General features: G+C 46.8%; 6 protein-coding genes and 1 non-coding gene across 25 annotated transcripts; 1 reads left to right on the plus strand and 6 right to left on the minus strand.

Moving 5' to 3' along the window:
- Window positions 1–19,043: 19,043 nt before the first annotated feature.
- Window positions 19,044–53,394, minus strand: LOC100279990 (uncharacterized). Of its 13 annotated transcripts, XR_004852571.1 has the most exons (16): window positions 52,848–53,384; window positions 46,296–46,391; window positions 43,380–43,434; window positions 43,043–43,238; window positions 42,881–42,960; window positions 38,307–38,330; window positions 38,049–38,212; window positions 22,846–23,307; window positions 22,563–22,718; window positions 21,544–21,603; window positions 21,157–21,459; window positions 20,893–21,047; window positions 20,215–20,395; window positions 20,010–20,135; window positions 19,507–19,884; window positions 19,044–19,417 (listed from the first exon to the last, which is right to left on the minus strand). It is a non-coding gene; the product is annotated as an uncharacterized protein (transcript). The 13 variants fall into 13 exon arrangements; XR_004852572.1 differs by lacking the exon at window positions 46,296–46,391 and having other exon boundaries at window positions 52,848–53,394; XR_004852574.1 differs by lacking the exon at window positions 46,296–46,391 and having other exon boundaries at window positions 43,043–43,137.
- On the plus strand, window positions 45,032–46,948 carry LOC103638072 (transcription elongation factor 1 homolog). 2 transcript variants are annotated; one of them, XM_008661061.1, is made up of 4 exons: window positions 45,032–45,178; window positions 45,837–45,968; window positions 46,064–46,134; window positions 46,699–46,948. In XM_008661061.1, exons 2-4 carry the CDS (start codon window positions 45,856–45,858, stop codon window positions 46,830–46,832), a joined length of 318 nt encoding a protein of 105 aa, XP_008659283.1. In that variant the 5' UTR covers window positions 45,032–45,178; window positions 45,837–45,855; the 3' UTR covers window positions 46,833–46,948. The 2 variants fall into 2 exon arrangements, 1 of the variants encoding a protein (XP_008659283.1); XR_004852577.1 differs by lacking the exons at window positions 45,032–45,178; window positions 45,837–45,968; window positions 46,064–46,134 and adding an exon at window positions 46,577–46,602.
- A 3,911-nt stretch (window positions 53,395–57,305) lies between the features above and the next one.
- On the minus strand, window positions 57,306–58,737 carry LOC100216961 (Dehydrin family protein expressed). The gene is made up of 2 exons (NM_001143343.1): window positions 58,063–58,737; window positions 57,306–57,959 (listed from the first exon to the last, which is right to left on the minus strand). The coding sequence occupies exons 1-2, from the start codon at window positions 58,663–58,665 to the stop codon at window positions 57,582–57,584; spliced, it is 981 nt and encodes a 326-aa protein (NP_001136815.1). The 5' UTR covers window positions 58,666–58,737; the 3' UTR covers window positions 57,306–57,581.
- Window positions 58,738–59,406: 669 nt separating this feature from the next.
- On the minus strand, window positions 59,407–64,595 carry LOC100272292 (Ubiquinone biosynthesis O-methyltransferase mitochondrial). The gene is made up of 9 exons (NM_001146779.1): window positions 64,268–64,595; window positions 63,690–63,779; window positions 63,092–63,170; window positions 61,993–62,070; window positions 61,800–61,848; window positions 61,388–61,437; window positions 60,733–60,882; window positions 59,977–60,057; window positions 59,407–59,900 (listed from the first exon to the last, which is right to left on the minus strand). The coding sequence occupies exons 1-9, from the start codon at window positions 64,525–64,527 to the stop codon at window positions 59,757–59,759; spliced, it is 981 nt and encodes a 326-aa protein (NP_001140251.1). The 5' UTR covers window positions 64,528–64,595; the 3' UTR covers window positions 59,407–59,756.
- Window positions 64,596–66,849: 2,254 nt separating this feature from the next.
- On the minus strand, window positions 66,850–73,222 carry LOC100193074 (uncharacterized). Of its 2 annotated transcripts, none has more exons than XM_008659863.4 (3): window positions 69,492–70,540; window positions 68,034–68,639; window positions 66,850–67,463 (listed from the first exon to the last, which is right to left on the minus strand). In XM_008659863.4, the coding sequence occupies exons 1-3, from the start codon at window positions 69,561–69,563 to the stop codon at window positions 67,149–67,151; spliced, it is 993 nt and encodes a 330-aa protein (XP_008658085.1). In that variant the 5' UTR covers window positions 69,564–70,540; the 3' UTR covers window positions 66,850–67,148. The 2 variants fall into 2 exon arrangements, with proteins under 2 accessions (XP_008658085.1, NP_001131712.1); NM_001138240.1 differs by lacking the exon at window positions 69,492–70,540 and adding an exon at window positions 72,907–73,222 and having other exon boundaries at window positions 66,853–67,463.
- A 999-nt stretch (window positions 73,223–74,221) lies between these two features.
- LOC542625 (Profilin homolog 5) lies at window positions 74,222–77,884 on the minus strand. The gene is made up of 3 exons (NM_001112152.2): window positions 77,608–77,884; window positions 75,198–75,335; window positions 74,222–74,634 (listed from the first exon to the last, which is right to left on the minus strand). The coding sequence occupies exons 1-3, from the start codon at window positions 77,728–77,730 to the stop codon at window positions 74,500–74,502; spliced, it is 396 nt and encodes a 131-aa protein (NP_001105622.1). The 5' UTR covers window positions 77,731–77,884; the 3' UTR covers window positions 74,222–74,499.
- Window positions 77,885–80,978: 3,094 nt separating this feature from the next.
- Window positions 80,979–88,852, minus strand: LOC100383730 (uncharacterized). 5 transcript variants are annotated; one of them, NM_001351755.1, is made up of 6 exons: window positions 88,477–88,777; window positions 87,604–87,726; window positions 87,331–87,424; window positions 82,484–82,566; window positions 82,224–82,313; window positions 80,979–81,485 (listed from the first exon to the last, which is right to left on the minus strand). In NM_001351755.1, exons 1-6 carry the CDS (start codon window positions 88,639–88,641, stop codon window positions 81,348–81,350), a joined length of 693 nt encoding a protein of 230 aa, NP_001338684.1. In that variant the 5' UTR covers window positions 88,642–88,777; the 3' UTR covers window positions 80,979–81,347. The 5 variants fall into 5 exon arrangements, with proteins under 5 accessions (NP_001338684.1, XP_008658900.1, XP_035818256.1 ...); XM_008660678.3 differs by having other exon boundaries at window positions 80,980–81,466; window positions 88,486–88,852; XM_035962363.1 differs by having other exon boundaries at window positions 80,980–81,485; window positions 88,486–88,852.
- Window positions 88,853–142,671: the final 53,819 nt, after the last annotated feature.

The raw sequence follows: 142,671 nt of genomic DNA on the forward strand, positions 1-142,671 counted from the left end.
CCCAGCTCCTGCCTGCGCTCTTCGTCTCTTGTTCATCGCAGCTGGGGCATGCCGGAGCTCGTCCGTAGGGCAGTGCTGGCTACGGATGGATGGCGGGGCCTCGGCGCGACTCTAGCAGGAGCTCGAGAGTGCCTCCATTGTAACACAGTTCAAGTTTCCAGATTTGCTTGTCCGTTGCGTGACGAGCAAAAATGTCTCCTATACCACAAATACATGGAGATGAATTGAAAAATAGAAGCATATACGTTAAATGGTAGTAGAATCAATTAAAAATGTTTGTAGTCCCTTTTCTACGAAATAATTGTTTGGAATGGCATTATTGCGAAGCACATTGTTTGTAGTCCCAATAATACAATTGTCTCTTGACATCCCCAGTAAGGTTTGCATTCAGCTACTTCTTACCTGAAGCAGTGAATATCTCTTGTGTACAGCGTTGTAATATGTACATTTGTTATTGTTTGAAAAGCTTGAATTGATAGAATTGTTTGGTAGAAATAGTTCCTATGTGATGCATGTGGGTTTGTTTGGTTTAGAGCTTGACTTGTGACGCCTGTGGGTTTGTTTGGATTGAAGAGTTGCTGAAGACGATGCCAAATATGCAAACATCTCATGATGCATGTGGGTTTCTTTGGTTCAAAAATTGCCTATGATGCTTTCTTTTAAAGTAGTCAACTGGGTGCTACACTTGTGTATTTAGAGGTGAAGGGTAAATTAGACTATCTCTAAAAATGACAAGGTCATTCTGTGTCAATATTTTTCAAAAATACTCCTATATTTCTTTAAAATTAACCCGCACTCCTATAATTTTTTCTCTGCTACTATAATAGGAGAATTTATGTAAAAACAAGGTAAAATTATGTATAAGTGATGTTTAAATCCTGGTTGTTAGCTTCACATCCACACACACTTAATCAACAGAAAACATATATTTTATGATTTATTCTATGTTATATATATATATATATCTACTACTTATTAAGTTAGCAATAGTAGCCTGCCTTTTTGTGTTCTGCCATTCTGCGATCTCAGCCGTCCATTCTACCGTTCTACAATCTCAGCCGTCCAATCCCGCACACCAGTTTTCCGCGCGCAGAAAAAAAATAAAACCATGTCTGCCTAAGGATCGAACCTTGGACCGTTCTACAATCTCAGCCGTCCAATCCCGCACACCAGTTTTCCGCGCGCAGAAAAAAAATAAAACCATGTCTGCCTAAGGATCGAACCTTGGATCTATTGAACAGAATGTCTAGCCTTCCACCCTCTAGCCAACATGACTCATGTTGAATTGTGTACAACTTCAACTAAAACGTCTTTTGTGTTTAACCCACCGTACACTCTGTATGCTAACTGAGTCTAGAAAAACATTTATAGCTTGGCCCCTGATCTTTCTGGAATTTGGGACGCAGTCCAGGAAATAAAGAAAATAGGGAAAAGGGGTTTAGAAATTGATTTTTAGTTTAAAAATAATTGCAGAAACTCATTTAATTCATGAAAATTTCATATTAAATCCAAATGAGTTCATTCCAATTTGTATAATTCTATAATATTATTTTTATCACATAATACCTTTGTTTTGTCATGAAAACAACAATAAAATTGATTTCCTAATTAATCCTATATCAAATACATAGAAACTTTGGAAATTCGTAACTTCCTCATTTTAATTCCAAATTGAATCGTTCCAGTTGTGTTAGTCTCGTATGAATATTTACTACGCAGTAACAACATTGATTATACCATGTTTCATACTTTTATAATTAGATATTTATTTATCCTATGTTAATTGGGTTAATCTATGTCTATTGGATTAATTTATTTAATATATTAATATAATATTCTAACTTTGTGGTTATACGATGTTTGACCATTAGTCTTGCAAACACACACTTACCTTTTTGTTTAAGCAAAAGCGTATGGTGGTACGTGTCCAATGACTAACGATGTACGAGAGAATTTCTTCCGGTATGTGTGAAACGTGCTCTCCAATAATGAGATCATATAAATCGTGATATATATCAAAGTCTGCATGATACTGATGGTTGCAATATAGTGGTGAAACAGATAGATTATAAATAACAAAATTTATGTATGGCCACAATCACAAATTGATTATGAAACATCTCTACTACTTATTAAGTTAGCAATAGTAGTCTGCCTTTTGTGTTCTGCCATTCTGCGATCTCAGCCGTCCAATCCCGCACACCAGTTTTCTGCGTGCAGAAAAAAAAATCAAACCGTGGCTACCTAGGGATCAAACCTTGGATCTATTGAGTAGAATGCCTAGCGTTTCACCCTCTAGCCAACATGACTCATGTTGAATTGTATACAACTTCAACTAAAACATCTTTTGTGTTTAACCCACCGTCCACTCTGTATGCTAACTGAGTCTAGAAAAACATTTATAGCTTGGCCCCTGATCTTTCTGGAATTTGGGACGCAGTCCAGGAAATAAATAAAATAGGGAAAAGGAGTTTAGAAATTGATTTTTAGTTTAAAAATAATTGCAGAAACCCATTTAATTCATGGAAATTTCGTATTGAATCCAAATGAGTTCATTCCAATTTCTATAATTCTATAATATTATTTTTATCACATAATACCTCTGTTTTGTCATGAAAAAAAATAAAATTAATTTCCTAATTAATCCTATATCAAATACATAGAAACTTTGGAAATTCTTAACTTTCCCATTTTAATTCCAAATTGAATCGTTCCAGTTGTGTTAGTCTCGTATGAATATTTACTACGCAGTAACAACATTGATTATACCATGTTTCATACTTTTATAATTAGATATTTATTTATCATATGTTAATTGGGTTAATCTATGTCTATTGGATTAATTTATTTAATATATTAATATAGTATTCTAACTTTGTGGTTATACGATGTTTGACCATTAGTCTTGCAAACACACACTTACCTTTTTGTTTAAGCAAAAGCATATGGTGGTACGTGTCCAATGACTAACGATGTACGAGAGAATTTATTCCGGTATGTGTGAAACGTGCTCTCCAATAATGAGATCATACAAATCGTGATATATATCAAAGTCTGCATGATACTGATGGTTGCAATGTAGTGGTGAAACAGATAGATTATAAATAACAAAATTTATGTATGGCCAGAATTACAAATTGATTATGAAACATTTTCTCATAACGGTATAACACATATTTTGTATATAAGTTATCGTAGTATACTGGTATTATATATTCTCATTGCAACGCACGGGCATTCAGCTATCATATATAGAAGTCTGCACGATACTGTTGGTTGCAATGTAGTGATGAAATAGTTAGATTGAAATAACAAAATTTATGTATGGCTAGGATCACAAATTAATTACAAAACATTTTCACATAACAGTATAACACACATTTGTTCATAAGTTATCATGATATTAAATGTTTCCGTTACAACGCACGGGCACCCACCTATATGTGTTTATGTCTACATCTATGACAGGAAACACATCTACTACATCTCTCTCCAAGCTCACTTGCTACCATTGCACAATGCGTAGTAGTAGATAAGTATCACCGATATTCTTGAATTATATTTTTGGATGGAGGTAATATTATTTAAAGAAGAGCTTTGCATGCTATTTATTTTGTTTGAATAATGCATTATACTTAAATTCCCTTTTTTGCATGTGTGAAATTTTTTCTTCGTAATATTTTTTCCATGGATCAGACTTGTGAGTCATTTTCATAAACCAACACCAAGCATGAATCCATGTTTCCTACTTCAAACCCCGAACAAACTCCATGAGCAGGAGGCATTCGCGTTGTCGGCGCTCATCGATGACGAGAAGAAGCTTGGAGACTGTCAGTTCGACCTCTAAAAGCAGTCTTACGTGGTCGCATGCGCCGCTGTGTACGACAAGCTCCCGCGAAGCCGCCCCTTGGACGCGGTCCAGAGCAGCTGCACCGCGCTGTCCATCGTTAAGCAGGGGGCCTCATGGTTGTCGCCAACGTCGACGACTCTCGGGTTGTTCTGGACACCGCATCCGACGACGACGCCATCACGCCATCCAGCTCATCGTCCACCTGAAGCCCAACCTGCCACGTAAGTCGCTACTGACCGGACATGAATTCTTGTGCGCTGGGACGATGGACGTTGCTGACGTTGTGTGAGTGTCCTCGAACATGATGTATGTAGTGGAATAGCGCATTCGGTGGTGCAACGGCCAGGGGTACTACCTCGCTGATGAGCCCGGGGTGCACTTCGTTTGGCAGCCCAACCAGGAGTCATCGGTACTCGTCATGTCGCGTGCGTTCGACGACTACTATATCGAGGATTGTGGCGTCATCTTGGCGCCGGAGGTGACACAGAGGAGGATCGACAACAATGACCAGTTCGTCATCCTCGCCACCGTTAGGGTAGCTTTTGTGCCAGCCTGCCTTTAATTCTCTTCGCAAACACATACACACTTACCTTTTTGTTTAAGCAAGAGCATATGGTGGTGCGTGTCTGATGACTAACGATGTACGAGGGAATTTTTACGGCATGTGTGGAACGTGCTCGTGCTCTCCAATGATGAGACAATACAAATCGTGGCATATATCGAAGTCTGCATGATACTGATGGTTGCAATGTAGTGGTGAAATAACTAGATTAAATAACAAAATTTATGTATGGCTAGGATCACAAATTGATTATGAAACATTTTCTCATAACAATATAACACAGATTTTGTATATAAGTTATCGTAGTATACTGGTATTATATATTCCCGTTGCAACGCACGGGCATCCAGCTAGTATATATATAGGGACGAACTAATAGAAGCCCAGGGCTTCCATTAGTATCGGGAAGCCCCAGCCAATTAGACGGAATCAGTCAGACCGCAGGTTTGTTCGGCGGTTTATGGTCTGGTCGAACCACAGCGTAAATCATAAGACAAGAGATCGTAAACCCTTGTGTATTTTAGCGTAAAATGATATACGCGATAAAATCGCGAACGATAACCGAAGCCTCCCGAAAATATCGCCCAACATGCACGTAAGCAGAAACGCGAGGCATAAATATGTACATACAATGGCGTAACTGGTTGCATATACTTCAGTAAATATAAATCTGTTTCAACAAACCGCGATAAATTCTCTCGAGTTGTTATCACCAGTCCGACAATATCTCCTGGCATGCAGGAACAAACTTTATAGTACGTAATTGACCGAACTAAATAGCGTAAACATTGAACACGGGATTGGTTAGCTCAGGGCATATAAAAAGGAACATGGCGGCTAATTGTATTGCATTGTTTACAATGGATGACGGCAGAGAAGAAGAAGCAGGCGATGATAATTCTGCGTCATTGCACAGAGCTGCACCAGGTACATTTGCAATTGAATTATTACTTCAGTTCATAAAATAATTAGACAAATATGATGGCCGACTTGCAGACACATGCAGTGGTCTACCAGCAGCGCCCACATCAAGAATTATATCTCCAAACTGTGGTGCGAGTCCACGGATAAATATAGTAACACCACCTGCAGAATTACGAGCGCCAGGGGTCAATGATGGCAATACAACAGTAATTGAAACAATGGTAGCAGCAAATCAAATGGTGCCTATGAGGACCATTAGTGATCATGAACAAGATACACCTAATATCCTCCGAAGTCATGTAAGTTATTTATCTTTAGTTATGTCAATTATACAATTTAAATAACATTAAGACTGTAACTAATATAAAATTAATTGTATTTATGATTATGTTAATTCACAGCCTGAAAGTATTGATCCAACCATGGTGCCTAGGATCGGTATGACATTTGGAAATGTCGATGAGGCATACAATTTTTACAGTCATTACACATATGAGGTTGGTTTTCCACTTAAAAAGTATAGGGAGAGAAAGAACTGTAAGTGGTTAAATTGTTCAATGGAGGGTAGAAATACAGAAAGGTTAGCTAGTAATCCTAGAATCTGTAATACATCATCGAGGAGAACACAATGCAAGGCTGGTTTGAAACTAAAAAAATCTATGATGACTCAAAAGAAAATATTGTAGCCATAAGAATCGATCTGGTGCACTTAGAACATAATCATGAATTCATTAAGAAGGATACTGTAAAGAAACACCTACAATGCAACAAGACTCATGATCCTGAGTACATGGAGTTTCTCAGTTCAATGCAGCAAAGCAGAATACCGCAACACTGTATCATGGACTTCGTGTCTGAGATGCATGGTGGTCCAGAAAACGTACCAATTACAGCAAAGGACATTGCTAATTTGTAAGAATCATTTTCTTTATGTATCTATTATATAAATTTTAAAATCCATTTCAAGTTAATGAGTAATAATTATAAATTTTTGTTGAAATATACAGGAAACAGGCAAAGCAACGAGAAAAGAATGCCAATGATGTGTCTAAGCTTTTGGCTTTTTTTTCATTATGCAAAAGGGATAATCCACAATTTTTCTCTGATTTCCAGTTAGACAGCGAAGGAAAAATATTGAGTATTTTTTGGTCTCATGCTAGTCAGCAAGGAGAGTATGTTGATTTTGGAGATGCAGTTACCTTTGATACAACTCATAAGACTAATTTGTATGGAAAACCCCTAGGAATGTTTGTTGGTGCAAACCAACACCTACAATGCACAGTGTTTGGGTTCTCATTATTGGGAGATGAAACTGTTGAAACATTCGAGTGGGTATTTAATGCATTCAAGACATGCATGGGGATTGAAGGACCAAGAGTCATGTTGACAGGTATGATTTATGTAGATATAATGACTATAAACTCGAAGTACATGCAATATAAAGTCAATATCTTGTGCGCATTTACAATGCATGTGAGTCTTGTTTTGTTATGTACCATACAATGTTTGCATAAAAATATGCATATAATAATGTCAGACAATGAATATTTACAGATCAAGACCCTGCAATGCCAGTGGCATTACGTCGGGTCTTCCCAAACACAGTCCACAGGTTGTGTCTATGGCATGTGCAAAATAGGTACATGCCATTTCTAAATGAGTTGTATGCACGATATGCTGAAGCGGATTTTAAGACAAAATTCCAGTCTATAGTACATCATCCATTGACTGAAATAGAGTTTGAGGCTGCATGGAAATTGTTGATTGATGAATTCAACCTGCATGAAGATGGAACACTTAGAAAATTATATGCAATGCGTAAGGAGTGGATACCTGTTTTTTTCAAACATGACTATTGTGGGCTTATGGTGTCTACGCAACGTAGCGAGAGCATGAACAAACTCGTGAAGAGCGCTCATGTAGATTCAAACACCCCACTTCATGAGTTTGCTAAGCAAATGTTGAAACTACTGCATAGCAGGAAGATGCAAGAAGGAAAGGAAACACTAGGATGTATGGTATGTAATATTATTTATGCATTATACTATTTAGTAGGGTCGCACGACGTAACTAATTATTTTATATGCAGGGTCAAAAAGAAACCACAACTCTATATATGTTTGAAATTAGGGTTGCAAGGGCATACACCAGGGTTGTGATGAATAGATTCGAGGAGTCAATAAAATACGCTACTGCATATAGGATAACACTTGATCCAGATGGAGGCACAAATGATTGGTTGGTGCAGCATACATCAAGATCGAAAAGAATCGTGTGGGGGCAACACCAATTCAAAGTGAATGCAGATGTAGAGTGAAAGGGAATTAGGCTTACACCTAGTTCCTAAATAGTTTTGGTGGTTGAATCGCCCGACACAAACAATTGGACTAACTAGTTTGCTCTAGATTATATGTTCTACAGGTGCCAAAAGTTCATCTATAACTATACTAAATCGACTGTCCGGAATACCGTAGATTATTCCGGACAGGAGAAGCTTTTTGGAAAAACAGGCCAAGCGCGGACCGTCCGGACCCTTGCGGCGGACCGTCCGCAACACTAGAATGACTCTCGGACAGAACCAATGCAAAAATACTAGTTTCTATTACGGACTGTCCGAAAGAGAAGCAAAGACCGTCCGAGCCCTCGCGCGGACCGTCCGGCCTCAGGCGCGGACCGTCCGGTCGGTAAGAAACCGAATAACCCGAAGGTAACGGGTTCGGAGAAATGAATTATAGGGGGCATCGCGGACCGTCCGGGGTGCACGACCGGACCGTCCGCGACTGGCTCTGTCTGACATCTGACGACGCATTAAATGCAATATAGCCGTTGATATAGCCGTTACTGCTGACCGTTGCATTTTCAGCCGTTGATCTACAGGGGCGGACCGTCCGGACCTGGCTCGCGGACCGTCCGCGCTCAGCAGAATGGCCCAACGGCTAGGAAGTGGTTGGTGGCTATAAATACAACCCCAACCACCTCCATTCACTTCATTCAAGCATTCCAACCTTCAACATTCAATACAAGAGCTAGCAATCCATTCCAAGACACATTCAAAGCCTCCATCTCTCCAAGTTTTTCAATTGAGAAAAGAGATCATTAGTGATTAGTGACTTGAGAGAGAAAGTGATCCGTGTGTTATTTGTCGCTCTTGTCGCTTGGCTTTTGCAATCGTGCTTTCTTGATCCTTTCTTTGCAATCAAACTCACTTGTAATTGAGGCAAGAGACACCAATCTTGTGGTGGTCCTTGCGGGAACTTTGTGTTCCAAGTGATTGAGAAGAGAAAGCTCACTCGGTCCGTGGGATCGTTTGAGAGAGGGAAGGGTTGAAAGAGACCCGGCCTTTGTGGCCTCCTCAACGGGGAGTAGGTTTGCAAAAACCGAACCTCGGTAAAACAAATCTCCGTGTCTCACTTGCTCATTCGCTTGGGATTTGTTTTGCGCCCTCTCTCGCGGACTCGTTTATATTTCTAACGCTAACCCGGCTTGTAGTTGTGTTTATTTTTGTAAATTTCAGTTTCGCCCTATTCACCCCCCCTCTAGGCGACTATCAATTGGTATCAGAGCCCGGTGCTTCATTAGAGCCTAACCGCTCGAAGTGATGTCGGGAGATCACGCCAAGAAGGAGATGGAGACCGGCGAAAAGCCCACTACAAGCCAAGGGAGCACTTCATCGGAAGAGTCCCGCACCAAGAGGAGGGAGAAGAAGAAGAAGAGCTCCTCCAACAAAGGGAAGGAGAAGAAATCTTCTTCTCACCACAAAGAGAAGAAGGAAAAATCTTCTTCCCACAAGCCGCATCGGAGTGGGGACAAACAAAAGAGGATGAGGAAAGTGGTCTACTACGAGACCGACACTTCATCAACATCAACCTCCGGCTCCGACGCGCCCTCCGTAACTTCTAAACGCCAAGAGCGTAAGAAGTTTAGTAAGATCCCCCTACACTACCCTCGCATTTCTAAACATGCACCTTTACTTTCCGTCCCATTAGGCAAACCGCCAACTCTTGATGGTGAAGATTATGCTAGGTGGAGTGATTTAATGCGATTTCATCTAACCTCACTCCACAAAAGTATATGGGATGTTGTTGAGTTTGGTGCACAGGTACCATCGATAGGGGATAAGGACTATGATGAGGATGAAGTGGCCCAAATCAAGCACTTCAACTCTCAAGCGACAACGATACTCCTCGCCTCTTTAAGTAGAGAAGAGTATAACGAAGTACAAGGGTTGAAAAGCGCCAAGGAGGTTTGGGATGTGCTCAAAACCGCGCACGAGGGAGATGAGCTCACCAAGATCACCAAGAGGGAAACGATCGAGGGGGAGCTCGGTCGGTTCCGGCTTCGCAAAGGGGAGGAGCCACAACACATGTACAACCGGCTCAAGACCTTGGTGAACCAAGTGCGCAACCTCGGGAGCATAAAGTGGGACGACCACGAGGTGGTTAAGGTTATTCTAAGATCTCTTATTTTCCTTAACCCCACTCAAGTTCAATTAATTCGTGGTAATCCTAGATATACTAAAATGACCCCCGAAGAAGTTATCGGGCATTTTGTAAGTTTTGAGTGCATGATCGAAGGCTCGAGAAAGATCAACGAGCTTGACGAACCCACCACATCCGAAGCTCAACCCGTCGCATTCAAGGCGACGGAGGAAAAGAAGGAGGAGGCTACACCAAGTCGACAACCAATAGACGCCTCCAAGCTCGACAATGAGGAAATGGCGCTCGTCATCAAGAGCTTCCGCCAAATCCTCAAGCAAAGGAGGGGGAAAGACTACAAGTCCCGCTCCAAGAAGGTTTGCTACAAATGTGGTAAGCCCGGTCATTTTATTGCTAAATGTCCTATATCAAGTGACAGTGACCGAGGCGACGACAAGAAGGGGAGAAGAAAGGAGAAGAAAAGGTACTACAAGAAGAAGGGCGGCGATGCCCATGTTTGTCGGGAATGGGATTCCGACGAAAGCTCAAGCGACTCCTCCGACGACGAGGACGCCGCCAACATCGCCGTCACCAAGGGACTTCTCTTCCCCAACGTCGGCCACAAGTGCCTCATGGCAAAGGACGGCAAAAGGAAAAAGGTTAAATCTAACTCCTCCACTAAATATGAATCTTCTAGTGATGATAATGCTAGTGATGAGGAGGATAGTTTGCGTTCCCTTTTTGCCAACCTTAACATAGCTCAAAAGGAAAAATTAAATGAATTAGTCAGTGCTATTCATGAAAAGGATGACCTTTTGGATTCCCAAGAGGATTGTCTAATTAAAGAAAACAAGAAACATGTTAAGGTTAAAAAGGCTTATGCTTTAGAAATTGAGAAATGTGAAAAATTATCTAGTGAGCTAAGCACTTGCCGTGAGATGATTGACAACCTTAGACATGAAAATGCTAGTTTAAATGCTAAGGTTGATTCACATGTTTGTAATGTTTCAATTCCCACTTCTAGAGATAATAATGATGATTTGCTTGCTAGGATTGAAGAATTAAACATTTCTCTTGCTAGCCTTAGAATAGAAAATGAAAATTTAATTGCTAAGGCTAAAGATTTTGATGTTTGCAAAGTTACAATTTCCGATCTTAGAGATAAAAATGATATTCTTCATGCTAAGATTGTTGAACTTAATTCTTGCAAACCATCTACATCTACCATTGAGCATGTCACTATTTGTACTAGATGTAGAGATATTGATGTTAGTGCTATTCATGATCATATGGCTTTAATTAAACAACAAAATGATCATATAGCAAAACTAGATGCTAAAATTGCCGAGCACAACTTAGAAAATGAGAAATTTAAATTTGCTCGTAGCATGCTCTATAATGGGAGACGCCCGGGCATCAAGGATGGCATTGGCTTCCAAAGGGGAAACAATGTCAAAATTAATGCCCCTCCTAAAAGATTGTCCAATTTTGTTAAGGGCAAGGCTCCCATGCCTCAGGATAACGAGGGTTACATTTTATACCCTGCCGGTTATCCCGAGAGCAAAATTAGGAGAATTCATTCTAGGAAGTCTCACTCTGGCCCAAATCATGCTTTTATGTATAAGGGTGAGACATCTAGTTCCAGGCAACCAACCCGTGCTAAGTTGCCTAAGAAAACTCCTAGTACATCAAATGAACATAGTCTTTCATTTAAAACTTTTGATGCATCTTATGTTTTAACTAACAAATCCGGCAAGGTAGTTGCCAAATATGTTGGGGGCAAGCACAAGGGGTCAAAGACTTGTGTTTGGGTACCCAAAGTTCTTGTGTCTAATGCCAAAGGACCCAAAACCATTTGGGTACCTAAAGTCAAGAACTAAACTTGTTTTGTAGGTTTATGCATCCGGGGGCTCAAGTTGGATACTCGACAGCGGGTGCACAAACCACATGACAGGGGAGAAGAAGATGTTCTCCTCATATGAGAAAAACCAAGATCCCCAACGAGCTATCACATTCGGGGATGGAAATCAAGGTTTGGTCAAAGGATTGGGTAAAATTGCTATATCTTCTGACCATTCTATTTCCAATGTTTTTCTTGTAGATTCTTTAGATTACAATTTGCTTTCTGTATCTCAATTATGCAAAATGGGTTACAACTGTCTTTTCACTGATGTAGGTGTCACTGTCTTTAGAAGAAGTGATGATTCAATAGCATTTAAGGGAGTGTTGGAGGGTCAGCTATATTTAGTAGATTTTGATAGAGCTGAACTCGACACTTGCTTAATTGCTAAGACTAACATGGGCTGGCTCTGGCATCGCCGACTAGCACATGTTGGGATGAAGAATCTTCACAAGCTTCTGAAGGGAGAACACATTTTAGGACTAACCAATGTTCATTTTGAGAAAGACAGGGTTTGTAGCGCATGTCAAGCAGGAAAGCAAGTTGGCGCCCATCATCCACACAAGAACATCATGACGACCGACAGGCCACTGGAGCTCCTACACATGGACCTATTCGGCCCGATTGCTTATATAAGCATCGGCGGGAGTAAGTACTGTCTAGTCATTGTGGATGATTATTCTCGCTTCACTTGGGTATTCTTTTTACAGGAAAAATCTCAAACCCAAGAGACCTTAAAGGGATTCTTAAGACGAGCTCAAAATGAGTTCGGCTTAAGGATCAAGAAAATTAGAAGCGACAACGGGACGGAGTTCAAGAATTCTCAAATCGAAGGCTTTCTTGAGGAGGAGGGCATCAAGCATGAGTTCTCTTCTCCCTACACCCCTCAACAAAATGGTGTAGTGGAGAGGAAGAATCGAACTCTATTAGACATGGCAAGAACCATGCTTGATGAGCACAAGACTTCGGATCGGTTTTGGGCCGAAGCGGTCAACACCGCTTGTTACGCCATCAACCGGTTATATCTTCACCGAATCCTCAAGAAGACATCCTATGAACTCCTAACCGGTAAAAAGCCCAACATTTCATATTTTAGAGTCTTTGGTAGCAAATGCTTTATTCTTGTTAAAAGAGGTAGAAAATCTAAATTTGCTCCTAAGACTGTAGAAGGTTTTTTACTAGGATATGATTCAAACACAAGGGCATATAGAGTCTTTAACAAGTCCACTGGACAAGTTGAAGTTTCTTGTGACGTTGTGTTTGATGAGACTAACGACTCTCAAGTAGAGCAAGTTGATCTTGATGAGATAGGTATTGAAGAGGCTCCGTGCATTGCGCTAAGGAACATGTCCATTGGGGATGTGTGTCCTAAGGAATCCGAAGAGCTTCCAAATGCACAAGATCAACCATCCTCCTCCACGCAAGCATCTCCACCAACTCAAAATGAGGATGAGACTCAAGTTGATGAAGTAGAAGATCAAGCAAATGAGCCACCTCAAGATGATGGCAATAATCAAGGAGGAGATGCAAATGAGGAAGACAAGGAGGATGAAGAGCAAAGGCCGCCACACCCAAGAGTCCACCAAGCAATTCAACGAGATCACCCCGTTGACACCATCCTCGGCGACATTCATAAGGGGGTAACCACTAGATCTCGTATTGCACATTTTTGTGAACATTACTCGTTTGTTTCCTCTATTGAGCCACATAGGGTAGAGGAAGCGCTTCAAGATTCGGATTGGGTGGTGGCGATGCAAGAGGAGCTCAACAACTTCACTAGAAATGAGGTACGGCATTTAGTTCCACGTCCTAACCAAAATGTTGTAGGAACCAAATGGGTCTTCCGCAACAAGCAAGATGAGCATGGTGTGGTGACAAGGAACAAAGCCCGACTTGTGGCCAAGGGATACTCCCAAGTCGAAGGTTTGGATTTCGGTGAAACCTATGCACCCGTAGCTAGGCTTGAGTCAATTCGCATATTATTAGCCTATGCTACTTACCATGGCTTTAAGCTTTATCAAATGGACGTGAAAAGTGCCTTCCTCAATGGACCAATCAAGGAAGAAGTCTATGTTGAGCAACCTCCCGGCTTTGAAGACAGTAAGTATCCTAACCATGTCTATAAGCTCTCTAAGGCGCTTTATGGGCTCAAGCAAGCCCCAAGAGCATGGTATGAATGCCTTAGGGATTTTCTTATTGCTAATGGCTTCAAAGTCGGAAAGGCCGATCCTACACTCTTTACTAAAACTCTTGAAAATGATTTGTTTGTATGCCAAATTTATGTTGATGATATTATATTTGGGTCTACTAACGAGTCTACTTGTGAAGAGTTTAGTAGGATCATGACTCAAAAATTCGAGATGTCTATGATGGGGGAGTTGAAGTATTTTCTAGGATTCCAAGTCAAGCAACTCCAAGAGGGCACCTTCCTAAGCCAAACAAAGTACACTCAAGATATTCTTAGCAAGTTTGGAATGAAGGATGCCAAACCCATCAAGACACCCATGGGAACTAATGGACATCTCGACCTCGACACGGGAGGTAAGTCCGTGGATCAAAAGGTATACCGGTCGATGATAGGTTCTTTACTCTATTTATGTGCATCTCGACCGGATATTATGCTTTCCGTTTGCATGTGTGCAAGATTCCAATCCGACCCTAAGGAATCCCACCTTACGGCCGTAAAACGAATCTTGAGATATTTGGCTTATACCCCTAAGTTTGGGCTTTGGTACCCTCGGGGATCCACATTTGATTTGATTGGTTATTCGGATGCCGATTGGGCGGGGTGCAAAATCAATAGGAAGAGCACATCAGGGACTTGCCAGTTCTTGGGAAGATCTTTGGTGTCTTGGGCTTCAAAGAAGCAAAATTCGGTAGCTCTTTCCACCGCCGAAGCCGAGTACATTGCCGCAGGCCATTGTTGCGCGCAATTGCTTTGGATGAGGCAAACCCTGCGGGACTACGGTTACAAACTAACCAAAGTCCCTTTGCTATGTGATAATGAGAGTGCAATCAAGATGGCGGACAATCCTGTCGAGCATAGCCGCACTAAACACATAGCCATCCGGTATCATTTTCTTAGGGATCACCAACAAAAGGGAGATATTGAGATTTCTTACATTAATACTAAAGATCAATTAGCCGATATCTTTACCAAGCCTCTTGATGAACAAACTTTTACCAAACTTAGGCATGAGCTCAATATTCTTGACTCTAGAAACTTCTTTTGTTGATTGCACACATAGCTCATTTATATACCTTTGATCATATCTCTTCTATATGCTATGACTAATGTGTTTTTCAAGTCTATTTCAAACCAAGTCATAGGTGTATTGAAAGGGAATTGGAGTCTTCGGCGAAGACAAAGGCTTCCACTCCATAACTCATCTCTCGCCGACGCTCCAAGTCACTCTTCATTCTTGGAAGAGAAAAGGCATGAGCATCAAAGAAAAGGACTTCGTCTTTGGGGAGAGAGTAAGAGCCCAAAGCACAACGACCGGACTTTGTCTTTGGTATAATCTTAACTCATTTCTTTATGAACAAAGGGGAAGATAGCACTTCGAGGGCTCTAATGATTCCGTTTTTGGCGATTCATGCCAAAGGGGGAGAGAGTATGAGCCCAAAGCAAAAGGACCGCACCACCACCAATTTCAAAACCTTAGTGTTGAATATTTTCAATTGGTATCCTATTGTGTTCAAAAGAGGGAGAAAGTAGTATTTCAAAAATGATATATCAAAACCCTCTTGAACACTAAGAGGAGGATCTCTTCTAGGGGGAGTTTTGTTTAGTCAAAGGAGAAGCATTTGAAACAGGGGGAGAAAATTTCAAATCTTGAAAATGCTTTGCAAAATCTTATTCATTCACCTTTGACTATTTGCAAAAGAACTTTGAAAAGGATTTACAAAAGAGTTTGCAAAAACAAAACTCGTGGTGCAAGCGTGGTCCAAAATACTAAATAGGAAAGAAACATTCCATGCATATCTTGTAAGTATTTATATTGGCTCAATTCCAAGCAACCTTTGCACTTACATTATGCAAACTAGTTCAATTATGCACTTTTTATTTGCTTTGGTTTGTGTTGGCATCAATCACCAAAAAGGGGGAGATTGAAAGGGAATTAGGCTTACACCTAGTTCCTAAATAGTTTTGGTGGTTGAATCGCCCGACACAAACAATTGGACTAACTAGTTTGCTCTAGATTATATGTTCTACAGGTGCCAAAAGTTCATCTATAACTATACTAAATCGACTGTCCGGAATACCGTAGTTTATTCCGGACAGGAGAAGCTTTTTGGAAAAACAGGCCAAGCGCGGACCGTCCGGACCCTTGCGGCGGACCGTCCGCAACACTAGAATGAATCTCGGACAGAACCAATGCAAAAATACTAGTTTCTATTACGGACTGTCCGAAAGAGAAGCAAAGACCGTCTGAGCCCTCGCGCGGACCATCCGGCCTCAGGCGCGGACCGTCCGGTCGGTAAGAAACCGAATAACCCGAAGGTAACGGGTTCGGAGAAATGAATTATAGGGGGCATCGCGGACCGTCCGGGGTGCACGACCGGACCGTCCGCGACTGGCTCTGTCTGACATCTGACGACGCATTAAATGCAATATAGCCGTTGATATAGCCGTTACTGCTGACCGTTGCATTTTCAGCCGTTGATCTACAGGGGCGGACCGTCCGGACCTGGCTCGCGGACCGTCCGCGCTCAGCAGAATGGCCCAACGGCTAGGAAGTGGTTGGTGGCTATAAATACAACCCCAACCACCTCCATTCACTTCATCCAAGCATTCCAACCTTCAACATTCAATACAAGAGCTAGCAATCCATTCCAAGACACATTCAAAGCCTCCATCTCTCCAAGTTTTTCAATTGAGAAAAGAGATCATTAGTGATTAGTGACTTGAGAGAGAAAGTGATCCGTGTGTTATTTGTCGCTCTTGTCGCTTGGCTTTTGCAATCGTGCTTTCTTGATCCTTTCTTTGCAATCAAACTCACTTGTAATTGAGGCAAGAGACACCAATCTTGTGGTGGTCCTTGCGGGAACTTTGTGTTCCAAGTGATTGAGAAGAGAAAGCTCACTCGGTCCGTGGGATCGTTTGAGAGAGGGAAGGGTTGAAAGAGACCCGGCCTTTGTGGCCTCCTCAACGGGGAGTAGGTTTGCAAAAACCGAACCTCGGTAAAACAAATCTCCGTGTCTCACTTGCTCATTCGCTTGGGATTTGTTTTGCGCCCTCTCTCGCGGACTCGTTTATATTTCTAACGCTAACCCGGCTTGTAGTTGTGTTTATTTTTGTAAATTTCAGTTTCGCCCTATTCACCCCCCCCCTCTAGGCGACTATCATAGAGGCAGGAAAGTTTAAATGTGAATGCAAACAGTGGGAACACACAGGTAAGCAAGAGTTAAGAAATAACGTCATATTATTTATACGATAATAATTAAAGTTGAATGTGAAATGTTGCACCCTTGTTTAAATGTAGGACTATTTTGTGTGCATCTAATCCGAACATTCATGCACATTCAACTAGAGAGGATACCTAAGGAATACATTCTACAGCGTTACACATACTCAGCTAAGCAAGATGTGGAATTTTCAAGAGATGACAGGAAAATGAGTGGAAAAGATGGAGAAACAAAATCATATAGGCAAAAAATGTTGCTTAAAAAGGCAATGAAGGTAGTAAACCAAGCTAGTATGTCAAAGGCAGGGAGTGATAAGGCTTTGGACACAATGGATGAACTGTTGGAGATGCTTGGGCGTTTAGAGCCAGATATAGGATGTGAAGATGTTGGTGGTGCAACTACTGGAGAGGGCAACCATGTGGGTGTTCTTTTATATAAAAGTGTTGAAAATTTTATTCAAAACTTAATTATTGCTAATTGTAAAAATTAAACGTTGCAGGGCGAAGAGGATGATGTTGGAAACGCTGAAGATGAACATGTATCGCAATGTGATAACGAGGAGCATGTGGCAGTACATTCACGACAACAGGTAATATTATGGCAAAAAAACAATGTAATTTATGTATAGTGCAAACAAATGGGATGATTTATACATTATTTGTAATATTGACTATAATGCACTAATGAGTAGGATGGAGGCTTAAATATTGATGCACATCATCAATCTGAACTGCAAATGACGCTTGTTGGAAATGATGATTGTGAAGGAACACAATATGAGGATGTTAGAAAGGTATGAAATCTAAATTTATTAAATTGCAGATATTATGTATATTTAATGGTAGTAACTATTTATAATTTGGCATCATAACATATGTACCTATAAATACTTCTTTGTATGGCATGTAGAGACTGGAATATGATGTAGATGGCATAAGCTTATTGCGTCCAATTAATGCAAGGCCAAAGGGAAGGACAATAAAAACTAGTGAACAAAGAGTTCTAAAACTGGGTGCGAAAGGAGAAAAGAAGAAGACTCGAAAGTGCCAAAAATGTGGCATTGCTGATGGACACAACAGTCGAACCTGCTTGTCTGTAGAGGAAAATAGGGTTAAATTGGCTAGCCTTGCCGATAGAAAAAGAGGACGACCGTCTGGGTCTAGAAACAAAAATTCAACAATGGCCCCACAGTGGAATGAGACATCCACATCAAAAAAACATAAACATACTGATTCTGAAGAACATGGTTCGGATGACGATAATTTGGCAGAATTGTAAAACATTTATACATAAATAATGGATGATATTGAAATGTTATGATCATGATACTATTTGATGATTATGAATATTTACGTTAAAAGCTCACTGTATGGATTATATCTATTAATGCGACGTAATTATTTGTTATGAGCTATGCTACTGATGGGTTTGTTTGGCTATATAATCATATATTCACTGCATCTCGTACAGTATTTATGTTGAAAGAATCAAATATCCGGCGAAATGAAGTCAATATGTAGGGGCTGGCGCCAAACAAAAATACTAAATGAATAAGCGTAAACATGTTCAGTTATATGCATAAACAGCATCAGATTTATGCATAACTGAACAAATATAGGCAGCACATTAACACTGGATAAACAAAGATAGGCGCATTCAGTAAATAAGTACATAAAACAAGGTAAACCTGTTCATTTATATACGTAAACATTATCGGATTTTTTGCATAGTCAATACAAGGAATTATTGAAAATATTGAACAGAACTGATCAAAGATAAGCAGCACAATGAAGCTGGATAAACATGCGCATAAAGTAAATAAGTATACAAAAAAACATAAACATGTTCAGTAATATGCATAAACAGTATCAGGTTTTTCCATAATCAATCCAGAGAATAACTGAAAAGACTGAATAAATGAACTTAGAAATAAAGCATATAAATGAAGAACATCACTGAATAAGATATAAAAACCATAAGACAAATGATAAAGTGCAGAACTATCATATATAAATATAACCATCTAAAACATATCTGGTATGATATATATAAGAGTTTGCTAAGAGCTGCATATGGACATAAGTATTATCTGAATCCTAACATAAGCCAACATACCAATATGTACATGAACACCATTCAGTGACACTACCCTAAACTAAGCTAGAACTGAGATAACTTGAAGCCACCAAAAGCCATCAGACCATGATGTTCATACTAATATTAAGATAGTAAACTATACTAGGCTACTACTGAGAGAACTTGAATCTGTCCAGATGGGAGACCACGAAGCTGTTTCTATTTAGTCGATGGAATATTAGGTAATGCAGTACAAGAGAGCGAATGTCCTCTGAATTATCCTGCAAACAAATATAAGGAAAGGTGAGTTAGACATAACTGTACATACATTATGTCATAACAACAAAAAAACTATCTATGTATTATGTACCGGATCAATGACTGCATTCATAGCTCCAACCATGTAGTCGTAGTTCTGCATATATCTCATGACAAAGAATCCACAATCATTAGACCCCAATTTCATTGTTGGGCAGTTATTCATGAGTTCAATAGGGTACTTCAAAAAAGCAGGGAGAGCTGATCTTGGTCGAGCATTTTGAATAGCTAGATTGAGCCTACTCATCATTAACATGGCCCATGAAACCTTCCTATCACCCAAATCCATAGGTATACAATGGTAATTTTTCCAGATAGTCCCACCCATCTCTGGTCCATAAGGGTTGGAATCTAACACATGTATGCGTCCAATCTGAAGATTAACAACATACAATGTCCAATGTCCAGATCGTAGCATGGGTACCATTATCTACATGCACACAAAATGGAAATAACAAATGTTTAATACACTAAGGTTGATATGGATGATTGGATTAAAATTTAAATGCAGCAAAATGAGGTGAGAGTGTGGAGGGTGAAGGAACAGAAATTAACTGATTTGTAGTCATCCAGCTGCTTGAAAGAAGGCAGTGTCTTCAATAGGTAACTCTCCAAAACTGAAGGGTCAAATGGACGAGGAGACTTACTATGTTGCTCCTGCTCCTCAAAGTTCAATATAGCCTAATAGGATAGAGAAGTATTATGTAATTTCCATTAAAGATATGCATTTAAAAAAGAGGTATAAATGTAGAAGTCATACCCCAACATTAACATCTAGAATGAGCTGGTGAGCATTGAGTGGAGGAATATGTTTAGACCAGTCATCGCGGACACACTCAATGACACATTGCATAAACACGTTGTCGAGACATGCGCCATCAGCAAAAGATTGTTGTATGTCACAACAATTGGCGCGATGTTCACCAAAGTCAATTATATTTCTACATAAGAAAAGATTGAGCATACAACAAATAGAAACAAATGTTATTTGTATAAATGAGATATAAATTACATAATATATATGAAACTTGACCATTGAATTGAAGGTACTATATGGGAACAATGAGATACAAAATTACATAATATGCAACTTGACCACCCTCTCTCAGCCATAATAATGGGAATTCTAGTATTTCAATTTTCTGTTTTTCTCTTTTATGTAAACTTGCTGTTTTTGACTTTTGAATGTCTGGCACAGCCTGCTGTTGGAGCTGACAGAAGGAAAGTGGATGCTCAAGGCAATGTTCTATAGAAGCTACAACTCAAAGTTCAGTCATGTGTATAGCTATTTTGCTTTCGCTTCTATTCAATGCTAAATATTTGGGTGCAAAGATTGAATAAAACTTAATAGTATCAATACCATTGCCACAATGTTGTTCAATCAGAATTAAAAAGAATTAAAAAATATGCCAAGTCAAAGAAATTGAAAATTATGTACCTGTCCAATTCAATGAACCTAGAACACAAGTATGCCCGAAGAGCGCGAGCACATTCTAATTCAGATAAGAAGAGACCTGGTGCAGAAACACTCCCAATAGGAGTCTTGTCAAATACTGGTCCAGAATCATTTTCAACTGTGCCACCTACCACTGTCTGACCTTGCCGCACAAAAAATATGAAGTATACGTTAATGAGAATATGTAAACATGAAATGCAAGATATCAAGACAGAAAAGATATATAAGTAAAGCTTAAATACTAACAGTATTTGGTGTAACAGATTCATCGGCCCGAAGAACCTCATCAATCAATTCTCCAAATGTAGCGGCTAGATTGGACTGCTTTGTACCAATAGTATTCAAACATTGCTTGATAGAGGCAAATATTTTGCCAACCTCTAAGTCATAATCAATCAACGTAGCTTGGAACTTCTGGCGTTGATGTACAGGAAGCATCTGAATCTTATTTGCCATCAAGTCTTGCATAAGAGGGAGTTGGATGATTATATTGGGAAGTCGATCATGTTGATTTGGGTCTTCATCAAAAGTTTCTGGCCTCATAGGAAACTGAAGTAAAAAAAGATAATAATGATATGATAAGTATGGTAAAGCAACAGACAAACAAAGATCATAGTGGGTATATGACCTAACCTCAATCTGGCAAGTAGTTGGCGATTTTGAGACGTAACATGTCTCACTGCTGCTACGAAACTGATGAAACAGGATCAAAATTAATAATTATGTATATGGATTGACGCATGGCATGAATTGATATCGTTATATGACTACTAAAATCAAGATGTGTATTCCAACTAAAAAAGAAAAGAAGACCACAGACTATATTTCAAACCATCCAGCCATGCATACTGCAAGTTTCAGATTCCATATACAAGGATAGCAATCCTGACACCTCTTATTTATCAGGACATTCTAAATGTAATATAGATTTGATAGGGAGCCATATTATAGTAAACGCAAGCAAACATTTCTACATGAATATATACTTTCAGTGGCTGTTTGCTTGGGATCCCTAGGAAACCTGCCAGGCATATTATAGTGAACGCAAGAAAACATTTCGACATGAATATATACTTTCAGTGGCTGTTTGCTTGGGATCCCTAGGAAACCTGCCAGGCACAGGCAGTGCTCCAAGGCGCACAATTTCATCTGCTTGGGGTCATGATCAATGCCTGGCAGATCCCAATCAAACAGACAAATAGTCCCTCACCACACCCATTTGCAGTACTGTTCATGGCTCGAGTTTGATCAGAATATTTACTTTACAAAGAAAATGCAAGAATGCGCAATAACAGCCAGTAAGATGAGTCAAGCAAATCCATGCAGTAGTACTAGTCTACTAGAGGGTAATTATATAATATCTAAGACAAAGTTAATCATAAATGGTGCTCCCAAAAATTATTACTTTGGATCAACTTGGTAACCCAACCATGGAGTTTTATTTTCAGAAAGGGCTACTTAATGTTTTATAACTTGTACTAGGTCAGGTCTTAGTGTAAAGACATAATGCACATTTTGGGTTCAAAGGTACAAGCTAACTAATAGGCTACGAAACTGATGAAACAGAATCAAAATTAATAATTATGTAACTAGTTGTAAATAACATTGTTATAAAGAACAGGAAAAATATGATAGAAGAAATGAAGACTCACAGGGCAAACACCAAATGGTTCACCACCCTGGCGAGGCTTCCGCTTATCGGCCATTGACAACGCCCTTATAATATTCTTATTAAAATACTTTATGCGTGGAGTGCCATTTTTGTTGTTTGGAGCAGCAGCATGATGCAAATGATCCAAATAATACAGCTACATAATATAAATATTTCATGAGAGTCATATACAAATGAACGTAAACACATAATATGTCTATGTATTTTCAAATTGCAAATGAATAATCTAATAAAAGATTTGACAACTTAATTTTGAAACTTACAAGAACAATGATGGAACAGCCATATATCGTCGCCGACACATTGTTAATGCTCCTGTTGTGCCATCTCTGGGCAGCCTCACATAAGTCACTAAAAATTAGATGGCACCAATCAATTTGAGGGAATCGCTCCATTTCTTCTGTAAGTACAACCTCATTGAAAGAAATAGACCAGCTAGCTGTTGGGAATAGCAGCCGGTTGAAGAGAATGAGAAAAAAACATCTGATAGAAAGATCATCATCCTGGCCTAGCCTCAGTCTATCTTGGAGCTTTGAAATAACAAACTCATCCTTGGTAATATTCAATGAGGCCCGAAGTGTTGCCGCAGCGTTCGCTTCATTAATATTAAGGGGCTTTCCACCACCCAAATTTGGAAGACCCAATATCTGATGGACAGTCTGCTTGGTGATTTTGAGTTCTTTGTCTGGACCAATACGAAGAGTCATGTCCCTGGGGTCTAGCTTCTGCATGAGCCAACAGAGAAGTGTTCGACATCCAATTGCATCAATTGCCATGTCAAGAATACTAGAAAATCCTTTTCTGACTATAGCTTGACGTTGCCTTTCATTCTGTCGGGGACCATAATTAGGGGTACCCTCAAGACGCCTAATTCTCAGCTGGTAACCCCCATCAGCATAAAGCTGCAGAGGCCTGATGGGTGCGATTAAGTCAGGGATCAGTCCATACGAGCGACTCGATCACGCCTCGCCCGAGCCTAGCCTCGGGCAAGGGCAGCCGACCCCGAGGGATTTCCGTCTCGCCCGAGGCCCCCCTTTAACGGCGGACACATCTCCGGCTCGCCCGAGGCCTTGCCTTCGCTAAGAAGCAACCCTGACTAAATCGCCGCGCCGACCGACCGAGTCGCAGAAGCATTTAACGCAAAGGTAGCCTGACACCTTTATCCTGACGCGCGCCCCCCGGCAGAGCCGAAGTGACCGCCGTCACTTCGCCGCTCCACTGACCGGTCTGACAGAAGGACAGCGTCGCCTGCGCCACTCCGACTGCAGTGCCACTTGACAGAGTGAGACTGATAGGCAGTCAGGCCTTGCCAAAGGCGCCATAGGAAACTCCGCTCCGCCCGACCTAGGGCTCGGACTCGGGCTAGGCCCCGGAAGACGGCGAACTCCGCTCCGCCCGACCCAGGGCTCGGACTCGGGCTAGGCCCCGGAAGACGGCGAACTCCGCTCCGCCCGACCCAGGGCTCGGACTCGGGCTAAGCCCCGGAAGACGGCGAACTCCGCTCCGCCCGACCCAGGGCTCGGACTCGGGCTAAGCCCCGGAAGACGGCGAACTCCGCTCCGCCCGACCCAGGGCTCGGACTCGGGCTAGGCCCCGGAAGACGGCGAACTCCGCTCCGCCCGACCCAGGGCTCGGACTCGGGCTAAGCCTCGGAAGACGGCGAACTCCGCTCCGCCCGACCCAGGGCTCGGACTCGGGCTAAGCCCCGGAAGACGGCGAACTCCGCTCCGCCCGACCTAGGGCTCGGACTCGGGCTCAGCCCCAGAAGACGACGAACTCCGCTCCGCCCGACCCAGGGCTCGGACTCGGGCTCATCCCCAGAAGACGACGAACTCCGCTCCGCCCGACCCCAGGGCTCGGACTTCGCCCTGGCCTCTGCCGAACGATCTCCGCCTCGCCCGACCCAGGGGCTCGGGCTCGGCCTCGGCCATGGAAGACAGACTCGACCTCGGCTTCGGAGGAACCTCCACGTCGCCCGACCTAGGGCACAGGCCCGCCACGTCAACAGGAAGCGCCATCATCACCCTACCCCGAGCCGACTCGGGCCGCAGAGAACAAGACCGGTGTCCCATCTGGCTAGCTCCGCCAGATAGGCAATGATGGCGCCCCGCAAGCCCTGTGACGACGGCGGCTCTCAGCTCCCTTACGGAAGCAGGGGGACGTCAGCAAGGACTCGACCGCTCCGACAGCTGTCCCTCCGCCAGGCTCCGTTGCTCCTCCGACAGCCACGACATCACACCAGCAGGGTGCCAAGATCTCTCCGGCTGCCACATTGGCATGTACTTAGGGCGCTAGCTCTCCCTTCGCTAGACACGTAGCACTCTGCTACATCCCCATTGTACACCTGGATCCTCTCCTTACGCCTATAAAAGGAAGGACCAGGGCCTTCTTAGAGAAGTTTGGCCGCGCGGGGACGAGGACGGGACAGACACTCTCTTGGGGCCGCTCGCTTCCCTCACCCGCGTGGACGCTTGTAACCCCCTACTGCAAGCGCACCCGATCTGGGCGCGGGACGAACACGAAGGCTGCGGGATTTCCACCTCTCTCACGCCCGTCTCCGGCCACCTCATTTCCCCCCTTCGCGCTCGCCCACGCGCTCGACCCATCTGGGCTGGGGTACGCGGCACACTCACTCGTCGGCTTAGGGACCCCCCGGTCTCGAGACGCCGACATTTGGCGTGCCAGGTAGGGGCCTGCTGCGTGTGACGAACAGCTTCCCGTCAAGCTCCAGATGGGCAGTCTCCTGCAACCTCTCTGGCCCGGGACGGTGCTCCGTTTCGGGAGTCTTGAGTTCATGTACTTCGACGGCAGCTACGACATGATACTCCTTCCACCGCCGCGCGACAACGACAATGGCGGCCGACAACCCGCCCGCCGGCGGCGGAATCGACAACACCTTCCCCGCGTGGTGGAAGAACAACATTCGAGCTCGCCCCGTCCTCTCCCCCGCCAACGGAGGAGGAGGCGGGGCAACCAAGGCCAAGCGGGAGGCCGCGCTTCGTCGGCTATCGAGCGAATCGACGTCCCCAGCGCCCCAACGGGGGATGCATCGGGCGTCGACCTCGCGTTTGAGACGAAGGCGAGCACCGTCCCCCCGCGACACACCAATCCCGAGCAAGTGGACGACGCCAGCGCGCTCGCGGAGGGCTTGCAGGACGTCGCCCTCGTACCTAAGACGACGGTGCAATCAGTCCCCGACGTGACTATGTCGCTCCTCGTCGACCAAAAGGTACTGACTGATTCCCATCCTACGTCATTTCGACTCGGCCTCAACCCGCCTAGCGACCTCGCTTTGGCGGGCGCTCTCGTTGAGGCGAGTGCAACCCCTCTGGGGTTTCGTATGCGGTCGCCTTGGGACCGATTGACGGACGTTTCGACCTACGGGCCCTCTGGGTCCGAGGAAGATGACGATCCCAGCATCTGTTGGGATTTCTCTGGATTTGGCAACCCCAGTGCCATGCGGGACTTTATGACCGCATGTGACTACTGCCTCTCCGACTGTTCCGACGGTAGCCGCAGCCTTGACGACGAGGACTGCGGCCCAAGCCGCGAATGTTTCCACGTCGAGCTAGGGGATCCCTCCGAAGGCAACCATCTCGGCATGCCGGAGGACGGTGATCTCCCTAGGCCGGTGCCTCGCGCTGACATCCCGCGGGAGCTAGCTGTGGTCCCCATTCCGGCGGGGGGTCACGACCCACAGTTCGAGCAAGTCCGCGGGGCGCAGTCCAGGCTCGACGAGGGAGCAGGAGCGCTTGAGTCGATCCGCTGGGACGTCGGGCAGGTATGGGCGGGCCAACCCCCGGCCGGAGAAATACGTCACCCGCCCCAGGGTTTCCAGCACCGCGTCGCCAATGACGTCAGGGTCAGGCCGCCACCCGCATCCAGCGGGGTCGGTCAGAACCTGGCAGCCGCAGCGATGCTCCTCCGCGTGATGCCGGAGCCATCAACCACCGAGGGTCGGCGAATCCAGGGAGAGCTCAAGAATCTCCTGGAAGGCGCTGCGGTCCGACGGGCCGAGAGCTCTGCCTCCCGAAGGCAGGGATACCCCTCGGAACCTCATGCCGCGACTTCCCGATTCATGCGGGAAGCCTCGGTCTACACCGGGCGTACGCGCAACACCGCGCCTGCGGCCCCGGGCCACCTCGGCAACGAGCACCATCGTCGCGACCGTCGGGCCCACCTCGACGAAAGGGTGCGCCGAGGCTACCACCCCAGGCGTGGGGGACGCTACGACAGCGGGGAGGATCGGAGTCCCTCGCCCGAACCACCCGGTCCGCAGGCCTTCAGTCGGGCCATCCGACGGGCGCCGTTCCCGACCCGGTTCTGACCCCCAACTACTATCACAAAGTACTTGGGGGAAACGAGACCGGAACTGTGGCTCGCAGACTACCGCCTGGCCTGCCAACTGGGTGGAACGGACGACGACAACCTCATCATCCGCAACCTCCCCCTGTTCCTCTCCGACACTGTTCGCGCCTGGTTGGAGCACCTGCCTCCGGGGCAGATCTCCAACTGGGATGACTTGGTCCAAGCCTTCGCCGGCAATTTCCAGGGCACGTACGTGCGCCCCGGAAATTCCTGGGACCTCCGAAGCTGCCGGCAACAGCCGGGAGAGTCTCTTCGGGACTACATCCGGCGATTCTCGAAGCAGCGCACCGAGCTGCCCAACATCACCGACTCGGATGTCATCGGCGCGTTCCTTGCTGGCACCACCTGCCGCGACCTGGTGAGTAAGTTGGGTCGCAAGACCCCCACCAGGGCGAGCGAGCTGATGGACATCGCCACCAAGTTCGCCTCTGGCCAGGAGGCGGTCGAGGCTATCTTCCGAAAGGACAAGCAGCCCCAGGGCCGCCCATCGGAAGAGGCTCCCGAGGCGTCTACTCCGCGCGGCGCCAAGAAGAAAGGCAAGAAGAAGTCGCAAGCGAAACGCGACGCCGCCGACGCGGACCTTGTCGCCGCCGCCGAGTACAAGAACCCTCGGAAGCCCCCCGGAGGTGCTAACCTCTTCGACAAGATGCTCAAGGAGCCGTGCCCCTATCATCAGGGGCCCGTCAAGCACACCCTCGAGGAGTGCGTCATGCTTCGTCGCCACTTCCACAGGACCGGGCCACCAGCGGAGGGTGGCAGGGCCCACGACGACGACAAAAAGGAAGATCACCAAGCAGGAGAGTTCCCCGAGGTCCGCGACTGCTTCATGATCTACGGTGGGCATGCGGCGAATGCCTCGGCTCGGCATCGCAAGCAAGAGCGCCGGGAGGTCTGCTCGGTGAAGGTGGCGGCGCCAGTCTACCTAGACTGGTCCGACAAGCCCATCACCTTCGACCAAGCTGACCACCCTGACCACGTGCCGAGCCCGGGGAAATACCCGCTCGTCGTCGACCCCATCGTCGGCAACGTCAGGCTCACCAAGGTCCTGATGGACGGGGGCAGCTGCCTCAACATCATCTACGCCAAGACCCTCAGGCTCCTGCGCGTCGATCTGTCCTCCGTCCGAGCAGGCGCTGCGCCCTTCCACGGGATCATTCCTGGGAAGCGCGTCCAGCCCCTCGGACGACTCGACCTTCCCGTCTGCTTCGGAACGCCCTCCAACTTCCGAAGGTAGACTTTGACGTTCGAGGTGGTCGGGTTCCGAGGAACCTACCACGCGGTACTGGGGAGGCCATGCTACGCGAAGTTCATGGCCGTCCCCAACTACACCTACCTAAAGCTCAAGATGCCGGGCCCCAACGGGGTCATCACCGTCGGCCCCACGTACAAACACGCGTTCGAATGCGACGTGGAGTGCGTGGAGTACGCCGAGGCCCTCGCCGAGTCCGAGGCCCTCATCGCCGACATGGAGAACCTCTCCAAAGAGGTGCCAGACGTGAAGCGTCATGCCGGCAACTTCGAGCCAGCGGAGACGGTTAAGGCCGTCCCTCTCGACCCCAGTGGCGACACCTCCAAGCAGATCCGGATCGGTTCCGGGCTCGACCCCAAATAGGAAGCAGTGCTCGTCGACTTTCTCCGCGCAAACGCCGACGTCTTTGCGTGGAGTCCCTCGGACATGCCCGACATACCGAGGGATGTCGCCGAGCACTCGCTGGATATTCGGGCCGGAGCCCGACCCGTTAGGCAGCCTCTGCGCCGATTCGACGAGGAGAAGCGCAGAGTGATAGGCGAGGAGATCCACAAGCTAATGGCAGCAGGGTTCATCAAAGAGGTATTCCATCCCGAATGGCTTGCCAATCCTGTGCTTGTGAGAAAGAAAGGGGGGAAATGGCGGATGTGTGTAGACTACACTGGTCTCAACAAAGCATGTCTGAAGGTTCCCTACCCTCTACCTCGCATCGATCAAATCGTGGATTCCACTGCTGGGTGCGAAACCCTGTCCTTCCTCGATGCCTACTCAGGGTATCACCAAATCCGGATGAAAGAGTCCGACCAGCTCGCGACTTCTTTCATCACGCCCTTCGGCATGTACTGCTATGTCACCATGCCGTTCGGTTTGAGGAATGCGGGCGCGACGTACCAGCGGTGCATGAACCATGTGTTCGGCGAACACATCGGTCGCACAGTCGAGGCCTACGTCGATGACATCGTAGTCAAGACAAGGAAGGCTTCCGACCTCCTCTCCGACCTTGAAGTGACATTCCGATGTCTCAAAGCGAAAGGCGTCAAGCTCAATCCCGAGAAGTGTGTCTTCGGGGTGCCCCAGGGCATGCTCTTGGGGTTCATCGTCTCCGAGCGAGGCATCGAAGCCAACCCGGAGAAGATCGCAGCTATCACCAGCATGGGGCCCATCAAGGACTTAAAAGGCGTACAGAGGGTCATGGGATGTCTCGCGGCCCTGAGCCGCTTCATCTCACGCCTCGGCGAAAGAGGTCTGCCTCTGTACCGCCTCTTAAGGAAGGCCGAGTGTTTCGCTTGGACCCCTGAGGCCGAGGAAGCTCTCGGGAACCTGAAGGCGCTCCTTACAAAGGCGCCTATCTTGGTGCCCCTAGCTGATGGAGAAGCCCTCTTGGTCTACGTCGCCGCGACCACTCAGGTGGTTAGCGCCGCGATTGTGGTCGAGAGGCAAGAAGAGGGGCATGCATTGCCCGTTCAGAGGCCAGTTTACTTCGTCAGCGAGGTACTGTCCGAAACCAAGACCCGCTACCCACAAGTTTAGAAGCTGCTGTATGCAGTGATCCTGACGAGGCGAAAGTTGCGACATTACTTCGAGTCTCATCCGGTAACTGTGGTGTCATCCTTCCCCCTGGGGGAGATCATCCAGTGCCGAGAGGCCTCGGGCAGGATCGCAAAGTGGGCGGTGGAAATCATGGGCGAGACAATCTCGTTCGCCCCTCGGAAGGCCATCAAATCCTAGGTATTGGCGGACTTCGTAGCCGAATGGGTCGACACCCAGCTGCCGACGGCTCCGATCCAACCGGAGCTCTGGACCATGTTTTTCGACGGGTCGCTGATGAAGACGGGAGCCGGCGCGGGCCTGCTCTTCATCTCGCCCCTCGGGAAACACCTACGCTACGTGCTACGCCTCCATTTCCCGGCGTCCAACAATGTGGCTGAGTACGAGGCTCTGGTCAACGGGTTGCGGATCGCCATCGAGCTAGGGGTCAGACGCCTCGACGCCCGCGGTGACTCGCAGCTCGTCATCGACCAAGTCATGAAGAACTCCCACTGCCGCGACCCGAAGATGGAGGCCTACTGCGATGAGGTTCGGCGCCTGGAAGACAAGTTCTACGGGCTCGAGCTTAACCACATCGCTCGGCGCTACAACGAGACTGCGGACGAGCTGGCAAAAATAGCCTCGGGGCGAACGACGGTTCCCCCGGATGTCTTCTCCCAGGATCTGCATCAACCCTCCGTCAAGATCAACGACACGCCCGAGCCCGAGGCACCCTCGGTCCAGCCCGAGGTACCCTCGGCTCAGCCCGAGGCGTCCTCGGTTCAGCCCGAGGTACCCTCGGCCCCCGAGGGCGAGGCACTGTACGTCAAGGAGCAGAACGGGGCCACGCCTGATCGAAATTGGCAGACCCCGTACCTGCAATATCTCCGCCAAGGAGAGCTACCCCTCGACCAAGCCGAGGCTCGGCGGGTAGCGCGACGCGCCAAGTCGTTCGTCTTGCTGGGCGATGAGGAGGAGCTCAACCACCGCAGCCCCTCGGGCATCCTCCAGCGATGCATCTCCATCGCCGAAGGTCAGGAACTCCTGCAAGAAATACACTCGGGGGCTTGCGGCCATCATGCAGCGCCTCGAGCTCTTGTCGAGAATGCTTTCCGGCAAGGCTTCTACTGGCCAACGGCGGTGGCTGACGCCACTAGAATTGTCCGCACCTGCGAAGGGTGCCAATTCTATGCGAAGCACACCCACCTGCCCGCTCAGGCTCTGCAGACGATACCCATCACCTGGCCCTTTGCTGTATGGGGTCTGGACCTCGTCGGTCCCTTGCAGAAGGCGCCCGGGGGCTACACGCACCTGCTGGTCGCCATCGACAAATTCTCCAAGTGGATCGAGGTCCGACCCCTGAATAGCATCAGGTCCGAGCAGGCGGTGGCGTTCTTCACCAACATCATCCATCGCTTCGGGGTCCCAAACTCCATCATCACCGACAACGGTACCCAGTTCACCGGCAGAAAATTCTTGGATTTTTGCGAGGATCACCACATCCGGGTGGACTGGGCCGCCGTGGCTCATCCCATGTCGAATGGGCAAGTAGAGCGTGCCAACGGCATGATTCTACAAGGGCTCAAGCCCCGAATTTACAACGACCTCAACAAGTTCGGCAAGCGATGGATGAAGGAACTCCCCTCGGTGGTCTGGAGCCTGAGGACAACGCCGAGCCGAGCCGCGGGTTTCACGCCGTTCTTCCTGGTCTACGGGGCCGAAGCCATCTTGCCCACTGACCTGGAATACGGCTCCCCGAGGACGAGGGCCTACAACGATCAAAGCAACCAAGCTAGCCGAGAAGAATCGCTGGACCAGCTGGAAGAGGCTCGGGACAAGGCCTTACTACACTCGGCGCGGTACCAGCAGTCCCTGCGACGCTACCACGCCCGAGGGGTCCGACCCCGAGACCTCCAGGTGGGCGACCTAGCGCTTCGGCTGCGGCAAGACGCCCGAGGGAGGCACAAGCTCACGCCCCCCTGGGAGGGGCCATTCGTCATCGCCAAAGTTCTGAAGACCGGAACGTACAAGCTGGCCAACAATCAAGGCGAGATCTACGGCAACGCTTGGAACATCCAACAGCTACGTCGCTTCTACCCTTAAGATGTTTTCAAGTTGTTCATATACCTCGCACCCACGCAAAGTTTAGTCATCAAGGAAGGGTCGGCCTCGCCTCGGCAAAGCCCGACCCTCCCTCGTGGGCTAAAAGGGGGGGGACCCCCTCTGCGTCGAAATTTTCCTCGAAAAAAGATCTCTTTTAGCAGAATATCTTTCGTGCTTTTTGACTACTTCGAAAAGCGGATCCTGAAAACGACGGAGTACACGTAAGCAGCCAAGGCTGACCGAGCCGAGGGACTCCTACGCCTCCGGGATACGGATACCTCACTCATCACCTTCTGCGATAAGTAACTCGCGTTCGGATAAAGTGATTCCGCGGACCGAACAAGTCTCTACGCTCGGAAGCTCTTCTGCCGAAGCGGTCCTTCAAGCCTTCTCGACTGAATCGGTGACAGGGCCTCATGGACGGGTGAAAGTACGCGTAAGCGGCAAGGCCGACCGAGCCGAGGGACTCCCACGCCTCCGGGATACGGATACCTCACTCATCACCTTCCGCGAGAAGCAACTCTCGCTCGCACAAACATCCCTGTTACCGACAAAAAAAGTCCAGATGCTCGAAACAAGAGGAAAGGAGACGCAGCTTTACAACGCAGCGAGGGTGTGTTTTCTGGCCTCAGCGGCCGCAGAAGGCACACGCTACAAGACAATCTGATCCTGCAGGCTCGGGTCTTCACGCTGGAAGGGGGCTGTAGCACCCTCGGCATCGACGACACCTTCAGCGAGGTCCGACCCAGCCTCGGACGGCGACGCAGTCCAAGGACTTCTCCGGGAATCCGGCCCGAGCAGGCGGCTCGGCCGGTTTCCCCAGGGGCCTCGGCCAACCATCTTCTAAGGGCGCCAGCGCGGTTCGAGGCCTCGGCTGATCAACTCCGGCATCGGTCCCGCTGACGGACAACCCGGCTAGGCTCCGGCCAACCAGGTTCTCATTTTCGAGCCAACTCCGCCTCTGTTCGTGCTGATATCGCTACCCCTGGCCTCGGCTCATCGAAGAGCGGCCGAGGGGTCTCTTTAACTAAGCTAGAGGAGCCTCAGACAACAAGGCCGATCGAGCCGAGGGACTCCTACGCCTCCGGGATACGGATACCTCACTCGTCACCTTGACACGGGGCGACTCATGCTTGGTGAAGCGGTTCAGATAATCAACAGGCGAGACTTAGTGCTCGAAAATGAGGAAAAGACACGACTCCGTGCCAAAATTACATACATGTTCAGGCCTCGACAGCCACAATGAACAAAGACACTGGCATTCAAAGTGCCATTACAAACGGAACTCCGGTTTCCCCTCCGCAGGTACGAACAACCCCACTCGATAGGGGTGGGCCTGCGGAGCAACAGAAGACTGACGAGCGGCTCGCCGCCGCCCGCTCTGACTACAACGACAACGACCCCCGCTCCGGATGGCCGAGCTGCAGCAGCGCAGGCCTCAGGGTGGGCGCTGCTGCAATCTTGCCCTCGCCCACGCCGACGCTCGAGGGGCGAGGACAAGTACGAAGAACCGGAGGCCCGGAGCGCGGATGGTGGCGGTGATCCCGTCGGTGATGGGGACTTCTCGAGCCGCCTCCGCCTCGGCACCGATGGCAGGGGCCATCGACCCCTCGGCAGATCCCCACTCAAATCCTCCCGGACGAGTGGGGCACCGGCCTCCGCGTGAGGGCGCCATCCCAGTGGAAAGGCAGGACCACCCCAGAACACGAACGCCGCCCTAGCAGCGCGCGGCATCCTGGGTGGTCCTCCCGTGCACACGGCGAGGCAGCCGCCCTCCGGCAGGAGGGGCCGCCGGGAGCCAAGCCGACAACTCCGACACGCTGGAGGTGACGACGCCCGCCGTCGACCAGCCCCGCGTTGTCGAAGTCTGGGCCGCCCGCAGGGCCAGTGAGCGCCCTCTCCCTCGAACGCAGCGGGAAAGGGTGACCCACGAACCCGCGCGGGAGGTAGAGCGCCGGCTCAGCCCGGCCCCCACCCCAGCGAGGATGATGAACATCCTTGAAGCTGAGGGTGGGACCAAGATCGCAGCCCGGCTTGCTTCTCCCCACCCAGGAACTGGTGGTCACCGTCTTGGGTGACCACCGGCGGGGGGTACAGCCGGGCTGGCTGATGAAAATCCTTGAAGCCGAACGATGGCTGAAAGGTACCAACTCCCATGGAGTTGCGTTCCTCCAACGATGAGGCGAAAAGACGGCGGGTACCCCCCATCCGGGGGCTTGGAAGGTGGAAAGACGCGACGCATAAGGGAGCGAGAAGACATGGTCGCCTTCCGAAAGGGGTCGCCCTCCTTTTGAAGGCAACTCTCCCTACGTGCGCCCCCAAACGTCACGGGCTGAGTCTTCTCCAACACGCTCCAAGGCCCTTCCCTGCGGCACGGGGGCTGGGTCCCGCGTGTCATGCAAACCGGCTCAGAGCAGAAGAAGCCAAACCGCCGCGCGTGGTGCACACAACCGCCCAGCAGTTACAAGCGACCCCCCACTTTTGCCCAGACCAACGGGCGGAAGTGGCGGGCAGCCATGCAGGCGGCATGCAATCGCGCCAGGTGGACGCGCTTCTCCGACTCCCAACATGCCAGCATGGAGGCCCAGGCCCACGCGTCACGCAACCGGCGCGCCAGATGCTGCATGCAAGCAACTGCACCGCCACTTGCGCCACCACCGCGCCTCTTCGGTTGCGGAACCAATACCGCAACTCGAGGCGGCCCAGCGCACGACCCAGCAGCGCCAGCCTGGCGCGACGGTCAATGCGGCCGAAAGTGGGCCGGCAGTAATGACGGTGGCAGGCGGGCGGGAGCAGCGGTCACGTCGTCGGCCAGACTCACGTCTCGTCCGGGGGCAGCAAGAGAACCCCCTCTCACGGCGTGAAGACAGGGCGCCCGTGATCTGTTCCTCGAATGGCTCGCGCACGCGCAACGGCCGCCCTGCCAACAACTCGCCCCGTCGCATTAACTCCGCGGCGGGACAGGCGGCGCTTCTGGCAGGAGAAGCGGGCGACGCTTCGCCTTCGCCGCAATAACCGCGCCAAAAAAGGTACGCCACGTCGTTCGATTTCGTATCCTTTTCCTTTTTTCCTCTTTCTCTATCTCTTGCAACAGGGACAGGGAAAGGAGGATACCCCGAAAAGGATCCTTCCCTGTGAAGGAACCGGGCTCCGAGCCCCCCCTACTGATCAGAGGTTCGAAGGCTGGCCCTCCGAGGGGTTCAACAGTCGCCTCAGATCGCGTGGGCCCTACACCCACTACTGGTCAGAGGTTCGAAGGCCGGCCCCCCGAAGGGCTCCACGGCCGCCTCAGGCTACTCGGGCTCCGCGCCCATTACTGATCAGGGGTTCGAAGGCTGGCCCCCGAAGGGTTCACAGTCGCCTCAGACGCCGAGCGAGGGATGACCAGGGGTACGTTCGATACATAACCAAGGCTCGGGCTGCGCTCCCGAGGTACCCTAGGACATTTCCGAGACCAGCGGGAGCGATCTTGTAACGGAATCCCATCGGAGGGAGGCATCGAGCCCTCGGACCCCGTCGCCAGGGGACCGGGTCTGGCAGATCACCCGCAGGTACTTTTGGGCGTGCCTCTGGGCCCCTAGCCGACCCCCAACGAACGGGGCACGGACGTCCACTCGGATTACCCGCTTGCAGCTCACCGGAGACACCATGTTCGGTGCCCATCGAGGGTAACATGGCGCTCTCCCCCCTCCTCCTTGCGGAAAGGCGACGTAGGGGCGTATGTAAAAAAGCCGAGTCTGTCCCTGATCGCCCTCTCGCCCTGTGCGGAGGCTCGGGGGCTGCTCTCGCAAACCCGGCTCCGGCCGAACCGTTGACAGCGTCGACATACCAGCCCGAGAACTTGGGCCCCGACCATGCACCCGGGCTACGGCCAGTTCGCATGAGGGAACAACCAGACCAGCCGAAGCATTACGCAAGGCATTAAGACCTCGGGGGAGTGAAACCACTCCTCCGAGGCCTCGGGGGCTACACCCGGCGGGTGCGCTCGCGCGCACCCACCGGAACAAAATGCAAACGAGAAAGGCTGGTCCCCTTGCAAAAAAGTGCGACGAAAGCCTCCAAGCGAGTGCTAACACTCCCTTCGAGGCTCGGGGGCTACTGTCGGGGACCATAATTAGGGGTACCCTCAAGACGCCTAATTCTCAGCTGGTAACCCCCATCAGCATAAAGCTGCAGAGGCCTGATGGGTGCGATTAAGTCAGGGATCAGTCCATACGAGCGACTCGATCACGCCTCGCCCGAGCCTAGCCTCGGGCAAGGGCATCCGACCCCGAGGGATTTCCGTCTCGCCCGAGGCCCCCCTTTAACGACGGACACATCTCCGGCTCGCCCGAGGCCTTGCCTTCGCTAAGAAGCAACCCTGACTAAATCGCCGCGCCGACCGACCGAGTCGCATGAGCATTTAACGCAAAGGTAGCCTGACACCTTTATCCTTACGCGCGCCCCCCGGCAGAGCCGAAGTGACCGCCGTCACCTCGCCGCTCCACTGACCGGTTTGACAGAAGGACAGCGCCGCCTGCGCCACTCCGACTGCAGTGCCACTTGACAGAGTGAGACTGACAGGCAGTCAGGCCTTGCCAAAGGCGCCATAGGAAACTCCGCTCCGCCCGACCCAGGGCTCGGACTCGGGCTAGGCCCCGGAAGACGGCGAACTCCGCTCCGCCCGACCTAGGGCTCGGACTCGGGCTAGGCCCCGGAAGACGGCGAACTCCGCTCCGCCCGACCCAGGGCTCGGACTCGGGCTAAGCCCCGGAAGACGGCGAACTCCGCTCCGCCCGACCCAGGGCTCGGACTCAGGCTAAGCCCCGGAAGACGGCGAACTCCGCTCCGCCCGACCCAGGGCTCGGACTCGGGCTAGGCCCCGGAAGACGGCGAACTCCGCTCCGCCCGACCCAGGGCTCGGACTCGGGCTAAGCCCCGGAAGACGGCGAACTCCGCTCCGCCCGACCCAGGGCTCGGACTCGGGCTAAGCCCCGGAAGACGGCGAACTCCGCTCCGCCCGACCCAAGGCTCGGACTCGGGCTCAGCCCTAGAAGACGACGAACTCTGCTCCGCCCGACCCAGGGCTCGGACTCGAGCTCAGCCCCAGAAGACGACGAACTCCGCTCCGCCCGACCCCAGGGCTCGGACTTCGCCATGGCCTCTGCCGAACGATCTCCGCCTCGCCCGACCCAGGGGATCGGCCTCGGCCTCGGCCATGGAAGACAGACTCGACCTCGGCTTCGGAGGAACCTCCACGTCGCCCGACCTAGGGCATAGGCCCGCCACGTCAACAGGAAGCGCCATCATCACCCTACCCCGAGCCGACTCGGGCCGCAGAGAACAAGACCGGTGTCCCATCTGGCTAGCTCCGCCAGATAGGCAATGATGGCGCCCCGCAAGCCCTGTGACGACGGCGGCTCTCAGCTCCCTTACGGAAGCAGGGGGACGTCAGCAAGGACTCGACCGCTCCGACAGCTGTCCCTCCGCCAGGCTCTGTTGCTCCTCCGACAGCCACGACATCACACCAGCAGGGTGCCAAGATCTCTCCGGCTGCCACATTGGCATGTACTTAGGGCGCTAGCTCTCCCTCCGCTAGACACGTAGCACTCTGCTACATCCCCATTGTACACCTGGATCCTCTCCTTACGCCTATAAAAGGAAGGACCAGGGCCTTCTTAGAGAAGGTTGGCCGCGCGGGGACGAGGACGGGACAGGCGCTCTCTTGGGGCCGCTCGCTTCCCTCACCCGCGTGGACGCTTGTAACCCCCTACTGCAAGCGCACCCGACCTGGGCGCGGGACGAACACGAAGGCCGCGGGATTTCCACCTCTCTCACGCCCGTCTCCGGCCACCTCGTTTCCCCCCTTCACGCTCGCCCACGCGCTCGACCCGTCTGGGCTGGGGCACGCGGCACACTCACTCGTCGGCTTAGGGACCCCCCGGTCTCGAGACGCCGACACATTCAATATCTGAATGGACGCAAGAACATCTCCTGGGTTGCATCTGATTTTGAGCTTCTGAAATGAAAAGGTAGATAGATGGATAAATATGTGAATACTTAAATATCACAATTTATGCTTTCTTATTTATACAAAGTTCCTTGTACTATGACTGTTTTGTATTAATGAGCTAAGGTAATGTAGAAAGGTATAACTTTCAGCACATAAGATATGTATTGAGATTAGATGCATGATTAAAATATTGGAAACGATTAATTTCTGCAATGTTGTAAACTCACCTGCGTCTTATTTGGGGCATCCATTGAGATATTGCACTTCTTTTTGGGTGGCTCAAAGTCATCATCATCATCCACATTAGGCATAGCAATGTTTTTAGCAGCAGCTGCAACACTTGTCTTTCTATGCTGCGGAGGATCACCATCAGAAGGCGTATTTGTAGGGTCTGCCATGTCAGTCGAGCATGGAATGTCAACACTGAAACATTCTTGACTTGACTCAATGATTAAACACTTCGAATTGGTTGGGGGTCGATCAACCTTCCGCATTATTGAAACAGCAGCCTGCAAAAAAACAATGTAAAACATATGCGCTTCATTGAGTTAGAACAACATATACACCAGTGATTATACGAACTAATTGAAAAAATGTCATTAATTGTGTTTTATGACCCTAACGAAATAAATGTCAACACAGTCAAACATCAAAAAAATTATATCATTTCCTTATAAAAATTGCCATATACATATATGCAAACCAACAGACTGATAATAGAAACAATATTTACTCAAGAAAATGTATATTTATGCAATATTAGTAGTTAATAAGCATCAACATAAATATGTATATATGACTGAATAAACATGCAAACAGATGTTCAAATATTATTTCTTTTTTCCTTTATTTTTCCTCTTCTTCTAAACTGAGTGTATTGCCCTTGGTCCCCATCACATCTGTTCGTTCGTTTCTTGACAGGAAATAAAATAGTTTTTGCATTCCTGAAAAGCGTAAATCTGTGATAGTTTTTAAACCATGTAGTACATTTGTGCATAAAAGAATGTTGCAGATGTTGGATTGATCCATCAAGTAGTATATTTGTTTCTAATTCTCAATAGTGAAAATATATCAGTTTATGGAGGTGAAATATTGAAATTAAAACGTGACTAACTATTGTGAATAAATGTATTGGAGGGATCTGCTCTTGATGCTGGCATATACTATCCACACGGTGAAGTGAAGAAACGAACGTACAGATGGGAATTGACAATTAAGCTACACACTATTACGGTAGAGACATTAGAAAATTTGGCGGCGCCGAATGCTATCAAGAAACGAACGAACAGATGTGATGGGGATTGGGGGCAATACAGTAAGTTTAGGAGAAGGGAAAAATAAAGGAAAATGAAATAATAAAAAGAGGTGAGAATACTATTTTAAAGAGTAATAGCACTTGTAAATACTACTATAGAGAAGGTCACATTAAAAATACTATAAGGGAGGAACCTGTTAAAACAAGTGTTATAATAGAAAAAAACTCGGTATTTTTTGTAAATGATTCTGTCAGCAAGACCTATGTGAGCAAAAAACAGGTGTTCGCAAAAATTCGCAGCGCCGTAAGCACATATGGCCAAGTCACCCCGAGCTAATCATTTGCTTTCAGCTAGTTTAAATTGGTTTGATTTGAGGCTGTTACCTATGTGCTAAGATCGGTTTATGATTGTTGAGTGATTAGTTTGGTTTGCTATAACCGCCTCTATGTTGAAAAAAATGCAGAACAGAAGATAAAAAAGGAATTGTATCTTGTTGTTCAGAGCCACTAAAGAGGGCAAACACGCCATTCTCATCCCTGCCTTTTCTTTCTCTGTGGATAGATGGCAGGTTTCTCTCTTTCTCTGTGGTTTATGGTCGATTTAGTTCCATTTTGGAAGTTGAACATATATGTTCATATAGCTGCAGCACAAAAGATAAATGTAGGCAGTGCCTATTAGTTTACTAATGTTATGAAGTAGTGGTTTATGATTGTTGAGTGATTAATTTGGACATGATTGATGACCATATTTATGTGAAAAATATGATCCAGTAAGTATATAAAAAGTGAAATGCATTACAGTTTATTTGAATAATATATAGTAGCACGAAGTCATGAGCAGCACACTTGTTTCCACATCAAAATATCAACCCCTACTTCATAAAGGTATGTATAATTCACATCATTGCATATATCTTCACCCACACAATTTGAGCATACAATGAGTCTAAAAGAACAGGTCCGTGAACCTTTATCAAAGCTAAAGGCTCTATGATAAATAACTGAACCATAATCGCACAAGAACAGTAAGATCAATGAAGACCGTTGGTGGGCATGTAAAATACCTATAGGACGCGGTGGCGGAGGATTGACAGCAGCGGCCGGCTCGACGACACTGTCAACGGCGGCGCCGATTAGGGTTGAGTTCGCGCGGAGACAAATGAAGGCGATTCACACTGCCGGAGTGGGGAAGGAGATTAGGAAGTTGCATTGTAAAGCATAAAATTAAAAAATCAACTCGAGCACCTTGGAATCCGGACGACATAGCGACCGCGGACGTGAGCCAATGTGACGCGGGGCGCGCAAGATTGACAACGGCAGCGGCTCGACGATGATGTCAACGGCGGCGACGATTAATGTTGAGGGCGTGCGGCGGTGGAGGACGGCGAAACGGGCTGGCGGCGGCGGATGAACAAGAATCGCCCAGGCGACCGCTGAAGAAACGCGGCGAGTCGGCCAGGATGGTTGACCGCGCGGGGGTTAGGGTATAGAAGTGTTTGACCGCGTGGGAAGTGGGGTAGTGGGCCCATTCCTTTATTTCTGGAACGTGGGTCGGCTGAAGTAGTTATGCTAAATCACTATTATGTATAAACGGAAGAATGGAATAACGTAAACATGTAGGGCTCGCGGTTGTTACTCTGTTTACGCTAAAATGGGTTTCCGTTTACGCTAAATCTGTTCGCTTGCGTAAAAAGTGATCGGACGTGGGCTGGGGCTCTCTACAGTTATATAGAGCCCAGGGCTCTTAATAGATAAACTATATATATATATATAAACGAAGCAATGCACGGACATATAACTAGTAGACCATTACATATTATGTCTATTTAATTTTGATACAACATGAAGCTGGAGTTATTTGCACTCTGTGTGCAACAATGATGTTCAAAGATGTAGTCTAAAAAAGGTTTTAAGATCCGTGCCCAAAAGTCTTTCAAGGATTTTTTTCCTCAAAAACTATGTACAGGGGCTCCACTAAAAATATTTCCCTGAAATCTTATCTCCACACAGCGGATCCCTAATAATTAACCCCCTCAGTAATCTAAACCTTTGACACAACAACATCTTTGAATAAACAAGACAGGTTGCCCCTTTTTGGAACTAAAAGAGAGCAGAACCTACACTACAGCCATCAGCCATGGCCCATGGACAAGGACGAGTAGGAGACTGCATGAGCAGCAAATGCTTGGGATCGTTCCCAAACGGGTTCCCTTCTTTCAACGCATACAGCCGGGACAATGATCAGTAGCAGGTTTCCAAGGTTTCCTGCATTCGTCAGTAGAGGCCTTTACCGATTTGTGTTCTGCATCAACTCGACGTTGATATGTATGAAGATTGAAAGAGGAACGGAACATGAACGTCCACCGATGAAACTGAACCTGCTGAGCATAAGGCCATGACCAAGGACCTAAAGGGCTACAGTGGCTTCAAGATGTTGCAAGCTGTCCAACCCAGAGTGCCACGAATCATGAATGAGATCGCTATATTAAGGCCCCGTTTGGCTCCATTAGTCATAGACTAAAGTTTAGTCACTATCTTGTTTGGTTGTAAAAAAGATTCTAAATACATTAAATACAACACATAAAGACTAAAATATCTATTTTCTTGTTTATTGTGTATGACGTTAGCTTTCTAGGCAAGGCAAGGATAATTGGAGTAAATATTGTCATTTGGTCCCTTTTAGCACCCATGTGAGAGCATAAAGACTAAAGCTAATTAGTCCCTAATTCAGTCCTTCGTTTGGCAAAATAGGGACTAAAAATTAGGGACTAAAGATTAGTCCCTCTAACCAAACAGGGTTTAACTGTCATAAAAACCTAATAAGATGTGTGTTGTGTTCAAAAGTTCATATGGCACTTAAACATCTACAAACCAGTACTAACTTCATTCACAAATATATGACACCGTTGACTTTTTTTAAAAAAACTTTAGTCACTCCCTTATTCAAAATATTTATTTAAAATATAAAATTTTAAGTCAAACACAAACAACCTTAAGTGATAAAATAAATCATAAAAATAAATAATAACTCATTCTTTTTTAAATGAGACGAGTGGTCAAAGTTTTTTTAAAAAGTCAACGTGTCATATATTTATGGACTGAGGGTACTTTCTGTGACCGTTCAGTCCTTCCTTGAGGCTGTGATTAAATCATACATGATGATGCATGCATCTTACTATTCATAAAGAAATGACGTCTGCGAGGGTGTCTGTCTTCACGAGGCTGGCGAACATCAAAGATGGGGTAAATACAGTAAAAACAACATGTTAGTGATTTAACACAAACTTTATCTAAATTAGTTCACTCCGTGGAGACAAAAAAAAGGAATATATTGAGAAAAAGAAATTAAAAAAATCGATCTACGAGATAAGATAGCCCCGAGTATTATATTAAGAAAAGATTTCCTCACATAGGATTTGGCGTGAGACAGTTGAGGTGATTTTTTAACCACAGCTAAAATTCGCTTCCACAACAAGTCGAACCCAGAACCCGAAGAATGTCAGACCACCTAACTAACTCGGCTAGAGGCCCTCTCACAAAAAAAAAGAAGAAGAGAATCTTGGATGCTGCTGTTGGCCGGCGGCACTTTGCAAGACAATCAATATTGTTCTTTGATGCTGCTGTTGGCCGGCGGCACTATATGGTTCTTTGATGCTTCAATTTGAACATCAACATGCCCCTAATTCTAAGTTTTGACGTCAGCACGTAAGCATTTTTTTTCCTTGATTGGAAAACCTTGAAGCGGAGAAAAGTTGGAAAGAAGAAAAGAGAGCAGAGAAAAGTATAGAGATTTGGTCATACTACCATGTTCCCATGGTCTGATACACAGCATGACATCCTTGTCTGCAAGAACTGCACTGACTGGAATAACTCCAACACAGAATCTGTAGAGCAAAGACAACTTGAAACCATAAGTGTGGCTGCATACTCTGAAGCAAAATGGGGAAGTGACCAACAGATACTTACGTAATGAGTATAGTTAATAAACAAGAGTGTAGCAGAAAAGAAACCACCATGTCAGCTGTTTGTTTTCCCAATCACATGCCAGCATTTTACCAGTTCTAGCTACGCCAATTTGGATCTCATCAGCAATCATCAAAACGTTGTGTTTAGAACAAAAGTCTCTCACACCTTTCAAATAGCCATGTGATGGGATTACTACCTACATGTACAACATGAAGATGAAGATCAAAATTCAGAAAAGCTAAAATAAAAAAAATTAACCATCAATGGTAACTGAAACAAAACACCAAGAAGTGTCATAAAATCAAACCAAAACTATATACTTGAAATCAAATTGTACCTGGTTCACTTTACCACCTGTCCACCGCAGCTAGCAAAGTGAGAAATCATCCAAACTAGACGAACCAAACATACAATAGTTAGTTAAAATACGTTAAACCAAATTTCAGGAAAAAAATTCATAAAACTTTATGAGTTTATAGTGATTAAAAACATGGACTTATTATCTATGTGTTTGCACTAACACCTACTCCCTCAGTACTAAATTAAAATTTGTTTTATATTATTAATAGATTCATACAATACTTAGTATAAAATGAGTTTTTCATTCATAATAAGTATGGAGATGTGTATGAAAGTGGATCAAATATGATGGAGTTAGGTCCGGAGTGCTATAACTGACATCTACACTTGAGTACAGTACAGGTGATGGCGGGTTGTTTTCCTACAAATCCAAGGACCTTTCTGCGAAATGTTTTTCGTGGATCGCTCTCCGAGCAGCAATCCCGTGTAGGTTTTAATAAGAAGAAGAAATACCCCGCGACCCACGTCAATTCGAGTTATTTGAGATTGTAACAATCTCGTCGCGTGGCTTCGCCACTTTATTACTCCGCAGCCGCGCATCGCCATTTTGGTATTCTGAAGCTCACAGCCGCGCCACATTGGGACAGTTATTCTCCCGCGCTCTGTTACCTTCCATTAGGTAAGGTAAAAGTCAAAATTGTCCCTGCTGTTTACACGAGGCCGGTGAAAACCTAACTCCCCCTCACTCCTCTCTTCTTCCACGGGGCTCTCCTTCTACGGCGCCGCCACTACTTTGTGCTCGCTCCTCCTCCGAGAGCACGATTCCTCCAATGGCTACTCCGGCTAGAGGGAAAAAATTCAATTGAACTTGTGTCAAATTTCTGTCCATTCAAATTTCTGTTTTCAGTCAACTGTTTTCAGTCCATTTGGACAGAAGCTGGTAACTGTAGAAATTGGACAGCTTCATTTTCTGCCTGTAAACAGCTTGATTTCGACAGCTTCATTTTCTACCTGAAAACAGCTTGATTTGGACAAATGAACCTGTGTCCAAATGAAGCTGAAGCTTGGCTGTGGCTGAATCAAGAAAACAACATTTCAGTCGTTGTCCAAAAGAATCTGAAGCTGGGTTGTGTCCAAAGGAACAACTTGATTTGGACAGCTTGATTTTCAGTTTTCAGTCCATTCTATAAATCAGAATTTCAGTCCATTCAACCAGAGATAACAGAATTTCGCTAAACAGAAAATCAGCTTCATTTGGACAGAGAAAACAGCTAACTAGAGATAACAGGGGGTGGCGGCGCGGCCATCTGGCTGCTGGCAGGGGGTGGCGCGGCCATCTGGCTGGAGCTGCTGGCAGGGGGTGGCGCGGACGGCTGCTGGGAGATGGCAGCGCTCGCAGCTGGAAGCAGGCGGCGTCGCAGGCATATGGTGGTAGCCGGCTGCGCGACCACCTGGTAGCGAGGCCCCTAGTGGCACACGGCGGCGCGAGTTCTGTTTTCTGGTGGCAGGAAGAACACCCGAGCGCAAGAACACCCTGGGGTAGATTAGTCCGAAGAATTGAAAAACAGACGTTAACAGAGCGCGGGGGAATAACTGTCCCAATCTGGCGCGGCTGTGAGCTCCAGAATACCAAAATGGCGATGCGCGGCTGTGGAGTAATAATGTGGCGAAGCCGCGCGACGAGATTGAATAACTCCGTCCCTTCCGGCCTTCCCTCTATCTTTCGCTCGCTCTCGGCGACAGCTGGGCGACCGTCGTCGCCGCCGCCCTTCTCTAGGTGCCCAGGTCTTCGCCGGTCCCTTTGCCGCCTCTTCGCCGCCGATGAGCACCAGCCAGGTATGCGCACCCCTTCTCGGTCCTTCCTGCTGCGCGAAACCGAGCGCCCGAACCCTAATTTGAGCTATCTGTATTCGGATCTAACCCAATTACAAGAGCGCGCATGTATTATGGCTCCTAGCTTCCATTTTTTACACATGCATGTCCTTTGCTGGGCCCGCCCCTGTCCGAACCCTAACCTAAGCTATTTGGATCTGATTTAGTTACGAGTGTATATGTGTATTTGCACCTATTTGGATCTTGCGGTTCCTAAGGATAACGGCTGAGATGTCGTTTATTAAGGTGCTTGATGTTTTGATTGTTTTCTCCACCACATCCTAAGCTATGTCTTCTATAATAACTCTCTTATATAATAAGTATCACACAAAAAAATTCCCTATAATGTTTACATAATTTGCACATCATCATTTATTGTAAAGTAACTCAAATACGTAACAGAGCGTGCCCAAGGGTGCGCGCCTGCTACTAGTATGTATTAGCCACCACACAGATTACAGTAGACTTCATTGTATGCATCTGTTGCAGTGGACTTCATTGTATGCGTCTGTTGTGTGTATTGTTTCCTTGTGGCTTGTTACTTACAGCTACAACTGAATATGTCTGTACATCTCAAGGTTGTTTAGGAGACTTAATTACTGTAATTTGGGTTGGTTTGAAGGAAGAAAAGAAGTTGAACCATGGGGAAGAGAAAGTCAGCTGCTAAGCCACCTCCTAAGAAGCGGATGGACAAGCTTGACACTGTCTTTTCCTGCCCATTCTGCAACCACGGGAGTAGTGTTGAGTGCCAAATGTGAGTATCATTTTCCAAGCTTTCCTATTTAGCTTTTGATGCTAGATTTAGTATCACATTCAGAATTTTTTACTTGATTTCTCTCTTTTATCCAGTGACATGAAGAATCTGATTGGCGAAGCATCTTGTAGAATCTGTCAGGAAAACTTCAGCACAACTGTTAATGGTATGCCAAACCTATGTATAAAACTGTACCGGTTGCTCCTAATTTCACTTCTATGAACTGTACTAATTTGCATCACAAAGGGTTTGGTCTCAAACAACTCATGAACTCATTTTCTTATTATTGGGCTGATGGACAAGGCAACATGAAATTTTTCATGGTACCTGTGAACAGAGCATAGCCTACAAACTGCAGAACCATTCCCATTTCATCTTGTAGTCTTGTCTTGCTAATAATGGACTTTGTGGGCTGTCTGTTCCCTGTGTAATTCATTTGACCATGATAGTTCTTGATCATGTGATATCATAGAATGTGTCAAAAACTGCATCACATCAAATTAAAACTGGATAGAACACTATACATAGGTAATAGTATAATTAAATGTTAAGAAGTATTTCTTTATGTTTATTTTAATTACTAATTGTCTTATGTGATCTCTTTTCTTGCCGCACTCACTGAACCTATTGATATGTAAGTCAATCCTGTCAATCCTTGCAAATTAGTGAAAAATCTGTGATGTTTATCCTCAACTGGAACTGAGCTGGAATCCTTTTCTTTTCCTCACAGATATAGTGAATGGATTGACGAGTGTGAGCGTGTCAACACTGTTGAAGGCGACGATGATGCGTGAGCTTGCCCCATGCGATGAAACTGTTACCTACAATCGTAATGTAATGTGCTGGTATTCTCGAATGCCATAGCCCATAGTCAGCCATGGCTTGGAATAACGTAGTGGCTGACTGATATGCCAGTAGGCACCTTATCTAGTACTTACAGAACTAAAAAAAGTTTGTACTATACATATATGGACAACCTTTTTTTTTTGAACGAAAACGGCAGGAGCTCTGCCCATCATTTAAGGGGAAAGAGTTTAGAGAGTACAAACAACGGTCTGAGACCGGACAAACCACACCCGAGCACACTCAAAGGGAGGCTAAGCCCCACACCCTAAATCCTCCAGGCTAGCAGGAAGCAGCAATATGAAAATTACATGGGAAGCAAAGCCCGCCTAAATTGTGAAACATCTTCTTTAATTCTTAAGGCGACTTGGACCGGGGGAAGGGCGACACTTTCGAAAATCCTGCGATTCCTCTCCTTCCAGATGTTCCACATTGTGTAAATCACGATTCCATTGAAAGCGCGTTTCTGATTTTTTGGTAGTGGGGGAGTCGCAGCTTCCCACCACTCCTGAATGTTGGTGGCGGAAGCAAGGTCAGACTGGGCAGGGAGGATTACACCTTCCCAAGCCAGGATTTGTCTCCACACCGCACGGGCGAAAGGACAATGTAGGCACAGGTGAATACCAGTCTCAAGGGTTCCGTTGCAAAAGGCACAAGACGATTGATGAGGCCACCCACGGGTGGCGAGATTGTTGGCCGTGAGTAGTTTTTCCTGCAGGAGAATCCAAGCAAAAATTTTGCATTTTGGTTCTGCGCGTGCCTTCCAGACAAGGTTAGCATTAAGGTGACTGTACGAGCCAATGAATTGTGCTCTGTAGGCCGATTTAACTGAGAAGATGCCATCAGGAGACCGATTCCAGGCAATGGTATCCGGTGAGTCAGGTTGCAGCTGGAAATCCCAGAGTCTAGTCCAAAGAGAGACAAACTCCTCAATCTGAACACTGGAAGTGATCCTACTTCTTAGTGTTTTGATCCAATGTTGTCCGCTGAGTTCGTGGGCAACCGAATTGTTCTTTCTCGGGATTAGGTCGAAGAGGTGCGGGGCTATATTCCTTGGAGCCATGCCATCGAGCCAACTATCGTGCCAGAACTTGGCCGTCTTACCATCCCCAATTGTGACAGTAGTGGAGGCGCTAAAGAGCAATCTGTCAACCCGGTTACAAGGCACATCGAAACCTTTCCAAGGGTGATCGTCTCTCGTCCATTCCTTCCAAAGCCAGCGAAGGCGAAGGGCGCGTCCGAACTTGTCAAGGTTGAGAACCCCCAAGCCACCGAGGGCTTTGGGCTTGCAAACTAGTGGCCATGCGACGAGGCAGTGACCACCATTTGACTCGGCCTTCCCTTTCCAAAGAAAGGAGCGCCGGATCCTGTCAATGCGTTTGCGTGCCCAAGCCGCGAGGGGAAAAACCGATAAGTGGTAGGTGGGCATGGAGGACAGAACAGAAGACACGAGCGTGAGACGGCCAGCTCGGCTTAGAAGATTTCCTTTCCATCCTGCCAGACGGTTGCCAATTTTTTCAATGAGTGGTTGGATGTGGATTTTCCGAAGTGGTCGGGTATGGAGTTGGAGACCTAGGTAACGACAGGGGAAATTCCCCCGAGTCCCGTGGAAAGGCTGGAGCACATGATCAAGGTCGATGTCTTCACACCGAATCGGGTGGATGGAGCTCTTTTCAAGGTTAGTAACCAAGCCCGAGGCGCATCCAAAGGCGTGTAGGATGTCTTTGACCGCCATAATTTCATCCCTAGAGGGGTTGATGAAGATAGCAGCATCATCAGCATAAAGAGACGTCCTAAGATTGGCTATGTTCAGCGGAAGGGGGGAGAGGATTCCTTGTCGGGTTGCCAGCTCAAAGATGCGCTGCACCGGGTCAATGGCGAGAATGAACAACATAGGGGAGAGGGGGTCTCCCTGCCTCACCCCTCTCCTGTGCAGAATACCTGGCCCTTGGGTGCCATTGAGCAGGGCCCTAGAAGAGGCCGTACCGAACAGGATGGAGATCCACTCACGCCAGCGTGGCCCAAATCCCATGGCCTGTAGGACTTCAAGGAGATATCCCCAGTTCACAGAGTCGAAGGCCTTCTGGATGTCGAGCTTCAGGAAGAGCGCCGACTTTTTTTGCTTATGTAGCCTCCTGACCACGTTTTGAACATACAAGAAGTTGTCTTGAATGCACCTTTTCCTAATGAATGCAGACTGGGATTTGGAGACTAAGTTGTTCAGGAAGGGGGCCAGCCGATTAGCAAGTAATTTGGAGAAGATTTTTGCTATGCTATGGATCAAGCTAATAGGGCGGTAGTCTCCCACTGACTTAGCATCTGGCTTCTTTGGAATGAGCACGATATTCGCAGAGTTCAGGTACTTGAATTCAGCTCCATCCATGGCATGGAGTTGGTGAAAGGCCTCCAACACATCCACATTGATGATGTCCCAGCACTCCTTGAAAAAAATTCCTGTAAAACCGTCTGGTCCCGGGGCCTTATCGCCTGGCATGGAGAAGATGGTTTCCTTCACCTCATCCAGTGAGAACGGCGCTTCCAAGGCCGAGAGATCGTGTCGCGGTAAGGCCAGTGCCAACCAGTTGAGGGTGAGCTCTCTGGGTGGGGTTGTCCCCAGATGTGACTTGAAATGGTCATAAATAGTTTTTTCTTTGTCATTATGGGCCACTGCCAGATTCCCAATGGTGGGCTGCAGGTATTGGATATAGTTCTTCCTCGCTCTGGAGCTAGCAGTGAGATGAAAGAATTTAGTGTTTGCATCACCTAATCGAATGCGGGTAAGTCGGGCCCGTTGGCGAATCCTCGATTTCTCAATCACCGCCAGTCCAAGGGAGCGGGCCTTGAGCACCTTCAGGAAGTTCGATTCTTCCAACGTGAGCAATCTATCTTCTTGGGCAGTTTCCAACCTGAGGATTAACTCTTTAGTAATTGCAAGCTGTAGTTTCGTGTCTCCAACCTTGGTTTTGCGCCATGCCTTGATGCCTTTTGCAGTGCGTGCTAGCTTGATATGGAGGCGTTTTAGTGGCGCACAGGAGGAGCATACAGGTTTGGACCATGCATCTTGGACGGCCACTTTAAATCCCTCCATCTTTACCCAAAAGTTTTCGAAACGGAAAGAGGGGCTACATGTTCTCGTCAGCTCTCCCTGTAGGAGAAGCGGAGTGTGGTCAGACATGAGGGACGGGAGGGAGTGCAGGTAGCAATTGGGGAAGAGCATCTCCCATTCAGAAGTGCAGAAGATTCTGTCAATCCTTGTTAGAGTTGGGCTAGCATGGCCATTGCTCCAAGTGTAACGACGGCCATTGAGGCGGATTTCTTTGAGCAACAGGCTGTCCAAAGCTGATTTGAACGCCCCCATGAGATGTCGGTTTAAGTTTGTATTGTTTTTATCTGAAGTCTGATAGATGAGGTTGAAATCCCCAAGCACAAGCCATTTCTCCCATCTCTGTGACGCTAGGTTTTTGAGCTCCTGGAGGAAATTGTGCTTCTCCGCAACAGACTGCGGGCCATAGACCCCTGTAATCCACCAAACTGAGTTATCGGCCTTCATAGTGATCGAGGCTGAGATAGTGTGAGATGTGGTGTAGACTTGTGAGAGGGAGAAAAAATCATCAGAGGCTGCTAACAGAATCCCTCCCCTGGTGTTATTCGCGGGCAGGATTGCAACATTATTGAGAAATTTTGGTCCCAAGGTGCGTAAGATGGCTGCATTATCAAGTGCAGCTAGCTTAGTCTCTTGTATGCAAATGATGGTGCTTCCGGTGTCCTGGATCAGTTCCTGAACCGAGTCACGTCTAGCCATTTCATTAAGGCCCCTCACGTTCCAACTAAGAATTTTACAATTTTGTTGAGACATTGGTAGGCAGTAACACCCTGTTGGAGGTCAAACAGATGTCGGCGGCAGGATCAAGATCCCTGCACTGTCTGCCCCTGCGGAATAATTCCACAGAGGGGTAGCAGTGCCTGAAGAGCCACGGTCGTCAGCGGACCCTTGAAGAGGTTGATGTAGTGCTCCAGTGCAGCTTCACCATTAGCAGCAGCTGTTGGCTGGCCAATGCTAGGCAAGATCCCCAGCCGCTTCATGAGGACTTGGCGAGCGCGCTCTTGTATGTTGCCGCGTGGCCAAACAACCGCCGCGAGCCGCTTGCTCCTGCGGACCGGCCTGACCCCATGCCTTCCCCTCTTCTTCGGGTTTGACGGGGCTTGCTGGTGTTGGTGGAGCAGGGGTTGGGCTGCTGGGCGGGTGAAGTTGTTGATGAAGGACGCCGAAAGAGAAGGGGGTATCCCTTCCGGCTCAAGCCCAGCAGCAGCGTCCACAAGGCCTGGCGCCTCTTCCAGCCCCGACCCATTAGGCGCGTCGTCCATAGAGTCAGCTTCAGTGCTGGGGGCAGTCTGAATTGTCTCCGGCGTCGAGGCCTCTGTAGGTGTCTCGTTTAGTGTGGCCGGCGATGGCGGGCACTGTTCCGGTACTGGCATGGTAGGATAAGCGCGTCTGCGGTAGACACGACCAGGCAAGTAGCGACGTGCACCATGCGAAGACAGCAGCCCTAGGCTCTTGCACAGGTGCGGCGGTGAAGAACGGTTCTGTCCAGCCAGCGGAGATCCCTCAGCACCCCCTTCTCCCGTGGTCCGAAGCAGAGGCGACTGAGGGGAAGGTTTGCGGTCCTTCTCGAAGCAGGGAGCAGAGGCCTGATTGCAGCGTCTGCGGATCCCCGTGGGGATCACTGGGAGCTGGCGAAGCGAGCGGGGGGAGGAGCGATGGCGGTGCTCTTGGTGGCGATGTGTATGTCGTTCTCGGCTATGGCCCCGCACGTGCCTCTTCTCCAAAGGCTGGGGCGCAGAACCGAGTCCAAGGTGGTGGTGTCGTCCTCCATTCCTGGATCCTATGTCGCGGTGTTGCTCGCGCCGCGAAACAGAACGGTCCGGGCCTCGCGACGCACGGGAGAGGCTGCGAAAGAGACGAGAGCTCCAGCTCTCCCCATTATGCTGTCGACGCCCACGCCGTTCATCTCCTTCGTCTTCATCATCTCTGTCCCGATTTCGACGGTCGTTGCGGAGGTCTGCCGGGGGCGGATCGTGTCGGTCACGTCGCACGCGCTCCCCGTCGACGACACCATGGCGCCAGGTGAGGGAGCGAGTGGTAGGAAGCGCATCGCGGCCCGGCGGCCCCTCCACCAAGTCGAGGTGGACAAGCACCCGGAAAGTGAGGCCACATTGGCCCACTGGAGGGGGCACACCTTCATGGATCACCATCACAGAGCCAGTAATTGTAAGCCAGATGACCTTCGGGATGTCAGACGGATTTTCTGTCCACGCCCAAAGGTTGAGGCAGCGGGCGTCCTTCATGGTGGAGGAGAGGCAGTCGTCTTCGACGTAGTCCAAGACGCAGGCACGGGCCACGACACGCTTGGCGATGCTTTCATTCCACGCATGAGGAGGGATGCCCTCGAGGCACAGCCTCACGTGGAAGCTGAGGTCGTGACGTTCTCCAAGGGTGATCAGCTGCCACGGCCTGATGCGGAAGTCAAGGTTGCCAAGCGGGAAGTCCCTAGCAGCGACGGCCGCATCCCGGTGGTGCCGGTGCGCGAAGATCACGAGGAAGTCCGCAGGTGGGCTTCGGGATACCGTGATGTCCACCGGCCGCACCCCAAAGCGGGAGCAGAAGGCCCGCTCCACCCTGTCGAGGCTGATGTCGGGGCGGTCGCAGCTGAGCCAAACCACCACTGCATGGGAGCTCAGCCGTTCGAGCTCACTCTCCATGACGCGGGTGGCAGAAGTGGTGGTCCAGGAATGATCCGGGCGCAATGCTGGGTCACCTGGAAGGGCCATGGACGGAGCGGCGAGCGGCGGGAAGTTGTGGAAGTCGAGGCAGGGAGGTTGACGTTGGGGGATAGTAGTCGGCCTGCTAACAATCCACGAGCACTGCCAAGACCTGTGCCCGGAGCGCTTGCATTTGATGCACTTGACCGGATCCCTGCAATTAATGGCCAAGTGATCCCTACTCAAGCAGCGAGCGCATTTACCTCGTAGGCTTACCATCAGACGGCTAGGGGCATGGGCTGAGAGAAGGCGAGGCGCCGCTGGGGCGCAGCCTAGGCCTGCGCGGGCGGCGCGTCCACGCCTGCGCCGAATCGTCGTCCATCCTTCAAGATCCTCATCTTCAATGCGGTCGCAGCTTCCAGACGGGGGCTTCGAACCAGCTGTCGGGGCGGGGGTGGCACTGTGGCTGCGGGATACGGCGGAGGGGTAGTGAATGCGGGGCGGCGTGGTGCTTGCAGTGAATGCAAACCTCACCCGCTTGGTTTGGTAGGGGGCCGCCGGCGCACGGCATGCAGTTGGATCAGAAGGGCGGGCCGGCGGTAGATGTGAGGGCGGTGGCGGTGGGAGCTGGGACACAGGAGGGCGAGCTGGTGGTGCTGGAGGGGGGGGCGGGGTTGGATCTGACTTGGTGCAGCCGGCAGGAGCCGGGGACGGCCGGAGGCGGGCGGATCTGGCGGTGGCGCTGCTTTGGAGCTCGGTCGCCGTAGGGGCGAGCGCGGGGGAGGAAGGGCCCATCCTCACTCCGTCCGCAATGGTCTGAGTTGGCGATATGGACAACCTTATAAGTGGCTATGTGTGTACCTATCCTAACGCTTATCCCAGATGGTGTATCAGCGTTTTTCTGTGAGATTGTTTTCAAGCAAGGGGTTGTTCATTCATTGGGTCTTCTCAGGAAAAAGAGAATTATGCTGCAGTTAACCAGATGGCCGCTGTTGCGTCGACAATATAGGGTAAAACAAATGCAACCACTGCAGCGAAAGATATTCATAGATAGAATTGTTTTCAGTTCATTCAACGCTGAAAGCAGTTTCGGTCTGGAGGCTGAGCTTTGGATCATTGGATGGCAGCTTTGACACCTGGAGTACCGCTCATTAGTTTTTCATCAAGTCCCGTTCATTTCTTGTGCACATTGCTGGAGACTGGGAGATCGAGATCAAGACTACGCATCATAAACCAATCAATCTATTCTTTGCAGTAGATGCAGTAGAAAATAAGCAGCAGCAGGTGTAGCTGCTTTACGCTATTTGAAATCACCCCGTTGATATCTCCCCTTATCTATATTTTCTACTATATTTTAGTACCACACCTTAAAAGATTCTCCCATACATAAAAGACGTCTTCAACCATTCCTTATAAACAGCCCTTATATAATAATAATACTCTTATGTTCCAATTTATAATTCGTTTAACTTTTTACCTCAAATTTAATGGACTTATCTTATTAAAAAATTATAATTATTGTTAATTCTTGACGTGACATTGTTTAGCATATAATATACTTTAAATATAACTTTGAATTTTTTTATTTTTTTATAAGAAAATTGAATAGGACGAGCAAGTTAAACAAATTATAATTCAGGACGGAAAGAGTATAACTCAATTATTTAATATTTAATTATCTCTTTAGAGGAAGAAATAGGGAAAATCAATCTTTCTTTATTTTTGGTTTTGGATAACCAATCTATTTAATCAAGCTTTCTTTATTTTCAGTTCTGGACAACGAACCCATTTTAAATGTATTTGGGAGAATTTCCCTAAGAAATAGGTACAAAAAATGAAATGGCTGAAATGTGGGAATATATTTTATACCAATACTGACCATCCATTTTCATTGTTGTATTTTTCTAAAATGGTATATAAAGTCCCTAGTTTGGTTTGTTAATTGAATGACAACATATATGGACTAACATGTATTTGATGTGAGACACAGATGATAAGTTCATAAGTACACTAGTGTGAGTAACTTGAGCTATATTGGTGAAGTTGCTTGAATTGTTGCAATATTTAACTAGCACGGTTCAAGGAGCTTATCGCATATGAGACATGACATAAGGTCAAGTGGCTAGATGGAGAAGGTCAAAAGACCTGGTTTGGCTACGAAGAACCAAGTTACTAGTGTGAAGGTTAAATTAGAGGCTTGGGGTATGATGGACAGTGTGGTGATAAAGCTAAAACAAAAACTTGACGCTGACAGACTAGGTGCAACTGTTAAGAGAAAGCGAAGTTATATTTGATGAACCAATAAAGCCATGTGATGATATGAATGGATCATATCATCTACGAATGATCATGCCAAGTGTTGATTTGTTTTAATTACACGTGGTTTTGGCGGAGGTTGGATGCTTGTGTGTCATCACCGACGGATGAGATGAAATAGAACACACAAGACAAAGATATATTTGTAGATAGTTGTATTTCACCAATCAAATCTTGCATAGAGAAGTATATGATAGAATTTAAAGCAGGTAACCATACTATTAAGAGAGGCAATCATGTTTATACATTAGTCATCTAGTGGCACTTGACCAATCTAGCTTTGAATAGGTTGCTAAATTGAGTGGTGGTTGTAAGTTGAGATAGAAGCCTTTAAGATGATTTCCGAATGATGACTAAGGCTTAAAGATGTTGATCATACATTGTAGATATTTTAAAGTCGGTATGTTTTAGAAAAAAAGGTTTCTCGATATGCACCTAGTCGCGGGATGGATCTTGGATCGAAATTCTAGGTCGATCCATTGCATTTTGCATCAATTATTTAAGTGGATGGTGTATTCCTTTGAACAAGCTTTTCGGAAAGTCTAAGGTCATTAAAACAGGAGTTCATGTGAAGAAGTTATGATTGTTTTTTATTGAATTGGGGAGTCTTGCTCAGAATTTTTTAGCACTTGGCTGGATTTTTGAACAAGATAACTCTGCTGGACGTGTAAACGATGGCCAAAAATTCTGAAATGGAAAGTGTATGCATGTGATTTGATTATATTGATCGACCATTAGGAGTTGGAAAAGAAGGCCAGAATTTCTATGCCTTATGGACTCAAAATTTTGAGTGAAGACTGAAAAGCCATTGACGCCTAGTTTTCTCTCTCTAAATACTGAGTGATCGAGTTGATTGGGGCTGGTCGTGACCAAGGTGACTTTGTGTCCATGTTTTAAGTGGCCTAGTCTATACCACTATATAATTCACATGTTTAAACTTTGAAAACCCACTCAACAAAATCATCCCAAACCTGTATCCGTCACAAAATTCACCAAACAAATTACACCTATACTTAACACACCATTAAAACCAACGGTTCAGATCGCTAGACCATCTCCATTACTCACGCAAATTCAACGGATAATATTATTTGGATCATCCATCATCACTTTCTCTCTCCCTCCTCGTGACTCCACCGCCCATAGCATCCCCCTCCCCTCTTCCCCACATCCCCCGCCCTATCCCTATCACTCGCCCATAGCATCCCCCTTCCCTCTTCCCCACATCCCCCGCCCTATCCCTATCACTCGCGTCGTCACCACCAGAGCCGTTAACCCTTCCCCTCGTGTCGTCGTCTGTATCGGACCCCTCCTCTCCATAGGATCGTAGCGTTAGAACGGTCTATACGCTAGTGTCCTCTAAGTCATTAGTGGTTGATATTGTCCATTCTCTATAGTGAGTGAGCATTTCTAGTTCAATGAGTGATTTGCTTGAGTGGCACTTGGTGTCCTTGCTAGTGGTCGTCGATATTGTTTATCTTCTATAGTAAGTGAGCATTTCTAGTATAATGTAATAAATGATTTGCTTGAATGACACTAGAAGTTCTTGGTGTAATATGGTAGCGTTTGTTGCGAGGTTGTCATCTCATCTTATGGTCGATTTGGTGGTAAAGAGGATTGAACGATCATTCAACGACAACATGTGTTAGCATTCTATTTTTTTATTGCAATAAAAATTGTTCTTTTTGTTTGCAATTAAACTTTGTAACGACCTTATTCTTATACGTTACGAAAAAACATACTAGTGGGTCCTAGAAAAAAGATATTGTGAATTCGAACTTTTGTGCTCTATAAAGTGAAATTCGTAATTACAGGTACCAGCACAATTTCAAATTTTGCACATGACATCTGTGCATCAGTTTTAAACAACGAAGTTAATGTTTTATAGTTTAATTGGTGACCTCCAAAAGTTTTGCAAAGTGGTTTGATATCATTTTCTGATATCTGAACCATTTCAAATTTTGCACATGACATCTGTAAACAACAAAGTTAACGTTTTATAGTTTAATTGGTTTACCTCCAAAAGTTTTGCAAAGTAGTTCGAGATATCATTTTCTGATATCTGAACACGATATTCAGTAAAATCATCAACCTTCATTGCCGCCACCTGAATGGCAGTTCAGGTATGATAATAGATTCTTCAGCGATGCTTTGTCAGAAACAAAGGCTCAAATATTGTCTTGGAACTAGAAGAAATATCTTGTCAGCCAATAGCGAAGTGTGTACCAGGTCAACAAAATCCCTTTGCCAATTACACATGTGAGCGGGAGATATATTAGCTCTTGCTCAGGTCATTTACACACGAATTTGCAGGGATGATTCATATTCTTTTCCCATGTATTTCATCTTTGTTGCTGCTATAGCCCGGAAGATCTCAGGGCACCCCAAAAATGTAGAACCTCTGGTCATATCCATGATAATAGTAAGATTTGACTTTCTTATTCCTTCTACTTCGTCACATGAAGTCACATAGAAGGATCATGAACGCACAGGATTACTGAGGTGGTTACAATGCAAACACACACACATACGTAGCTGCCTTACAATGCAAACACACAAAAACACACACATACGTAGCTGCCGCTTATTCTTTATTGCTTTATTTATTCTGTATACATGTACTTACAGGCAGTCGCCAACCGGAAGAGGAAAGAGGCAGCTAGCCGGAAGAGGAAAGAGGCAGCTGCTTAGTGCTTAGTGCTGACCGGGGAGTTTCTCCTTGATTTTGTCCATGAAGCCCTTCTTCTCGTGAGTGCCTTCAGTGGTCGTCGTCCCATACGTGGTGTCGGTGGTTCCGCCATAGCCACCGCCGCCACCGGTTGCCGCGGTGGTGTGCTGATGCTGGTCGTAGTCCTTGTGGCCGCCTGGGATCTTCTCCTTGATCTTCTCCACCACACCCTTCTTCTCGTGGGGGCCTCCGGTCGTCGGCCCAGCCACGTACCCTGTCCCGCCGTACGCACCGGTGGCCGTCGCCTGGCCCTGGCCTTCCCTGTGGCCTCCTGGCATTTTCTCCTTGATCTTCTCCTTCAGGCCCTTCTTCCGGCGCCCACCCATGCCGTCGTCTTCAGATGACTGCATGGATTGGAGAGAACATGTAACAACCAGGTACTGCACGCACATGCATGGTGGGAGTGGAAATAAGGTAACGAGAATGCGATGGAGCAACGAAACGCACCGAGCTGCTGGAGCTGGAGCTGCTGCCGGAGCGGCGAAGGATGCCGCCGCCCGTCTTGTGCTCAGCTGCATGGGGGAACGCGCCGCCGGTTCCAGCTACGCCTGTGGCGCCGGGACGCGTGCCGTGGCCGGCGGGCATGCCGGTGGCCGCGTGCCCTCCGCCGCCCAAGACCCCCGTGTCGAGCATTCCGGTGGCACCGTGCGCGCCAGTACCGGTAGTCGTCCCCATGCCTGTTGCGCCATGCAGACCACCACCGGTGAGGCCGGCGGCGCCGTCCTGGATCCCGGTCACGCCGCCGTGCGTGCCGTGGGCTCTCGTGCCCGTGGCTGCTCCATACGCACCTGGGCCACCGGCGTCGTCGACGCCCGTTCCGGTAGCCCCGTAACCCGGATGGTCCGAGCCGTCGTAGCCCCCGGCGTCATGCGTGCCGGTGCCCGTGGGGCCATACCCGGCCTGCTGCTGGCCGCCGTAGCTGCCGGTGCCTGCGACGCCGTACCCGCCGGCGGCTTCACCCAGCTGCTGGCCCTGGACACCGTGGCCCCCAGGGACCGGGTTGCCGTACTCGTCCACTTGCTGCCGCCTCCCCTGCTGGTAGTGCGCCATACTTCCTGTCCTCCTCCTGCTCGCTCGCTTCTTCTGAAGTCTGAACTTTGGCTGGCTTTACTGAGCTCACTTGTGTCACTGCACGAGATGCGATGGATGAAATGGACGAGGCCGGATCTGTTTATTTATAGACGAGACGATACATGCGTGCAACGTGTTGGATCTGGCAGTTTTCGACACGTCGCAGCTACGTGTCCGTCCGTCGTCTAGGCAGCCGAGCTGAGGACGCGTGGACTGGCCGGGTGCCTGCGTACGTGTTGTAGTGTAATAAGAGCAGTAGAGCACTACAACTAGAAGCACCGACGCGGTTTTGGCGTGGGATTGCTTTTCCTATTCCGTTCCTTCCAAACAGACCACGCGATCACCGATCAGCAACCTATAATAATATAACGGAATCGCAGGCGCTAGCTCATCATCTGGCGACGGTACGCACCGGTACGCCGACATGTAAGTGGCACGCAAGTGCATTTCAAAGTTCGTGGATTTAAGTAACGGTCTTTGACCAGCTAAAGAGCTGCACATGCATTTAGATGGTGTTTAAATGTAATAAACTAATAATTAGCTGTTAAAATTAGCTAAAGACATTTAATAGACTAGCTAATAATTCGGCTATTAGCTACTTTTAGCAAATTATATAATAATTAGTAGCTATTTGTTAGCTAGCTAATTACCCTAGCAATTTTTTAGACAACTATCTATTAGCTTAGTGCATTAAAACACCCCTTAACTCCCCCCTTAACTGTTAAAAATAGTTACATTTCCAGACAGCAAATCTGTTCAGTTTTCACGTACAGCAGTGTAGTAGTATTTTTATTTAGATCAGTGACTGCCACAAAATTGAGAAAAACTGCCTGAAACATTACCCAAAAAAGGCAGATAGCTCTACTTGTTAGCAGTCACTTGTTGTCAACTTGACTTCTCAATGGCGCTTCCAGGAAGCATCACTCCACAAGCTCCAGTTTCCAAGACTAACAAAGGGCAAGAGAATTCTCTTCTGCTACTTGGTTGCATACTTAGCAATAGATTTCAGTGACATGAATTGGTCCTCTGAAAATGATGCCCGACAATTCAAGGTCACGTGTTTTTCTTCGCTATGATAAACTTGCTTCTCTGTCATTTGTCAATGATGCCTCGCCCTTCTTGACGCCAAAAGCAATGTAGTTCACACTGATATCATCTGACAGGGACCATTCTCCGCTCAACGGATTGTAAACGAACCCTGCCATCTCTTCGACCTGGGGATAGATGTCAAGATATCAGCAACACAACTTACAGTCAAACTCAGTGTGATACAGTTGGCTGAAAACTTACGGAGACGGAAGCCTTTTGCAGCATTAGGACAAGCTCCTCCGGGGTAACCAGTTTGGACCACTCATGTGTGCCTCTAGGAAGCTGCACAGGTACAAAAGCTCAGAATGAGATATCAATCTTAAGCTGCATTAGTACTCCACCTCAAGAAAAGTTATGCCAGTATAACTGTAGAACATCATAGCATGAATGTTTCCCTGGAGAAGTGGGAGCTCTTAACCGTCTAGGACCATTACTGGATTCTAACCTGGGCAACAAAATATCAGAAAGCCAAGAAGCCTGAACTGACATGGCCTTGATAGAATGATGACTGGATTAGCTCACAGGTTCTCTTCGTTAGATCATAATAAAGAGTTTCAAATTTGAAACAAAGTCTTCAAACCAGACAAACTTTGAGGGGCGTCAACCACTGGTTTATGGATCTAAAGACAGATTATGACAACCGAACCTACAGAAACATGTAGCTGCACAGAACAAGGGGAGCACTCTAGATGTGCAGTCCGTGACATCATATGTTAGGAAGAATAGAAGTATAGAACTACCATGTCCTTTACAACATAAGAAGCATTAGATTTGAAATACTGATTTGTTATAGCTCAAGTTCATAAGAAGCATTAGCTGTCAGAGTCCAGACTACAAGTTCCACTCAAGTCAAAACGTCACTAAGCAAGCATATTTCTCCAATACAATGGGCTACCCAACAAAATTTATTGATCCCAGAAAATGATGTCAAAACATGAAAGGAAGCTAGATACTAACCCATCTGAGGATATATTCAGCAGCAACTATTGCAGTGGCATATGCTCGCATTGATCGGTTGATTGTGGAAATCACAGTGGCACCATTAGGAATTGTCAAAGCCGAGAGGGATTCACAGAACTCCAAAGGATTGGCGACATGCTCAATCACCTGTAAGACATACAAAGTTCAATCCATATTACAGATCCAAATTACATGGGTTAACAAAGCTGTAAGCTAAATGACCCCCACCCCAACAACAAAAAAAGGCAGTGGTCACATGATTTAAAGATTATATTGTTCAGAATAAGCATGCATGCTGATATTCTGTTTCACATTTCACAAGTTTCTCATGATGAGTTATGTTGATGTACACACAGTGCTAATACCCAGATGTATGTGAAGTAGATTAGTCTTATGTAACTTTATGAACAAACTAATACAAGTATAAATATATTTTCTCTTATGACTAATACACACAAAAGCATTGTCGTCCTATGATCTAATATTTCTAATAAGTAATTATGCTCAATCAGATAAACAAGATGGTGCAAACAGAAAGCTCCAAGCAATAAAGTGCAGGACCACCATGGTCTTTTTCAGTATTATTGAAACGGCTACTCCATATTATTTTGATGGAGAGGATAAATACTGATGGAACCAAAAGTATGCATACCTCAAGAGAAATTACAGCATCAAACAGCCTTTTCTCTTTTACCAGTCCCTCTGCATATAAACAGTTCTCATATAAAATTCTTCTAGTCACAGTCATAAGAAATATCAGGAATGGATAACTTCGATATCCAAATTCAGTCTCATCAAAATTTGAAAGGTAATGCTCTTTATTTTGTGCTATGACTAATTCTATATACAATACAATGCATTAAAACTGTAACCACATTAAGTATTAGCAAAGTTTACAGCAAATAATCTGCACAGCTTAACCCACATGCGAACTAAGGACCTTATTCCTTGTAAAAGATTACATCAAAGTATGGTGTCAATGGAAAAGAACTCCCAGGATCAACTCAGCAGCTCATCTATCATTGTTCAACAGATACAATAGGTACATGGAGGGAGGGAATTACCAGCTGTTGCACAACAATACTCAATAGAAGCAGTTGTTGGATCAGATGCCTGAGAAGATAAGAACAAAGAATCATTGACTGAAGGAACAGTGAAGTTACTGATTATTATGCTTATAAAAGCCAAAACTAACTGTTGAGACAAACAAACAAACATACCTAAATTCATATTACATGATCAAGATTTTGCACATACCGCATGAATACTTGCAATCTTTATATTCTTGTCAACAGCATCAATTGCAGTAACCGTAGCACCCATTCGAGCAAGAGGCTGCAATCCAGAAGATAGAATTATTTTAACACCCTTTTCCAGATTGATCACAGAACAAAGAAGCACTTCTTACAGTCTATAATTGCACTCAAAACACCCGAAAGGGATTGCACAAACATCATGATAAAATGTTACCTTCAAACAATTACTTACATTATATTAAGCCATATTTGTAAAATCTATTAAACTAATTAGTAATAGCATGTGCAATGTTCCGAGCTGAACTAATAGGCGTTGATGTTCCGATGTTCATTGATATTTAAAGTTTTGGTGTTTCATCATAACCATTTGGACTAACATTATTTGCTAGTGTCTTTGGTTATAGTTCAAAGAATGCAGAGTAGACTTGGACAAAGGCAAAGTGGTGATCCAGATGATCAACACCTCAAGAAAGACATTAGAAGACTCGTTGAAGACCTACAAAAACATGCAAGAATCTAAGACACGAAATGGAACCGAGTCAGTCGAAAAGATAACAAAGAAATGAAGCAAGAGAAAGGTTCACAGGCGTCAAATCGAGACATCGAACCATTTCCGAGGGAAGCGTCGGACCATATGGTTGAATACAACCCTAACCGGCATAAGAACAAGAAGCTTCCGACACATGTGTCGAACCCACCAAGGCCAGGCAAGGGTGTCAGACCAAAGTTTCCCAATGTTAACACTCATAGAAGGCTTCAGACCATTGCAATAGAGTCTGACAATCATGCTGAAAGGTTCCATAGAGTGAAATAGGGCACCACACTGGTTCGACTAGGGATATAAATAGCATGAATATTATCCTTCTGTATTCGAATTCGGTTCGTCTAAGGCCTTGTTCGGTTGCATGGGGACCAGAGGAGATTGAGGGGATTAAATCAATTGGATAAACAAAATGCCAACTACTAGATGTCAGTATCTGTTTCTATAATCTATAGCTGTTGTCAAACGATGCACGCACTTGTTCCTTTGTTGGTCTTTTATACTATGTTAAGTGCCAATAGCGATTCTCAGAAATGATTGACACAGAGAAGCTTTCTACCTCTGACAGAATGCCACCTCCACATCCAACATCAATAACTTTGAGACCTTCAAGTGGCTTAGATGAATTTGGATCCCTCCTGGTTGAACAATTATGCACACTTATGCAGTTAGCAAAACGTTAACAAATAACATGTGCTGTTTCATAAGCTATATCAGTTTACAGTCAAAACAAAGAAGTTTGATCCCAGACATAAATGCAAATGGAATACCACACAAATTTACTAACACCGTTACTGATTTCATTAGTCTAGTAAAGCATACTAATTAATCAGCTCAATCAAGAAATCAATTCTATAGGAAAACACTGCCAATGTAGACCAAGAACGCCTTAAGAGATGATATTCACAAACAGCATGATTTATCAACTCTGGCTTTAAGATGGTAAGATACACCATCAAAGGAACATTAGAATTCATTATTCATGACTGGTAAAATGAATGTGTTAAATGGCCAGAGAAGTGAAATAATGTCGATTCAACCTTTAACTTATTCGTATACCATGAGAAATACAGCTGGCAGTAGATTTCATGTATATTTCAAGCGGCTCACTGTGGTACCAACAAAAATGAATAAGTTCAAGGGGTGCAGAATTGTACCTGAAATGTCTACAGAGAGTGGAGCGGATAAAAGACAGTCGGGTTGGATTCATCACATGCAAAGGTTTGAATGGGCCACTAGAATCCCACCTGTTTATTCCAGAAGATAGCACCATCGTCAATGAGCTAAAACATACACAGAGATACCTGTAGTTCGCTGCCGATTTAGCATTTCATCTGTGATTCTAAGTTACAGTGTTAGCTGAACAGTCCTACCTTACTCAGGTCTAATTGCGTGATTCCTTGCCGGTATTCATAAACATGTGTGGTGATCCAACACTAGTTATAGCATCATTGTCTATCTCCATCCATACCGCAGCCAAGGGCAGTAAGTAAATGAAGGATGGTAGGGATTCTGTTCAAATGCGTTCGGAAACGGGTTGCCAACTGATCTGTTAAACTTTGCCTCCCATGTTACATAGGTTGTAGCTGTTTCACCACCATCCTTCGAATACACGCACGCGCTCAACCATGCTGTCGCCCAACCTCACACACGCTCAAAAATTTATCCAAACGTCCACGAACAAGCACGGGAGGTCGTCGTCCTAGGCAAAGTAAGGAAGGATCTCATTTCTCACCAGGTCTCGGCGATGGAGGCGAACTTGGCGACCTCTGCAGGGTTCAGCGACGAGGAAGTGGGACCTCCACCGCTCGACCTCGATGGACCTTGAGGCGGAGATGGAGGGGGCGGCGGCGGCGGCGGGGCCGAGGATGAGACCACGGAGGCGTACCTGCTCCATTGAGCGAGAAGGGCTTGGATAGGAGAATAGCTGGGGCTCGGGATTCGTACCGTTCCGTGGAGTGGGGAGACGGAGGAGAGGAGCGCGCGGCGGAACATCGTTCGTGGCTACCGGACCCCGGCGAGGTGAGAGGTTTAGGACGCGGGGGCGACACGGTGGTGTCCGGCTGAAATGTGGACAAATCGATTTTCCACTTTGCTAGTCGGACCTCGGGGAACACATAAACCATTGGATGCGGAATCGAGTGGCTCAGATGAGACGAAAGTGTGGTAAGGATTATTCTTTTCCCTGGTTACTTTCTTGTGGAAAAATCGTGCGCCCCCTTTAGACCTTGTTCGGTTAGGGAGTGGATTAAGGAGGATTGAAGGAGATTCAATCCTCTTCTATACAAATTTATATAGAAGGAGATTGAATCCCCTCTAATCCCTCTTAAACTCCTTTAAACCGAATAAGCCCTTAGGTGCCGTTTGGCACCGGCTCTGTGCGGGCGCTCTCTCTCCCAAATATTTCAGCAGTTCTTGTTTAGTTCATTTCAAGTTTATTTTAGCTTCTTTTATCTAAACAGTTCGATGAGCTCCAACTTCAAAACAATTAAAAATAAAGACCAGTTTCATGAAATCTTTGAAGCTTCTCAAAGAATACTTCAAAAACAGTGGTTTATACTTCCTCATGAAGTTGCACAAAAATTATTCACAATATCATTAGTTATTTCTCGACCCTCTAATCATCAAAGGTAATTAAGTAAATTCATACAAATTAATTGTATTACAGAACCTCAAGTTTAGGTGCAAGCCAAACACTCTTTAAAACGTCCTACCAATACGTTGAAGTTTTATCATGTTGAAGCTAGAAAATCAAAATTATAATTTATAAAGTGAAGCCTTCTCAAACATGGCCTAAAAACCGTTCCGCCCTCCGGGTGAAGAGCTAGAGCCAGTTTGATTCCCAGGAGCCGGAGCCCAAAATAGCAGCTCCACTCCGCTCTTCCTCACGCTCGGGGTCCGTCGTCGTATGCGGCGATCGGGTTGGTTCTTCCGGCGCCGACTCCTTGCACTCGCCCTCCCCTGCAGAGCGCTGCACCTCACTGCTGGACCTCACCGTTTGTTCCATGTAGCTTTTTGTGCCGACTGCCGACGGCTATTACTTGTGGAGAGCTATGCCTATACGAAAATTAAAAGGCTTGATATCGTATGGGAGTAACAGGCGCTACCATTAATCTATAAAATATTTTTCACCATGTATTTTGTCTTTTACACAAATCAAATAATATATGAGGAACCGTTTTGCCAAACGATTTGCAAAAGGCACTAGCTCCTACATAGAAACTACTCCTTTGGAACAGTTAGAGTTGGAGCCGTTTTCAAATGAGCCGGAGCCCTCCCAAACGAGCACTTAGTCCTTGTTCGTTTACATCAATCCAACTCTTAATTATTATGAATTTGAATTAAATCTATGTCACAATCCATGTCCCAAAATAATCTAAGCCTACTCAAAAAAAATTGAGAGATACATAGATTAAATGATGGATTTAATTCCACCCTGAGATTGGATGTGATGTGTGGATTTACCCAATTCAAACTCGGATTAAATCCATAGTGGGATTTCATTCCTTGTAATCAAACAAAGGCTTTATGATGCAAAAATCATGAATGCACCAATTCTATTTGTCTTTCTTGTGCACCTAGTTTATGATATGACTTAAAACAAAGACTATTGTACAGTTGCGACGGGTTTGGTAACAAAAGGATTAGAGGGAATATATGGGAGAGGAAACCCCATGAATCCCACCAAATTAGTTCTTATGGGCTAGTTTGGTGGAAGAAGAATTAGAGGTGATCAATGGGAGAGTAATTCTCTTGCTATTTATTTTGAGTAGTAAGGCAATTTCTTTCTATAGATCCCCTACAATTCCCTTCCACCAAATTAGCCCTAAGTTTCTTATGCGACCATCTTACAATTAAACTAACAAAAAATTTCAAAGATATAAAAAATATAGATATATTTTATTTTACTGTATTAATTAGTATATTAAATTTCAAGTTATAATCTATCATACGTCAAGTGATATAAAAAAAGAGAGAAAATCTATTATCTCTATGCAAGTTGATTGCTTTGGATTTTGATTTGTCTTTTTTCTTCCTAACTTTTGTTTGGACTTTTGAGTCAATTCTTGAATCTAAAGTTTTAGGCTAGATAGAAACTTAAGAAACACTACCAGAATCGACTGATTTAACTCGTGCATAAGTCTAACTAAATTGTGATTCTTTACGAAAATCATAGTTCGATTTTGAGTTTTATGACCTGTCATCTTCAGGTTTGATTTTGAGCTTATGATCGAGCGATGTATTGCAGAAGTAACTTAATGTGCCACCACCAGTGTGCGATGTACTCGCGAATGATCATACTCATACGGGATACCCTTTATTTCGGAATGATCATATACTCATAATGGGTACCCTTTATTTCGGTATATTATATTATATACACAAAATCGACACCGTACAGCTCGGAACAAATCACAAGCGAAGCTCAGGTCTTTAGAAAATGAAACACATTGAAGCATTACAACACACTTAAAACCTGGCTACTGGATAGCTCAGTTGATGTTTGAATGACCACTCAGTCCTGGATATTTTCTTTCGTCATTTGGCCCACCAAGAAGCCTTTCTCAAGATGGCCTAGACCGGACAGTGGTGTCTAGTGATCTTCTTGTCGCCTCTTAGTACTCTCTTCTCCGGCGCTTGAAACTGGAAGGTACGGTGAAGTGACTTTGGGAGTTCTGGAGGGAGGTAATTTCAGGAACAAACATGGTGCTGTCATACGCAGGGAAACACAAATTCCCATGCCAGTTGAGCCCCGAGGCTGTTGGTGGAGAGGGAACCTCAGGCACTGTCCATGAATTCTCAGGTACTCGGCCCATATATTCATCGGTGATCAATCCAGGCACCTGCCCTAATAGTTCCTCAGCAACTGAGCCTTCAGCCAAACGGCATTGTGGAGATCCACCAGCGCCCCCCAGCTTAGCGGTATCACCCTGTAAAAAGAGAAACGGTATTCAGCAGTTTGTATTTTAAGTATTTCAAGTGAATGCACAAATTTGATGCTACGCTAAAACCAAATGTTGATCGTCATCATGTCACAATCCACAAAGCCTGGACTACTGCAAAGAGCAATCTCCTAAACTAGAGTAACGGTCACCAAATGTAGCAACTAAACCTAGCACTACAACAGCACAGATCTGAAACTCTAGTTCACCATCAGCCAGTTAACAACGGATCCGATCAATTTTCAACCTAAATAACCTTATCAATTAACTTTCTTCATGTAGATGCCAGAAAGGATGTCACTCTCAAGCTCTTAAATCATGTTTACAACAACAATCTGAATTTTCGTCATAGTAAAAGTTCACAAGTTCAAATGCATGAAGCTAGTCAACCATGAACTATGCAAGAAATAACATGAACATCCGCATCAAGAAATGCTGCCTATGTGAATCAGCAGTCTAAAAGACCATAAAACTGAACAGAAGCTAGTAGGCTATTAACGATATGGAGGAAAGAGAGGCAAAAAGATAAAGAAAAAAAATGTATATATAGTAACTTGCCTTAGAAGAACCATTCTCGGAGAAGCCAAAGTTTGGACCATATTCTGAGTTACTGAAGAACTCATCCACGGGCCAATCTGGTAGGCTGTCTGTCACATTACCACCTGAGAATGACAAGTGGTAGGCCCCATCACTATTGCCATTAATTTGGTTGGAGAAGACTGTTGTGGTCTGGCTAGATTGCAGAAGTGTGGGGCTTTCCTCTGAAATGTACTTAGGCGGAGATTCTACTGATCGAATTGTACTATTATTCATAGTCCAATCAACCACTTCTGCCCTGGCTGTTGGGACAAAATTCTGCCTTGAACAATCTCCATTTGTTACATTTTTGGTAGGAACAGAAGCACTCCCTTCAACTGAAAATTGAACTGTCGGGCTTCTCCTTGGCTGATGTCTCACTGGTTGATTCACTGATCCACCAACAGCATTAACATGCTTTTCAGCAATAGGTGGAACTGGATCAGCAGGATCAAGACCCACCTGAACTCCAGTTAGCAGGAATCTCTGATGTACTGAAACAAAGGAATTCACTGTGTGTATAGCAACATCACAGTCTCTACAAAGTAGTGCACGGTCCTCTAGGCAGAAGAAGTATCCAGAAGCCTCCTGCAGTAAGGATAAACATGAGAAGTGTCTCGCAGGAGGATTCGATACACTACAAAACAAACTGTGTCGCAGTAGCGAACTATATCGTTGTGATAAACTCTGATCTAGATGGCCCTGAACCTCAGCAGCATGACCTCGCTGATAGCCGGCAACCACACCACAAGGGTAAGGGTAAGAGAATGGGACTAGGATAATATTGATTGATATTCTTCTAGTCTGCCAAGTTCCAACTAATGATCACATGCCCTCTCTAACCACATACTAGCAGCAAGATGATAAAATACTACCAAATGGATCTAGTAGCTAACTAACAAATAATGATAGCAACTCAGGATAAGGTTGTTGCTTGTTTGCTCCTTGTGCCAGCCGCATGAGCCCCTGAAGCCGGTTGGCCACATCCAGATACAGCTTGTCCACGGACAATATAACTCAACAAACTAAAAAATGTAAAATGTAGTTCACTCATCATCCAGACAGTGATTCGACCTTCATAAGTACAACAATGTAGAGTAACAGAAGGTACACCTACCCAACAGCACTACAGCAGCCCTTAGTGCAGAAACAAGGGTTTTCATCTAGCAACCAGAAGCAAAACAAATGCAACTTGCAGAAACACACCAGGCAAATAAATTTATCTGTTCACAGTACTCATAACTTAGGTTGACACAAAATAATGGCATCACTATACATGGACTGGGATTAGTAAATTTACAGTTTGATGGTTGACGCATTTACCAGGTTTTAAAAATCAGAAAATGTGAAGGTTACAAAAAATGATAGGACATAATGTGTTGTAATTAGAGAAAACACATGTTGTTTTACTTTAGCTTCTTCAAGGTGGTTAAAACTTACAAGTGCACGTGTCTTTTCATGAACTTCTGTAAGTAAACATGTGCATGAGACTGTGGGATGCAACGCACACATGAGCTTGAGCTATTGTGTGCATTGTCCATTGTGTAGCGATCTTGTCTTTCATCTTGAAGATTACCTATTTGTTCCACCTGTGGTAAATTAGGTGCTGGTGAAAAGGAGAAAACTTGCGCAAGTGCAATGTAAAGCCTATTGGGGTGCACTCTAGTTAAATGTACCATTTCACGTGGCATGTAGTACATTTAGCTATGTAACTCTCTAATATTTCAGGCCTTGAAGAATATATGACCAAATGAAGAGAAAGCTTCTATATGCATGCATTTAGAATGATCTTCACCATTGTCCTTTAAACATACATGTCATTCAAGTAAAAATTGCAATGTAGTCTAACAAAGCTACCATCAAGGCTTGGGCCATTCTGTGCACACTTCATCAGGAATCAAGATTGAATGCTTATCCGTTTCATCAAAACAAGGATGGAAATGCAAACTGAGACTGCATGTGCATGCACATGGTTAGTAGTCCAGGCAGTATGGTGAAGCAAGCATGCTCATACCTGGGTCCACGCAGGACAGCATGATCAACTCTAGCCAACATTAATTATTCTCCTCGCAATTATTGATGCTTTTCAATACTTTTCTATTTATAGAAATTTCTACTACATCTGGCTAGCTAAGGGGGTGGTGTTTGGTTTCTATGAACTAATTTTAGGCCCCATTTGGTTTGGGGTGACTAAAGTTTAGTGACTAAAGTTTAGCCAATTTTAGTCTCTAAAGAAGCAAACATGGTGACTAAAGTGGGGTGACTAAACTTTAGTTCTTTAGTCACTAAGGAGGTGACTAAAAGGGACTAAATTAGTATTTTTACCTTATTTGTCCTCTCCACTTTCTTCTTATAGCAAACATTCATTAATTAATAGGGGTAAAAAGTCATTATTCACAGCAATTAATGCTCTTTAGTCCGGTTTAGTCACTGGAACCAAACGGGGTACTTTAGCGACTAAACTTTAGTCACTAAAGTCTAGTGACTAAAGGGGTGTTTGGTTTATAGGGACTAATGTTTAGTCCCTTCATTTTATTCATTTTTAGTGTATAAATTGCTAAATATAGAAACTAAAATAAAGTTTTAGTTTCTATATTTGGTAATTTTGGAACTAAAATGGAATAAAATCTAGGGACTAAACATTAGTCCCTAGAAACCAAACACCCCCTAAGGCCATGTTTGGTTTCAATTAGTCTTAGGGGGTGTTTGGTTTATAGGGACTAATGTTTAGTCCCTACATTTTATTCCATTTTAGTTCTAAAATTGCCAAATATAGAAACTAAAACTTTATTTTATTTTCTATATTTAGCAATTTATATACTAAAAAGGAATTAAATGAAGGGACTAAACATTAGTCCCTAGAAACCAAACACCCCCTTAGGACTAAACTTTAGTCCTAGGACTAAACTTTAGTCCCTACTCGTTTGGTTATAGGGACTAAATAGATTCTAAAGTCATTAAATATATTGTCCAAAGACTCAAATGCTCTTGGAATACACTCATGTGGGCTTTTAGTCTCTTTTAGCACCTATGTGAAGGACTAAAGACTAAATCATTTTAGTCCATATTTTAGTCCTAGTGTTTGGCAAAAAAAAGGACTAAATGGGACTAAAAACTAGAGACTAATCTTTAGTCCCTCTAACCAAACACCCCCTAAAGGAACCAAACAGGGACTTAGTCCCTCCATTTTAGTCCCTAAATTGCCAAATATGGAAACTAGATTTAGTTTCCATATTTGGCAATTTAGGGACTAAAATGGAATAAAATGGAGGGACTAAAATTAGTCCCTAGAAACCAAACACGTCCTAACTAACTAACTAGTATGTACAAATGTCCCAGCCAAGAAATAATTTGCAATACTCTCCCTCTAACCAAACACCCCCTAAAGGAACCAAACAGGGACTTAGTCCCTCCATTTTAGTCCCTAAATTGCCAAATATGGAAACTAGATTTAGTTTCCATATTTGGCAATTTAGGGACTAAAATGGAATAAAATTAGTCCCTAGAAACCAAACACGTCCTAACTAACTAACTAGTATGTACAAATGTCCCAGCCAAGAAATAATTTGCAATACTCTCTCAATCAACAATTTACATCTTCCAATGTCAGATTAAGAGAAGCCTGAGCTTAAACCCCATTGGCTACAGGGAGAAACATAGACCAACTCTAGATCAATTGTGTAAGGGGGTGTTTAGTTTCTATGGACTAATTTTTAGTCCCACCATTTTAGTCCCTTTTAGTTGGTAAACTGCCAAACACATGGACTAAAATAGAGATAATCCCTCTTTTAGTCCCTGTGTTTGACAATTTAGGAACTAAAATGAAGAGACGAAAAATTAGTCCTCAGAAACCAAACACCTCATAAGCCCCTTCACCCCTGCTTCTGCACCACACCAGCTACAAGCAACATAAGCATAGCCATATCACCACAATTCAACAATCTCAGCAAAACCTAGCTACTAATGATCAGCACTGCAGAAAAACACATAGCACTTTTTAGAGATAAATGTTCAGAGCAGCAGTACTAGTCTTAATGCAATGCTTAGGGGATGTTTGGTTCCTAGGGACTAATTTTTAGTCCCTTTATTTTATTGCATTTTAGTTTTAAAATTGTTAAATAGGACTAAAATGGAATAAAATTGAAAGACTAAAAATAGTACCTAGAAACCAAACACCCCTTAGGACTAGTTTGGGAGCAACAATACCGGAATGGATTGGAGGGGAATTTAGTCCCTCTAATCCCCTTCGGTATCCTTGCTCCCAAAGGAGGCCTTAGTGTAACAATCATGGGTCACTTTGTTTTGTTTTGTTTTTCCCGAAGAAATAGGGTCGACAAATGGTGCTTTGGGTCCTCAAGAGTGGCACATCAGTACAACATCCGAGTCGGTTTCTTCATAATTACAATATCCTGCAGGACCAGCCACAGATCACATCATGATGCCTTCCCCGGGATAGGGAAAGCCTGTAGGAGCTAAAATTGAACTCACTGCTGTCCTGGTCCAGTCAGATCATCAGTAAAACATAGTGTATATCGTATAGCAATTCCGCCAACGCTCCAGAAACAGACTCGGCATCCCAAGGGAAGCTGCCCAGGTAAGGTAAGGCAAGGCAGTTTGCTACAGATCGAAGCATCAACAACAGCTTTGCTTCAGCCGCCTATTCACTTCGCGAGCCAAATCATTAGGCGAGACTACCCTGGTAGCTTGGGATCAGACGGTTAGTAGAAAATTCCCAGCCTGGCAGTGGCAGCTACCGCACGACAACTCCAACTCACCACCAACCCAATCGAGCTACAGGAATGGAGGGAGAGGCAGCGGAGACGAGGGCTCGGGCCTCGGGGCCTGGGTGCCTGACCTGACAGATGTCGCACTTGGGCACGGCCGGCGCCGCTGCGGCGGCAGCGGCGGCGGCGTCCGTCAGGAGCGGCACCCGCTGGTGCTTCCCGGCGAGCTTGTTGGCGGCGTGCACCTCCTCGTCGCAGGCGACGCAGAGCGCGGCCTCGTCCGCGCAGCACAGCACCCGCGCCTCCGCGGCCCCGCACGCGTTGCACTGGATCTTCATCCCCGGCTCGGCGGCTCCCCGCTAGGGTTTTAGAGGTAACGGGGCACGAGGACGGCGGCGATGTGACGCGGCGGGAGGGGATTGGGATTGGATCGGGCTCCCCTTTTTCTCTCCCTCCTTCCCTCGCAGTGGCACGGCTCGTGTGAGCTACAGCTTTTAAGCGAGGGGGGCGAGTGCGCTGTTGCGTTTTGATTAGTAGGTGCGCGCTTTGTTTATTTATTTTTAGGGAAATTTGGATCATACCATTAAAAGATCACCACTTTTGGATCATATCATTACTATCTCACTTACATGTGGGTCCACATGAGTCAATGACATGTGGGGTCCATGGTATATATCTAAAGTTTGGATCTTTTAATGGTATAGATCCAATTGTTCCTTATTTTTAACCCGGGGTGGCGCTGCCCTGGTGTGTGCGGTGCGGTTGCTTTCGGTAGGCGAGACGATCCCGAGAAGGGAAGGGGAGGGAGGCAATCTGGAGAATGAGACGACAGACGAAGCGGTGGTCAAAGCGCAGAGCAAGCAGGGCCGGCGGGGCCGTACCGCGGAAGTGCTCCGCCCCCGCGCGATGTCGGCACATTCCGGCGGCAGATGCTGGTTTGCGCCAAATTCTGCCTTTCGCTCGACGAGTACCGATGAGTCCTCGGCAAATTTTGGTTAATATTCAATCAATCTGTTTGAATTATAATTATTATAATAGATTTCAATTACAGATCCACACAGCCCAAAACGCCGCCAAAGAAAATCATAAGCTCCAGTCGCCATTTTCTTTTGCCTTCACTTTTATACTACCTGGTATACCGTTCGGTTTGCTACGGCTTCAATCCGACTGCAACTTCTCTATAAATTAGCTAATGCTTTGACCTTTTTATATCAAGTTTGACTATTATTTAAAAAATCATAATCATAATTATTATTAATTTTTACTGTGATATTATCTACTATATAATATACTTTTTAAGTATGGCTTTAATTTATCATTTTTTCAGAAACGTTTAAATAAGACGAGCAGGTCAAAGCTAAAAAAGTCAAAAAAATTATAAATTGGAACAGAGAGGGAGTTGAAAATAACTACGGGAAATATTCAACAACACGGCCAAGCACATCAGTAAAATGCACTCTTTTCCATAAAGCAGCAGAGTGCACAAGTACCATTACCAGGGAAATGTACATTACTCAGTGAAACAGCAGCTGAGTTCGAGATATGAGGAGATGGCAAGCATAAACCCCAATTCAAATCCGTTCCCAACATTGTCACCAACCCAACGCGAAGATAAATTATTCACTGCATGCAATACGCCAAGCACATGCACAAGCCCACATATTACAGAACCAAATGAGGTGCAAACTTAAGTGCCCAATGACCAAAATAGCATTATGACAAACTTAGAAGCCCTGTTCGATCAGGTAATCGCCGAGCCTCTCCACCACCATATTGCATTGCCCTGGAGTCATTGGCTCATCATAGATACCGATAATCAAGGACATGCCAGTTTTCTTGATAGTAATGCCTCCAGTGCCCTGTAACGAATGTGGAAACAACCGCGTAAATCAAAGAACATTTGCAAGGGTGTTACTGAAATGTGAGAGGGAAATGTTAAAACATTTCTTATATGACTAAGAGATTCCACTCTAGAGTAGATTGCACATCCGCTAGTGACAGTCTAAGGATTTGCTGCTAACTGGTGTTGCATGTTACAAGTTAATTTTAATAGTTTAATGGATGGATGTAACCATAATTTACTGACAACACACAAGGCAATTCAGCCTGCAGGACAAATTACTGCCCACTTCGTACAGTGATCGTAAATACATGCTACAAAAGCTTGCAAATGCAATAAACTAGCAGAGTTCAGCAGGCGTACTAATTAACACGAGTAATCATGACCAAGTATCCAGGCATTTTTTTATACAGTACTCCTACTTAATAATTCTATACACAAGCTTGATCCATATTACATATTTTAATAATAATATAGTACTGCAGATATGAACTGAGTTTGTTTTTGGGTAAAAATTAACATAAGCAAACGAAAAAGGCATCAAAGCATTTCTTCTATTAGAAAATCTGTTCCCCACTGTACCTTCTTTCCTCGGATGACAACTCCAGGTTCACCTTGGATCACCATGTACTTCGTACCTCCAACAAAAAGACCAGTTGGTGCAAGAGTTCCAGGTTCATCAAAGTCCTTTATCATCCCAGCAACCTCCTCAGGCTTTAACTGCAACAAGCAGAAAACATGAACATGAGTGGTGGAATATAATATAATATAATATAATATAATATAAGTGAATTGTCCACCCCTCCTATCAACTTTAAGCTTTTGGGTTGAATTGGTTGATGCATACCACTTAATATGGTATCAAAGTCAGAGGACAGAGGTCTCGAGTTCGAATCCTAGTTAGCGCAATTAAATAAAATAATTGTTGCTCGTTTCTATTCCACGTCTGAGACCCACCCAAGAGAGACTCAACGTGAGGAGAAATGTTGGAATATAATATAAGTGAATTGTCCACCCCTCCTATTAGCTTAATCTTTTGGGTTGGATTAGTTGGTGCATGCAACTTAATAATGAGAAATTAGGGATAAGACTTAGGAAAACATAGGAGAAAAAGGTCATGGATCATATTGTGAACACGAGGGTGTAACAATTGATGACACTCCAATATACCCTGCATAAGGATAGCAACATAAACTCAAATCTCTGCTAGAACAGCAAGCAAATCTACAAAGCATCACACAATCGGAGTACTCCATATATGACAACACCACGGTGAAACGAACGCCAGGTCAAGCCTGTATACAACTGACTACGGCAGACATTTTCCAAATTAGGCCTGGTTCCTACACTACATGATTGGATGGGATTGGAAAAAATTAGTAGAGATTTTGACTTGCTATGGATTTAAACACACCCAACCACATCCAATCCAGGCCTTGTTCATTTACACCAATCCAGCTCTGGATTAGAATTAAATCCATGTTACAATCCATGCCCCAAAATAACCCAAGTCTACTCAATTTTTTTTTATTCGGTTAAAGTCATCATGGATTATAACCCAAAGGTTTGGGAATTTTTAAATTATGGAAAGCATGGATTCTATCCATATCTCATACCTAATGAAACAAATCTATGAAGATATTGCACAAGTTTATATTAGAATCTATGGATCAAAAGAATAACTAGCTTTGAAAGATACATGGATTAAATGATGGATTTAATCCCACCATGGGATTAGGTGTGAGATATGGATTCACCGAATCCAGACTAGGATTAAATCCATGGTAGGATTTTATCCTTGTAACCGAACAAAGGCCCACGTGGATTGAAATGAAAACAAACAAGCCCTTACACGATTTATTTTCCTTGGCCAGGCATTTGGCCTATGGACCAATGCATGCCACAAGCTGTGACCAACCATGGAACACAGAATACAAATTCCCAAATCCCAACTGAAAGCTACCTTTGATTTAATAAGTGCCACACGCACACATGGGGAGGGGCATCACCAAATCCACATTTGATGGAAACTAAAATTTATGCGTTCTGGATGAATCACATAAAAAACTCGGTCGGAGAGGGAAAGACTGTCCTCTCAGGTATTATATTAAGAAGAGACCGAAACATGGTCACGGCCGAGAAAACACCCAAGCTCTGCCCCCATAACTAACGGGCCGATCAACTGTCTACTCTGCAACGGCCTAGATGAAGGGTGGCGCTACAGGATATCGAGCAGGAGAGGCACAGCAAAAAGACCTGAAATTCGTACTTGACAGGAATAGAAACCAGGACCTGAAGATGCTACTCGGAAACCTTAATCATTATGCTAGAGGCTCTTTCGCTTCCGGATCAATCACATAACTAACGCATATAGGCATGCAGCTCAGCCTTTGGCGGTTGGCACGCCTCTAGCTAGGGGTGGTAATGGATCGTGATCCAAATGTTTCTTTACAAAATGGTAGGGCCCTAAATAAATTTTAGTTCAAAAATGAATAGAAATAACGTTTGATCCTAATCCGATCTGATCCTTAAATTTTATAGTGTAAAATTTAGAGTCCATTGTCACCCCTGCCTCTAGCAGCCAATCTTTAATTTTTACGTGAAAAACAAAATGCTCCAGGCATGCTGGACGCTCATTCCCACTGCTAGTGTAATCGAACGAACGCCCTGATCATGTCAGACGCCAACAGTCCGGTCCATAAATCCCCCACTAGCAAATCCACAGTACACAGACCATTAAGCTTGAACTCAGCTAGTCAGCTATACTCGCATCAAATGCCCAGAGAACCGCAGCAGCAGCAACCACGGCGAGGGGAAGAGCCTTAGATCCGCATCTCGCCTCAGCGACCGAGATCCCGACCTCCCCTCGCTCCGATCCGGCTGGGCTGCGCTGCTGAGGCAGATCTAGAGTCGCGCGGGTTTAGATCAGCGCAGGAGCACTGAACATGGCTAAGCAAGTAGAGCGGGAAGAGATGAGGTGCGAGAGAATAACCTCGGGGAAGTTCTCGGACTGTGCCCAGACGCTGCCGTCGTGGCCGACGATGGCGGCGGCGCTGAGGTGCTGGCCTTCGATGTCGCACAGCAGGTGGTCATCGACGTACGCCTGCCACGACATCTTGCTGCTCGCTCTTCCTCCTGCTCCGGCGACGACTTCGCTTCTTCTGCTGGGGTCTGCTTGGTTCGCACGCGGTGTCTCGGTTGGACGGCTGGAACGGGGGTGCTGGGGAATATATCGGTTGCGTAGTTTGGGCGACTAGCGTGGGGGCGACAGGACGGAGTATGAATTGTTTATTACATATCTTATAACAAAGCAATGTTCCTAGAGGCCTCTCAATTTAATCCTAAATCGAGACCCCAACTCTGAAAATCACATCAATATCACATATCAATAAAAATGTCAAAAAGGAAAAATATAAAGAAGATACAAACGTCATGTTTGTCGTGGCTTCTCGCCAGATTCTCGCTGTGAGAATCAGTTTCTGGTAGCCAAACATTTTGCTTTTTTATTTCGTCTCTGTGAAAATCGTCTAAATCAATGTGAAAATCGTCTAAATCAACGTGAATGCATAATATGTCAAGTCGTCGCGACGGGAGAAATCAACCTCTTTCTATGCCCTAAACCATATAGTTCACTTCATCTTCCTCTGCACGCAAGCCCGCGATATCTAGATTCTCGTGACAACTAGATTATTCATGAATCCATATTCTTATAAAAGCTCTTCAGAAAAAAGTTATCCCAAAAAACCTAAAATTTGATTGGGAAAATTTGGCAAGTACCCTTTTCTCATGGCAACCTTCTCCAACTTTAACTGACTCTGATTAGGGTTCGGAGTTGTAGCCTGAGAATGAAAATTGTTGTTGTCGGATTTTAAAGGCGAGTGGATGTGGTTTTCGGAACATGGTGGTGGTGATGTGTGGGTTGAAGAGTAGTGGCGAAGATAGTGTTTTCAGTCAAGATAGTGGCGGAGGTCTATTAGGGAGGGTTTGGCAACAACATATTAACTATGTAATTTTGTTAGTGGTGGTAGAGAATGGTGTATCTAGACACAATGTTGCATCTAGACCAGAAGGAGTGGTGGGGCATTGGATCTCAAGTTCCATGGCTAAGAAAAAAATGTAACATGCAGTATGGTTATCAATGGTTTGTGGTCATGAGTACTTGTGGAGGTGGGGGCAAGGGGACGAGAAGGTTAGCATTTCTCTAGCATTTAGAGACAATGTGTGCGAGAGCAAAACTAGTCACATACTAGAGAGGAAAATGAGGGAGGAAGACATGAAATGAGAGCCAGCAAAGTAAGACAGTTAAAAAGTAAGGTAACATTTTGACTATCATTTTTCTCGCACTCGCATCATAGTTAAAAGGACAACTATCACACGCCTCCTTTGTATATTTTTTTACATCCAACTAATGAAGTAATTTTAGCTTTATAATATTGTTTCCACGAGTAAGAAAAATGCCACCTTACATGGGATATTTGTGTGATTTTGGTGTTCGATGAACAACATAATCATTTTGACTAATTGCATTTGCTAATACATAAGGTTAAATTCAAATGGATGTAGGTTTGATTTGAACTTAAGCAACATAAAGACCGATGTGACCAATACCTCGAGCAAGGCTCTAGAGCTTCTCTAGAAGGCCTACAACGATACTAAAAAGTCCGAGTCAACATGTGAAAGCAAGAAAAACGTGAATAAATAGAGCCAAAATCATGCTTAGGGGGTGTTTGTTTGAGATTATAATCTATCCAGATTATATAATCTAACAACTTTTGAACTAAGAGTTAGTTCAAAAGTTGTTAGATTATATAATCTAGGTGGATTATAATCCCAAACAAACACCCCCTTAGTGCATGCACCGGATAAGTCCAATGGCAGCCAAGTAAAAACACAAGAGAATAAGGTGGAACACTTAGCAAATAGACTCAACAGAGTCAATAGAAAGGTTCGATGTTCTAGAGAAGGTCACCACTGAAAAGCGTGTTTGCTTTGTTCACCAGAGGGTTTCAACACTCACTTGAAAATTTTCGGTGTTGTCAGCGCCAAATTCTAGATGGGCTAGATTAGTGGGCCAAAAGGCAAAAGGATTAGTGCGGCGTATAATCTGGTCTATGTATGGTCAATGTCATTGTCATGTATCTTAGTAAATATTACGTAAATGGTAGTTGTAAATGTTACAATTTTCTTATGAGTTTGAGTCTTTGAACTATAAAAATATAACCTTATGCTAACAATAAGGAGATAGGAAAATGCCTCATGGTCTAAGCTCCTTCGTTAACTTTTGGCGCATCGCCTTCCCTATTCTTAGGTTATTCCAAGTAAGCACCGCGTTCCTTTGATTTGATCTCGACCAAGTCAGAAGCATCAAATGAAAGACAATCGACATAAGCTAAAATAATATAATTGATCAAGTTGACTCTAGAGAAGGTGCTACAAAACATATCAACACTTTTCCAGACTCAAATGCAACGACATGCTATGGAAAAAACATGTATAAAAACAGCTAAAAGCAAGGGATCGTTGTACTAATATTTAATCTAAGGTTTACTAGGAGCTGATATGTATCGTTTATTGTAATAAAAGGGTAAAAATATTGTCAAATACTCCATCCATTCTTTTTTTATTTGTTATAGTTTAATTTAAAAATGAACGACGACAAATATTCTAGAACGTACATGGAAGTAAAACACAAGATGCCTTTTCACTCACCCACGCACATAAATGTCCTTGAATTAGCTCCAGATAAGATGCGGTCAAACTTAATGCGAGCATAAAAGGACTTCAATATTGTGAGGAGTAAACGCTATCCCAGTCAAATTATTGAGAGCATAGAAGGACTTCAAAAATATGAGCATATAAACTCTATCCCTTTCCTGCAATCAATTTTTGCGAGTAGCACAGAAAAAAGAATTGAATTGAACTTTTAGCACACAAAACAAAAGTTACAGTCCAAAAGAACACGAAACAATTTGTTGTAACAGTGATTGTTCATTTGTTCTCAACCCAGCCTCGTTTTTCCAGTGGTTTATTTTCTATCCTCCTCCTATGAATCAAATGATACAGTCAAAAAGATGCAAGGATGCCACTGTCAGGACTAGTTTGGAAACACCATTTTTCCAAAGGTTTTTCATTTTTCTTTGGGAAATTGAAAATCTCATAGCCCTCAAAGGCCCGATCACCCGTGCCGCGCGCATGCCCTGTCAGATAGGCCACACAGCAGCCGGGCCCTCCCGTCAACCATTGTTCGAAAGGAGCGCAGGAGCTGGCCAACGCCCAACAGTGCGTGCGGTTGAAAGCATGTAAGGTGGACATCCCAACCACACAAGTAGATCCGGCGGCCAGCACTATTTCCGATGACACGTGGTAGATTCACAGGCCATTCATTCAAGTGCGGGTAAGAGATGCATCTCAATTCTCAACAACGAATTTCCACATGACGAAGGTATATATATATACAGGCAAATCGGGTGAATATGGACAAGTATATGACTAACGCCAATGCTGATGCCGTTTTCTTTTCGGAAAGGTATGCTGCCGCCGTCCTGCACTGCACACCGCTTCGCGGACAGATCGACCGGGGGCTACCACGCATGCGCCTCGGACACCCGACGTCCAGCGACCATTCATCAGACGCGAGAAGGAAACAAGCATGACAGCATCTTAATCGTTGGCCTCGACGGTGTGGTGTTGCGTCTAGACAAGCTGGCATCCTCCGCAAGAAACTCTGGAGCATTATTGCCGTTCAGATCCGCTACTGTTACCGGTGCCGCGTCCCGTGCTGGAGATGCTGTTGCGGGACCGCTCGTGAGAGCAGGACGGTCCGTGTTCTTCTTGCTGAATTCTTGAACAGCCTGCAACAATCAAAGCCACCTAGAATACATGATAGTTTTCATATGAGCAATTATTCAAGCTTCCACATCAAGAAACTAACTACAGGGCTATCAGGACCATCCAGAAACATTCAGAATCCACCAGTGACAACCCAGCGTTTACTCTTGCTCTAATTAATGGGATGTACTGGGTCCATTAAGGGTCGATTTGGTCCCAGCTGTATAAAATGGTTCATCATTGATCACCAGAAAAGAGTAGCTGGAGCCTGGATGTCGCAATCTAAACACCTAATGGGCTGCAGCATTGCTCTGATAATGTCATGTTTACAACTTTACATCAACTCCGAATATCACTAGTGTGTTCTTTTTCCACGAAAAACTAAAAAAAAATAGATGTAGGTGCTCTGCAAATATTTGGTGCAAAGTGGATTTATTTCCTTACTAAGAAAGGGAAATGTTGCTAAAAAGTAGCATATGCTTTCCTAGTTAGCTATACCATTATGATTGTTAGAGATATAATGATTGCGTTGTAATAGGGCCATGTGTAATGGGCTTTGGCCCAACATCTCTATTATAAATATATCTCTCAACACAGTTTAGGGTTAGAGTTTGTGTTCCAATATCTACCAGCGTAAGCAAAAATATTTGAGGGAGGCTAACTCTTCCAGCTTCCCAAGTTCATTAAAATCACAGAAGGTGACATCATGAAAGATCATAAATTCCATTGCGAGTCTTCGTGTTTTAGGATGGAGGAACCGACTTATGGTCTTTTCAGTACCTTCCATTGCGAATGTGTCAACAGCACTCGAGCCCTTTTAGACCGTACATGCTCGAAAGCTGCAGCAGGTGTCATATTCTTGTATTTGACCTGATGAAAATTTAAGAACCACGATAAAACATGGATTGCCCCTGACACAATTTGAAACCCATTCCAAGCAGGTAGTATGCTATAACTTTTCTTCTCATTATGAACTGAAGTTCTCAGCTCAGGTTCTAGCATGTTATTATTCTTAACAAGAGATAAATAATTAAATTTACCAGATAGCACAAGACGACTGTTGTACTCCGGCCCCTTCCAGCTTTGCAGTGAATATATGTTATTTTCCCACAAGACGCATTTCCTGATCAATAAGTGCTGATATGTCAGTCAAAATCTTTATATTTAAATAGAAGGAAAGATGCTGAGAAAAAAGAAGTGGCTTCATAGTTGACCAATAACTTTTTTTTATCGAAAGCAGTTGACGAATAACTTAATAAGTGACTTTAGGATGATCAACTAATAAACTACTACGAAATTGAAAAGGTTCTTCTATACTCCTATAAAGAGGGAGTAGGTTCTGCGTCATCTAGTGAAACCGGGCTTCAACGCACCCGCAGCGCCCCACAAACGCTCTCTGCCCACACAATCTGCCCCTGCGACCAGGGATTGAAATCCTAGGAAGCTAACTTCCAGTCTCCTGGTAAAAAAACAGATAAAAAAGAAACAATACACCAATGCCTCCTGGTCCCTTCCGGCGCCTATCCGGGGCTGCTTCTTCGTTGTCTCCTACTCTCCTTTGATGCCCGACCATGGCCACCACGACATTCCTCTCTGAATTCGTCCCCAGCCATGACGCTCCTCGCCACACGTGATCCGTGCGCACACGGAGATGGGCAAACGACAACTGCCACCGTTCGCTCTGACAAGCCAATGATGGGTGCCGTGCAAAGGTAATTAAACACCCACACAAAGCTAGACTGTCGGTGGCTACTGCAGGTCGACGACGTTTGTCGGCGTGGCTCATATCTGATGTGGAGCAATGTTCAATGGAGAGGAGGACAGTGTAATACTAAAGTTGTATACCAAGTGTAATAGAGAGAGCTCCTCATTTTGTGTGTCTTATTTGCATCATAAAAAGAGCACCTATGTAATTGAGAGTGACTAAATAAAACAATTATTCTAAAATAAAGGAAAAAATGCATTTGTTGGAGTTTATGTGTTGTGCATTAAATAAAACCAGGAGGATAAAAATAATAGGGTATTAATTATTTGAAGCTTGATTTAACCCTAAACTTGAAATTAGGTTTTTGAAAATAAGGAAAAGAGAAGAGATAGGAAAATATAAATAAAATGTATAAATAATTATCTTCAGTCTTAGTATTTCTAATGGCAAAAATAGAGTTTATAAAAGAGGATCCACAAAAGTTTGAACTAATTCAAATTTGGTTTGAAAATATAGAAAATAGAAAGAAAAATGAAAAAGAAAAAGATAAAAAGCTTACCTGGGCCGCCAGGAGGTAATTCGGCCCACCTAAGGAACTCCACGCGCGGCCCAACTGAGCGCTCCACGCGCGCTGACACCGGGACCCCACTGGTCAGCGACCTCCTGCGTACTCATCCATATCTCGCGCCCGCTCGCTGACTCCCGGGACCCACTTGTCGGTGTCTTGCGCTGCGCGTTCTTCTTCCTCGCGGGAGGAGCGGTGTCCGTGCGCAACCGACGCCGGGATTCTCGCCGCTAGCTGGTGCGTGCGCCGCAGTATAAGTGTCGCGAGCCTCGCCTCCTGCTCAACTACCTCGCTTCATCACCAGAGACGCCGTGATACCGAGAAAGAGAGGGAGAGAATTAAGCGAGGGAGAGAGAGTCAGGGAGGGCCGCCGCCGCGGAACCCCGCCTGTGTTGCCGTTCGGGCCTCGGATCGAGGCCTGGGAGCTTCGCCCTGCGGTGTGTGACTCGACCGTGGCCTCAGCGTGCGGGATTGACGACCAGGGACCCCTGGATTTGTCATCGGAGTACAAGCGCCGCCGCGATTCCGCACTCCTTCGTGGGCAGGGCGCAACTCGGCGTGATTCACGGTAAGGACTCTTTCCCCCGACTCGCATTCATCTCTAGTTCGTGTACCTTACGTAGGACTAGGATTTGGGCCACCGAACACTGGGTTTGGTTGCGGCGGGGCGGCGCCGCCGCGGGCTGTTCGCCGTCGTCTCGGGTGTAGGCTGGGGGAAGGAGATGATGCCGTGACCGATAGATCTCAAATGAACGGCTAAGATTAGATCAGGGCGTACCCTTTCGCGTGATCGATCGGGACCGTTAGATTCGGATCGGTCGGTTCCGGGTGGCCCGAGCTTCATTAAAACCAGGCCGCAGATCTCGGATCCTGCGGCTCAGGATGTGTACCGGTTCGCGGTGGCGTGGATTTAATCCGAGCCATCCACGTTTGATCGAACGGCCCAGATTGCACCGTACCCCTTCGCGGGTCATTTTGTTAAAGAGTCCTCGGGTTTCCGGGAAATAAACCCGCCGTCCATGCGTTACTATTCACTGAGTCTAGGATTTTATTCGCGCAGACCCCTGGACTTTCCAGAAATTGGCGCCCAGTCCAGAGGATTAGAAAATCAGAGAAATTAATTAAGAAATAGATTTTTATGTGTAGAAATAATCCTAGAATTTGTATAATTCATAGAAAATGCATAGGAACTCCAAATTGGTCCATTCCAGTTCCTAAATTTTTGTAATAATATTGTCTACGCATTAGTGCCTCTGTTCTGGCATGACAAACACATTAAAATTATTCTTTCACTTAATCTTGTATTAAATACATAAAAACTACAGAAATTCATAACTTGAAATATATATCTCCAAATTTAGTGATTCCAGTTCCTATGGTTTCATTTTAATGTAAAGATTTTTACTGTATATTTCATTCATCTGTTTGGTGTGATGTTGATTTTGGCTATACTATGTATGTATTGTGTTGATGCGAGTAGACGAGCAAGCTACTGTGGAAACTGAGGTTCAACAAGTAGAGATAGCTGAGCAGGAGCTCATTACAGGCAAGTTGTGCCCTTGATCACTTACTTTTCCCAGCCATGTTCTTATTAATTTTAATGATCTGCATAGGTTAATTTTGATGGGAACCTTTATGTACCCCAGTTTTGATTACCTCTATACCTTGTTCACCCCTGGAATATTTTTTTTGGGTAGTACTTGCTATTGCTTTATGTGGATTGGGTATGGAGATTCATTATTCATGATTACTCTGTTATTATCTTGTTATTATTGTTGTTCATGTTAAGATCATTAAATTAATGGGAACATGGAGCGACCACCCGGGAAAACAGTGCTACCACAAGGGTATAATGGGACGCCCTTGGCTGACTAATTAGGAAAGCTAGTGGAAGACTACCTTACCTGAAAGGGGCAAGGGCAGTAGGGGAGAGGTCAGTGCGGGGAGGTCCCTGGTTGATTTTGCTGCGATGGCTGTCAGCCAGGAACCCTGTACTGGATCTTCCTATAAACTGTAGCGGGTTTTCGGAAGCTAGTGGAACTTTGTAAAGGCCTCGTAGTGGATCCCTAGCCATTCACCTCGGTAGTGTCTAAGGGCCTTGCAAACCCAGGCGACATGGGATACACGACTTGTGGGTAAAGATGCGCAACCTCTGCAGAGTGTAAAACTAGTATACTAGCCGTGCTCACGGTCATGAGCGGCTCGGACCCTCACATGATTAATTATGGAACTTAAATTCAATTTGACATTTGCATCGCATTTGGGATTATTTTACTATTATTGTTCTTTATTATTATTAAGGTTTGGTATTTACTTACACTTAGTAATTGCTAATAAAATTTTGACCAACTTATAAAAGCAATGCTCAGCCTCAGCCTTTATTCCATTGATTAGCCTTACACTACATGAACTCCCACCTTTGGTGAGTTCATGCCACATTATTCCCCACGACTTGTTGAGCTATGAACGTATGTGAGCTCACTCTTGCTGTCTCACACCCCCCCCACAGGAGAAGAACAGGTGGTCGAAGAGGAGCCGCCTAACACTGAGGAGTTCGATCTGATCTAGGTGGCGTGTCTCGGTCGACATTGGCGCCGACGATCCTTAGTTCGCTTTATCTTTATTATTTTATTTTGTAATAAGACTTCCGCTATGTAATAAGTACTCTGATGTTTTATGACATTTATCTCTATACACTCTGTTATTATATATGTTGTCTTCTTGGCGCATGTATGAGATGCACCCGGCTTTGTTCTTTAAAACCGGGTGTTACAGACAGTCAGGCCTCACCAAATCAGTGACAATGGTAGGTGGGGCTCATATCTGATGTGGAGCAATGTTCAATGGCGAGGAGGACAGTCAGCCTCACCAAATCGGTGACAATGGTGGGTGGAGCTCTTATCTGATGTGGAGTGGTGTTCAATGGCAAGGAGGACAGTGGACCTCGCAAATCGGTGACAATGGTGGGTGGCAAGGGCCCGATGCATGGCAGTCGAAGCCCTTTTGGTCGGCGATATACGGTCTAGGGCATCTCTTTTGCGGCAGTGGTGGCAGGCTAGCCTACTACAAGACACAGTTCGGTCTGGTTTCTTCTTTAACGCTTATGATTAGCATTTTACCTTGACACTTGATGCATGCAGTGGTTTTAACTTAGAATTCAAAAATTAATTTGCTGCTTTAATTGTAATTAGGCTCGGTTTGGAATATGAAATCAGCCTACAGGTCTATATTTGACAAAGTTGCATCAGTCCCGCGTCATCTTCTGCTTCGTTTGCTCCACTAATGGTTTTTGTCCATCATCTGCCCTCCCACATCCGCCTACCGCCATTCAAACACCCGCACCCTCGCACCACATGCGACTATGAAGTTTGCCATTTTTTCAGAAAGAAAAAGTGCCCCCCCCAAACACAAACAATGCTATATTTTTACTTGAACAAATATACGCATGTACATGATATGAATATGATGTTATAGGTCTGACTACAGTAAGGTTTAATAAAACTATTTGATGAAATTAATTTTGTATAGCATTAACCGAATCATCATGCATACACAAGTGTTTACCGTAGCAATGCATGAGCACTCAACTAGTGAGACATAATGTGCGGCTCACTTACTATGAATGAAATCAGTAGCTTGATTAATATCCACAAGTGAAGGAGCAAACATATAATCTCTTGTAGGAATAACAAGGTGATCGATCCCACGTGACTGTAAATTTCAGCAGAGGAGCATTTAGGTCACAGCGTATTTCTGATTGAAAATAGATTGGGTCAGCAGTTCTGTTCCCGGTGGCATATGCAAGGTTTAATGAAACTTTGAATTAAGGATCCGTGAAACAACATAAATTTTTCAGCATGAAAAGGGAAAATAACTTACATGTCACTTGCCTTATACATAGATGATGGTACCAAAGTCTCAAATGGTTCATTTAAGGTTATCACACCACATATCCCAAGCTTCTGTAAGCGTGTTACATCGCTGCGGAATGGAACCGCTCCGAGCAAAACGAACTGGCACAAAAGTCAATAATTGCATCTGCATCATTATCTCAAAGATAGCTACGAGTAGTTAAACAGAAATGCCAAATATCTGATAGCTGCTCAAGCACAAGGGCAACCGGATAACTACATAACACTAGCATCATGTAAACGCTAACCCCAGGCAAGCCACAACAAACGCCAGGCTACAAAGCTAACTTCATGCATATATTAACTATAGCATTTGTTGCAGCGAGCGGAAAGCCTAGCATGCTGCATTTCATCCATGATGGGCTGTTTCACATGTTATTCAATTTATGTCTCAGCACTAAAACTGCTAAAACTTGCTCCTATTTCTAATGAGGACGACTCGACGACGAGAGAGAACTTATTCTAGACAGATGATCTAGTATTACAACAAAATGTTGTCGCATCTGCATCTAAAATGTAGCGTTAGCTGTGAAGTATCGATGCTCGTCCATCAAATTCTACCCCTTAATCACATGGCTAGTCTTAGCAAAAGAACATAAGACTGTACATCTACAAAACAATCGCTTCATTTTAATGTGGTACAGACTAAAACGATCCACCTCTAGAATCCTCCTTGCCTGCAGCCACATCCCCAGAGGCCTGTGCAACAGATGCAGCTCTAGTTTACTAGTGACCCTACCATTCTCAACTCAAAACCTCAATCTATTCTCTCGCTCAAGAGTCAGGAGTCCTACCCAGGAGGCTACTAGAGAGGAGCCGGGGGGCGGGGGACAGAAAGAACCAGTAACGAACCGGATCGACCTCGTCCCACCACCGGAACTCGGCCTGGACCTTGCTCCGCACCACGTTGTACAGCAGTGTCGGGTAGAAGAGAACCCTCGCGGCGGCGCCCACCGCCGCCTCCTTCGCCTTCCTCCGCGCCGCCGCCCCGCGCCGACTGCCCGCCTCCGCGGCCATGGTGATGGCTTCCGAGGGAGCAAGTTTTGGATGAAATTGCAATAGCAGGATGAGAGATAGCGGCGGGTTTGGAGATAGATCAAGAGTAAATTTGGCGCGATTCAGCGTTTGATTCGGAGGTTGTGTGAGAGATGAGGGGATTTGCCAGATTGGAGATCGAGCGAATTGGCGAGTGGAAAGATTGGGATTCGCAACATGTGGAAACAAAAAAAAAACAATTCGTCTTAAGGTTAATTTGTTAACCACATTTTTTCCCCAGATTTCAATTTCCCCCCAAAAAAAATATAGTTCATTTTCCCTTTGAAAAATAGAAATCTCACGAAAAAATGTGGTTTCCAAACTAGTACTTAACGTATAAATATTTTTAGAAACGTTTTATATAGTATGCTAGTCTCTACTATACTTAAAACAACAGTTTCAACGGTCGTCCTATATCATATTTTTATAAATAACACCTTATATCTATCTTAAATTAACCCGTTGTATCGTCTGTTAGCCGGTCGTCCAGTCGAATGGGGTTCGAACTCAAATCCTGATGGAAGAAGGCAGGAGATATTGAGTGAAGCCATCTAACCAGTAGAAGTGTAGAACATCATGGTTAATTGTTTTTAATTTTGAATATAAATTATCTCTACTATACTTAAAGCAATAGTTTCAACGGTCGTCCTATATCATATTTTTACAAATAACACCTTACATCTATCTCAAATTAACCTGTTGTATCCCTTCATGCACACAACCTCCACGTCTGGTCGGTTAGCCAGTCGGATGGTTAAATTAGCGTAAAATATTAAAAATAAAGTGGTGCGGGAGGTGGGTGTCGGCGTTTCGACCCCGGGGGGTCCCTGGACCGACGAGTAAATTGTCGCTGCGTGTCCCAGCCCAGATGGGTCGGCGCGAGACGGGACACAAAGGGGGAGAACAGTAAGGGGAAACCGCGGCCTTCGTGTTGTCCTGCGCCCAGGGCGGATGGATGCGCTTGCAGTAGGGGGTTACAATCGTTCGCGTGGGAGAGAGAGAGCGAGAGCCTTATGCGTCGGCCCGTTCTCCCGCGCGGCCAACCTTCTGTACGAGAGCTCTGGACCTTCCTTTTATAGACGTAAGGAGAGGGCCCAGGTGTACAATGGGGGTGTAGCAATGTGCTAACGTGTCTAGCAGAGAGGAGCTAGTGCCCTATGTACATGCCGTCGTGGCTGTCGGAGAGGTGTTGCTGCCCTGTTCATGTGATGTCGTGGCCGTCGGAGGAGAGCTGGAGCCCCGCAGAAGTACAACTGTCGGGGCTGTTGGATCCTTGCTGACGTAAGGGGCTGGGAGCTGCCGTCGTCATGGAGCGTGCGGGGTGTCATCATTACTTGTTTACTGGGGCGAGCCAGATGGGACGCCGGTCTTGTTCCCCATAGCCTGAGCTAGCTAGGGGCAGGGTAATGATGCCCCCCCTGGCGACGTGGCCGGTCCGGACCCGAGTTTGGGCGAGGTGGCGATTCTTCCGAGGTCGAGGTTGAGTTCGAGCCCTGGGGTCGGGCGAGGCGGAGTCCATCGTCATCCGGAGCCGAGGCTGAGTCCGAGCCCTGGGGTCGGGCGAGGCGGAGTTCGTCGTCTTCTAAGTCGTGGTTGAGTCCGAGCCCTGGGGTCAGGCGAGGCGAAGTCCATCTTTCGAGGCCGAGACGGGGGTCGAACCCTGGGGTCGGGCGAGGCGGAGCTTCCTATGTCGCCCGAGGCTGGACTTAGCCGCTGTCGACCTCACTCTGGCGAGTGGCACGACAGTCGGAGCAGGGCAGGCGGCGCTGTATTCCTGTCAGGTCGGTCAGTGGAGCGGCGAAGTGACTGCGGCCACTTCGGCCCTGTCGACTGAAGAGCGCGCGTCAGGATAAGATGTCAGGCGATCATTGCATTAAATGCTCCTGCGATATGGTCGGTTGGTGTGGCAATTTGGCCAAGGTTGCTTCTCCGCGAAGCCTACCCGAGCTGTGCCTCGGGCGAGTCGACGGTGCGTCCGTTGCTTGAGGGGACCTCGGGCGAGGCGTGAATCTTCTGGGGTCGGCTGTCTTTGCCCGAGGTCGGGCTCGGGCGAGGCGGGATCGTGTCCTTTGAGCGGAGCCTTGGCCTGAATCGCGCCCATCAGGCCTTCGCAGCTTTTGTGCTGATGGGGTTTACCAGCTGAGATTAGGAGTCTTGGGGGTACCCCTAATTATGGTCCCCGACAGTAGCCCCCGAGCCTCAAAGGGAGTGTTGGCACTCGCTTGGAGGCTTTTGTCGTACTTTTTTGCAAGGGGACCGGCCTTTCTCGGTTGCATTTTGTTCCGGTGGGTGCGCGCGAGCACACCCGCCGGGTGTAGCCCCCGAGGCCTCGGAGGAGTGTTTTGACTCCTTCGAGGTCTTAGTGCCTTTCGTGATGGCTCGGCCGGTTTGGTTGTTCCCTCATGCGAACTAGTCGTTGCCCGGGTGCTTAGTCAGGTCCCAAGTTCTCGGGCTGGTATGTTGACGCTGTCAACGGTTTGGCCGAAGCCGGGTTTACGAGAGCAGCCCCCGAGCCTCCGCACAGAGCGAGAGGACGGTCAAGGATAGACTCAGCTTTTTTCATACGCCCCTGCGTCGCCTTTTCGCAAGGAGGAGGGGGGAAAGCGCCATGTTGCCCACGGAGGGCGCCGAACATGGTGTCTCCAGTGAGTTGCTAACGGGTAATCCGAGTGGACGCTCGTGCCCCATTCGTTAGGGGTCGGCTAGTGGCCCGGAGGCGCGCTCCAAAAGTACTTGCGGGTGATTCGCCGGACCCGGTCCCCTTTTGATGGGGTCCGAGGGCTCGATGCCTCCCTCTGGTGGGATTCTGTTATAAAATCGTTCTCGTCGGTCTCGGAAATGTCCTAGGGTACCTCGGGAGTGTAGCCCGAGCCTTGGTTATGTATCGAACGTACCCAGGGTCATCCCTCGCTCTGTGTGCTCTGAGGCAGCTGTCGAACCCTTCGGGGGCCAGCCTACGAACCCCTGATCAGTAGTGGGCGCGGAGCCCGAGTGGCCTGAGGCGGCCGTTGAACCCTTCCGAGGGGCCAGCCTTCGAACCTCTGACCAGTAGTGGGCGCGGAGCCCGAGTGCTCTGAGGCGGCTGTTGAACCCTTCTGAGGGGCCAGCCTTCGAACCTCTGATCAGTAGGGGGGCTCGGGGCCCGCTTCCTTCGCGGAGAAGGATCCCTTTCGGAGTATCCCCTTTCCCGGTCCCTGTGGCAAGAGAGAGAAAGAGGAAGTGGAAAAGGATACAAAATCGAATGACGTGGCACACCTTTTTTTTGACGCGGTCATTATGGCGGAGGTGAAGCGTCGCCTGCTTTGCCTGCCAAAGGTGCCGCCTGTCCCGCCGCAGAGTTAATGCGATGGGACGAGTGGTTCGCGGGGCAGCCGTTGTGCGTGTGAAAGGGAAATGTGCCTTTGGGCCATTTCTAAGTATTTTGGTGATTAAGTGCCAACACAAGTGCTTAAATGTGAATCTATGCCAATGGATGAACAAAGTGCAAATCACAAGTAAAGGTATGTTTCTAAGCCTTAGTACATTGGTTTTGTGTACTAATATATTTGTCTAAGTGTTAGAAACAGAGAAAAGAAGAAAAGGAGAATGTTGGCTGTGTACAGCCAACAGGCTGTTTCGGTCTGGGGCACCGGACTGTCCGATGGTGCACCGGACAGTGTCCGGTGCGCCAGGCTGCCTCGACCTGAAGACGCCGCTCTCGGGAATTTGCCGACGGCGTACGGCTAAAATTCACCGGACTGTCCGGTGTGCACCGGACTGTCCGGTGTGCACCGGACTGTCCGGTGAGCCAACGGTCGGCCGAGCCAACGGTCGGCCGCGGAATCTGCGCGCGACACGTGGTCTGGCCAACGGTCGGAAAGTGGCACCGGACTGTCCGGTGTGCACCGGACTGTCCGGTGCGCCAGATCTACAACAGTTGGCAACGGTCGGCTGCGCCTGTTAAGGAAAGAAATCGGGCACCGGACAGTGTCCGGTGTGCACCGGACTGTCCGGTGCCCCCGACGACAGAAGGCAAGGATGGCCTTCCAGATTTGTTCTCAACGGCTCCTAGCTGCCTTGGGGCTATAAAAGGGACCCCTAGGCGCATGGAGGAGTTAACCAAGCACTCCTTGAGCACTCTTGATCACTCACACATCAATCTTGCGCACTTGTTCGACATTCTAGTGATTTGAGCTCCGTTCTAGTGTGCTAGTCTCTTGAGCTCAAGTCTGGGTCTTGTGTGTGCGTATTCGCTGTGATCTTTGTGTCGTGTGTGAGTTGCTAATCCCTCCCTTGCTCCGTGATTCTCTGTGAACATCTTTTGTAAGGGCGAGAGGCTCCAAGTTGTGGAGATTCCTCGCAAACGGGATTGAGAAAAGAAAAGCAAGAACACCGTGGTATTCAAGTTGATCATTGGATCACTTGAGAGGAGTTGAGTGCAACTCTCGTCCGTTGGGACGCCACAACGTGGAGTAGGCAAGTTTTGTACTTGGCCGAACCACGGGATAACCACTGTGTCATCTCTGTGATTGATTTCTTGTGGTTATTGTGTTTTGACTCCTCTCTAGCCACTTGGCCATAATTGTGCTAACACTTGACAAGTTTTTGTGGCTTAAGTTTTGAAGTTTTACAGGATCACCTATTCACCCCCCCTCTAGGTGCTCTCAATTGGTATCAGAGCCATTCTCTTCAAGAAAGGGACTAGCCGCCCGAAGAGATGGATCCTAAGGGGAAGGGAATCGTGATCAACGATAAGGAGAAGGAGTCCTTCGTCAATGAGCTCAAAGATGACAAGCCTACCGACTCCGGCTCGGGTCATAGACGAAAGGAAGGAAGAAGAAGAAGACGAGGCGCATCAAGGAGATCGTCTACTACGACGACAGTGATGAGTCTACTTCTTCCCAAAAGGACGACGACCACAACGACTACGAGCAAAGGAAACCGGTTAATTCTAACTTTTCCTTTGACTACTCTCGTATTCCGCAAAGTTCAAATTCACATTTGCTTTCCATTCCACTCGGCAAGCCCCCACACTTTGATGGGGAGGACTACGGATTTTGGAGCCACAAAATGCGTAGTCACCTATTCTCTCTCCATCCTAGTATATGGGAGATTGTAGATAGTGGAATGCAATTTAATAGTTCGGATAGTCCTATATTCATTAATGAGCAAATCCATAAGAATGCACAAGCTACTACTGTTCTTCTAGCTTCATTGTGCAGGGATGAATATAACAAAGTGAGTGGCTTGGATAACGCCAAGCAAATCTGGGATACCCTCAAGATCTCTCATGAGGGAAATGACGCTACCTTGCTCACCAAAATGGAGTTGGTGGAGGGCGAGCTTGGACGGTTCGCGATGATAAGGGGCGAGGAGCCAACTCAAACATACAACCGGCTCAAGACCCTTATCAACAAAATAAGGAGCTACGGAAGCATGCGATGGACGGACCACGACGTCGTCCGTCTAATGCTAAGGTCCTTTACCGTTCTTGATCCTCATTTGGTGAATAATATTCGTGAGAATCCCAGGTACACCAAAATGTCGCCCGAAGAAGTCTTAGGAAAATTCGTCAGCGGGCGAATGATGATCAAGGAGGCAAGGTACGTGGACGACGCCTTGAATGGACCGATCAACGAACCACAACCTTTTGCTCTCAAAGCAACAAGAAGTAAGGAGGCGCTACCTAGCAAGGTGGCACAAATTGAGGCGGTCGGACTTAATGATGAAGAGATGGCTCTCATCATCAAACGCTTCAAGACGGTGCTAAAGGGTCACAAGGGGCAGCCAAGCAAGACCAAGACGAAGGGGAAGCGCTCATGCTTCAAGTGCGGTAAGATTGGTCATTTTATCGCTAACTGCCCCGATAATGATAGTGGCCAGGAAAAGGGAAACAAGAGGGAGAAGAAGAAGCATTACAAGAAGGCAAAGGGCGAGGCGCATCTAGGCAAGGAGTGGGACTCGGATTGCTCCTCTTCCGACTCCGACAATGAAGGACTCGCCGCCACCGCCTTCAACAAATCATCCCTCTTCCCCAACGAGCGTCACACATGCCTTATGGCAAGGGAGAAGAAGGTATGTACTCGCAACTCTACCTATGCTTCTTCAAGTGAGGACGAATCTAGTGATGAGGATGAAGTAGATTATTCATGCTTGTTCAAAGGCTTAGATAGATCTAAGATAGACAAAATTAATGAATTAATTGATGCCTTGAATGAAAAGAATATACTTTTAGAAAAGCAAGAAGATTTGTTATATGAAGAACATGATAAGTTTGTAGAGGCTCAAAAATCCCTTGCATTAGAAATTAAGAGAAATGAAATGCTTGCTTGTGAAGTGTCAACATGCCATGATTCTATTTCTAACCTAAAAAGCATAAACGATGATTTAAATGCTAAACTAATAGAAGCAAATAAATCCAACTCTTGTGTAGAACATGTTGAGATTTGCACTAGGTGTAAAAATTTCGATGTTGATGCTTGTAGTGAACACCTAGTTTGCATTTCTAAATTAAATGAAGAGGTAGCTAGTCTTAATGCCCAACTTAATACTAGCAAAAGTGACTTTGAGAAACTAAAATTTGCTAGGGATGCCTACACGGTTGGTAGACACCCCTCAATTAAGGATGGGCTTGGCTTCAAGAGGGAAGCCAAGAACTTAACAAGCCATAAGGCTCCCATCTCCGCCAAGGAGAAAGGGAAGGCCCCTATGGCAAGTAGCACTAAAAGGAATCATGCTTTTATATATCATGATAGGAGACAAACTAGAAATGCTTATAGGAGTTATAATGCTTATGATGATTTTAACTCACATGCCATGTTTGCTTCTAATTCTTCCTGTATGCATGGTAGAAATATGTCTAGGAAAAATGCTATGCCTAGAAAGAATATTATTCATGCTCCTAGGAAAGTAGTGAATGAACCTTCTACAATTTATTGTGCTTTAAATGCTTCCTTTGTTATTTGTAGAAAGGATAAGAATATTGTTGCTAGGAAGTTAGGGGCAAAATGCAAGGGAGACAAAACTTGCATTTGGGTCCCTAAGGATATTTGTGCTAACCTTGTAGGACCCAACATGAGTTGGGTACCTAAGTCCCAAGCCTAAATTTGCCTTGCAAGTTTATGCATCCGGGGGTTCAAGCTGGATTATCGACAGCGGATGCACAAACCATATGACGGGGGAGAAGAAGATGTTCACCTCCTACGTCAAGAATAAGGATTCCCAAGATTCAATCATATTCGGTGATGGGAATCAAGGCAAGGTAAAAGGGTTAGGTAAAATTGCAATCTCAAATGAGCACTCAATTTCTAATGTGTTTTTAGTTGAGTCTCTGGGATATAATTTACTATCTGTTAGTCAATTATGCAATATGGGATATAACTGTCTATTTACAAATGTAGATGTGTCTGTCTTTAGAAGAAGTGATGGTTCACTAGCTTTTAAGGGTGTATTAGACGGCAAACTTTATTTAGTTGATTTTGCAAAAGAAGAGGCCGGTCTAGATGCATGCTTAATAGCTAAGACTAGCATGGGCTGGCTGTGGCATCGCCGCTTAGCACATGTGGGGATGAAGAACCTTCACAAGCTTCTAAAGGGAGAACACGTGATAGGTTTGACTAACGTGAAATTCGAAAAGGATAGACCTTGTGCAGCTTGTCAAGCAGGTAAACAAGTGGGAGGAGCGCATCACAGCAAGAATGTGATGACCACTTCAAGACCCCTGGAGTTGCTGCATATGGATCTCTTCGGACCTGTCGCCTATCTGAGCATAGGAGGAAGTAAGTATGGTCTAGTTATTGTTGATGACTTTTCCCGCTTCACTTGGGTGTTCTTTTTGCAGGATAAGTCTGAAACCCAAGGGACCCTCAAGCGCTTTCTCAGGAGAGCTCAAAATGAGTTTGAGCTCAAGGTGAAGAAGATAAGGAGCGACAACGGGTCCGAGTTCAAGAACCTTCAAGTGGAGGAGTTCCTTGAAGAGGACGGGATCAAGCACGAGTTCTCCGCTCCCTACACACCACAGCAAAATGGTGTGGTAGAGAGGAAGAACAGGACGCTCATTGACATGGCAAGGACGATGATAGGAGAGTTCAAGACCCCCGAGTGCTTTTGGACGGAAGCCATGAACACGGCTTGCCACGCCATCAACAGGGTCTACCTTCATCGCCTCCTCAAGAAGACGTCATATGAGCTACTAACCGGTAACAAACCCAATGTATCTTACTTTCGTGTATTTGGGAGCAAGTGCTATATTCTAGTGAAGAAGGGTAGAAATTCTAAATTTGCTCCCAAAGCTGTAGAAGGGTTTTTGTTAGGTTATGACTCAAATACAAAGGCGTATAGAGTCTTCAACAAATCATCGGGTTTGGTTGAAGTCTCTAGCGACGTTGTATTTGATGAGACTAATGGCTCTCCAAGAGAGCAAGTTGTTGATTGTGATGATGTAGATGAAGAAGATGTTCCAACGGCCGCCATGCGCACCATGGCGATTGGTGATGTGCGACCACAGGAACACTTAGAACAAGATCAACCCTCTTCCTCAACCATGGTGCATCCGCCAACCCAAGATGACGAACAAGTACCTCAAGTGGAGGCGTGTGATCAAGGGGGAGCACAAGATGATCATGTGATGGAGGAAGAAGCGCAACCGGCACCTCCAACCCAAGTTCGAGCGATGATTCAAAGGGATCATCCCGTAGACCAAATTTTGGGTGACATTAGCAAGGGAGTAACTACTCGGTCTCGATTAGTTAATTTTTGTGAACATTACTCCTTTGTCTCTTCTATTGAGCCTTTCAGGGTAGAAGAGGCCTTGCTAGATCCGGACTGGGTGTTAGCCATGCAAGAGGAGCTCAATAACTTCAAGAGGAATGAAGTTTGGACGCTGGTGCCTCATCCTAAGCAAAATGTTGTGGGAACCAAGTGGGTGTTCCGCAACAAACAAGACGAGCACGGAGTGGTGACGAGAAACAAGGCTCGACTTGTGGCAAAAGGTTATGCCCAAGTCGCAGGTTTGGACTTTGAGGAGACTTTTGCTCCTGTGGCTAGGCTAGAATCAATTCGTATCTTGCTAGCATATGCCGCTCACCATTCTTTCAGGTTGTACCAAATGGATGTGAAGAGCGCTTTCCTCAACGGGCCAATCAAGGAGGAGGTGTACGTGGAGCAACCCCCTGGCTTCGAGGATGAACGGTACCCCGACCACGTGTGTAAGCTCTCTAAGGCGCTCTATGGACTTAAGCAAGCCCCAAGAGCATGGTATGAATGCCTTAGAGATTTCTTAATTGCTAATGCTTTCAAGGTTGGGAAAGCCGATCCAACTCTTTTCACTAAGACATGTGATGGTGATTTGTTTGTGTGCCAAATTTATGTCGATGACATAATATTTGGTTCTACTAACCAAAAGTCTTGTGAAGAGTTTAGCAGGGTGATGACGCAGAAATTCGAGATGTCGATGATGGGCGAGTTGAACTACTTCCTTGGGTTCCAAGTGAAGCAACTCAAGGACGACACCTTCATCTCCCAAACGAAGTACACGCAAGATCTGCTAAAGCGGTTTGGGATGAAGGACGCCAAGCCCGCAAAGACGCCGATGGGGACCGACGGACACACCGACCTCAACAAAGGAGGTAAGTCCGTTGATCAAAAAGCATACCGGTCAATGATAGGATCTTTGCTTTATTTATGTGCTAGTAGACCGGATATTATGCTTAGCGTATGCATGTGTGCTAGATTTCAATCCGATCCTAAGGAGTGTCACTTAGTGGCGGTGAAGCGAATTCTGAGATATTTAGTTGCTACGCCTTGCTTCGGGCTCTGGTATCCAAAGGGGTCTACCTTTGACTTGGTTGGATACTCAGACTCCGATTATGCTGGATGTAAGGTCGATAGGAAGAGTACATCGGGGACGTGCCAATTCTTAGGAAGGTCCCTGGTGTCATGGAACTCTAAGAAACAAACTTCCGTTGCCCTATCCACCGCTGAGGCCGAGTATGTTGCCGCAGGACAGTGTTGTGCGCAACTACTTTGGATGAGGCAAACCCTCAGGGACTTTGGCTACAATCTGAGCAAAGTCCCACTCCTATGTGATAATGAGAGTGCTATCCGCATGGCGGAAAATCCTGTTGAGCACAGCCGCACAAAGCACATAGACATCCGGCATCACTTTTTGAGAGATCACCAGCAAAAGGGGGATATCGAAGTGTTTCATGTTAGCACCGAGAACCAGCTAGCCGATATCTTTACCAAGCCTCTAGATGAGAAGACCTTTTGCAGGCTGCGTAGTGAGCTAAATGTCTTAGATTCGCGGAACTTGGATTGAATTGTAGCATACATGTGTTTATGCCTTTGATCATGTTCATTCTGCATTGTGTTGCTTGTTGTGGTGCTCAAGTTGTACAAACATTCCCTGGACCTCACAAGTCCGTTGCAAAGTGATGCACATGTTTAGGGGGAGATGTGTTACAACTTGACCCTTTGAGACTAACCATATGCTTGAGTTTGCTTGTTTTAGTCTCGAAGGAGAATTGAAAGGGAAAAGGTGGACTTGGACCATGAAAGACTTCCACTGCACTCCGATGAGAGGGTAACTTATTCCAAGTCCATCTCATGAACTCTTATTGCCATTTGCTCTTAATTGAAGATCTTGGTGAGGCAATGGGGTTATAGGGCCAAAGTTGATCCCGTTTTGGTGCTTGATGCCAAAGGGGGAGAAAATAAAGGCCAAAGCAATAGATGGATCAGCTACCACTTGAGAAACTTTGAAAATAGTAGAGTAGAGCTTTTGGTTTATTCAAAACTCTTGCATTGTTTCTTTCGTCAAAAGTTGGCTTCTTGTGGGGAGAAGTATTGATTATGGGAAATAGGGGGAGTTTTTGAAATCTTTGATCAATCTCTTTTGGAATGACTCTCTTTATGCTTCAACATGTGTGTTTGACTTAGAGATAGAGATTTGAGCTTTGATTTACAAAAACAAACCAAGTGGTGGCAAAGGATGATCCATATATGCCAAAATTGAATAGAACTCAAATTTATTCTATTTGAAGTGATTTTGCACTTGTTCTAGTTGCTTTATGTTGTGTTGGCATAAATCACCAAAAAGGGGGAGATTGAAAGGGAAATGTGCCTTTGGGCCATTTCTAAGTATTTTGGTGATTAAGTGCCAACACAAGTGCTTAAATGTGAATCTATGCCAATGGATGAACAAAGTGCAAATCACAAGTAAAGGTATGTTTCTAAGCCTTAGTACATTGGTTTTGTGTACTAATATATTTGTCTAAGTGTTAGAAACAGAGAAAAGAAGAAAAGGAGAATGTTGGCTGTGTACAGCCAACAGGTTGTTTCGGTCTGGGGCACCGGACTGTCCGGTGGTGCACCGGACAGTGTCCGGTGCGCCAGGCTGCCTCGACCTGAAGACGCCGCTCTCGGGAATTTGCCGACGGTGTACGGCTAAAATTCACCGGACTGTCCGGTGTGCACCGGACTGTCCGGTGAGCCAACGGTCGGCCGAGCCAACGGTCGGCCGCGGAATCTGCGCGCGACACGTGGTCTGGCCAACGGTCGGAAAGTGGCACCGGACTGTCCGGTGTGCACCGGACTGTCCGGTGTGCACCGGACTGTCCGGTGCGCCAGATCTACAACGGTTGGCAACGGTCGGCTGCGCCTGTTAAGGAAAGAAATCGGGCACCGGACAGTGTCCGGTGTGCACCGGACTGTCCGGTGCCCCCGACGACAGAAGGCAAGGATGGCCTTCCAGATTTGTTCTCAACGGCTCCTAGCTGCCTTGGGGCTATAAAAGGGACCCCTAGGCGCATGGAGGAGTTAACCAAGCACTCCTTGAGCACTCTTGATCACTCACACATCAATCTTGCGCACTTGTTCGACATTCTAGTGATTTGAGCTCCGTTCTAGTGTGCTAGTCTCTCGAGCTCAAGTCTGGGTCTTGTGTGTGCGTATTCGCTGTGATCTTTGTGTCGTGTGTGAGTTGCTAATCCCTCCCTTGCTCCGTGATTCTCTGTGAACATCTTTTGTAAGGGCGAGAGGCTCCAAGTTGTGGAGATTCCTCGCAAACGGGATTGAGAAAAGAAAAGCAAGAACACCGTGGTATTCAAGTTGATCATTGGATCACTTGAGAGGAGTTGAGTGCAACTCTCGTCCGTTGGGACGCCACAACGTGGAGTAGGCAAGTTTTGTACTTGGCCGAACCACGGGATAACCACTGTGTCATCTCTGTGATTGATTTCTTGTGGTTATTGTGTTTTGACTCCTCTCTAGCCACTTGGCCATAATTGTGCTAACACTTGACAAGTTTTTGTGGCTTAAGTTTTGAAGTTTTACAGGATCACCTATTCACCCCCCTCTAGGTGCTCTCAGCGTGCGCGAGCCGTTCGAGGAACGGAACACGGGCGCGTCGTCTTCACGCCGTGGGAGAGGGTTCTCTCGCTGTCCCAGGAGGGGGCGTGAGCTTGCTGACGACTTGACTGCTGCTTCTGCCCGCCTGCCACCGCCATTACTGCCGGCCCATTTCTGGCCGTATCGACCATCGCACCTTCTCCCGCGGCTGACTGACCCGTGACCTATGTGCTCGGTTGGCACTGTCGGGTCATGCGCAGGGTCGCCTCGAGTCGCGGCACCGGTTCCGCAGTCGAGGAGGCGCGGTACTGGCACGAGTGGCGGTGCAGTTTCTCGCACGTAGTAACCGGCGCGCCGGTTACATGACGTGTGGGCCTGGGCCTCCATGCTGGACGCGTCGAAGTCAAAAGGGTGCGCCCCCTTGGTGCGGTTGCATGCCGCCTGCATGGCGGTCCGCCCTTTCACCCGCTGGTCCGGGCGATAGTGGAGGAATGCTTGTAACCGCTGGGCTGTTGTGCGCTCCGCGCGCGGCGGTTTGGCTTCTTCTATCCTGGGCTAGCTTGCATGACGCGTGGGACCCAGCCCCCATGTCGTAGGGGGAGGACCTTGGAACGTGTTGGAGAAGTCTCAGTCCGCGACGGCTGAGGACGTAAGTGGGGAGAGTCGCCTTTAAAAGGAGGGCGACTCCCTTGGATGGCAACCATGTCTTCGCACTCCCTTCATGCATCGCGTCCTTCCACCTCCTGAGCCCCCGAATGGGGAGCACTCGCGTCGCTTTGTCTTGCTGTCGTTGGAGGAACGCAACTTCGCGGAAGTTGGTACCTTTCAGCCATCGCTCGGCTTCAAGGATTTTCATCAGGCAGCCCGGCTGCATCCCCTCGCCGGTGGTCACCCAAGACGGTGACCACCAGTTCGATGGTGGGGAGAAGCGAGCCGGGCTGCAGCCTCTGCCCCGCCCTCAGCTTCAAGGATCTTCATCATTCTTGCTAGGGCGGAGGGCGGGCTGAGCCGGAGCTGTAACACTCAAAAGTGCAATAATGAGAATAGAGATAATCTCAGTAATTTGTGTCCTCTACTTATCATCACATGTGATCAACCCTAGTTATAAGTGGATAATTAACACAAGGAACACATAGATAACCTGTGCATCATGCTGGAGTTTACTTGATTGTGCATTTGTGGATAATAAAAATAAAAGCCTCAATAGCAATGTAATAATGTGCCCATGACATCCAAACCCTAAATTGAAAACAAAACCATGAAAATGGAGAAGGGAAGGAATAAATATTGTACAATGCAAAATAAATATATAAATAAATAAATTCCTCTCATTTTTGGGTATGTTAAAATTGCACTTATAATTTGTGGGTAAACTTGACACAAGTTTGACTTCAAAATTTTAACTCAAATTGAACTAGGAAATAGAGAAAGAAAACAGAAAAAAATAAAAAGAAAAAGAATAAAGGGTCTACTTGGGCCGGGGGGAACCAATTCGGCCCACTTGCCCGCGCGGCCCAAACCTCCCACCGCGCGCGCGCCAGCTCTCTGTCGCGTGGGGCCCGTTGCCAGCCGCTCTCTCTCTTGTTTCCGTTCTCCTTCTGTCACCGCCGCGTGGGACCATGTTGTCATCACCTACCTCCCGAGCTTCACGCGTATAACAAACCCCCCTGGTATGGTGGAGTCGGTTCCTCAATCCACGCTCGGACTTCATTCATGTTGGAGTATAAAATAGAAACCCACCCTGCGCCATCTCCTATCATCTGACCGAGCACTTTGGTGCCCTCGTCCTCCACCGGCGGCGCCGCCGACCCGATGGCGCTCGTGCCAGGGGACGAAGGTGAATCCAGGGACCGCCGCCGCGACACCACTCGACTCCGGCGCATCGGTTACCCGATTGGCGGCTGCAGTAACCCAAGGGGGGGGGACCTGGGGAGCACGCGCGTGGATCTGCCGGCAGCAGGGTCGGCTGGCAACTCACCGGTATGAGATCACTTCGCACCTTCTCGGCGTTCCGCCATTGTCGAAGCTTGCATCGCCGCCATAGGAAATCGTGTGCTAGCTGGTCGTAGCGGGGCGAGGCACACCATCGCCCCGGAGTTGCTTATAGATCAATAGCGAATGAGGATCGGGGGCACTTGAACGCTAGGGCGCCGGTGCGAACTCGTGCCTGGCGTTTCCGTGCTGCTCCATGGCGCGCCGCCCCCATTGCTCAAAATCCCGGTAGGAATGCATTCCTGGGTTCGCCTTCCTCTCTTATACGTGTGGTGTCGCCTAATTGAAGTTTGTAGTGCGCAGTCGCGGGATTGGGTTGGCCGGCAATGGTGCCGCCGTAGTGCAAGGGCGGCGGCGCTGCCGTGTTTGGTGACGGGGGGAGAAGGCGAGCTCGCCGCCATCCGATTCTCCTCGGACGGTAGAGATTAGATGTGCTCATCCATTCAGCTTGGACGACTACTATCCGTCTGATCGTGATCGGGTGATGGACATCGCTTTAGAATTCATTAAATCCGGGGCGCTAGTGTTTGATTCAACGGCACAGATCGTGTACCGGTTCGCTGAGCGTGTAGTCTAATCCTAGCCGCGCGATCAAGATCCGGTGGCTGATAATAGAGAATACCCCTTCGCGGGTCCATTTTACTTAAGAACCCTCTGAAATCCTGAAATTGAACCCGCCGTCCAGGGACCCTGTTCCCTGTGTCTTAGACAACTTGCACCGAGCCCCCTGCTGTTATCCGAAATTGAGGCCCAGTCCAGACATGTTTAAAAACAGAGAAATAATATTAGAAATTCATTTTTAATACAAAAACAAATCTAGAAACTTGTAAAATTCATAGAAAATTCATATTAAACCCTTTTGGGTCCATTCCAGTGACATTAATTTTGTATTAGTATTTTCTACCAACCATAACATTGCTTAGCCATGAAACTTGAACTAAAATTATCCACATGAGTTATGCTATTCCAAGTACCTAATAATTCCAGAAATTCATAACTTGGTACCCGTAACTCCGAATTTAGTAATTCTTGTACTCACGATCTCGTTATACAGCGTAGAATATTAATACACAGTTTATTCTTATGATTGGTGTGATGTTAATTTTGTCTATACCATGCTTGTTTGTGTTGCTACGACTAGCGCGAGGTCACGAGTCACCTGAAGATCATCCTGGTACCTGGAATCTCAAGTCCCAGGCAAGTTGTGCCCTTGATCACTTCTTTTTACCCAGCCATGTTCTGATTAATCATAATGATCTGCATAGGTTAATTTTGATGGGACCCAATAGGTTACCCTAGTTTGATTATCTTTATACCTTGTTACCACTGAACTTTTTGGGTAGTACTTGCTAGTGCTTTATGTGGTTTTGGGTATGAAGATACATTACTCATGATTATACTTTTGTTATCCGTTGTTATTTATCGTTCATGATAAGATCATTATGTTAATTGGAACATGGAGCGACCACCCGGGAAAACAGTGCTACCACAAGGGTATAATGGGACGCCCTTGGCTGATTAATTAGGAAAGCTAGTGGAAGACTACCTTACCCGAAAGGGGCAAGGGCAGTAGGGGAGTGGTCAGTGTAGGGAGACCCTCGGGAGGATTTTGCTGCGATGGCGGTCCTGCAAGGGAATTCCTGCATTGGAGCTTCCTATAAACTGTAGCGGGTTTTCTGAAGCTAGTGGAACTTTGTAAAGGCCTCGTAGTGTTACCCTGCCTCGCCTCCTCGGTAGAGGTGTATGGGAAGTCGCGATCCCTTGGCAGATGGGTAACATGACTTGTGGGTAAAGATGCGCCACCTCTGCAGAGTGTAAAACTGGTATACTAGCCGTGCTCACGGTCATGAGCAGCTCGGACCCTCACATGATTAAATTATGGAACTTAAACTCAATTTGTCATATGCATTGCATCGCAGGTGAGGTTGTTACTTTTGTTCTACTACTTAATTGGGCTGGTATTTACTTATACTTAGTAATTGCTAATAAAATTTTGACCAACTTTAAAAGCAATGCTCAGCTCTAACCATCCTCTTTGGTAAGCCTTACACTTCACGTGAGCTCCCATCTTTGGCGAGTTCATGCACATTATTCCCCACAACTTGTTGAGCGATGAACGTATGTGAGCTCACTCTTGCTGTCTCACACCCCCCCCCACAGGTCAAGAGCAGGTACCGCAGGATGAGGCGCGTGGAGGATGCTGTGATGAGTTCGTGAGAGGTCTAGGTCGTCGTCTCCCAGTCAACTTTGGGTTGCTGGACCGTTGTCTTCATATAATGTAATTATTTATTTATTTTGTACAAAACTCCGATTATATAGTAAAGATGCGACATTCGATCCTGTGCCATGATTCATCATATGTGTGAGACTTGGTCCCAGCACACCTGGTGATTATGTTTACGCACGGGCTTTGGACCCCCTAAAACCCGGGTGTGACAGAAGTGGTATCAGAGGAATGTTGACTGTAGGACGAAACCTAGATAGAACTGGACAACCCCTACATACTTATCTTTGCTACTCTGATTCTTTTCTAAACTTTTCTTAATCTTTTCTCATCTATTTCCGCTTTACTCTGATTACTCTTACCTTTTCACTTCTAAAGACAAATGTGGATTTCACACTTTGAAATCCTTAACCTAAAGTGACTTTAGGAATAGGAGACCTAATCTTAGGGACAAAAGCAAAACTATTTTCGTAGATATTGGTATGCTTGAGTGTTTGTTCTTATGATACTTGTCTGATTTGGATCTTTGATTGAGTATGATGTGTTGTGGAGTAATATCCACAATTACATCTGCATATACACATAGGTATAAAAAAATATATTTATAAAATAACTAGACAACTAAGAATATCCTCCATTAAAATATATCTAGCTTCATAAGATCCATCTTATCTTAAAAATATTCTCTTATCTTAATGAATTCATCTTGCCTTAAAAAAAATTATCTTATCCTAACCACTTTGCTTATCTCATCCTAGGGTAACAACCATGACCTAATCCAAATTACTTAAATCTTATCTATTATAATCTAGTCATATCTAATCTAATCTAGATCCTGTCTAATCTAGTATGATCTAATCTAGTGAGGGTTACTTAATGCTGGTACAAAGGATCTTAAGCCTAAATTGATGACCTAGATCAACTCGGCCATACCCAACAACTTGACCTACATAACAGATCTATCTTAGCCTATTGTCCCAAACCCGGATGGAGACACCAAAGAGCAAGAAGGAGGAGATCAACCTCGACATGGAAGAATAGGAGTCAAATCAGATCTCGAGATGATTCAAGATTTACCACCTTGGATGGAGTCTTCCCTTACCAAGTTCTTCTTACCATCAGCTAACCTCACTCTCACCATCTCTCCTCTTACCTAACTGTGTGTCTAAACATAAAAGATACCCATGCATTTTCTAATTACTTGCTAAATAGTATTAAAGAAAAGAGAGAGAGAGACTCTTAATTTTTTTTGAATCAATTAGAAACTATAATCTCAATTACAAACCCATCTTGGTATAACCCTTCTTCTAACAAATCTCGAGGGCGAGATTATTTTTAAGGGGGGTAGGATTTGTAACACTCAAAAGTGCAATAATGAGAATAGAGATAATCTCAGTAATTTGTGTCCTCTACTTATCATCACATGTGATCAACCCTAGTTATAAGTGGATAATTAACACAAGGAACACATAGATAACCTGTGCATCATGCTGGAGTTTACTTGATTGTGCATTTGTGGATAATAAAAATAAAAGCCTCAATAGCAATGTAATAATGTGCCCATGACATCCAAACCCTAAATTGAAAACAAAACCATGAAAATGGAGAAGGGAAGGAATAAATATTGTACAATGCAAAATAAATATATAAATAAATAAATTCCTCTCATTTTTGGGTATGTTAAAATTGCACTTATAATTTGTGGGTAAACTTGACACAAGTTTGACTTCAAAATTTTAACTCAAATTGAACTAGGAAATAGAGAAAGAAAACAGAAAAAAATAAAAAGAAAAAGAATAAAGGGTCTACTTGGGCCGGGGGGAACCAATTCGGCCCACTTGCCCGCGCGGCCCAAACCTCCCACCGCGCGCGCGCCAGCTCTCTGTCGCGTGGGGCCCGTTGCCAGCCGCTCTCTCTCTTGTTTCCTTTCTCCTTCTGTCACCGCCGCGTGGGACCATGTTGTCATCACCTACCTCCCGAGCTTCACGCGTATAACAAACCCCCCTGGTATGGTGGAGTCGGTTCCTCAATCCACGCTCGGACTTCATTCATGTTGGAGTATAAAATAGAAACCCACCCTGCGCCATCTCCTATCATCTGACCGAGCACTTTGGTGCCCTCGTCCTCCACCGGCGGCGCCGCCGACCCGATGGCGCTCGTGCCAGGGGACGAAGGTGAATCCAGGGACCGCCGCCGCGACACCACTCGACTCCGGCGCATCGGTTACCCGATTGGCGGCTGCAGTAACCCAGGGGGGGGGACCTGGGGAGCACGCGCGTGGATCTGCCGGCAGCAGGGTCGGCTGGCAACTCACCGGTATGAGATCACTTCGCACCTTCTCGGCGTTCCGCCATTGTCGAAGCTTGCATCGCCGCCATAGGAAATCGTGTGCTAGCTGGTCGTAGCGGGGCGAGGCACACCATCGCCCCGGAGTTGCTTATAGATCAATAGCGAATGAGGATCGGGGGCACTTGAACGCTAGGGCGCCGGTGCGAACTCGTGCCTGGCGTTTCCGTGCTGCTCCATGGCGCGCCGCCCCCATTGCTCAAAATCCCGGTAGGAATGCATTCCTGGGTTCGCCTTCCTCTCTTATACGTGTGGTGTCGCCTAATTGAAGTTTGTAGTGTGCAGTCGCGGGATTGGGTTGGCCGGCAATGGTGCCGCCGTAGTGCAAGGGCGGCGGCGCTGCCGTGTTTGGTGACGGGGGGAGAAGGCGAGCTCGTCGCCATCCGATTCTCCTCGGACGGTAGAGATTAGATGTGCTCATCCGTTCAGCTTGGACGACTACTATCCGTCTGATCGTGATCGGGTGATGGACATCGCTTTAGAATTCATTAAATCCGGGGCGCTAGTGTTCGATCCAACGGCACAGATCGTGTACCGGTTCGCTGAGCGTGTAGTCTAATCCTAGCCGCGCGATCAAGATCCGGTGGCTGATAATAGAGAATACCCCTTCGCGGGTCCATTTTACTTAAGAACCCTCTGAAATCCTGAAATTGAACCCGCCGTCCAGGGACCCTGTTCCCTGTGTCTTAGACAACTTGCACCGAGCCCCCTGCTGTTATCCGAAATTGAGGCCCAGTCCAGACATGTTTAAAAACAGAGAAATAATATTAGAAATTCATTTTTAATACAAAAACAAATCTATAAACTTGTAAAATTCATAGAAAATTCATATTAAACCCTTTTGGGTCCATTCCAGTGACATTAATTTTGTATTAGTATTTTCTACCAACCATAACATTGCTTAGCCATGAAACTTGAACTAAAATTATCCACATGAGTTATGCTATTCCAATTACCTAATAATTCCAGAAATTCATAACTTGGTACCCGTAACTCCGAATTTAGTAATTCTTGTACTCACGATCTCGTTATACAGCGTAGAATATTAATACACAGTTTATTCTTATGATTGGTGTGATGTTAATTTTGTCTATACCATGCTTGTTTGTGTTGCTACGACTAGCGCGAGGTCACGAGTCACCTGAAGATCATCCTGGTACCTGGAATCTCAAGTCCCAGGCAAGTTGTGCCCTTGATCACTTCTTTTTACCCAGCCATGTTCTGATTAATCATAATGATCTGCATAGGTTAATTTTGATGGGACCCAATAGGTTACCCTAGTTTGATTATCTTTATACCTTGTTACCACTGAACTTTTTGGGTAGTACTTGCTAGTGCTTTATGTGGTTTTGGGTATGAAGATACATTACTCATGATTATACTTTTGTTATCCGTTGTTATTTATCGTTCATGATAAGATCATTATGTTAATTGGAACATGGAGCGACCACCCGGGAAAACAGTGCTACCACAAGGGTATAATGGGACGCCCTTGGCTGATTAATTAGGAAAGCTAGTGGAAGACTACCTTACCCGAAAGGGGCAAGGGCAGTAGGGGAGTGGTCAGTGTAGGGAGACCCTCGGGAGGATTTTGCTGCGATGGCGGTCCTGCAAGGGAATTCCTGCATTGGAGCTTCCTATAAACTGTAGCGGGTTTTCTGAAGCTAGTGGAACTTTGTAAAGGCCTCGTAGTGTTACCCTGCCTCGCCTCCTCGGTAGAGGTGTATGGGAAGTCGCGATCCCTTGGCAGATGGGTAACATGACTTGTGGGTAAAGATGCGCCACCTCTGCAGAGTGTAAAACTGGTATACTAGCCGTGCTCACGGTCATGAGCAGCTCGGACCCTCACATGATTAAATTATGGAACTTAAACTCAATTTGTCATATGCATTGCATCGCAGGTGAGGTTGTTACTTTTGTTCTACTACTTAATTGGGCTGGTATTTACTTATACTTAGTAATTGCTAATAAAATTTTGACCAACTTTAAAAGCAATGCTCAGCTCTAACCATCCTCTTTGGTAAGCCTTACACTTCACGTGAGCTCCCATCTTTGGCGAGTTCATGCACATTATTCCCCACAACTTGTTGAGCGATGAACGTATGTGAGCTCACTCTTGCTGTCTCACACCCCCCCCACAGGTCAAGAGCAGGTACCGCAGGATGAGGCGCGTGGAGGATGCTGTGATGAGTTCGTGAGAGGTCTAGGTCGTCGTCTCCCAGTCAACTTTGGGTTGCTGGACCGTTGTCTTCATATAATGTAATTATTTATTTATTTTGTACAAAACTCCGATTATATAGTAAAGATGTGACATTCGATCCTGTGCCATGATTCATCATATGTGTGAGACTTGGTCCCAGCACACCTGGTGATTATGTTTACGCCCGGGCTTTGGACCCCCTAAAACCCGGGTGTGACAGGAGCTCTACCTCCCGCACGGGTTCGTGGGTCACCCTCTCCTTCAACATTCAGGGGAGAGGGTGCTCACTGGCCCAGCGGAAGGGGCAGACTCCGAAAACGCGGGGCTGGTCGGCCGCGAGCATCGTCAGCTTCAGCACGTTGGGCTCGCTGGCTCAGCTGGCTCTGGCTCGGCTCCCGGTGCCCCCTCCCGCCGTACGAGCGGTCACCGCGCCGCGCGCACCGGAGGACCGCCCAAGACGTCGCGCGCTGCTAGGGCGGCGTTCGTGTTCTTGGGCTGTCCTGCCTTTGCTCCGGTACGACACCTCTTGCGCGGAGGTCGGTGCTCGCCTGTCCGGGAGGATCCGAGTGGGGATCTGCCGGTGGGCAGATGGCTGCCGTCGTCGACGTTGAGGTGGTGGCGGCTGAAGAAGTCCTCGTTGCCGATGAGATCGCCGCCACCATCCACGCTCCGGGCCTCCGGCTCTTTGGCTTTGATAGCTTGTCCTCGCCCCTCGAGTGGGGACGTGGGTGAGGAGCTCGTCGCAGCAGCGTCCGCCCTGAGGTCATTGCTGCTGCTGTTTGGACACTCGGAGCGGAGGTCGTTGTCGCTGCTGCCGGAGCGGGCGTCGGCGAGCCACCAGGGGTTTTGTCGCCCCGCAGGCCCTCCAATGTGGGGGGTTGTTCGTACCTGCGGGAATGGAACCAGAGTTCCGTTTGTAATGGCACCTTGAGTGCCGGTGTCTGTTCATTGTGGCTGTCGGGGCCTAAACATGTAGGTATTTTTGGGTGTAATACCGTGTTTTTCCTCATTTTCGAGCACTAGAACTTGCCTGTCGGCTAGCCGAACCGCTTAACCAAATGTGAGTTGCTCTGTGCGGAAGGTATCCGTATCCCGGAGGCGTAGGAATCCCTCGGCTCGGTCGGCCTTGCCGCCCGAGGCTTCACTTGCTTAGTCAAAGAAACCCTCGGCCGCTCTGCGGTGAGCCGGGGCCGAGGGCAGCGGTGTTAGCGTGGACAGAGGCGGAGTTGGCTCGAAAAAGGAAGCTTCGTCGGCCGAGGCCTGACCGGGTCGTCCACTGGCAGGACCAACACCGGAGTCGAGTTGCCGAGGCCACGAGCCGGGCTGGTGTCCTCGGGGGACAGCTGGCTGAGGCTTCGGGGCGGTCGGCCGAGCCGTCTGCTCGGGCCGGGTTCCTGGAGGAGACCCTGGCGGCGATGGCTCGGGCGTGGTGCTGACATCGTCCTTCGAAGCGGAGATCCTCCGACCGTGTTGCCGTCCGAGGCTCGGTCGGACTTCGCCGAAGGTGGAGTTGACGCCGAGGGTGCTACTGCTCCCCCCTTGACGTCTGAACCTGCAGGATCAGCTTTGTCTGTAGTGTGTGTATGTTTTTTGCGGCCGCCGAGGCCTAAACATACCGTCGTCGTGTTGTAAAGCTGCGTTTCTTTTCCTCTTGTTTCAAGTATCAGGGCTTGCTCGTCGGTAGCAGAATCGTTTATCCGAGGTAGAGTTACTTCTCACGGAAGGTGATGAGTGAGGTATCCATATCCCGGAGGCGTAGGAATCCCTCGGCTCGGTCGGCCTTGCCGCTTACGTGTACTCTTGCTCATCCGCGGGATTCTATTATCGACGTAGCCGAGAAAACCCGAAAAACCGTTTCGGTAGAAAGTCTTTTGAGCGTTAAGGCTTGTCCGGTCAGCAGGATCGCTCATCCGAACGCGAGTTACTTCTCGCAGAAGGTGATGAGTGAGGTATCTGTATCCCGGAGGCGTAGGAGTCCCTCGGCTCGGTCGGCCTTGCCTGCTTACGTGTACTCCGTCGTTTTCATGATCCCACTACCGAAGTAGTCGAAAAGCACGAAAGATATTCTGGCAGAAAGACTTTTTCCGAGGAAAATTTAGACGCGGAGGGGGTTCCCCCCTTCTAGCCCCCGAGGGAAGGTCGTGCTTTGCCGAGGCAAGGCTGACCCTTCCTTGATGGTTAGACTTCATATGTAAACGAGGTATATGAACGACTTGAAAACATCTTAAGGGTAGAAGCGACGTAGCTGTCGGATGTTCCAAGCGTTCCTGTAGACCTCGCCTTGACTGTTGGCCAGCTTGTACGTCCCGGGCTTCAAAACCTTGGCGATGACGAACGACCCTTCCTAGGGAGGCGTGAGCTTGTGCCGCCCTCGGGCGTCTTGTCATAGTCGAAGCACCAAGTCGCCCACCTGGAGGTCTCGGGACCGAACCCCTCGGGCGTGGTAGCGTCGCAGGGACTGCTGATACCGCGCCGAGTGTAGTAAGGCCATGTCCCGAGCCTCTTCCTGCTGGTCCAGTGAGTCTTCTCGGTTGGTCTGGTTGCGTCAGTCGTCGTAGGCCCTCGTCCTTGGGGAACCGTATTCTAAGTCTGTGGGCAAGATGGCCTCGGCTCCATAGACTAGAAAGAACAGCGTGAAACCCGTGGCTCGACTTGGCGTCGTCCTCAGGCTCCAGACCACCAAGGGGAGTTCCTTCATCCATCGTCTGCCGAACTTGTGGAGGTCGTTGTAGATCCTCGGCTTGAGTCCTTGCAGAATCATGCCGTTGGCACGTTCTACCTGCCCATTTGTCATGGGGTGTGCCACGGCGGCCCAGTCCACCCGGATGTGGTGGTCTTCGCAGAAGTCCAGGAACTTTCTACCAGTGAACTGGGTGTCGTTGTCGGTGATGATGGAGTTTGAGACCCCGAAGCGATGGATGATGTTGGTGAAGAATGCCACCGCATGTTCAGACCTGATGCTGTTTAGGGGGCGGACCTCGATCCACTTGGAGAATTTGTCGATGGCAACCAGTAGGTGCGTGTAGCCCCCGGGTGCCATCTGCAAGGGACCGACGAGGTCCAGACCCCACACAGCAAACGGCCAGGTGATGTGTATTGTTTGCAGAGCTTGAGTGGGTAGGTGCGTCTGCCTTGCGTAGAATTGACACCCTTGGCAGGTGCGGACAATTCTAGTGGCGTCGGCCACCGCGGTCGGCCAGTAGAAACCTTGTCGAAAAGCGTTTCCAACAAGGGCTCGAGGCGCTGCGTGATGACCGCAAGCCCCCGAGTGTATTTCTTGTAAGAGCTCCTGGCCTTCGGCGGGATATGCATCGCTGGAGGATGCCGGAGGGGCTGCGGTGGTAGAGCTCCTTCCCGTCACCCAGCAAGACGAATGACTTGGCGCGTCGCGCCAGTCGCCGAGCTTCGGCTCTGTCGAGGGGTAGCTCTCCTCGGTGGAGATATTGCAGGTACGGGGTCTGCCAGTTTCGATTAGGCGTGACCCCATTCCGCTCTTCCTCGATGCGCAGAGCCTCACCCTTGGTAGCCGAGGGTGCCCCGGGCGGGGCCGAGGGTGCCTCGGGCCGGGCTGAGGCCTTCTCGGGCTCGGGCGTGTCGTTTGTCTTGGCTGAGGGTTGATGTAGGTCCCGGGAGAAGACGTTCGGGGGAACCGTTGTTCGTGCCGAAGCTATCTTCACCAGCTCATCCGCAGTCTCGTTGTACCGCCGGGCGACGTGGTTGACCTCGAGCCCGTAGAACTTGTCCTCCAGACGCCGAACCTCATCGCAGTAGGCTTCCATCTTCGAGTCGCGACAGTGGGAGTTCTTCATGACTTGGTCGATGACAAGCTGCGAGTCACCGCGAGCGTCGAGGCGTCGAACCCCTAGCTCGATGGCGATGCACAACCCGTTGACCAGAGCCTCGTACTCAGCCACGTTGTTGGACGCCGGGAAATGGAGGCGCAGCACGTAGCGGAGGTGCTTCCCGAGGGGCGAGATGAAGAGTAGGCCCGCGCCTGCCCCTGTTTTCATCAGCGACCCGTCGAAAAACATGGTCCAGAGTTCCGGTTGGATCGGAGCTACCGGGAGCTGGGTGTCGACCCATTCAGCCACAAAGTCCGCCAAGACTTGGGACTTGATGGCCTTCCGAGGGGCGAACGAGATTGTCTCGCCCATGATTTCCATCGCCCACTTTGCAATCCTACCCGAGGCCTCTCGACACTGGATGATCTCCCCCAGGGGGAAGGATGACACCACAGTCACCGGATGAGACTCGAAGTAGTGTCGCAACTCCCGTCGCGTCAGAATCACCGCGTACAGCAGCTTCTGAATTTGTGGGTAGCGGATCTTGGTCTCGGACAGTACCTCACTGATGAAGTAGACCGGCCTCTGGACGGGCAATGCATGCCCTTCTTCTCGTCTTTCGACCACGATCGCGGCGCTGACCACCTGAGTGGTAGCGGCAACGTAGATCAAGAGGGCTTCTCCGGCAGCGGGAGGCACCAGGATGGGTGCGTCCGTAAGGAGCGCCTTCAGGTTCCCGAGGGCTTCCTCGGCCTCGGGGGTCCAAGTGAAGCACTCGGTCTTTCTTAAGAGGCGGTACAGAGGTAGGCCTCTTTCGCCGAGGCGCGACATGAAGCGGCTCAGAGCCACAAGGCATCCCATGACCCTCTGTGCGCCTTTCAAGTCCTTGATGGGCCCCATGTTGGTGATGGCCGCGATTTTCTCCGGGTTGGACTCGATGCCCCGCTCGGAGACGATGAACCCCAAGAGCAGGCCTCGGGGGACTCTGAAGACGCACTTCTCGGGATTGAGTTTTACGCCTTTCGCCTTGAGACACTTGAATGTCGTTTCAAGGTCGGAGAGGTGGTCGGAGGCTTTCCTCGTCTTGACTACGATGTCATCGACGTAAGCCTCGATGGTCCGACCAATGTGTTCGCCAAACACGTGGTTCATGCACCTTTGGTATGTCGCACCCGCATTCCTCAAACCAAATGGCATAGTAACGTAGTAGTACATGCCAAAATGTGTGATGAAAGAAGTCGCGAGCTGGTCGGACTCTTTCATCTTGATTTGGTGATACCCTGAGTAGGCGTCGAGGAATGACAGGGTTTCGCACCCAGCAGTGGGATCCACGATTTGATCGATGCGAGGCAGAGGGTAGGGAACCTTCGGACATGCTTTGTTTAGACCAGTGTAGTCTACACACATCCGCCATTTCCCTCCTTTCTTTCTTACAAGCACAGGGTTGGCAAGCCATTCAGGATGGAATACCTCTTTGATGAACCCTGCAGCCATCAGTTTGCGGATCTCCTCGCCTATGGCTCTGCGCTTTTCTTCGTCGAATCGGCGCAGAGGCTGCTTCACGGGTCGGGATCCAGCTCGGATATCCAGCGAGTGCTCGGCGACATCCCTCGGTATGCCAGGCATGTCCGAGGGACTCCACGTGAAAACTTCGGCGTTCGCGCGGAGAAAGTCGACGAGCACTACTTCCTATTTGGGGTTGAGCTCGGAGCCGATCCGGATCTGCATGGAGGCGTCGTTGCTAGGGTCGAGAGGGACGGACTTAACCGTCTCTGCTGGCTCGAAGTTGCCGGCGTGGCGCTTCGCATCTGGCGCCTCCTTGGAGAGGCTCTCCAGGTCGGCGATGAAGGCCTCAGATTCGGCGAGGGCCTCGGCGTACTCCACGCACTCCACGTCGCATTCGTACGCATGTCGGTACATGGGGCCGACGGTGATGACCCCGTTGGGGCCCGACATTTTGAGCTTGAGGTAGGTGTATGTAGCGCCCCGAATTTCTATTTTAGGATTTATAAAAGTTTCTCCAAAAGATTTAAACTAAAATATCTTTTAATAAGAATTTACTCACTTTTAAACAAAATTACCTCTCCTTAAATAAATGTGTTTCTAATAAAAGATTAAACAAAAAGATTCCTATATAATCAAGTTATCCCTCTATAGAACCATATTCATATTAGTATTCACTAAATGATTTAGGTTAAAAAGAATATCTCAATAAAAAGGATATGCACTAGAAATTAGTTTTCTTAAAAGAAATAATTATTTGTGTGCATAAGTGGTCCATTTAAAAGAATTTTTTTAAAAAAATAATAAAATAATTAAAAAAAATAAAACTTTCGTTTGAATTTCATGCTGGAGTTTTATTGTACATTTAATCTGAATTTGAACTTGAACTTTGATTGGAATCTGAATTGGGTAAACTAAAATGGGAACCGATAAAAAAGGAAATAAGAAGCTTACCAATTTACCATAACATAGAAATCGACCCAACATTCTCGTGATTGCTCAGCCTATGTCCCGCATGAAGCCATGCCATGTCCATTTTTTATGTGTTTCTTCCGCGCATATGTCACCTGGACGCCAGATTGACGTCAACCCAATTTCTTTTGGTGTTGCTGACGCATGGATCAACTTCTCCTCTCCTACATTCATGCCACGGACTTAGCGGTATAACTGCCAGATTCCGTAATCATCGGATGGCTGTGGCGCTCGCTCGGGTATAAAAGCAATGCTGTGGCATGCCCCTCCACATCCACTGTATCTACCAGCAGCACCACATACCCATGCCCTCGACGGAGAAACTCTGAGCCAGAAGCACCTCTCATCGTGGACCGTGGGCAGTGAGAGGAAGAGAGTTCGACGTCGTCGCCATCATCGGATCGCATCTGCACCAGCAATTCAGGGTCGGGGGCAGGGTTGATCGCCTGGTATCCTGGAAGGCGATTGGTGTGGTGGCATGCGTGGTTGGTGACCGGTGCTGCGCCAATCGCTCGCCGGGCTTCGTTCCCGCCGTGGAGTCATTGTGTGTCGTGGTCAGCTCTTGTCGCTGCCCATCTCTGGTATGGCTGTCTCCCATCGCTTCGCTTTCCTTCCCGTCGTGTCTAGAGTCGTTCGTAGTGGTGGAGCAGTCATTGGTGCATGAGTGTGGGTAACTCCAACGGACCTGCGTCGTCGCGGTTGTACGCCGCCGGGCGAGCTCTGTTTCTCGCGCGGGGTGTTCCGTCGATGGCGTGGGGCGTATCCTCCGTCGATCTGTGAACGAACGGGCGCGATTAGTTCATTTTACTGGTGCGAGGGGGACGAAGTTTGGTCGTTGGATCGTAGATGAAGGAGTGGGATCGGATCTCGCGCGTATTAAATCTAGGGCCTTGGATCTAGATCCAACGATCCCTAGCACATACAGATTCCTCGACGGCAGGATCTAATCCTGGCCGCAGGACTTAGATCGTGTGGCTCGGGTTATCCCATACCCCCTTCAGCCGTTCACTTCTGTAAAAGAGCCCCTGAACTACTAATAAATAAACCCGCCATCCATCCTAAGCCAAAACAAATTGCAGCCGAGCCCAGAAAATTATGCTTTCGCCCCTGCATTCCGAGAAAATTATGTGCCTAGTCCAGGATCTTTAGGAAATCAGAAATTAATAAAGAAAATGATTTTTGGGTATAAAAATAAATCTAGGAACTTGCTTAATTCATATTAAATTCATTTTAAATCCAAATTGACCCGTTCCAGTTCCTGTAATTTTGTATTCATATTGTTTATCACCTAGTACCTTTGTTTAACCATGAAACTTGAATTAAAATTGCTCAATTGAATTAATCTATTCTATGTGCTAAATGATTTCAGAAATTCATAACTCAATATCCGTAGCTCCGAATTTAGTGGTTCTTGTTTCTACGATCTTGTAGCAACCCTTAGATCATAATTATACAGTTTATCCTTATGTTTGGTGTAATGTTAATTTTGTCTATACACTGTTTGTTTATAATGCTACGACTAGCGCGAGGTAACGAGAACCTGAAGAGCAAGGTTGTACCTGAAATCTCAAGTCCCAGGCAAGTTGTGCCCTTGATCACTTCTTTTTACCCACTCATGTTCTAATTAATCATAATGATCTGCATAGGTTAATTTTGATGGGACCCAATAGGTTACCCTAGTTTGTCTATCTTTATACTTTGTTTACCACTGAACTTTTTGGGTAGTACTTGCTAGTGCTTTATGTGGTTTTGGGTATGAAGATACATTATTCATGATCACACTTTTATTATCTATTTATTATTATTGTTCATGATAAGATCATTATGTTAATTGGAACATGGAGCGACCACCCGGGAAAACAGTGCTACCACAAGGGTTTATGGACGCCCTTGGCTGATTAATTAAGAAAGCTAGTGGAAGACTACCTTACCCGAAAGGGGCAAGGGCAGTAGGGGAGTGGTCAGTGTAAGGAGGTCCTTGGGATGATTTTGCTGCGATGGCGATCATGCGAGGGATCCCTACATTGGAGCTTCCTATAAACTGTAGCGGGTTTTCTGAAGCTAGTGGAACTTTGTAAAGGCCTCGTAGTGTTACCCTGCCTCGCCTCCTCAGTAGAGGTGTATGGGAAGTCGCGATCCCTTGGCAGATGGGTAACATGACTTGTGGGTAAAGATGCGCAACCTCTGCAGAGTGTAAAACTGGTATACTAGCCATGCTCACGGTCATGAGCAGCTCGGACCCTCACATGAGTAATTTATGGAACTGAATTCAATTTGTCATATGCATTGCATCGCAGGTGATGTTATTACTTTTCTTAATTGGGTTGGTATTTACTTATACTTAGTAATTGCTAATAAAATTTTGACCAACTTTAAAAGCAATGCTCAGCTCTAACCATCCTCTTTGGTAAGCCTTACACTTCACGTGAGCTCCCACCTTTGGCGAGTTCATGCACATTATTCCCCACAACTTGTTGAGCGATGAACGTATGTGAGCTCACTCTTGCTGTCTCACACCCCCACAGGTCAAGAACAGGTACCGCAGGATGAGACGCATGGAGGATGTTGTGGCAAGTTCGTGAGAGGTCTAGGCCGTCGTCTCCCAGTCAACTTTGGGTTGCTGGACCGTTGTCTCCTTATAATGTAATTACTTATTTATTTTGTATAGAACTCCTATTATATAGTAAAGATGTGACATTCGATCCTGTGCCATGATTCATCATATGTGTGAGACTTGGTCCCAGCACACCTGGTGATTATGTTCGCGCCCGGGCTTTGGACCCCTAAAACCCGGGTGTGACAGAAGTGGTATCAGAGGAATGTTGACTGTAGGACGAAACCTAAATAGAACTGGACAACCATTCTCTACTTACCTTTGCTACTCTGATTCTTTCTAAACTTTTCTTAATCTTTTCTCATCTATTTCCGCTTTACTCTGATTATTCTTACCTTTTTCCTTCCAAAGACAAAAGTGGATTTCACACTTTGAAATCCTGTGCCTAGAGTAACCTTTAGGAATAGGAGACCTACTCTTAGGAACAAAAAACTATTTTTTTATATATGTATCTATGCACTTGAATTTTGTTCTTATGATATTTGTCTGATTTGGATCTTTGATTGAGTGTGATGAATTGTGGAGTAATGTTCACAATTACATCTGCATATGATATAGGGAAAAAATGCTTATAAAAATGATAACTAGACAAACTAGATTATTCCCCATTAATGTAGCTAGCCTAGAGATGTCCAAACGGGCCGCCCGGCCTGGTCCGGTGAAGCCCGGCCCGTTTTGAGCCCGGCCCGCCAGGCACGATTAAAAAACCGGACCGGGCCGACTAAGCACGCGGGCTCAATTTCTTGTCCGAGCCCGGCCCGCAACGGGCCTAAACGGGCCGGGCCGACCCGTTTAGCACGAAAAAAGCGGGCCGAAAAGCACGTTTTAGTGTAAAAAAGCGGGCTTAACGGGCTTAGAGCTAAACGGGCCGTGCCGGGCTAGCCCACCGTGCCTAATTTCCTGTCCGAGCCCGGTCCGCTTATTCGTGCCGGGCCGACCCGGGCCCGCATATAACCGGGCCGTGCCGGGCTCGGACCGGGCCCAAAAAGCGGGCTTCGTGCCGGGCTCGCGGGCCTCGTGCTTATTGGACATCTATAAGCTAGCCTAACAATATCTATCTCATCTTAAAAGATTCTATCCTACACTCATAGATCCATCTCCTCTCAAAAGATCCTAACTTGTCCTAATCTAGCTTAATAGATTTACCTTATCTTAAGAGATACTCTATTGCGTTAATAGAATCATCCTATCTTGAAAAATATTTCATGTCATCCTAATAGATCTCACTGACCTCAAAAGATTCTACCTTATCCCTATGGATTCATCTTGCCCTAATAAGCATATTTACCCCACACTAGTGTAACAACCATGATCTAATCCAAAGTAATTAGACATTATCTAGTCTAACCTAGTTGTACCGATCTAATCTACTATGATCCAATCTAAAGAGAGTGACCTAACAAGTTAGTTAATCCTGGTGAAATACATTAGACCTTGCTCCTATAAACAAGTTTGAGATCCTAGATCAACTCGGTCATACACAACAACATGACCTATATAATATGTTACATAACCTATCCAAACCATTTAGAAGCAAAACATCCAAACCAGATTCTGACTAATCTCATTTAACTCATAGCCACCTACTAAACTAGCTGCTCCACCTACTACTTTATCTTAACTACATGTCCCTAATTCGGATAACAACCTCAAGAACGAAGATCAAAGATGATCGACCTCATCAAATCAAGGAAGGATAAGATTGAAGCCGGATCTTCAAAGGAACCAAGATTCACAATTTTGGATGAAGTCTTTTCTTACCCTACTCTTTCTTACCCAAGCCTATATATGCTTTAAAGGCATCTTCTATCCTACATAATAGAGTAGACATACATTTATACACCCACGCTTTCCTAATCACCTGCCAATTTGTGTCGTAGACTTGAACAAAAAAACTTTTGATACTAAAACCACTTAGAAACTGAAACATAGATTACAAACCAATCCTTTTTATCCCTTTTCTTAACTAATCTCGAGGACGAGATTATTTTTAAGGGGGTAGGATTTGTAGCGCCCCGAATTTCTATTTTAGGATTTATAAAACTTTCTCCAAAAGATTTAAACTAAAATACCTTTTAATAAGAATTTACTCACTTTTAAACAAAATTACCTCTCCTTAAATAAATGTGTTTCTAATAAAAGATTAAACAAAAAGATTCATATATAATCAAGTTATCCCTCTATAGAACCATATTCATATTAGTATTCACTAAATGATTTAGGTTAAAAAGAATATCTCAATAAAAAGGATATGCACTAGAAATTAGTTTTCTTAAAAGAAATAATTATTTGTGTGCATAAGTGGTCCATTTAAAAGAATTTTTTTAAAAAATAATAAAATAATTAAAAAAATAAAACTTTCGTTTGAATTTCATGCTGGAGTTTGATTGTACATTTAATCTGAATTTGAACTTGAACTTTGATTGGAATCTGAATTGGGTAAACTAAAATGGGAACCGATAAAAAAAGAAATAAGAAGCTTACCAATTTACCATAACATAGAAATCGACCCAACATTCTCGTGATTGCTCAGCCTATGTCCCGCATGAAGCCATGCCATGTCCATTTTTTTATGTGTTTCTTCCGCGCATATGTCACCTGGACGCCAGATTGACGTCAACCCAATTTATTTTGGTGTTGCTGACGCATGGATCAACTTCTCCTCTCCTACATTCATGCCACAGACTTAGCGGTATAACTGCCAGATTCCGTAATCATTGGATGGCTGTGGCGCTCGCTCGGGTATAAAAGCAATGCTGTGGCATGTCCCTCCACATCCACCGTATCTACCAGCAGCACCACATACCCATGCCCTCGACGGAGAAACTCTGAGCCAGAAGCACCTCTCATCATGGACCGTGGGCAGTGAGAGGAAGAGAGTTCGACGTCGTCGCCATCATCGGATCGCATCTGCACCAGCAATTCAGGGTCGGGGGTAGGGTTGATCGCCTGGTATCCTAGAAGGCGATTGGTGTGGTGGCATGCGTGGTTGGTGACCGGTGCTGCGCCAATCGCTCGCCGGGCTTCGTTCCCGCCGTGGAGTCATTGTGCGTCGTGGTCAGCTCTTGTCGCTGCCCATCTCTGGTATGGCTGTCTCCCATCGCTTCGCTTTCCTTCCCGTCGTGTCTAGAGTCGTTCGTAGTGGTGGAGCAGTCATTGGTGCATGAGTGTGGGTAACTCCGACGGACCCGCGTTGTCGCGGTTGTACGCCGCCGGGCGAGCTCTGTTTCTCGCGCGGGGTGTTCCGTCGATGGCGTGGGGCGTATCCTCCGTCGATCTGTGAACGAACGGGCGCGATTAGTTCATTTTACTGGTGCGAGGGGGACGAAGTTTGGTCGTTGGATCGTAGATGAAGGAGTGGGATCGGATCTCGCGCGTATTAAATCTGGGGCCTTGGATCTAGATCCAACGATCCCTGGCACATACAGATTCCTCGACGGCAGGATCTAATCCTGGCCGCAGGACTTAGATCGTGTGGCTCGGGTTATCCCATACCCCCTTCAGCCGTTCACTTTTGTAAAAGAGCCCCTGAACTACTAATAAATAAACCCACCATCCATCCTAAGCCAAAACAAATTGCAGCCGAGCCCAGAAAATTATGCTTTCGCCCCTGCATTCCGAGAAAATTATGTGCCTAGTCCAGGATCTTTAGGAAATCAGAAATTAATAAAGAAAATGATTTTTGGGTATAAAAATAAATCTAGGAACTTGCTTAATTCATATTAAATTCATTTTAAATCCAAATTGACCCGTTCCAGTTCCTGTAATTTTGTATTCATATTGTTTATCACCTAGTACCTTTGTTTAACCATGAAACTTGAATTAAAATTGCTCAATTGAATTAATCTATTCTATGTGCTAAATGATTTCAGAAATTCATAACTCAATATCCGTAGCTCCGAATTTAGTGGTTCTTGTTTCTACGATCTTGTAGCAACCCTTAGATCATAATTATACAGTTTATCCTTATGTTTGGTGTAATGTTAATTTTGTCTATACACTGTTTGTTTATAATGCTACGACTAGCGCGAGGTAACGAGAACCTGAAGAGCAAGGTTGTACCTGAAATCTCAAGTTCCAGGCAAGTTGTGCCCTTGATCACTTCTTTTTACCCACTCATGTTCTAATTAATCATAATGATCTGCATAGGTTAATTTTGATGGGACCCAATAGGTTACCCTAGTTTGTCTATCTTTATACTTTGTTTACCACTGAACTTTTTGGGTAGTACTTGCTAGTGCTTTATGTGGTTTTGGGTATGAAGATACATTATTCATGATCACACTTTTATTATCTATTTATTATTATTGTTCATGATAAGATCATTATGTTAATTGGAACATGGAGCGACCACCCGGGAAAACAGTGCTACCACAAGGGTTTATGGACGCCCTTGGCTGATTAATTAGGAAAGCTAGTGGAAGACTACCTTACCCGAAAGGGGCAAGGGCAGTAGAGGAGTGGTCAGTGTAAGGAGGTCCTTGGGATGATTTTGCTGCGATGGCGATCATGCGAGGGACCCCTGCATTGGAGCTTCCTATAAACTGTAGCGGGTTTTCTGAAGCTAGTGGAACTTTGTAAAGGCCTCGTAGTGTTACCCTGCCTCGCCTCCTCGGTAGAGGTGTATGGGAAGTCGCGATCCCTTGGCAGATGGGTAACATGACTTGTGGGTAAAGATGTGCAACCTATGCAGAGTGTAAAACTGGTATACTAGTCGTGCTCACGGTCATGAGCAGCTCGGACCCTCACATGAGTAATTTATGGAACTAAATTCAATTTGTCATATGCATTGCATCGTAGGTGTTGTTATTACTTTTCTTAATTGGGTTGGTATTTACTTATACTTAGTAATTGCTAATAAAATTTTGACCAACTTTAAAAGCAATTCTCAGCTCTAACCATCCTCTTTGGTAAGCCTTACACTTCACGTGAGCTCCCACCTTTGGCGAGTTCATGCACATTATTCCCCACAACTTGTTGAGCGATGAACGTATGTGAGCTCACTCTTGCTGTCTCACACCCCCACAGGTCAAGAACAGGTACCGCAGGATGAGACGCATGGAGGATGTTGTGGCAAGTTCGTGAGAGGTCTAGGCCGTCGTCTCCCAGTCAACTTTGGGTTGCTGGACCGTTGTCTCCTTATAATGTAATTACTTATTTATTTTGTATAGAACTCCTATTATATAGTAAAGATGTGGCATTCGATCCTGTGCCATGATTCATCATATGTGTGAGACTTGGTCCCAACACACCTGGTGATTATGTTCGCGCCCGGGCTTTGGACCCCTAAAACCCGGGTGTGACAGTGTAGTTGGGGACGACCATGAACTTGGCGTAGCATGGCCTCCCCAGTACTGCGTGGTAGGTTCCTCGGAACCCGACCACCTCGAACGTGAGGGTTTCCCTTCGGAAGTTGGAGGGAGTCCCAAAGCAGACGGGCAGATCGAGTTGTCCAAGGGGTTGGACGCGTTTCCCGGGGATGATCCCGTGAAAAGGCGTCGCGCCTGTTCGGATCGAGGACAGATTGATCCGCAGGAGCCCGAGGGTCTCGGCGTAGATGATGTTGAGGCTGCTGCCTCCGTCCATGAGGACCTTGGTGAGCCTAACGTTGCCGATGACGGGGTCGACAACGAGCGGATATTTCCCCGGGCTCGGCACGCGGTCAGGGGGGTCGCCCTGGTCGAAGGTGATGGGCTTGTCGGACCAGCCTAGGTAGACTGGCGCCGCCACATTTACCGAGCAGACCTCCCGACGCTCTTGCTTGCGGTGCCGAGCCGAGGCGTTCGCCATTTGCCCACCGTAGATCATGAAGCAGTCGTGGACCTCGGGGAACTCCTCTGCCTTGTGATCCTCCTTCTTGTCGTTGTTGTGGGCCCTGCCACCTTCCGCCGGTGGCCTGGCCTTGTGAAAGTGGCGCCGAAGCATGACGCACTCCTCAAGGGTGTGCTTGACAGGCCCCTGATGATAGGGGCACGGCTCCTTGAGCATCTTGTCGAAGAGATTGGCACCTCCAGGGGGTTTCCGAGGGTCCTTGTACTCAGCGGCGGCGACAAGGTCCGCGTCGGTGGCGTCGCGTTTTGCTTGCGACTTCTTCTTGTTCTTCTTCTTGGTGTCGCGCTGAGCGGACGCCTCGGGGACGTCTTCCGGCTGGCGGCCCTGGGTCTGCTTGTCCTTTCGGAAGATGGCCTCAACCGCCTCCTGGCCAGAGGCGAACTTGGTGGCGATGCCCATCAGCTCGCTCGCCCTGGTGGGAGAATTGCGACCCAGCTTGCTCACCAGGTCGCGACAGGTGGTGCCGGCGAGGAACGCGCCGATGACGTCTGAGTCGGTGACGTTGGGCAGCTCGGTGCGCTGCTTCGAGAATCGCCGGATGTAGTCCCGGAGAGACTCTCCCGGCTGCTGGCGGCAGCTTCGGAGATCCCAGGAGTTCCCAGGGCGCACGTACGTGCCCTGGAAGTTGCCGGCGAAGGCTTGGACCAGGTCGTCCTAGTTGGAGATCTGCCCCGGAGGCAGATGCTCCAGCCAGGTTCGAGCGGTGTCGGAGAGGAACAGGGGGAGGTTGCGGATGATGAGGTTGTCATCGTCCGTTCCACCCAGCTGGCAGGCCAGTCGGTAGTCCGCGAGCCACAGTTCTGGCCTCGTCTCCCCCGAGTACTTTGTGATGGTAGTCGGGGTTCGGAACCGGGTCGGGAACGGCGCCCGTCGTATGGCCCGACTGAAAGCCTGCGGACCGGGTGGTTCGGGCGAGGGGCTCCGATCCTCCCCGCTGTCGTAGCGTCCCCCACGCCTGGGGTGGTAGCCTCGGCGCACCCTCTCGTTGAAGTGGACTCGACGGTTGCGGTGGTGGTGCTCGTTGCCGAGGCGACCCGGGGTCGCAGGCGCCGTGTTGCGCGTGCGCCCGATGTGGACCGAGGCTTCCTGCACGAATCAGGAAGTCGCGGCGCAATGCTCCAAGGGGTACCCCTGCCTTCGAGAGGCAGAGCTTTCGGCCCGTCAGACCGCGACATCCTCCAGGAGATTCTTGAGCTCTCCCTGGATACGCCGCCCTTCGGTGGTCGATGGTTCCGGCATCGCGTGGAGTAGTATTGCTGCTGCAGCCAGGTTCTGGCCGACCCCACTGGAAGCCGGTGGCGGCCTTGCCCTGACGTCGTCGGCAATGCGGTGCTGGATGCCCTGGGGTAGATGACGCGCTTCTCCGGCCGGAGCTTGGTCTGCCCATTCCTGCCTGATGTTCCGCCGGAACTGCTCAAGTGTTCCTGCTCCCTCGTCGAGCCTGGCCTGCATCTCGCGGATTTGCTCGAGCTGTGCGTCCTGACCCCCCGCAGGGACTGGGACCACAGCTAGCTTCCGAAGGATGTCAACGCGAGGCGCAGGCCTAGGGAGATAGCCGCTCTCCGGCATACCAAGATGGTTGCCTTCGTTGGGTCCCCCTAGATCGACGTGGAAACATTCACGACTTGGGCCGCAGTCCTCGTCGCCGAAGCTGCGGCTACCATCGGAACAATCAGAGAGGCAGTAGTCGCATGCGGTCATGAAGTCCCGCATGGCACCGGGGTTACCGAGCCCGGAGAAATCCCAACAAAAGTCGGGCTCGTCATCTTCCTCGGAACCCGAGGGTCCGTAGGTCGAGACGGTCGTCAGTCTGTCCCAGGGCGACCGCATATGGTACCCCAGAGGGTTGGTACATGCCTCTATGAAGGCTTCCACCGAAGCGAGATCGCTTGGTGGGTCGAAGCTGAATCCAAAAGGCACGAGATGGGAATCGGTCGGTACCTCTTGGTCGGCGGGCGGTGACGAAGTCGCGTCAGGGGCGGACTGCACCGCTGTCTCAGGTACGAGGGCAACGCCCAGCAAGTCCTTCGCGAGCGTGCTGGCATCGTTCGTCTGCTTGGGGTTGGCGTGTTGCGGGGAAACGGCACTCGTCTTCGTCTCAGACGCAAGGTCGAAGCCCGACGTGTCCCCCGCTGGGGCGCCGGCGTCGTCGACTTGCTCGACAGCCAACGAGGTGTCGCCTCCTGCTTGGCCATGGTTACCCCGCCTCCTCCTCCGTCGATGGGGGAGGTGACGGGACAAACCCAGATGTTGTTCTTCCGCCATGTGGGGAAGACGTCGTTGATTCCGCCACCGACGGGCGGGCTGACGACCGCCATTGTCGCTGTCACGCGGCGGAGGAAGGAGTATCATGTCGTAGCTGCCGTCGAGGGACATGAACTCAAGACTCCCGAAACGGAGCATCGTCCCGGGTTGGAAAGGTTGCTGGAGACTACCCATCTGGAGCTTGACGGGAAGTTGTTCGTCAACACGCAGCATGCCCCTACCTGGCGCGCCAACTGTCGGCGTTTCGACCCCGGGGGGTCCCTGAACTGACGAGTAAATTGTCGCTGCGTGTCCCAACCCAGATGGGTCGGCGCGAGACGGGACACAAAGGGGGAGAACAGTAAGGGGAAACCGCGTCCTTCGTGTTGTCCTGCGCCCAGGGCGGATGGATGCGCTTGCAGTAGGGGGTTACAAGCGTTCGCGTGGGAGAGAGAGAGAGAGAGAGCGAGAGCCTTATGCATTGGCCCGTTCTCCCGCGCGGCCAACCTTCTGTACGAGAGCCCTGGACCTTCCTTTTATAGATGTAAGGAGAGGGCCCAGGTGTTCAATGGGGGGTGTAGCAATGTGCTAACGTGTCTAGCAGAGAGGAGCTAGTGCCCTATGTACATACCGTCGTGGCTGTCGGAGAGGTGTTGCTGCTCTGTTCATGTGATGTCGTGGCCGTCGGAGGAGAGCTGGAGCCCCGCGGAAGTACAGCTGTCGGGGCTGTCGGATCCTTGCTAACGTCTCCTTGCTGACGTAAGGGGCTGGGAGTTGCCGTCGTCATGGAGCGTGCGGGGTGTCATCATTACTTGTTTACTGGGGCGAGCCAGATGAGACGCCGGTCTTGTTCCCCGTAGCCTGAGCTAGCTAGGGGCAGGGTAATGATGGCCCCCTGGCAACGTGGCCGGTTCGGACCCAAGTTTGGGCGAGGTGGCGATTCCTCCGAGGTCGAGGTTGAGTCCGAGCCCAGGGGTCGGGCCAGGCGGAGTCCATCGTCTTCCAGAGCCGAGGCTGAGTCCGAGCCCTAGGGTCGGGCGAGGCGGAGTTCGTCGTCTTCTAAGTCATGGTTGAGTCCGAGCCCTGGGGTCGGGCGAGGCGAAGTCCATCTTCCGAGGCCGAGACGGGGGCCGAACCCTGGGGTCGGGCGAGGCGGAGCTTCCTATGTCGCCCGAGGCTGGACTTAGCCGCTGTCGACCTCACTCTGGCGAGTGGCACGACAGTCGGAGCAGGGCAGGTGGCGTTGTATTCCTGTCAGGTCGGTCAGTGGAGCGGCAAAGTGACTGCGGCCACTTCGGCCCTGTCGACTGAAGAGCGCGCGTCAGGATAAGATGTCAGGCGATCCTTGCATTAAATGCTCCTGCGATATGGTCGGTTGGTGTGGCGATTTGGCCAAGGTTGCTTCTCCGCGAAGCCTACCCGAGTTGTGCCTCGGGCGAGTCGACGGTGCGTCCGTTGCTTAAAAGGATCCTCGGGCGAGGCGTGAATCTTCCGGGGTCGGCTGTCTTTGCCCGAGGTCGGGCTCAAGCGAGGCGGGATCGTGTCCTTTGAGCGGAGCCTTGGCCTGAATCGCGCCCATCAGGCCTTCGCAGCTTTGTGCTGATGGGGTTTACCAGCTGAGATTAGGAGTCTTGGGGGTATCCCTAATTATGGTCCCCGACAGTGGGGTTCGAACCCAAACCCTGATGGAAGAAGGGCAGGAAATATTGAGTGAAGCCATCTAACCAGTAGAACTAGGGATGCAAACGATTTTAGAAATTTTCGATATTCCGGAAACCGATTTCGAATTTTTTCGATCGGATTCACCGGTAACGGTATTTTTCGAAAACAGAATCGGTTTTCAGAATTTTCTATCAGAATCGGTATCGGAATCGGCGTGGTGTTTTACCGACCGTTTCCTTCGGTTACCGGTTTTTGTCGGAAATTACCGGATTTGTGTCTCGAAATTTTTCGAAATTGTGTCTCAATTTTTTTCGAAAATGTGTCTTAGATTTTTCAGAATTTTCCAGCTTGTGATTTTTCGCATCGCTCGTACGTCTCTAGATAAGGATTAATTATTTTGTATTTTTTGGACGACTTAAGATTTTTTGGGATAGATGGTGTTGGAAGGCAATTGGGATTAACGGTTTGGTCTCTCGAACGAATCCACCATTTTCTATGCACATGTTATGTATTCTCTACTACTCTTAAGATGGTGAGGAGGGCATCCACAGTAGGGTACGCCATGCCCCGCTCCCGTCATTACCGCGCCCCTCGACCCTCCCCTCCACTCGTCGCGACATTGCCCCATTCTCCCGTGATCACCGCCGGGCAAACCTGACCCTGGTCCTCCTCCTCGCCTGCCCCTTCCATCAGCCCCGGCGTCCCCGACATCGTGCCCTCTGCGCACGCTCCCGCTACCTTTCTGTCCTCGACACCGTGCCCACCGCACTCGCCTCCCCCACAATCCCCTCCATCTCGCCTCCCGCTCCCATCCTTCACCTTTCTCTACCTGAAACCGTGGCCACCGCGCTGACCTCCCACACAATCCCCCTCCATCCGTGCGAGGACGTGGAGTTGTTCATCCGTTCCCTCCGCAGTGGCATCTTCCTCCGTGGGTGACTCCTGTGCGCTCCCCTTGCCGGGCGCCGCCGCAGCGGCGGACCGGATCTTGTCAAGCTCGAGGAGACGGCAGCTGACCTCCTTGGAGTATGCCTATAGCACCTCTACCCCGCTTGGCCTCGCTGACGTGCTGCTGCACGATTTCCAGTTCGAGCTAGAGCAGGTGCTGAGCAGGGAGATCCTGTGCAACAAGAACTGTGTCACCGGTAGTAGCACCCCATTGTTTAGGACACTTTGTCATCCACGGGGGTGGGGCCACCGACGCCTTCTACTCAGGCCAGGAGGATGGTTCGTCTGAGTTAGGGGAGAAGACGCGTCGCAGCCGCCTCAAGTAAATTAGTGGTCGGTCTCCTTCTTGGCTAGCTAATTTCATCGTACCCATCAGTTTTTTGAGAAAATTTTCTTGCATATATATAATTGTTGTTGTTTGGTTTGTGGGGGCAAGAACTATAAGCACAACCCTAAAATACATATACAAGCTAGGAGCTTTACACTGGCAGAGAAAAGTATGTGATCGTGCAATATAATGGCAAATCTGATGGTTTTTATTAGAGTGGGTGTTTCTTTAGTAGCTTGAACTTGGTTACAGCTGTAGAAAATCTGACGGGCACCAAGTTTGACTTCTTGGCCTACTCGTCGGCGCTCAAGCATTTGGTTCTTGGTCAGGTCTACTTATTATGCGGTTCTTTCTTATTCAAGTATCCTTGTCTTCATGGTGGCAGCATGATTATTTTGGTCACCATGGAAAGCTATACTCTATACATATTTAGATACGGACAGACAAGTAGAGAAACACCAGTTGGTCAAGATGTTAGCTGGTTTCCAGCTCGGTGTGATCAGGTCACTTGCACTCTCAGTTGCATCTTCAGTTGCTATTGTCATCTGCAACAAAGCTCTCATCTGCATGCTTGGTTTTCCTTTCGGTTAGTACACCATATTTTTTCCCATGCATCAATGCACCTTGAATAACAAAGCATCAAGTATAGCTGCTCAAAGTAGGATGTTGACTTGTCTTGTTTATAAACCTATGCAGCTACAACATTAACAGGCTGACATCTGATGGTGGCCTTCTGCACCCTTCATGTGGGATGTGACATAGCGCTTGCATTTTTTAGCCTAGGATGATTGATGGACAAACAATGATACTCTTTGGGTTGCTGAATAGCATGTCAATTAGCCTTCTCAACCTGAGTTTCGGATTCAACTACTGGATTCTACCAGGTAAGCTCGTTTAGGTACTATCTTGATTTGGTCCTCTCTTTTTGATAACAATCCTTATTCAGGTAAGCATATCTGTTTGTTCCATTTTTTGTTTATGTTCTTCGTCAGTTTCATTGTCAGTAATTAATTATTTAACTACTCCATTATAAAGTTTCTCAAGTAGAGTTGTAGCAGTTTCAAGCAATCTAGAATGGAGTGTTCCCTTTTGTTTTCTATTAAGAGGTTATGAAGTATGATTTGTTTTCTCCTCTGTACCTTGGGAAAGAATACCCACCACATTGTCAAACTTTATTATCCCTAGCATATGTGCAACTTTTAAATAGTTGTAATGCCTCTCTTTGAAGGCATCATAACTTATTCTTTGGTACAAAACTTACTCTATTGCATAAGGAGTGGCTTTTAATTATTTATTTTTTTGATGTTGTAGTATCCACGTCTTCACAAATATGCACTAAATATTCGACGACCATAGTTATTATTCAACAAGCATAGTTATTTTATTGTTTGAAGATCCTGTATATGGTGACAAACACAGTTCTCATAAGCTTTTGGACCTCTGTACAAGTTCACAAATGCCTAAGCCAGAACCAAACCTTGTGCGTCCCACCCCCAATAACTCACACCAAACACTATCATGTTCTGAATTCTTAAAGCACATCTTCTGGTTATGAAGTCCCAGCTCAACCTAAAATGAGTGACAATCTGTGATCAGAAAATTGCATTTGAGCGAAAATCATAAGGCGTCACCTTTTGCTTGTTGTCGACATCAACCAACCTGCCGGTGTTTCCATCTAGCGACAAGCAGAATCTATCAGACCCTGCATTCTAGAAATCAGCCGAAGGGAACACTGACACTGGATGATGTGTTCCCTTACCTAACTGTCACGTGAGAATCTTATTACCAAATTAATGTCCTTAAAATGTATTCCTTTGCTTATGTATTATGTCTGGAATTGGAAATACTCATTTTTTGTTCGTATAAACCTCTGCAGCAAAGAGCGTTAAGTCATTAGGTCCTTTGTGACTCTTCCCCACTCTTTTGTAAGTGTTTGCCAATGTCAGCTTCTTTGTTTCCTCTTTTGTAAATCAATTAGTTGTTTAAATGTTGAGTGCATATGGTATTTTTATAGATGCTCCCGCTACTAATTTATATTTGTTTTATTACAGTTCCACATGTTTGCATGTATACATATATTTAATGAAAGACATACTTTAGGGATGCATATATTTCAAGGTGTAATTTTCCACACCCTACTCTTTTCTGATTCTGCTGTATAAGAGCACAACACGCTAAAAATTGTCAATCTTTATACTGCATAATAACGCATTTCTATACAACTCTGACCTGCACATGTCAATTTGTTCTTTTTAAGAATACTAAATTATTGTTCTATTTCTTGCTTTGTTATTACAGATTGAAAGTGTTATGTATTTTTTGCCTAACTTTATATTTTTCTCTGTTGTACGCCTATACCGGTATAATGATCACATTGTTTAGCTTTTCTTCAATATTTAAGGATTTTTCAGACTAAAAGCAAAATATTTGCTTTCTTTGCTAGATTAACATCCTCAAACCCATTCCTTAATGTACAGGAGCATTCCAGATTTTCACTGTGAACAACTGGTGCAGAGAAAAAGGTGACATTGAGAGGTGACCAAGCTGGTGGACTCCATGATAACATTTGAATTTGTGCTTCCCGGTCAAACACCTTCATCCCATGTACTGCATGTGCTTTGGTACTGCAGTTTTCCATAGGTACCTTCTTCCAACACGCTTTCTGTACTAGGTGTCCGTTTGTAATTATGAGTGTTGCTACACTATTCTTAACATCCTATGATAAATATCGACAATATAAATAAATATTACTATTCAAGTTCAGCTAGCAAAACTAGGGCGACAATAACCACATATTTCATTCTGCCATGCAAATGCAAGATGGTGCACCACATGGTTTCATGCAATCTCAGTTTCAACACGTAAGCAATTCCAACAACAACAAAAAATTTAGAGATGTGTCGTGTTTTCCATGGTCTTCGTATGCGATTAGTTAGCATAACATATCAAAGATGTATATTCTATTGTTGTTGTACATTTGTTCCATGGCATACATTTTCGTATGTGTATTAACAATTGCATATGCATTTGGCAGGATGACTTAATAAGGCCATGTCGTAGGGAAATACTATTTCTTCAACTTTTCTTTCTGTTGACTTCTTTCGTGCGAATGGGGATTGTTGTCTGAGTAGTTAATATCGTATATAAGTTACTCCATGACTTATTAGCGAACTCACATTTTAAATACATGGGTTATCATATTTGTTTGTTTCATTTTGTTGAGAGAAACAGTAACAAGTATGGGGTTCCTCATACATCTTTGCAAAGGCGATCTGCAAAGTATGGGATTTCTCAACTGCTTTGATTGTGTCTATAGTTTTCACAACCTCAGCATATGTCGCTACTTGATTTATCCTTTTCAAAGATTTTCACCCTACTTCACATATTGTTTCATTGTCAGCCAATCTATAAACCAGAACAAAAGTAAATGGCAATGTGCATTAGTATGAAGCCTGATTGCCAGGGAGTTGGCGCACACTTGAAGACTAATCCTAATTCCCATGCATGTCTATCCAGAACCGAGTTGGTCTCAGGCAGGTAGATGTTCATGCAATGTACCTATGTGTAGCATTCTAGCGGAAGACCAAGCAAGACTAAAGGTCCATGTAATGTATATAGGCATGTCTTTGGGTAGAAACCAAGATGAAATGGTACTAGTGTTATTCCCTGTTTTACGATGTCAGAAGATGGAACACAGAGGAGTGGAAGTACTATGCTACAACTCGATCTGTTCCCTGCACTTGCAAGCCAGTGGATGAATGGAGTGCGTGCTGCTTAAGCTGACCTGGATACTAGCCACCATCCAGCTGCACAAATATAATGCCATGTTTAAATGCAGGACGCTAATGGTAGCATCCTTTTCTTATGGGATGTCGACTCCGAGAACCATCTTGTGTTCTTTGACGATGTTGGGATGCTGAAGATAGTTGCAAAAACTTGTACGTGTCATTCCCCAAAGGTAACTGAAAGGATCACGATGCCCAAGAGGGGGGTGAATTGGGCTTTTCAAAAAAATCAACACTAATTAAAACCTAAGCAAGAGCCCAACTTCACCCCAACAACTAGCACTTAATAGAATAATACTAGAAATACAATAGTGCTATGACAATACTTCAAATACTTGCTAAACAAATACACAATGTAAAATGCTTGAATTAAGTGCGGAATGTAAAGCAAGGTTTAGAAGACTCCTCAATTTTTTCTCGAGGTATCGAAGAGTCGGCACTCTCCACTAGTCCTCGCTGGAGCACCCGCTCAAGGGTATCGCTCCCCCTTGGTCCTCGCAAGAACCAAGTGCTTACTACGAGATGATCCTTTGCCACTCCGACGCGGTGGATCCCTCACGACCGCTTACAAACTTGAGTCGGGTCACCAACAAGATCTCCATGGTGATCACAAAGCTCCCAACGCCACCAAGCCGTCTAGGTGATACCGATCACCAAGAGTAACAAGCTGTAGACTTTCGCTTGACCAAGAGAAGCCTAATGCAAGTGGTGTGTGCTCTAGGTGGCTCTTGCTAGCGCTAATGAGGTCCAAATGCGGGATTAAGATTCTCTAATCACCTCACTAGGCTTTGTGGTGCTTGCAATGTTCTACCAAAGTGTAGAAGTAAATGTGGACAGCAAGACATTGAATATGGTGGGTGGAGGGGTATAAATAGCCCTCACCCACCAACTAGCCGTTACCAGCAATCTTCTGCGCATGGGCGCACCGGACAGTCCGGTGAGCCACCGGTGCGCCAACGGTCGACTCCAACGGCTAGTTCTGACAGCTAGCCGTTGGGCAGATGGCACATGGATAGTGAACAGTCACTGTCCGGTGCGCACCGGACGGTCCGGTGTGCTGTCCGGTGCGCCACTATAATTCAACTCGTGAACCTTGCGCTCTCGGGTTTCTGTGCGGGGAAACCCTTCCTCGGGCCATCCTGGCCCCACCTGACAGAGGGTGCACCGGACAGTCCGGTGCCCCAAAGCCAGAAACCCTAACTTCTATTTTATGTTGTTTTTCAAATCAGTTTTCGTTCTAACTTGTGAGTATGTTCTAGAGTGTTATCTAGCACTATATGTGAGTGTGAATATGCACCAACACTATACTAGAACTCTCTTGGTCAAACTACAATCGACAACCCCTCTTTATAGTACGGCTAAAACAAAATAAAAGATCTAACTATATCACGAGTGTCCGCAACTCCTTGACACTCGAAATACGAAGACCTTCACTTTGTGTTTCGTCGCTTTAGCCGTCGCTTCGAGTTCTTATGTCCGGGATTGTTTTCACCGTTGTAGTACATCTACCTGTAATGCGACCTAACTTACCATTTGTCTCTGCAAAACACACGTTAGTCACATATAACATTACGTTGTCATTAATCACTAAAACCAACCAGGGCCTAGATGCTTTCAATCTCCCCCTTTTTGGTGATTGATGACAACCCTACAAGATTTGTGAGAGTAGTTTGTTTTGAAATTTCTGTCAATAGAGAAGATGGTTAGTTGTACTCAATAATTTTTGACAGAAAGAGTGTGTAACATAATAATAAGAATGAGAGCATACACATCGTTAGTTTCTTGTTCATATAAACGTGAAATCAAATCGATGAACAAGAACTAGAAGACTGGTGATAACATATAAGGTGAAAACATAATACCCACACAGTCAACATAAGCATCGAGAGTATATAAAAGAGTTTGTGAGCCAAAATCATCATACAAAAATGGAGCTAGTACAGAGAGTAACAAGCACATACCCACACAGTCAACATAAGCATCGAGAGTATATAAAAGAGTTTGTGAGCCAAAATCATCATACAAAAGTGGAGCTAGTACAGAGAGTAACAAGCACATATATTACATCAAAATGTCTCTCTACTAACTCCCCCTAGCTCTCACAACTCTCATATCTCTCCCCCTTTGGCGTCAAACACCAAAAGGGAACCTGAACCTACAGACTAGAAGAGGAAGGGGGTGGCGGGGGCGCATCCAGTAGTGGTCGTGGCAGCAGAGCAAACGCCAGCTGAGGGTCAGAGTCAGTCTCGGATCCAGGATCTACCGTAGAAGCTGGAGCTGGTACTGACTCGGACTGAGGCTGCACTGCGGGAGCTACCAGAGCTGAAGAGGTCATAGACACCGCCACAGCAGCAGTGGTAACAACAGGAGCTGGTGGCACTAGCGACTGAGTGCTGACGGAGCTGGTAACTGGCGACGAGAAAACCAGGGTGACCGGCCAGAGCAGAGAGGAGGAAGGACCAACGGTAGGAAGAGGGGGTCCTGCCTGAATGGCTGGCACAACAACCGTCTGAAGAGCTAGAGGGGGTGCAGACTGAACCAGAGGGATCTGAACACCGGTATGCTGAAGAATATGAGTCATGAAGGCCCGGTGCTCAGCCCTATCTGCCAAAAGTTGCTGCTGCAGAGTGTCCTGCCTGTCCTAAATAGTCTGAAAGAGAGAGAGCATCCTCTCGGACATCTGCTGTTGGACCACTGCCTGACGAGCCTGCTCAGCTGCCTGACGAGCCTGCTCGGATGCCATAAGAGTCTGCTGCTGTATAAGAGCCTGAAGAATCGCAGCCAGAGCAGGGTCAACTGCAGGAGGGGTGGCAGGAACAGCACTGGAACTACCAGCCTCATGATCATGAGAGCGCGGAGGCGGAACCCCAAAGTCATCCTCATCCTCATCATCATCATGGACTGCTGCGCCCTGAGTCTCGAACTGATGAAAAGCAGTATCCTCGGCCTGAGTGTCAATCACTGGAGCAGGTGCCGGCACGGGGTTGTCAGGGGCTAGACGATAGGAGCCAAAGAGGAGGCGAGAGGCCTCAAGAGTGCCCTGGAACTGTGGTGGCCGAATCAGCTGAGCGAAGATGTGACAGAGATAGTGAGCATATGGCAGCTGTCGCCGGGCACGTAGTCCATCCAGTACGGTGTCCTCGATCTCACCAATAAGAAAGTCCACAACATCAAACTCTAAGTGAGAGACTAGGGCACCAAGTAGCTAGAGCTGGATATGAGTGGCAGCCTCCCTGTAACCCATCCGCGGCAGAAGCGTCTGTCTCATGAGTTGATATAAAAACTTTGCTGCTGTAGTGAAATCTGCCGCAGAACATCGTGACCCATCTGGGAAGGGCGGTCAGAACAAAGCCGCGACGTGAGCTATACCAGGAGCAACCCTGCCGTGAGGGCGACGAGGAGGATCAGAAGTGACGTAGCACAAGCTGTGAAGACGATTCGATGACTCGTTGAATCCAAACAGCTAGCGAATCTGGCTGGCATGAAGTGTAACATCCTTTCGCTCAAAGTGGAACCTCATCCACTGGTGATCAGGGTCGATCCATACAGAAGCATAGAAAACTCGGACCCATTCCTCAACATATCTGTCGCTGGTAGTCAATAGAGTGAGAAGTCCAAGCAGATATGAGAGGTGTACCTCAGAGTCAGCACCGGCGGCTAACAGAAATGCAGGAAGGTCCAAAAGCCGGTGCACGCGCAGAGCAATCTGTGCAGACATCTATGCTCGAAAGAAGGACTCCTGTATCCGGGTACTAAAGAGATCGGCCGCAGCAGGATCTCTCTGAGCCGGTAGCCAAGTCTCCACGGGTACATGTCTGAACCAACGTACCTGTGCCGCTGTAGCACGCTGAAGATCAAACAACCTAGGATCCGTAGCTAGTGGTCGCACCTCAGTCTCATTTCGCTCCCGGAAGCGGGCAGGTGGGATAGGTGGAGCGGAAAGGGGAGCGGAAGGAGCAGTGGAAGCTGGAGTAGTGGAGGTGGTAGGTATGGCTGAGGTGGTGGATGGCGCAGGAGTGACGGGAGTAGGCGAAGTGGGAGGTGGAGTGGTAGTAGTGGTGGGAGTGGTAGGTGCGGAGGAGCGAGGTCGAGAGGCGAGACGACGAACTCGGTAAGCAATCTGATCTGAAGAAATCCGCAGCTGATCACCTCTCTCTGCCTGCTCAGCGGCTGCTGCTGCTGCTAGAGCTGCTCGGGCTGCTCTATCCAAACGCCGCTTCTTGCGGCCTTCCTGATGCTCTAAGTAGACCGTCTTCCCCTTGACTTGCCTGAAGGGGCGAGGAGGGTCCTCGTCATCTCCTCCCCCTAGCGCCGACACATTCTTCGTGCGTGACATCCTGACCTGACGACTGCATATGAGAGAGAGAAGCTAAGCACAAGAAGATAACAGTCGATAGGATGACAAAAGAATGGATAGCTACCTGGAAATCTCACACGAGAGGGAGAGAATCCAGGCCGGACAGGAGACGGCTCACGGGCAGGTGAGGTCACTGAAATGACAGAAGAGGTGAGCACATATTAGTCACATAGTCATAAGTATATGAAATGTGAATAAATACATACACAGAGTGTTATGGCACAGAAAACGAGAGATATGGCGATCGAGAGGTCAAACGACGCGAAAACGACGTTTGAACGAGAAATAGTGCCATAGGAGGTTTGAAATTCGAATTGAGGCATGAAATGACGTGGAATTGAGCCGATACTTCACGAATAGGTTTATATGGGTAAATATGAGTGAAGTGTGCGCTTGGTTTGATTTTAGGCGAAGAAAATGGAATTTGGGCACTCGGCTCGGAAACGATCGCTAGAAACGGGGATTTGTGTAAAATTGAAGCCTGGGATATCGGATTGGCGTGAAATTTGGCGAATATGTTACTGGAGGTATGGTGAAGGTGCCTAAAAATTTTGGGTTCAATTGGAGCAATTTTGGCTGGTTTGGGCATTTCACCGAGCACGTGGCGTGCGGTGGATTAGGTTTTTGGTGAAATGACTAGTTTAGGCTGTGAAACCCTCCCTAGGGAGCTAGGAACCTGCAGAGGTGTTCAAATGATACACATGGACATACACAAGTGCTTGGATCACAAGAATTTTGACAAGAATTTGGAATTGGATCAAAGAGTGGAGCACAAGCTAGATTGACTGGAAAACAGAGAGAGGAGAAGGGGGACAAGGAGCAGGGGTTGCTCACGAGAGAGGAGGAAGAGGAGGATCACTTGGTCGTCGTGGAACAGTCGCCGTCGAGGAGATCGCCAGAGAGGAGTTGAGATCGATAGAGAGAGAGGGGAGCAACTGGGGAACAGAGAGGAAAGGCTCTGGCCACGGGCTCGGGCAGGGGAAACCTTTTTTAAAAACGAGTTATGGGCACACCGGATTGTCCGGTGAGCCCAGACAGAGGGCATTTTGAAATTTTTCAAATTTTCTATCTAGTTTTCAACCAAACCAAATCCCAACTTATAATCACACAAAAGAACACTTGTTGGGACAGGTATTGGCACCCTCATATATTTTCTCATAATTTTCAAAATATTTTGCCATAGGCTAGATAAATTTTAGAGAAAATAGGCAAATGGTGAGATTTGCATTTTGGCTTTGCACTAGGGGTTTTCATGAATGATTTGAGTTTTGAATACTCCCCCTAAGTGCAGTACCTCATGCATATCTCAAGAACCAACAATTGCATAATAAGTAGGAATTTAAGAACTAAAAGCTTAAAACTAAGACTTGTCACGTTTGAGCCCGAGTTAAGCTTTTTCACTCGCTTTGTTGGCGGTTATCTTAACTAGGTTAGACAAGCCCTAGATGCAATACAAGAAATTTAAATATGCAATGCAAGCTTGACAACACCATTTGAGATTTTAAATAAAATTTATGAGATCAAGTATACTTAATTCATTCCTCAACATGCAAAAGCGGGTCTTATCAAGTGGCTTAGTGAAAATATCCGCTAATTGATCTTCCGACCTCACTCCTTCTAAAATGATATCTCCTTTCGCAACATGATCTCTAAGGAAGTGATGACGGATATCAATGTGCTTGGTGCGAGAGTGTTGTACAGGATTATTAGCAATTTTAACAGCACTCTCGTTATCACACAACAAAGGTACCTTTTCTAGAACTACGCCATAGTCTAGAAGAGTTTGTTTCATATATATAATTTGTGTGCAACAAGCACCCGCGGCAATGTATTCCGCTTCGGCGGTTGACAAGGCAACACTATTTTGCTTTTTGGATGTCCATGATACTAGTGATCTCCCAAGCAAATGGCACCCCCCGGAAGTACTTTTTCTATCAATTTTGCAACCGGCATAATTCGAATCGGAATAGCCAATTAAGTCAAAAGTAGCTCCTTTGGGATACCACAGACCAACGTTTGGGGTGTGCCTGAGATACCTAAGAATTCTTTTAACAGCGCGAAGATGAGCTTTCTTAGGATTTGATTGAAATCTTGCACACATGTAGACACTAAACATGATATCGGGCCTAGATGCGATAAGATACAATAAACTACCAATCATAGAACGGTAGAGAGTTTGATTAACCGGGTTACCTCCCTCATCTAGGTCGAGATGTCCATTTGTTGGCATAGGTGTCTTGATTGGTTTGCACTTCTCCATGTTGAACCTTTTCAACAAGTCTTTGGTATACTTCTCTTGTGAGAGGAAGTTACCATCTTTCATTTGCTTGACTTGAAAGCCGAGGAAGTACGTTAGCTCACCAATCATTGACATCTCGAACTCCTTCGACATCAACTCACCAAATTCCTTGCAATGATAGTCATTTGTCGAGCCAAAGATTATGTCATCAACATATACTTGACAAATGAAAATATCACTGTTATGTTTCTTTGTGAATAGAGTTGTGTCGACGGTCCCGATCTTGAAGCCCTTTTCGATGAGGAAGTCGTGAAGACACTCATACCAAGCCCTTGGAGCTTGCTTTAATCCATATAGTGCCTTGGACAACATATAAGCATGGTTAGGATATCTAGGGTCTTCAAACCCAGGTGGTTGCTCAACATATACAAGTTCATTAATGAGCCATTTAAAAATGCACTTTTTACATCCATTTGATAAAGCTTTATATCATAGCATGATGCATATGCGAGTAGGATACGGATGGCTTCCAGTCGAGCAACCGGTGCAAAGGTCTCTCCAAAATCTAAGCCTTCAACTTGAGAGAATACCTTTGCAACAAGTCTTGCCTTATTCCTTACAATCACACCTTGATCATCTTGTTTGTTTCTGAACACCCACTTTGTTCCAATGATTCTTGCATCTTGTGGGGGCTTCTCCAGGGTCCAAACTTGGCTACGGGTGAAGTTGTTCAGTTCTTCATGCATGGCATTCACCCAGTCCGGATCCTGTAGCGCCTCATCTATACATGTAGGCTCAACACAAGAAACAAAGGAGTGATGTTCAATAAAAGAAGCATGTTTATGTGATCGAGTAATAACCCCTTGTGAAGGACTCCCAATGATTTGGTCTTTTGGGTGTGCTTGAAGTAGTGATGAGTTTCTCCTGTCAACCACTTGGGAAGAAGATCCTGGAGCATCAACATCTTCGGCTTGTACCCTTGCTTGTTCATGAGAGACAAATGTATCTTCATTCGCATGCCTCTCATCTTTTTCATCATCTTGTGGTACACTTGATGAAGAAGGCCTGTCAATGTTTTGCACCTCTTCTTCATCTTCTTTTGGTTTGATGGATCCAATTGGCATGTTCTTCATGGCTTCCCTAAGTGGCTCATCACCTACATCATCAAGATTTTCAAGTGCTCCTTGGGAGCCATTAGTCTCATCAAATTCCACATCATATGTTTCTTCTACCATGCTAGTGGCATGATTGAATACTCGATATGCTTTGGACTTTGATGAATAACCCAGTAGAAAACCAATATCACAACGTCTTTGAAACTTCCCTAGGTGATGGTGTTTCTTGTAAATGTGGCATTTGCATCCAAACACCCGGAAGAAGGAGACGTCTGGCTTTTTCCCATTTAGCAGTTCATAGGAAGTCTTCACAAGTAGCCGGTGAGGAAATAGTCTGTTTGATGCATAACATTCAGTGTTGACAGCTTCAGCCCAAAACCTCTTCGATGTGTTATACTCATCAATCATTGTTCTTGCAAGTGTGATCAAGGTCCTGTTTTTCCTTTCAACAACTCCATTTTGTTGAGGTGTATATGTTGCTGACACTTCATGCTTGATCCCAATCTCATCACAATATTCATGAATGTTGGTGTTGTCAAATTCTTTACCATTATCACTTCTAATCTTCTTGATCTTGCAATCAAATTCATTTTGAGCTTTCTTGGCAAACTTCTTGAATATAGATGCAACTTCAGATTTATCATGGAGAAAGAACACCTAAGTGTATCTTGAGAAATCATCAACTATCACTAGACAGTAGAGGTAGCCACCAGCACTTACATAATTTGTAGGTCCAAATAAATCCATATGAAGTAGTTCTAGTGGCCTTGATGTTGACATGAAAGCTTTTGTAGGATGTGTGTTAGCAACTTGCTTCCTAGCTTGACATGCACTACAAGGCTTGTCCTTTTCAAATACAACATCCTTTAATCCTCTAACCATGTCCTTATTTAATACTTTCTTGAGTGTGCTCATTCCAACATGTGCAAGCCTCCTATGCCAAAGCCATCCAAGTGATGCTTTGGTAAAGAGGCAAGTTCTTAAGTCTGCATCTTCAGAGGTGAAATCCACTAAGTAGAGATTGTTGTATCTAAATCCTTTGAACACCATTGATTCATCATCCATTTTTGATACAATAACCTCCGTTGGAGTGAATAAGCATTGAAGTCCAAGATCACAGAGTTGACCCACTGATAATAAGTTGAAGCTCAAAGGTGCAACCAAGAGAACATTTGAAATTGATAGGTCATTTGAAATTTCCACCTTGCCAAGTCCTTGAACTTTCCCATTTGAATTATCCCCAAATGTGATTTTGTCTTGTCCATCAACATTCTCATCAAGTGAGGTGAACATCCGTGGGTTGCCTGTCATATGTTGTGTGCATCCACTGTCAATAACCCAATGGCTCCCACCGGTCTTGTAGTTCACCTACATCCACAGACAAATCAAGCTTGAGTTTTGAGGGCCCTATATTGCATAGGACCAGTAACTTTCTCAATCAAGGACTTTGCAACCCAAATTTGTCTAGGTCTACTCTTGCTTGGTGGACCTAGGAATGTAACTTTGACCTTTCCATTTGCTACTTTTCTTAGAACATAATGA

The sequence above is a fragment of the Zea mays genome, chromosome 9 (genome assembly GCF_902167145.1).
Source record: "Zea mays cultivar B73 chromosome 9, Zm-B73-REFERENCE-NAM-5.0, whole genome shotgun sequence".
Taxonomy (NCBI): domain Eukaryota; kingdom Viridiplantae; phylum Streptophyta; class Magnoliopsida; order Poales; family Poaceae; genus Zea; species Zea mays.

What these genes read in the sequence shown, in the direction of transcription:
- LOC542625 (NM_001112152.2), bottom strand. Translation starts at nt 77,730, where the DNA reads ATGTCGTGGCAGGCGTACGTCGATGACCACCTGCTGTGCGACATCGAA. An exon ending in AGTCCGAGAACTTCCCCGAG is followed by an intron (nt 75,336 to 77,607) that starts GTTATTCTCTCG and finishes TGCTTGTTGCAG; the next exon opens with TTAAAGCCTGAGGAGGTTGC. An exon ending in TTGTCATCCGAGGAAAGAAG is followed by an intron (nt 74,635 to 75,197) that starts GTACAGTGGGGA and finishes CATTCGTTACAG; the next exon opens with GGCACTGGAGGCATTACTAT.
- LOC100216961 (NM_001143343.1), bottom strand. Translation starts at nt 58,665, where the DNA reads ATGGCGCACTACCAGCAGGGGAGGCGGCAGCAAGTGGACGAGTACGGC. An exon ending in GCTCCAGCTCCAGCAGCTCG is followed by an intron (nt 57,960 to 58,062) that starts GTGCGTTTCGTT and finishes CAATCCATGCAG; the next exon opens with TCATCTGAAGACGACGGCAT.
- LOC100383730 (XM_008660677.3), bottom strand. Translation starts at nt 88,641, where the DNA reads ATGGCCGCGGAGGCGGGCAGTCGGCGCGGGGCGGCGGCGCGGAGGAAG. An exon ending in GGTGGGACGAGGTCGATCCG is followed by an intron (nt 87,727 to 88,476) that starts GTTCGTTACTGG and finishes CTTTTGTGCCAG; the next exon opens with TTCGTTTTGCTCGGAGCGGT. An exon ending in AGCTACTGATTTCATTCATA is followed by an intron (nt 82,567 to 87,330) that starts GTAAGTGAGCCG and finishes CTTATTGATCAG; the next exon opens with GAAATGCGTCTTGTGGGAAA.
- LOC100272292 (NM_001146779.1), bottom strand. Translation starts at nt 64,527, where the DNA reads ATGTTCCGCCGCGCGCTCCTCTCCTCCGTCTCCCCACTCCACGGAACG. An exon ending in GCCTCCATCGCCGAGACCTG is followed by an intron (nt 63,780 to 64,267) that starts GTGAGAAATGAG and finishes TGGAATAAACAG; the next exon opens with GTGGGATTCTAGTGGCCCAT. An exon ending in CTGAATATATCCTCAGATGG is followed by an intron (nt 60,058 to 60,732) that starts GTTAGTATCTAG and finishes GTACCTGTGCAG; the next exon opens with CTTCCTAGAGGCACACATGA.
- LOC100193074 (NM_001138240.1), bottom strand. Translation starts at nt 73,113, where the DNA reads ATGAAGATCCAGTGCAACGCGTGCGGGGCCGCGGAGGCGCGGGTGCTG. An exon ending in CCAAGTGCGACATCTGTCAG is followed by an intron (nt 68,640 to 72,906) that starts GTCAGGCACCCA and finishes TCCTTACTGCAG; the next exon opens with GAGGCTTCTGGATACTTCTT. An exon ending in CCGAGAATGGTTCTTCTAAG is followed by an intron (nt 67,464 to 68,033) that starts GCAAGTTACTAT and finishes CTCTTTTTACAG; the next exon opens with GGTGATACCGCTAAGCTGGG.
- LOC103638072 (XM_008661061.1), top strand. Translation starts at nt 45,856, where the DNA reads ATGGGGAAGAGAAAGTCAGCTGCTAAGCCACCTCCTAAGAAGCGGATG. An exon ending in AGTAGTGTTGAGTGCCAAAT is followed by an intron (nt 45,969 to 46,063) that starts GTGAGTATCATT and finishes TCTTTTATCCAG; the next exon opens with TGACATGAAGAATCTGATTG. An exon ending in CTTCAGCACAACTGTTAATG is followed by an intron (nt 46,135 to 46,698) that starts GTATGCCAAACC and finishes TTTTCCTCACAG; the next exon opens with ATATAGTGAATGGATTGACG.